The sequence below is a fragment of the Hypomesus nipponensis genome, chromosome 15 (assembly GCF_054491055.1).
Source record: "Hypomesus nipponensis isolate SF chromosome 15, ASM5449105v1, whole genome shotgun sequence".
NCBI classification, from domain to species: domain Eukaryota; kingdom Metazoa; phylum Chordata; class Actinopteri; order Osmeriformes; family Osmeridae; genus Hypomesus; species Hypomesus nipponensis.
In genome coordinates this window covers 4335163-4479341 of record NC_140375.1, presented here as the reverse complement: position 1 = coordinate 4479341, position 144179 = coordinate 4335163, and the positions used below count along the sequence as shown (strand labels likewise).

The 144179-nt window shown below is 41.6% G+C and overlaps 1 protein-coding gene and 2 long non-coding RNA genes across 3 annotated transcripts in view; 2 read left to right on the top strand and 1 right to left on the bottom strand.

Moving 5' to 3' along the window:
* Positions 1-45635: 45635 nt before the first annotated feature.
* On the top strand, positions 45636-131055 carry LOC146257098 (uncharacterized). Its single transcript, XM_084674867.1, has 10 exons — positions 45636-45815; positions 54903-55011; positions 57754-58735; positions 59430-59903; positions 93310-93504; positions 105621-105701; positions 105916-106028; positions 108356-108414; positions 119171-119260; positions 130954-131055. The coding sequence occupies exons 3-10, from the start codon at positions 57840-57842 to the stop codon at positions 131026-131028; spliced, it is 1983 nt and encodes a 660-aa protein (XP_084530993.1). The 5' UTR covers positions 45636-45815; positions 54903-55011; positions 57754-57839; the 3' UTR covers positions 131029-131055.
* Positions 74184-78092, top strand: LOC146257099 (uncharacterized). Its single transcript, XR_014729975.1, has 2 exons — positions 74184-77295; positions 77554-78092. It is a non-coding gene; the product is annotated as an uncharacterized LOC146257099 (long non-coding RNA).
* Positions 131056-138848: 7793 nt separating the features above from the next.
* Positions 138849-144179, bottom strand: part of LOC146257097 (uncharacterized) — a 13404-nt gene continuing 8073 nt past the window's right edge. The window contains exons 2-3 of the long non-coding RNA XR_014729977.1: positions 139664-139731; positions 138849-139144 (exon numbers count right to left, since the gene is read on the bottom strand). This is a non-coding gene — a long non-coding RNA (uncharacterized LOC146257097). The remainder of the gene's footprint in view (positions 139145-139663; positions 139732-144179) is intronic.

The window sequence follows — 144179 nt, the reverse complement described above, 5'->3', positions numbered from 1 at the left end:
GTGTGTGTGTGAGAGACTATGAGTTGGTGTATGTGTGGGTGACCGTGGATCTCTGCCTGTTTGTATATGTACGCTTTGGTCAATCTCCAACAAGGGAGATCAGAGCTCGCCTCAGGCAGTGCCCATGTTTCCCTCTTTCCAAACTCCCTCTCTTTCATCTCCCCCGTCACCATCCCTCGCTCCTCTCTTTCGGTCCTCTCCGCTCTCATCACCGCCCCTGTGCCCTGACTGATGTCTCCACCTCCGCATCTCTCACACTTAAGGCCTGGCAAATAGCGCGGATGTGTGCGCCGGTGTGAGCGTGCCAGTGCTAACGCGAAGGGTGTGTGTGTGCGTGTGTGTATGTATAAGGGGGTGTGTGTGTTCTTGATCCGGTCCCTGCTCATCGGCTATACTCTGTCAGTTCTCATAATGACTCCCGCTCCCGTCTGCCGCGTTGCCTCGGTCCCCAGGCTACAGGAACACAGGCCCCTCTGCCTCGGTCCCCAGGCTACAGGAACACAGGCCCCTCTGCCTCGGTCCCCAGGCTACAGGAACACAGGCCCCTCTGCCTCGGTCCCCAGGCTTCAGGAACACAGGCCCCTCTGCCTCGGTTCCCAGGCTACAGGAACACAGGCCCCTCTGCCTCGGTCCCCAGGCTACAGGAACACAGGCCCTCTGCCTCGGTCCCCAGGCTACAGGAACACAGGCCCCTCTGTCTCGGTCCCCAGGCTACAGGAACACAGGCCCCTCTGCCTCGGTCCCCAGGCTACAGGAACACAGGCCCCTCTGCCTCGGTCCCCAGGCTACAGGAACACAGGCCCCTCTGCCTCGGTTCCCAGGCTACAGGAACACAGGCCCCTCTGCCAGGCACAGCGCTCTGCCACCACTGATAATGACTGGTCGTCTTAGATACGCCATGTTGACGTTCGGGTCGCCAGCTCGCCCTCCGGGCATCCAGGGACTCACCATCTCTTGACACTAGTGACACAGAGCACGGACCCTCCTCCTCTCCTCCCCCCCCTCCTCTCCTCCCCCCCCCCACCTCGCCTTCTGTTCTCCCCGTCAAACTAACGACTCATTCATTTGCGTCGATTAGTTTTGGACATGCCCGTCTCTCCTCGAAGATGGACTATGCCCCAGTGTTTTTCCGATCATAAATCCAACCCCATAAAAGGCTAATGTGACACGGAGACACATATTTAGCTAACAATTTAGCGCAGCAATTAGCGTAGCAATCTCCACGCCTCTGCCAAGTGCCAGCCGCCCAGCATCTGTTCCCCACGCTGGCGTCGAGGACGCCTGGTTCAAACCTCATCCGGCCTCCAGGGAAGCTGGAGTCTCACAGGCTGAAAGATGCACTGAGAAGGATTAGCCTTGCGCTAGTTTGTGTGTCCTTTCAACTTTGAAAGAGGATGGGTTGCAGCCTCACCTTGAAACCCCCTCTCCCTACCCCTGAGGTAAAATTAAATCAAGTAAAATATCTCAGCCAGCCGACCACAGAGGTGATTGTGTCAGTATTAGCATATCTTTAGCATATTCCCTCTAATGGGAAACTTCTTTTGTGAGTATTGACTTTGACTTTTTTTTTCTTCCCCACAATTGTGACGGATTTTTCATTTGCCTGTTTTCTTGGTGCCTCGGTGTTGAGATGAGAAACCTCACGTTGAGACAGTTACCTCTTATCTCCTGCACCCCGTCACACACCGTTTGCTTGCCGCCATTTTCGTGATTATTTTCCACACGCCACGGAGGACGCTCCTGTGCATTATGGGAGCCCATTTTAGTCAGATCAAGTCATTGTTCAGGTAATACAAAGGAAATATGTCGCTGGGTCTTATGTAGCTGTATTTGGATCCCCCCTTCCTTTCTCCTCTCTCTCTCTCTCTCTCTCTCTCTCTCTCTCTCTCTCTCTCTCTCTCTCTCTCTCTCTCTCTCTCTCTCTCTCTCTCTCTCTCTCTCTCTTTCTCTTTCCCTCCCTCTATCTCTCTGACAATTTGTCATTTCAACACCTCCTTCGAAGGGGGTGTGGGGGGGAACGGGATTATGACAGGATGGGATGAAAGGGGGAGAAAGGGAACAGGATGGAAGAAAATAAAGTTGTTCTTATCAGAACTGGCCAGCAGCGATGAGCACACAAAGCTCTTTGGGAATCCAATTTAGTCTCTCCTGTTGGTTTAAGTGATATCAGCGCAATTAGCCGTTGCAGGTCATAGTACGCGACTGGCGCGCTAAGTGATTCCCTCCAATCCCCCGGGCCCGAGAGCTAGAGAACACGCACTTCTAAAGACACTCGCCTCGCCGACTCCAAAGCGGCCCGCTTTGTCCGACCTGTTAATGAGTGTCTGACGGCTTAATGCTCTTTTTGTTTTGATTTGCTCGACCACACTGGGCTTTTGGTTTCTTTTCTTTTTTTACACATTTCCCTCTCTCTTTCAAACGACAATGACTTTGAGATGTATTTGTTATCACCTCAAGCTTGAGTAACTCAAATGTTGATTGTTTGGGTGGGCTAGAGTGACAAAACACTGTGTTTAGCTTGAACGTCTGTCTGGAGCGTGTGGGCAGCCTAGATAGAGCTCTGCTCGACGGGAAATGAGTGAGTTTGCTGGGCGTTCTGAAGAGACCGCGACCTTGACCTACAAAGCTGTGCTCGGGGTTGTTATGGTTAGGCTCCTTCCTCTTCTCTCTGTCCGCTTCAAATTAAAACGAACCATCTCGGGGAATAAGAATTACCAGAGGTACTTAAACAGAGGAAAAAGCCAACTCCCCAATGGCACTAGATTTGTTTACATGAACTCATCGACTCGTAAAATAGTCTAGTGTTTTGTTCATAAGTTCCATAGAAACATTGGTGCTGTTTCGGATGCTGAAAGCATGTTCAAACGTCCGTGCACGGACATATGCACTATAAAGAGACAGGTACACTCTCTGGAAAACATAGTGTACTGTACAAAAATGTAATTGAGGCGGACAGTGACACACACACACACACACTGAGGCATACCGTATACAGAGTGAGACTGACTACAATTTTGATTAAACCCATCTCTCTCTCTCTCTCTCTCTCTCTCTCCAGGTGAGATCTGTGCGTTCAAGATCCACGGGCTGGAGGCCCCGTTTGAGGCGGTGGTGCTGAACGGGACGTCGGGTGAGGGCCAACTGAGGGCCCGGGGTCTGGTGGACTGTGAGCTCCAGAAGGAATACACCTTCATCATCCAGGCCCACGACTGTGGCGCCGGGCCGGGGGGCTCTGGGGGCAAGAAGTCCCACAAGTGAGTGTGGAACTGGGGCTGGTCTGGGGGGTTGAGCCATACGTCTGCGTGTACAGTCAGTAAAAAGTCAATAGTGTCTAACATCGTTGTTTACCAAATATCTCCTTACATCCCCACCTAGACGACCAGGTTCCCCATGCCGACTACAGGTAACACTGGAAGTAAACTAGCCAAACTGATACAGTGTTTGAGCTGCGCTATTTGTACAAATCCACCCCCACATCTCAAAGCAGGTGAACAAGGTTTGGAGGTAATCTCCCCAAACAGACCTCCACGCCTCCTATCTGGCCCTGGGTTCATTCCTGGTGTGCTCAGAGTGATCGGCACAAAAAAATACCCCCCAATGAACTCCCTTAAAGAAGAGCGGGAAGAAGACTGATAAAAAACATTTGGCACACTTACGCAACTCCTCGGCGAAATTGCTTTCTAGTAGGTCCTTGTGATGGTGTCATTTCCTCCCAGCGAGGGTCTCCTCTCTCTTAGCTCCCCCCCCCCCCTCCCCTCCGTCCCCTCTCACCCATCACAGTGGGGTGGCAGACTGATAGAAAACAATCATCTTCTCCCTTGGCTCACACACACATACGTGCGCACACACACACGAGGCTGGAGTTAAACGTGGTGTTGAGGGGTGGGGTGGAGGAGACGATGGGAGAAGAGGAGACACGAGCAGGGGAGAAACGTGGTCCGCTCTCTCTCGCTGCCTCTCTCTCTCCTCTCTTCCTCTTTCTGTCTCTCTATTTCTCTCTCTCTCTCTTTCTCTCTCTCTCTTTTCTCTCTCTCCTTTTCTCTCTCTCTCTCTTTCTCTCTCTCTCTCTTTCTCTCTCTCTCTTCTTTCTCTCTCTCTCTCTCTCTCTCTCTCTCTCTCTCTCTCTCTCTCTCTCTCTCTCTCTCTCTCTCTCCCTCTATGTCTCTCTCTATCTCTCTCTCTGTCTCTCCCTCTGCCTCTCTCTATGTCTTTCTCTCCCTCCATGTCTCTCTCTAAGTCTCTCTCTCTCTCTCGCTCTCTGCCAGATTTAGAGGAGAAAGCAGGCCGCCTCAGGCTCAGCCCACATTACACATGACACGGCGGGCAGCCAGACGAGGAGCAGTCAGGAAAATTAGCCGCCTAAAGAGGACAGGCGACAGGATCAGGGATGACACGGGTCTGGGTCCAAACTCCCACTTCTACTCTGCTCATCCCTCCCTCTCTGTCTCTCTCTCCCTCTCTGTGTCTCTCTCTGTCTCTGTCTCTCTCCCCCCCGCCCTTTCTCCTTCTCTCTCTAACTAAGACTTTTGACATTTAACTCGTCTTATTCATTTATTTTTTCTCCCTCTCTTACTTTCTCTCTCTTTGTCCGTGTCTCTCTTTCTTACCTACTTCTTATTTATTTTCTCTCTCGCATACCTTCTGGCTCGCTCTCTCTCACTGTGCCATTGACTTGTCCCCATCTGAAGTGTTGACCTTGCTGAACACTGTGACCCCCTCCGGCTGCCTCTCCTGAATGCAGGAGTCCGTCACTGTCAGTCTCATTGTGCCTTTTTATCAACTTGTGTATTGTGACTCCAATCACCATAGCAACAGAGGCTCTTTTTCCCTTAGACTACCGCCGAGTCATTCTGTTGAGTTTCCCTCACAGGACAATACGGCGCATGAATCATCACAGAGCGTTCAAGAATTGCCGATTTTCGACACAGCACAGGAGCAGTGTCGGGCGCACGGAACTCATACTCGTTGTTCCCTCCTTATCGGCGAGGTCAGAGGTCAGAGTGCCTGTCACCTCCAATGTAGGCTGCTGCCCTGAAGCCGTGGCTGGTCCTCCTTCTTCCTGAGTGGTGGTGTGTGTGTCAGACTCTGTCTTCCCCCAGACCTCCTCCCCCCCGCTCCTCCTCAAGCCTGCAGCAATTTATGCCTCCCCTGTGTGTGTGTGTGTGTGTGGGGGGGGGGGGGTTAAGTGGTGGGGGCTGCCTGAGGTTAGGGGTGGTTAATGTAGGTTAAGAGCCCACTCTGTGGAAAGTCCATCTGGAGTGTTAACCCCCTAACTTGTCAGAATGGGTGCCAGGCTGGGTTGGAGTACAGACTGAAACCGATGACTAATCTAGACACACACACACACACACACCTCTGCTCACCCTGGTGGTCTCAGGTGTACACCCACCGCACTCTTGCTCGAGCACTTTTGCTCTCTGTCTTTTTGTCACACACACACGCACTCTTTGTGCAGTTCTATACGTTTCATATTTCGTAGCAGAGCCGCCCCCTGGTCCAGTTATTAAGGTTGTCACTTGTGATTTTGAAAGGGTCGTTACTACTCACCTCTTCACCGGAGGTTTGGGGAACGGTAATTACCTCAGCACACGGCAGCCCCTTTCCACAGCCCCAAATACACACACATACACCCACCCACCCACACACACACACACACACACACACACACACACAGCACATGAACATGTCATTCATTTGAATACGTGCACACAGTTCCTCAGATATGCACTGGCGTACGCGTGTGTGCGCACGCGCACGGGGACAGGCACACAGAAGAAACGCGAGCCGAGAGCTGTCACTCGTTAGCATGCTGCTGTCACAGCCCACCGTGTGGTACATGAGGGGGAGGAGGGTGACAGGACAGGACTACATGCCATCCCTGTCTGAACATTCCTCTCAAACTCTTCATGAACTCGAAATTGAGTTTGGCATTTTGGCATGTTTTCTTTTACAGTACTGTATGCCAACCATTACACATGAAACAGTCTTTTTTCCTTTTTTTTCCCCCCAATGAACATTTCCAGGGGGCTTGATGATTACTAAGTAAGAGCAGGGAATTTGCGAAAACAATTTGCACGCATGTGCTCCAGAAAGAAAAGTTGTTTAAATAGGACATTAAATCTTGGCGTTTTTAATTATAGATAGGTAGAGGCTGGCAGTGCACCATCTGCACATGTCTGAGACAGTTAACATTCCCTGAGAGTGACAGGAGTGGAACTCCCTTTGGAAATGCATGAACCTTCCCGAACCAGCAACTGAACGCATTAACATTCGCACGGGGGTCCAAGTCTCTCTTTCTTTTTCTCTCCCTCTCTGTTTGCATGGCTTTCTGTCTTTCTCTCTTTCCCTCTCTTTTTACCGTCGCCTCGTGACAACACCACTCCCATTCTGTGTCGATCCAAGCGTGTATCACGCGCACACACACACACACAAACAGACACACACACCTACATGACCCCCATCACCAGCAGTGTGTGAGGAGTGTATGTTAATCCCTGCTTGTGATGGACTGTCTGTGTTGGTGACAGCAAGGTATAGGAGCCATGATCCACCGGCAGATATATTGATCCAGTCCAGGCAATAACCTCCCAGCCTTCTCCCCATCCATCAAGAAGCCAGAAGCCCTTGTACCTGACACCCAGCCCCACTGAGGAGCCAGGGACGTGAGGGGGTCCCTCTAACGTAGAAGATAGGAGTGTGTGTGTGTTTGCATGTGCATGCATGTGTGTGTGTGTGTGTGTGTTGTCTAGATTGCTAGGATCTCATTCCAGTGGTGTGTTTTTACATTGATTTTGCTCGGATTGGGTTCCATGGTTTTCTGCACCCCCCAGGTCATTTAGAACCACTGGGCGGGTCTTCGGCCTCGGGTCCGGAGCCTGTCTTACTGGCTCCAGAGGTGGTGCTCCTGAGTAGCCCCCTGTGGTCACTGCTGACCCCTCGCGTCCCCTCAGGGGGTGAGTGCGTCACCACAGAGAGGTGACACGGGGCCGCTCCCTGGACCTTTGGAAGTTGGCGTCATGCCCGCCACTTACTCTCCCTGGCACCGGGAAGTGAGCAGCTGCTTCTGCCAGATGTGGGGCTCAGCGACGCCAACACACACACACACACACACACACACACCATGCACACATACTACTGTATCTCTCTTTCCTCACGTACCGTTAACAATCAACTCTCCCTTAAAAAAAAAAAACCCTCTTCTTACCCAGTGCAGTAGAGCATATGTTTGTCCCAGGGGAAGTCTGTTGAGGTTAATCTGGTTTAGGAGTTGTGCCGGGGTTGTTTTATAAGAGACACACATGACAGAACTAGGCCTGAAGAGAGATTTACCTACAACTCCCCCCAACACACACACGCGCACACACACACACACACACACACACACACGCACACACACACACACACACGCACACACACACACACACACCTTTCCCTGGACTGTCAGCTCTTGCATCGTGCTGCTGGTGCTGCCTCAAACACCGTCCATATCTCTACTGTGACTTCTGTTGCTGTGTGACTGTTTGTGAATGCTTGAAATAGACTGTGTGTGTTTGTGTGTGTGTGCGTGTGTATGGCCAGTGAAGGGGCCCAGAGACAAAGTGTGTGTGTGTTTCTAGTATGTTTGTTTTCGTGACAGCCAGAGATAAGGCAGTGTGAAAATGAATTACAGGCGTCTCCTGTCTCCCGCAGTGTCTTTTTGTGGGCCAACGGGAATCTCTGGCCAACCAGATGTTAGCCCAGGGATTGGCTCTCACTTTAAGAGGATAAGAGGGGTGTCACTACAATTTCCATTGTTTTAATCCTAAACCACTTATTTTTATCCTGTCTGCTGTTTTTCCACTTTGTGCAATTGTTTTTTTTTTGGGGGGTTGTTTGTTTCGGAAGCAACAAACTTTGTTAAAGTGACAGTGTTTTAATCGGACTAATCGTTCAACTGCCATCAATTATTAAATTGATGACTTATTTGTAACTTATTATTTAGTTTATATTCAATTTAGCTTATAATAGTTCTCGTGGTAGGATATGAATTGGATATAAATGTATTAATGCATTTTTGGCTTGATGAATTATCCAGATATGTGCCATTAACCACAGTTTAACTTTACTAATTGTAGATGAATTACATGCTGAGTGATTAATCACTAGCTGTTATTCTCATAAAGATGAAAGACTAAAGATTTAACAGAATAATGAGTTGATGAAGTGTGTGCATGCGACGTGTAGACGAGGTTGTCCCCCGATGCTTCAGGGTGACTGAATCTGGCACACCTAAACTGCCGCCCTGTCCTTCAACATAGCAGGGGGCACCCTTGTTTTAGATCTCAGGGCAACCCAGGTGGGTGGTGATTTGCCTTTAGGCCACTGTCAAAATTGTATAAAAGGGTAAACCTAGCTCAGTTGGGCAACTCCATCTCTTCATTTTCAAAACAGTAGAAGTATAGACCTTCCACTGTCCATGGGGATGCACACTCTGATGCTCTCTTCCTCGCTCCCTCACCCTCCCCTCCCAGGGCTGTGGTGCACATCCAGGTGAACGATGTGAACGAGTTCCCCCCGGTGTTCCGGGAGCCCCAGTACCGGGCGGCCGTGACCGAGGGCAAGATCTACGACAGCATCGTCCAGGTGGAAGCCACTGACCAGGACTGCTCGCCCCAGTACAGCCAGATCTGCAACTACCACATCACCACCTCCGACACACCCTTCGCCATCGACCGCAACGGTGGGTCTCGCGTACGGCTTGGCGGTTCATGGTGTTCCTACAATAGTGTCTTGTTTGCAATGTTTGGACCGTCGAGAGAGAGAGAGAGTAACAGTAAGATAAACACAGAGACAGAGAAACACAGAGACAGACGGAGAGAGACGGAGAGAGACGGAGAGCGACAGAGAGAGACAGAGAGAGACAGAGAGTGTGTAATAGACTGTAGGTGTATAAGACTGAGAGGGGATACTGTAGAGGGACAGTCTGGAAGGCAGAGAGAGAGAGAGACAAGAAGGAGAGACAGACTGAGAGATGGAGATGAAGTGAGTGAAAGAGCTTACACTCTGACAGATGCCTCTCCCTGAGGTACAGGATGCTCTTAATGACCCACAGACCCAAGGTCAGGCCTGTGCCTCCAGATCCATCAGGCTGGACAAATCACCTCTCTCTCTCTCTTTCCTTCTCTCTGTCTCCCGCCGTCTCTCTATATCTCTATCTCTCACATATCTCTTCTTTTTCTCCCTCGCTCACTTTCTCGCCCTCCCACTATCTCTCTTTCATTCCTTCTCTCTCCTCCCTCTCTCACCGCCTCTTTCTCTCTCTCCCTTTCTCTCTTTCATTCTCTCTCTCACCTTTTCATTCAGTCTCATGTTCCTTCTCTTCTATTTCTCACCATCTCCTTTCCTCTCTCTTTTCCCCCTCCTTCTCTCTCTCACCCGCACATACACACACACATGCACTCGCACACCTTTGCTCCTCGGAGCGTACCACAACCATGGGCTGATCAGATCTGCTCCCTCTCCTCTGTGTCCTCACCCTGGAGAGGAAGTGACTCATCCTCCAGGCCCAGTCAGAGGCCGGGACGACTCCCTCACAGGCCGATGCAGAGAGACGGCTCGCTGTGACCTCCTGGCCCCGCGATGGCTCATATTTAGCTATTGTTACCACAATGGGCGAGCTTGAATGATGGAAGGAGAGAGAGAGGGGGGGGGGAGAGAGACTGGGAGAGAGAGAGGGAGAGAGAGAGGGAGAGGAAGGGAGGGAGAGAGAGAGAGAGAGAGAGAAAGAGAGGGAGAAGGAGAAGAAGAAAGAGAGAGAGAGAGAGAGAGAGAGAGAGGGGACAGAGAGAGAGAGAGAGGGAGAAAGGAGAGGAAGAGAGAGAGAGAGAGAGAGAGAGAGAGAGAGGGGGGCAGTGCTGAAACAGTCATAACAAGGTAGGGAAGTGAAATAAATGTGGGGGAGTGAAAGAGAGTGACAGAGACAAAAAAAGAGGGGGAGAAATGTGAAAGAGAACAAATAAGGGAACAGAAGGGTGAAAGGGGAGGAATAATAACCGGGATGGTGGAAATGTCAGATCAAAGAGAGATGAAAAGAGCAGACCTGCAGAGAGAAAGAGAGAGAGAGAGAGAAAGAGAAAGAGAGAGGTGAGAGAGATGAAGAGACCAAGAGAGAAAGAGAGACACTCCAGGGTGAGATGGGAAGGGGGGGCGGGGGGTAAAATAGTCATTTATTAGGCCGGTTGTCAGCAGTCCCAGCCTGCTCTAACTGCTGACACAGATTTGATGTTGTAATTGAAGGAGTGGGAATTGCTTCTGTCGCACAGAAGCAGGCTTGAGATAGTGTGTATGTGTGTTTCCCATGTTTAATCTGTTTTCGGTGTGTGCGCCCGTGCTTCTCACCGGCATAATGTACGGCTTGCATATTTTGCATGTGTGTGACGCAGACAGCCGTGAAATAAGACATGGTTGCAGAAGACTGCAACATGTGATGCATGGAGGGACAGCTGGGAGCGAAACGCCTCGTAAGGGAAGCTTGGGAGGCCGGAGGCTGGAGGCTGGAGGGGGAGGGGAAGGCCAAAGATACCTGCCCCCGTTCCAACGCTCATTCATCGTGTCAGAATGAAACGCCTGCTAGACGTTGTCAGACCTCGCTAGACTCGGACGGAGTCTCTTCAAGAAAATCACTTTCAAGTCACAACAGTTATTATGCTCCTCACCACAACAGATAGACGTGTTAACAAGCACCACAGGCGCCCTAAATGGCACTTGGTATTCTCCACACGCTACTGGCCAGCTTTCACTAGCCCCCAGTGCTCCATCCCTGTTTGATTCAGCTGTGTTGTCATCCCCTTGTAGTTGGACCTTATCAAATATTAATTTGTGCATTAGGACTACAGTTCCCCTCTATTCCTGCATTGTGCCCGGCAGGAACAGAGTTAGAGGTAAGTTCATGCCTTTTGGTTAGCAGTGTCACAGGAAACGTTTAGTCATCGCTACAGTTCATTGTGTATTGTGGCCCTGTGTGACGCTAAAGGGATTCTTTTCAAACACACACACACACACTGTGTTTCCTACTCTTTGATTTGTATAAGGAACACCCAGTGGCAGTTTTTTGTGAAACATTACTTGCAAAGCTCTGGAATAATACATGTCTTTCTACTAATCTGTTTTTTACATTGCCAGTAGTTCATCCTAACAATAATCTGGAGACCAATGATAAATTCAAGAGATAATCTGAAAGTTCAGCACTTTCAGTGTGTAAATTTGCAGCCGCAAAGGTGATTTGTCAGCATACTCTTGATGAATAATGCCTCTAATATTACAGTGCTTCCTGGTGACCTGGGCCTCTCCTCTGCCACCCCCCCCCACCCTAACCCCCCCCCCCCCCCCCCCCCCCAGGTAACATCAGGTAAGAAAAGTCATCCCAATTACATAGGGACATGAATAAGAAAGCAATGACACTGAGTCTCTCAATGGCTGTTACTCCTCCCATTGTCACAACCGCAGCAGTTTTGCAAAGCTCTGTTACAAGCTCTGTCACATCTAAACCTTCCATCCCAACAATTTCTCAGTGAATCGAAGGTTAAAGCAACTGGTTCCTCAACCATGCTCAAGGCTTCAACACCCCAGAAAGAGAAGGTGAGTTTGTTACTAGTCTGGGAGCATGTACTCAGTTAAAGTTTTGGTTACACTAAAATAAAACCACAATATCTGTATTGCTCTTGTTAGTGTAAGCATTCTGTAAATACAAAACCAAACAGGATGAAGAATGCTTGCCAACTCAATCCCACCCAGATGGAATGATAACTGTTAGGTATCCGGGGCTTGTGTATATCATTCCTCAGAGCTAAATGGACTAGAAAGAAATTTCCTCTGTGGCATGTACTCTGAAGATAACCCAACTGTGTTTGAAGTTTACAGGGTTTTGACAAATAGAGTGAATCTCTACATAGTTCTATGAAATGAGACACCACTTGGTTACGTTTACGTATATCATTGTCTCCAGGGCAAGTAGGGTTATGCACTGATATCAAACAAAATTTGTATAAAATCCACTGCTAATGGAGTTTAGTTAAAACTGTAGACATGCATGGAGTTCATTCAAAGCTAATCAGAGAAATGCACAGAGAACTGTTGTGCAAATCAAAGATGGTGTAGCAATTTTACACTAAGAAAACGGGTCTGTCTAGCCGACAGAGTTACTTTCTGTGTCGCTTAGGCCCAGCTACCTTCCAAGCAAAAGACAGTAATTTTTAATATATATTTTTTAAGACAAATATTAAATTTATGGGACTCTCTGGATGATCTGTCCGCCATTGTTGCAGGTAGCGTTGTATTAACATACCCCTTGGTTTCAAGTAAGCTCCCAAGCTCACTTGGTTTTAAGGGGTGTATACCCCTTCGTCTTAGTCTTAGCCGTTGATAAGAGTATTGGGACACCACTTACTCTCACGGGAATGCACAAAACTAAGGGGTAGGGGTAAGACAGAGTATTGGGATTCGGCCTTAGACTCTTACACTGAGTAGACATGTGCTACTTTGCTTTATATTGTGAAGCTTCCTGTTGTACCACTGTGGTAAACGGGACAGTATCAATAGAGAAATCCATATCCATAAAGAAACCTTTGAGTTATCATGGGAAATACCATCTGGTTAAGATGGGTGTGGGTGGTGGAGGGGAAAGTAGCTCAACTGGAATTGGATCAGCCCTTAATGTTTGGTTGTCAATTTTTTTACTGGAGAACAAAATTTGTCGAACAGAATTTTCAGATTATATTGAGATCATAGAATGAAATGATTTAGTTCAGCAAATTCAATGATACTATCCATTTTCTGTATGATTAGCAACGTCTGAATTTCAAGACCAATACCCTTTTCTGACTAAATGTTGTTTTCAATTTAAAAAAAAAAGTATGCATGATTTAAATATTCAATAAGTTTCTCATCATCTGTATTGATCTTATTCTTGAATGCTTTTGGATTTATGACTACCAGGAAATCAATAACTAAATAACTTTGTAATTCATATTGGCACTGCACTCATTGAAACATGCCAGCACTGTATGGAGAGGAGGCCTTGTGAATGTGTCACAGACACACTTGAGTTGGAATTGGCATTGTTCCAAAGTACTTTTTCCAAAATTACTTTCTGGATACTTGTAATTGCACCCTTTAATTACAGCATATTCTGACCTTTGAAAGTTAATATAATGCATATTTAAATATATAAATAATAAAACATCATAAAACATCTTACACAAGACGGGAATCTAAATCATATCACAAATTATTTCACAATTGTTAGATCTAGCAACTTTTGGGTCATTGTTGGGCAAACTTTTCTAATGGAATTTAACTCAAATTTTTACTAAAGTAAATGCATTGTCTGAAATACCCCCTAATATTAAGTACATATTAATCCTTCAAGACAACATATTTTCACACCTCAAGCTTTAAATCCCTTTTATTATTGTCCACTTTCATCTGATATGGACACTATCTCTCTTCAACCCCAACACAGACAAATGGCCAGAAGTTTCCCAGATTGTTAAGAAGCTCTTAACGCTAAGAGCTTCTTAAAGAACGTTCTTAGATCGTTAAGAGCTTCTTAACTAATCTGGGAAACCCGGCCAATAATGGTAGCTGTCTGAATATGATTTTAAAAGACACATACAATCAACATTTACCAAAAGCTCATGTGTCCCCAAAACAATTCCTACAGAAGAAATCTAACGTTTATGCAATATCTCTTAATTATGCTTCATCAAACCCTGAAATAGACAAACAGTGCATTGGGAAAGTATTCACAACGCTTCACCTTTTTTCCACATGTTACAGCTTTCCAAATGGATTCAATGAAACAAATCCTAAAAATTCTACAAGCAATACCCCATAATGAAAAAGTGAAAAAGGATTGTTTAATACTTTTCTCAGATTTGCTCAAATTAAGAACAAAATTATAACATGTACATTAGTATTCACAGCCTTTGCTCAATACTTTGTTGAAGCAGAAGAAATCCGGTCTCTCCAGAGATGTTCAAATTGGATTAAAGTCACTCAAGGACATTCACAGAGTTGTCCCGAAGCTCTACTTCTCTGTTTTATCCTGGTTGTGTGCTTTGGGTTGTTATCCTGTTGGAAGACGAACCTTCGCCCCAGTCTGAGGTCCAGAGCGCTCTAAAGCAAGTTTTCATCAAGGATGTCTCTGTACATTGATGTTTTCATCTTAACCTCGATCATGTCTTGTCTCCCAGTTCCTGCCACTGAAAAACATCCTCACAGTATGATGCTGCAACCACCATGCTTCACTTTAGGGATGGTATTGGCCAGGTGAAGAGCGGTGCCTGGTTCAACCAGACATGACGCTGGGCATTCAGGCCAAAGAGTTCAGTCTTTCTAGTTTCATCAGACCAGAGAATTTGGTTTCTCATGGTCTGAGAGTCCTTCAGGTGCCTTTTGGAAAACTCCAGGCAGGCTGTCATGTGCCATTAACTGAGGAGAGGTTTCCATCTGGACACTACCATACAGGCCTGATTGGTGGAGTGCTACAGAGATGGTTGTCCTTCTGGAAGGTTTTACTCTCTTCACAGAGCAACGCTGAAGCTTTGTCAGAGTGATCACTGCATTCTTGGTCATCTCCCTGATTAAGGCCCTTCTCCCCCAATCGCTCAGTTTGGCCGGGGCGGCCAACTCTAGGAGTTCTGGGTGGCGCCAAACTTCTTTCATTTACGGATGATGGAGGCCACGGTGCTCATTAGGACCTTCAAAGCTGCAGTCATTTTTGTATGCAACAATGCAATAAGGACAATAGGAATATTTAGAGCTAAAGAGGGTACAATTTCTGAGGTGTGCTTGCGTCGGTTGCCACTGGGGCGGTTATTGTCGCGTCTCTCGTCTTGTCATCTACCGCTTATCCGGGGGTCGGGTCGCGGGGGAAGCAACCTAAACAGGGAGGGCCCAGACTTCCCTTCTCCCCGGGCCACTTCCACCAGCTCTTCCTGGGGGACCCCGAGGCTCTTCCTGGGGGACCCCGAGGCGTTCCCAGGCCAGCCGAGAGACATAGTCCCTCCAGCGTGTCCTGGGTCTTCCCCCGGGGCCTCTTCCCAGTGGGACGTGCCCAACCTCACCAGGGAGGCGTCCAGGAAGGATCCTGAAAGGGATGCCCGATCAGATGCCCGAGCCTCCTCAGCTGGCTCCTCTCGGCGCAGAGGAGCAGCGGCTCTACTCTGAGCCCCTCCCGGATGACCGAGCTTCTCACCCTGCGGACACCCTGCAGGACCCTGTGGTCCTGTTGGCCACGACCTTCAGCTCTCACTGGAGCGGTTCGCGACCGAATGTGAAGGGGCTGGGATGCAAATCAGCACCTCCAAATCTGAGGCCATGGTTATCAACCGGAAAAGGGTGGAGTGCCATCTCCGGGTCGGGGGAGGAGATATGGACCCAAGCGGAGGAGTTCAAGTATCTCGGGGTCTTGTTCACGGGGAGGGAAGAATGGAGCGTGAGATCGACAGAGAGCTTCGCCTTCCGACTCCAGCTCCTTCTTCACCATGACGCACCGATGCAAAGCCCGCATCACTGCTGACGCCGCACCGATCTGCCATGGTGAAGAAGGAGCTGAGTCGAAAGGCGAAGCGCTATTTACCAGTCAATATGTTCCTACCCTCACCTATGGTCACGAACTATGGGTAGTGACCAAAAGAACGAGATCGCGAATACAAGCGGCCAAAATTAGCTTTCTCCGCAGGGTGTCCGGGTTATTTTCTTCTTCCTCCAAATCTGTTGTTGAAACTAATTTCAAACATCAAAACATTCGGAGATTTTCATGGGTGTCCTTAACTGATATTTTTAGATATTTGAAATTAGTCTGCATACCTATTATGTATGAAGATTGAGATAGATTAAAAAGCATACCTTTGTTGCTCCTCATTTACACTTCAAAATATAGTAAAGTGTAGAATGAAACAGGGTTCTCTTCTAATTTCCCTTAGTGCAAGAGGGAATTGTGATAGGCTATGTGGCACTCTAACATTGTTGATCATGACAAAACTTCCCCTCAGGTTTTTTTTTTCCTTCTCGTGATATTTTCAATAATTAATTTCACATGTTTGTGACGTTAGGGACGTTTGTGTAGCTAGTTTACAACAGTTTGCTTCACTTTTTGCCACAAAAACTGAAATCTTGCCAAAACCGTGCAATGGAACCTTCCAGCCGATACAAGCAACGCAATCGGGACCGAGACGCATTTTGATACCGACATTGTCTATGTAGTGCACAAATTGACAGACTTTTAAGGGTGGAAAAATTATACTAAATAAATAATAACAATAAATATAGCTGCCAACAGCAATGAGGTGGCCAAGCCGGTAAAGCAGGTAAAATGAACGAAAAACTTTTTAGACATCCTCAGAACAGGGTTCTGAGTAAATGCAGCTTTGAATCCAAAGATTTCGATTTTTAGAGTTACAACCTCATTTCCTTTGCCGGCTTTGCCGCAGATTTTGATTGGCTGCACCAATCAAACCATTTCGAAAATCAAAAATAATTTTGATAGTTTGTGTGAGGATTAGGGATGAGTATTTATTTGTTACGATTTTAACAATTCCGATTCCTTATCAATTCCTGCTTAACAATTCGATTCCTTATCGATTCTCTTATTGATTCTTATTGGGCAAGGGGGGAAAACAGAGCACAAACGGGTTTATTGTTGGAATGCTGCTTCAGTATCCAAGTGTTGTTCTTTGAATCTTTATTCAACTTCTCTATTTCTTCCGTGGCGTCTTCAAATCTTCAGCTATTAAAACCGTTCAACCATAAAAAAAACAGCAGTTTCAGGCTATGACTGCTATGACTTTTCAGCTTTCTACCTCTTATGTTTGAATTAATATAAACCCATATTCATAATATTTTTTACCTGGTTTTCCAATCGAGTTTTTTTTCAAATCCTCTTAAACTTCATCAACTTTCAAATCCTTTTTCTTCCTGAATCTTTTAGCTACAGCCACCATTTAAACTTTAAAATGTTGACAAATCCCTAAACTATTTTATTTTAAATCCACTCTTTGAAATCTATTCAACTTTTTTCAATATCACTGTTCCATTAGTTTTTCAAATCGTTTTTTAGATTTACATGGGCGTGTATGTGGAGAGCCAAGAGTGCTGACTGAAACGCTTAGAGCTTCGAAATCTGTTTCATAAAGTATTTCTTGTTTGCCAGTATTGCCACAATTTTCACACTTCGTGCTTCATTTTTGGACCAATAGATAGCAAATTTTGTGTTGGTCGTACACAGTTGTCTTTGGAATCCAACAGACTTACAAATTTTTTTAGAGCCCCACGAAAGCGAGACAACGTCCAACTCTCGCCCCATAGAGACCAATGCAAATCTGGTGACAAATTTGTCAGAGAAAGCAGAAGGAACACGTTTTTGAAACTGCCGATAGAGTCATATTTCTGACCGCACAGACATATAAAGGATATCTCAGGTTTTGGCAGAGTCTTGGGTCTCTGAAAATATCCGTATTTTTTGGATTGGACGTATAGTTTTGCGTCTAGGTCAACTTGTGTGAGGTGTGGATTCTAGGTAAATTTCTGTTATTTTCTCTGCCCTCAGTGCGTTAGCAATCATAGCCGACTATCACCATGGCAACCAAACACACACGCCACTCAGTCTTTTACACAGGTGATTGGTATTAGCTGATTAGTGGAGTCACAAGACGTAGATATTCAGTCAACACGTCTCATTAAAAGACTAAGAGCACTACTACACAACTACTGATATTAGCTGCTACTACCACTGGACCTGCTGCCATTTCATATATTCTCTTTTACTACTATTACTAATTGGACTGTTTTGTTCTAGTACACCACTGATACTACTGTATCTGCTTCAGCTATTTTTATCCCAAGTATAATTTCAGCAACTAAAACAAATATTCTACTTCTTCTACTTCTACAGTTTAAAGGGGTGATTGACTGGGTTTTTGGGGTATTTCACACTGTTCCTTAAGGTTTCCGAATAGGATATGTAACATTGGTTGAGCTGAAAATGCCCCGGGTGCTGTTCTATACCCCTTTATACATTCAGGAAAATGTTCCCGGGAAAAAGCGCTAGGTTTTCTCCTTTTATGGTATGCTCATGAATATATAGATGAGCTGCGCGCTGATTGGTTGGTTTACAACAAGTGAAACTGTAGCAAAGACGCAACACGGTGAGGCCACAGCACTCACTGAAACAACAAAGGTGGAGACTTGAAATAAAAACGTACAAATACATCTATTGTGTCTACACAACACTGTTTTCAACAGATTGAGTAGATTTCATATGATTATGTCAGTTGTTTCCACTTCTGTTGTCAAAGCAAACAGGATCGCCTTAGGCGGGTAACGTTAGCAGTACAGCTTAGCAAACAAACTATCGTGATTAAACTCGGCTTCAGTTAGCTCTAGCTATCTTGCTGAAAAATAGATCTGGACAAACATGCATCTTGAATTGTAAGTTTACATGACAACACAGGTTATTTATTTGAATGAAACACAGTCATGAACATGAAATAACATTAGCCCCATTGCCCCAATAAACTCATTCTACCTATGCTCTTGCGTCAGCAAGTCTATAACTAGTTTACATGCCTACAGTCTAGATGTTTTCACTATCTAGGCCATTCCTTGCAAATCAGCATTAATAAAAAGCAGATGAGCTTGAGTCTAGCCAACATTGACTACACGGGCATGGCTGATGTTTATCTGTAGCGTAGAAGACCCCCTGTGCAGTTTGACCCTCAACACATTTGCGTGAACCATTTCACCATGGACAGGTTTGAAAACCTGGGACAATGTAAAGCAGGATTTGCTGAAAGAGGAGTGCGTTCCGACCTTACGTTCATCACAACAGTAAGCTGTTGTATGATTTTGTCGGTAACAGTTATTAGCAATGCTAACGTACCCTGTATCTAGCACCTGCCTTTCTCCAGTTCTTTCAAATAGATAATCTAGACAGGCGTTAGCACTAGGCTAGACTGCTATTTGTTTTTCCTGGGTATTTTTCGGAAGCTTTCCTTCTAATGCCAACTACAGCTAGTCTAGCTATTTAATAAAGAGTAATTTGCTAAGTAAGGTATATGATGTGTTTAGAAACAACATTCTACCTATGCTAGATAAAGGAGACGTTAGCATTGCTAATAAGCAAACTGTTAGCGACAAAATCATACTTAAAGCTTGCATTTGTGATGAGCATATGGTTGGAACAGCATCTCTTTTCAGCAACAGAGGCTAAGCAAATTCTTCTTCAAATTGTCCAAGGTTTTTATGCAAAACTGTCTTTGGTGAAATGGTTCGAGCAAATGAATAAATGAGTGTCGAACTTCACAGGGATCTTCTCATAGACAAACATCAGCCATGCCCATCGAGTGTTTGGTTCCATGGGAAGACTAGCTATGACTGTCAGCATTCCCTGTACAGCCTGAAACACTGCATTTACGACTGTGGTCCATTTTCCATATCCTTAGAAAGATTTTCTGAAATCTTTCAATTCCCGTAGAAGTAGGCTACACAGAGCCGCAAGCAGATAAACTAGTGTCTGAGATCTACGCGACCCCCATTCATTTTCCTGTGCCAGAAAACCGGTGGGCTGGTCTGTTGGGGCATGACAAAGAGCCAAAAAGGTGGAGTGTGAAGGGACTACACAGCGGGGGATTATTTTTAAACCTATCGTTTCACAGCAGCAGTTACAAATTGTGAGATTTGCATAGGAAACAGGTGTTAATGGACTTTGAGGTTCACTGTATGTCTATTTTACACACCAAACTGTCATTTTTCAACTATGACAAGGTAAAATTGGTTTTGCAATCAATCGCCCCTTTAACAGTTCAGCTTTCAGCTTCTCCCGCATTGTATTTCAGCTCTTAGCATTGTTAGATTATGCAGTTCAGCTTCCACACTGCCTCTTTTGTGTGACTCACAATTTTGTTAAATTATTGTCATTTTTCACTTTCATATTTTCAGTTTCAAACTTTTTTTCTACGGCTTCCCCAAAAAATTGAGTGTTTTGTTTTTGTTTTTTAGTGTTTTTCTTTAGTTTCATTTTATTTTATTTTTTTAATTCTGGCCTCGGTTTTGTGTAGGGGGCGTGGCTTCAACTCAAGAGGGGGGATTTATGAAAATGCAAGTTTGGCACGCAAAATAGAGGTGTAAACCCGTGTCAAAGATATGCAGAAGTATGAGACTGTGTTGGCGGAGCCTCGGCCTACTGCCGAGTCTTCTGCCTCTTTGTTAGGCTGTCACTCATAATTCCCGCCTCTGATTTTCTAGCCACGCCCCCTATGCAAAATCAGGGCGTAAAGTCTGAAACTCAAAAAATAAATAAATAATGAAACTCAAAAAAATAAATAAAAAAATGAACCTCAAAAAAAAAATTGGAAGCCGTAGAAAAAAAGTTTGGAATCTGAAAACATGAAATGTGAAACTGTGAAAATATGAAAGTGAAAAATGAAAATTTATAACTTATTCAAAATTATTGCAAAATGTAATCAAAATTTTATTCGACCTGAAAAAGAAATTGGTAGACTTATTTTTTCTTTGAATAATTAATAATTTTAGACCAAAACTTTTTCAAATTCAATGTCAAGCTTTAATTTTTCGACTAAAGATATATTTTTTTAATTAACAAAACATTTGGCCCTGATTTAGCTCCATACACCCAGGGCTTGGTTTACACCTATCTAAAATTCTAGCTAGGCCTGTAGCAATAGTCAATATATTGACTTTTCGTACGGTATATGGAAATGAGTGCAATAATTTTTGGTGCCGAGATATATTGCAACTGATCATTTTTATAATAAAAAACAAATTGTTATTTTTGTTTTTACATAAGCACAAACGTCACCAAAATGTCGTCGTTCCCGCTGCCTCAGTCATCTTGTCTGCTTTTTGTGTTGAAAGCGTAGGCAGAACTGGCGTCTCTCCACACACAGAGTGGACACCGACAGGTGAAGCAAAGGCGTGAACTCATTGTGTTATGAAGTGTTCTGTTTCTTGTGAGTCTTACAGCTAGTTAGGAACAACAAGTAAAAATGGACTTGGTTTCAAAGCCGCAATCAGCTACGGTGTGGGGACATTTTGTCTGAGCCGAATGAGATGAGAGACAATTAACGTGAACGAGCCGGTATGTCGACTTTGTTTAAAAACAGTGGAAACGAAAAGAGGCAACTAACCTTACATCTCACCTAGCTATACATAACTATCCCACCCAGTTTTTCTGTATGGAGGACCAAACCTGCCATATTTAAAAATGAATGAATGAATGAATAAATAAATGTCCACATCCATGCATTTAGACATAAATAAATGAATACATGTACTAATTAATGCACAATTGTCAATCAATATTACCTTATAATTTACATGTATTTATGTATTTATTTGTGTATTCATTTATTTATTCATTTATTTATTCATTCATGTATTAATTCATTTATTAATTCATGTGTTCATTCATTTATTAATTCATTTATTAATTCATTTATTCATTCATTTATTCATTCATGTGTTCATTCATTTATTCATTTATTCATTCATTTATTCATTCATTTATTCATTCATTCCTGTATTTCTTCTTCTCAATATGTTAATGAGATGTGTCAATCAAAATAGGTAGGCGGTATTTGACACACCATTGGCTAATCGTTTTCCACGCTTTGTATTCGATTATGTAGCCTTACATCCATCCTTGCTGTCATGGACAAGATAGCCTACATGGACAGGCTGGCCGACCTTGTTGAAAATAAAGATTTAATTCACCATATATGATATTTGGATAAACAAACATGTTATAAAGATTTTACTACGTTAGTTGTGGGCTATCACTTAACACCCAACTTCACTATGCTGACCGGCCAACCATGTGTTTACCCCGATAAAAACGTAAACATTTTAAAATAAAAAATCCTGATTGTTGATTGTCAAACCAACATATTTGTCCTGTGTGTAAGAGCGAGATAGACAATCTGGCATATAGCCCCCAATCAAGCAGAAGAGAAATTTGTGAAGATTGACGACACAAAGTTAATCATCGAAGATGAAAAGTAGCTTAGTCCTAAATGGAGTTGTATGCCCCATAGCACATATTTTACAAAGACTACGGCAACAAAAGCCAAACGTTGCCACGTTATGTTGGGAATGGGATGCCGTTGCGACGGTTATTGTTGGAGCAACAAGTTGCCTAAATAGCCTGTAGCCTATGCCATGTTTATGTACATGTCAGCTTTACATGTAGAAAAGAAAATCTCAGAGAAGGTGAAAGGATTGGTGACCGGCGTGGAGAAATGCGCGTCTAGTGTGAACAGCATCGCGCCATTCGTAGTATATTGTGGCGCTCCAGGGCGCTTCGCAGCAAGTGTGTCCCAGGCATTAGCTAGATTGAATCTATGGCTCTGGATTGATTGCAATGTCTGAACATCAGTTTCCACGCCTACTGTCCTCCTCTCATTATCATATTGGGAACAATGAATGAATGAATGAATGAATGAATGAATGAATGAATAAATGAATAAATAAATGAATAAATAAATGAATAAATAAATGAATGAATAAATAAATGAATGAATAAATAAATCAATATATAAATGAATGAATGAATAAATCAATCAATCAATAAATCAATAAATCAATACATAAATGAATACAAAATAAATAAATACATAAATGTAAAATATATGTAACTATTGATTGACAATTGTGCATTAATTAATATATATATTCGTTTATTTCTGTCTAAATGCATGGATGTGGACATTTATTCATTCATTCATTTGTAAATATGGCAGGTTTGGTCCTCCATAGAACTGCAGCTGGAGCTTGAAAGGGGTCTTCCATACAGTTCTGTTACAGATGCCTTTTCCCGACAGTGCAAATATAAACATGACAGCGCGAAATGGCGCACACTCACGGAAAGCGTAACTCGCTATATAGCCAACGAGATGCAGCCATTAAACACGGTCAAAACAACAGCATTTACAAATATGCTGCAAACTTTTGACGAACACGGGGGCAGTGGCTTAAAATGGACTGAAAATTACAATTGATGTGTGTGCAATAATAGGCCTATCGTTTATCGCAATGAATTTTGGTGCAATATATCGCACAAGAAAAAGTAGTTATCGTGACAGCCCTAATTCTAGCCACTGGGGGACCAAAGGCTGGCTCGGGGAACTCATATTAATGTTAAATACCTCCTAAAGTGAATTTTTCATGTCATGTGACCTTTAAGTAACAACATTTGCCTGTAATTCTTATGTACAATTATAAATTTACAGTTTGCCATTGTCTTTCTATCTGTATTTCCTGTAATTCAGAAATACCCAAAAAATCTAATTTACAGAAAAAGTGCGGTAATTAAAAAACATTTTTTTACAGTGTAGTTTAGATGAGCTAAATGATATGTAAAACAAAGGCAGTATCGTTTCTGAACAAAAATGAAGATTGAAAATAACAGACAGCATACTGTATACATTTTCTTAGTATGGGTTTAAGTTAGTTTGTGCATTTAAGAACACGAGAAAATCTCTGTTTTGTCGAAAGAAAAAACGTTTACTTTCGTAACTATGACAACCGGGTCAAAACGGACACAGGGTGCTTCACTAACATTATACACAGAAACGGCCCACGACGAGGACCACTTTAAGTTCTGGTATATGTCTGGCGTGACACTTTAACATTTAAAAATCACATATGTTACCGAAGATGCTATAAAAGAGAGAGAGTACAACGGCACTTAGGAATGATTAGCTGGACCTGATGTTAGTTTCCCCCGGTATCACAATGACTCTTATTGAGAGACTTGTTGCTCTTGCTGGTTTGTTGTAACTGTCATAAAACTATTGTACTCGCTATGAAATATATTATTGTTGCTTGCTTTTTCCACAAATACAATCTTGAGGTTCTTGCAGTTTAATTGTAACTTGTCATACTGCATGCTCTTATTGTTCTTCCCTTTGGGACTTATTTGGTTTCACAATGTATGCTTCATGTTTGGCTACCTGCAATGTTTGGGGCTATCTCGGACTGGCCATCGGGAGCACCGGGAGAAGAATAACGATCGAAAACTGCGCCCACTCGCATTAAGTATGGAAGTAGGGGAGACCGGGGTTGGTTGGCACACTTTTCACTGTCTGCCATATTTCTCTGCCATCATTTATGATAGAATATTCTAACCAGCAGCAAATGAAACGTTATGGTCTAAGCTATAATTAAATATGTTTACAAGTATACAAATGTTTTCTAAAATGCCGTGATTTGAGATTAAAGTCATGTTGTGCATTTGTGCCAACCAGCCCCATCACGGGGTTGGTTGGCACACAATATGGGGTTGGTTGGCACAATGTTAAAATGCTATAGTTACACAAAATGAAGCAAGCAATAGAAACAATTTAAACATTGAATGAAACAGTTTAACCAATTAATCATTCTATAACATGTTTTATGCAATTTATTAGAAGGAATATATATATTAACCCTAAACCTATGCCTAATCCTCAGGATTGGGCAAAAAGACTGAAGAACAGAATGTTGACAACAGTGTTCTTATAAGAAAACATTTAAAAGGGACAATAACCCCAACAGTAGCCTAACAGTAGCCCTCCTAGTAGCCCCTCTCCACCATCACACCTATAATACATGTCTAACCACTTTTTGATTGAATTCCTCTATCTTCAAAATCACTGTGCCAACCAACCCCGCTCAAATTTAACCCAATTTTGTGATTAAATTATGTTGTCTAGCTACCATCACTCATCCCAAACTTTCAAATTTTAAATGAAAATATAGCTGATTCCCATGTCTATTAACTACATGTAATTTTGTTTTAATATCTTTAGCTGACACAGTTTTATAATAAATTTAGTCCACAGACCACTTTTTTACTTTTGATACTATAAAAGTGAAATGTTACCTTCACCAAAACAGTTCGTGATTTTCCAATGTTTTAACATAGTAGATGAGTGCAGGTCGAGAAAGCAAACATTTTGATGTTACAATTTTGTTTCTAAGACCTTCAAAACGACCAAAAAATGCTGTGTGCCAACCAACCCCTGTAGCCAACCAACCCCGGTCTCCCCTACCTATCTTTTTTTCTGAACTTGCATCACATCAAACACAGACTGTGCATGCTTTAGCAGAGCAGCTGTGGTGTCGTATATTATTACTGATGACAATTAGAACAAATTATTCTGTTAAAACTTGAACAAATAAATAGTAACGATAGGGAAATTGTATATTTGCAAACACCCCTTTTCATATCATTTGGGTCGCAATGATTTGTCATTTTTAAAATGTGGGTCGCCAAAACAAGTTTGAAAACCACAGCTCTAATTCACTCTCCTGAGTCTCATCTGTATTGTATTCATTGCAAACTGCCATAGTGCCTACACGAAAGTTGGACTTGTTTGGGGAGGGTGTTGTGTTTTAAGTAATAAAGTTAATTTATTACTGACAGTCTTTAGTGTAGGTGACGTGGTGATGCCATTGCCTACAATTTTCACGTGACGTCGATTGTTTCAGTTGATGCAGCTTCGAAGTCAGAACTGTTTATGCCTACATAGCCTTGTTGTTCATCAATTGTTTTTTTAAGGTATTTTACATTTACATTACATTACATTTATGCATTTAGCAGACGCTTTATCCAAAGTGACTTCCAAGAGAGAGTTTTACAAAAATGCATAGGTCACTGATAATAACAACAAGATAGCCCCACAAACATTGCGAGCAGCCAAAACATGAAGCACATATTGTGAACAACCAAGTGCCAAAGGGAAAAACCATAAGAGCATATAGTTAAGTAAGTTACAATTAAACAACATGAACCACTATAAGTGCAAGATACGGGCCGTGATGGGTAGCCAGTGGAGGGAGATGAGGAGCAGGGTAACATGGGAGCGTCTGGGTAGATTGTAGACCATGCGGGCCGCTGCGTTCTGAATCCTCTGAAGAGGGCGGGTTGCGCATGTTGGGACACCGGCGAGCAGCGTTGCAGTAGTCCAACTTGGAGAGGATAATGCTGATGTGGCCCTCAGTGAAAATGAGTTTGACACACCTGTTCTAGAACCTACAAAGGGGAGGACAAAGCCTCATTCACTCTTATTTCCATAGCTATTGTGGTGTCAAAGTAGCATAAGTACATATGTATCCTACACAACATACAAACCGAATTTTAAGTCAATTGATTGTTCCCCAAACTCCTCCCTAGAACGGCCCTCGTCCAATCGTACCTTAGCAACACCTACTAAGAGAAGAAGGTCCGTCAAGCTTTGACTCAGAAGCAACATAGTTAAACTGTGTGCCTATAGGACGTGTCGATCTGACACTAGATATCCCAAAAGTTTGTAGAATTTTGTGAGTGGGTGACCTATTCCTGAGTATCCCAACCCTGTGCTTGCTGTTCAAGTGCCTGGCCAGACAAGGCTACTTGAGACCTGTATGCTTTGGCTTAAATTTTTGTTGTTTTCCCTTCTTTTAATATTTTAATATTTTAAATTGATCCTTCCACTGCATATTGCAGTCCCTTCTGCCTGGATCTAGAAGATATCGCAGAGGTATTACTCCAAAAATCCTCACTCACACTGACAGCTATAGCGCTTATCCCCGTACTCGCCATGGCTTTTGGGTTGAAAGTTACGGGAATTGTGTCAGACGTAGCATCAGTAACTAAAGGGGCGGGGCCCTGGGGAACGGTCAATTGGAGTCATGGTTCATCAGAAGATATTTTTACGTTTTCCAAAATGTTCACCGTACATGGCGGACTGTATGGGTCACCACTGTATGGTTTCCCATGAGAAATAAGGCATGTATAACAAGTTTTAGACTGTTGGGGTGGAAATGCCATCACTTTGAAAATGGACAGTTGGGGCGTGGCCTGTTGCCCCACCTATGGGCAATGGTGGGTCATTTTTGGTGTGGTAGTTACTCATGGCCTATACTTTCAATGTTTCAGAACTTGGACAACTTTTTACCAATGCATACAAAATCGGAAATGCAATAACACCAAGATCCACAGGGGCCTTCTATAAAAACCAAGGAGTGAGGCTGGGGGCTTGGTCAGCCCACCCTTTTCAAAAAACTATGGACGTGTGTGTGTTTCCCTAAGCTTGTGAGTGTGGCTGGGGCCAGGATATGTCTGTGAGAATTTGGAGCGCACGCGCTGTTGAGCAAGGGAGGTAGTTCATTGGAAGAAGCCCTAGCAACTAGCCAAGCATGCATATTTCAAATATTCACAATAAATCTACTTTTCATCTTACATTCAACGTTATCAGATTTGTGTACTAAACATTGTCAATGTGTCATATGAACTTGTGATTGAATCAGTATCAGTTTTTGACTGGCAGATTTGTAAAAAAATATTTTAGTGTTAGCGATAAATTAGATTTCCTTTAATTCAATCATTTTTTGAGATACTAAGTTGCCTTTGCACATGGTAACATGTTGTAGTGTCTTCCTCGTGTGTGTAACAGATCAAATCCCTAGGGCAAGTTCAAGGGCAATGTGGCACTTATTTATGGACACATGAAATGTGTGCCACAGGTGCAAATTCACCCTTTTGTTAAACATTTGGCAATTTCACGAGTTCAGTAATCACACCATAGATTGAAAAGATAGCTTTTATTGACGCACAGTTGGTTGCAGAGCCCAATGGTGAAGGAGGCTGGTAGCCGAGCCTGGAGCGGTTGGTGGAGGCTGGTAGCAGAGCCGGGCCTGGGGCCTCATGTATAAAGGATTGCGCAGCTTTCATACCAGAAGATGGCGTACTCGAAAAGTACCTACGCACAGAAATATTCACATGTAGAAAACCGGTCGTACACCAGGTCCTGCGCACCTTTCCTTTATAAATCACAATCAACGTGAGATTGACTGCACCTGAACGATCCACTGACCACGCCTTGCCTCCTCCCATAAATGAATATGCAGATGGCCTATAAATGCGATCCTGAGGTCATTTCTTTGTCTGAATTACCGTATTTCTTTGAATAAACACCGCCCTCTAATAAACGCTGCACCAAAAATGAACGTTCAACGCTGCTGCGTTTATTTGAAGAAATACGGTGACTGTGAGATTGAGGTTCTGACAACAGAGGTGGAGTCGAGAAAATGTGTTTGGCAGCCTTTCATCAGGTATTAGCAACAAAAGAAAGTGGGCGGAGTGGAAAACTATCACTATTTGCCCCCTTTCTTGTTTTTAACCTGTAGCACTTTGAGATTTAGCTAAATGTAAAGTGCATTACAAATAAAATCTTTATTATAGGGCCATAAATGGTGTGGGTTCAGAGAACCGGACCATGGTAGAAATTAAGAAGAAATAGTCTGATGTAAAACTTTAAATGAAGAAACGAGTGGTGGCGCATCGTTACAGCATGGCAGCTATTGGGTTAGCGTGACATGCATTTCCTGAGTGATTTTGTCGTTCGTTTGACACCCTCAAGTTTAACAGAAGTTATTAAGTGGTGGCTAATTAAAAAGAAGGTTATATAGCATTTCCCGTTTTGGGTTTTGATGTGATCATCCAAATTAATGATCAAACTTTTATTTGTATGTTTTTTGAATAGTCAACATAAATGTAGTAGTGGAAACTTTATCGCTGGTCCTCCCCCGGACCCGCGACCCAGGAGCTTGATGGTGTGGTCGGCAACGCCCTGGCTGGAAGCAGAGGAGGCCGTACCAATCCTGAATGAATGTGCGGAATAGTGTGAAGGGTCAATACCTGATTTGGCAAGGATGATGGTGGTACCAGAAGCAGGAGGCGACGTGGAGGGGAGGGCATGGCTTCTTGGTTTGGAGAGAGCTAGATTATCCAGGGACTCGTAGGGGATGAGGGGAGAATTAAGGCAGAAGAGGAAGATCGGAACAGCTGGCCTGTTCTGATTTGTTTTGCTGCGTTTTAGGGTGAAGAGGAATGTAGCATGATGCCAGGGACGCATGGGTGAGCGTAGGGGTTGAAAGTGGACGTGAACTCAAGCACCTCAGGGAGCCAAAGAAGGCCAGGAGGAGCATTGCCTCTTGGGTGGAATCGGTGGAAGGGGAGGAGTAGCCAGTGCGTAGTGTGTGTATGCAGGTGGCTAGCAGGTCAACAGTGAGGGGGAGCCGTGCAAAGGGAGAGCAACTTGCAGAAGAAGTTGATGAAGCCAATGCTGCCAAGGTACAGGATAGCGGAAGTGAGGATGGAGAGGTGTATGTGTGCGTGGAATGAAGCTTGGAGGATGGCCTCTTGGTGTGGAGTGAAGGTTGTGGAGGGGTGCCATCATGGGTAGATGGTACAGGAAAACGGAGGATCTGGAAATGGGAAGTGGTCCGCCTCTAGTGCCAAGAGGATGGAGAGACGAGAGGGGGAGTTAGTTTAATAGCGAGGAGGGGCTGGTAGAGAACTGAGCCTGATGTGGTTGGTGTAGGCGGTTGGTGTAGGCTGGTAGCAGGCCAAGCCTGTTGGGGTTCATGGAGGCTGGTAGCAGAGCCAAGCCTGAGGCTGGTAGCAGAGCCGAGCCTTATGCGGTGTGGGGGCCTTGCGCCAGTGGAGAAGTGGGGCCAATAGTGAGGAAGTTGTCTAGGAAATGGAGGGGACTTCTGGACTCATTAAGGAGGATCCAGCGGAGTGCTTCAAGAAACATGAAGATGCACGGCCTGCTTTTGCATCCAATGCCAAGCGGACGGAAATTATGCAGACTTCTAGTGAACGAATTGCTAAGAGTAATGTGAACTGTGTTTCTGGAAAAGACAAGTACATTTCGAGCAAAAGCCGCCGAGCTCTGGTTAAGCTCATTTATTGCAAAGTGAAGATGAAGGCATGTCTGTGCTTTTGGAGTTGAACGATGCACTAGACTCGCTGCTAGAAGCAAGGCCATCGGCTGTGGCGGCGGGAGCAACGTCCCCGTCGTCACCCAGGGGCGTGGAAGCGGCGGAGGAGAGGCACATGGAGCGGTCTGCAGCCCAGAGAGAGGACCACACGTCGCGGGAGGACTACGGACTGTCAGCGGCTCAGGCACCGTCACCGTGTTTGTCATCGCTGGAGCACCAAGCGGCGCAGAGGACAACGCTGGACGGTGGGAGTGAGTCTACATCCAAAGACCCTGAGCTTCAGTAGCCTTGGGCATCAGATTGAAAGTGGCTTAAGTAAGGGCTACTCTGAAACTGAAGAAATAGAGGCTGTAGTTTGTGCCATAAGTCCTGGACTGAAGCTAATGAGCTATTCAGAAGGAAAAATAGATCTCAGTTTGACCAATTTAAGACAAATCTGAAGAGCCCATTATGCAGAGAAAGATGCAACTGTGTTGTATCAAAAACTGACAAAAGCAACACAGAGCTAGTGAAACGCCCTTTCTGGTTAGAGTGCTTGATTTACGTCAGAAAATCCTCTTTGCATCTGAGCGTATCCAGTCTAGTCTCAAGTACAACAACGAGCTTGTCCAAAGTCAATGTTTCCAGTCAATTATGACCAAACTGTTAAATGACAATGTCAGGGCAGAAATTAAGATGTATTTACAGGACGAAAACAGCACTGATGAACTGCTGTTACAGAAAATGCTAATTGTACAATACAATGAAAGTGAACGATCCCTAAAAACAAAAGTAAACAGGTAAACTCTTAGGGCAGGACTAAATGTTGTTGAGCAGGCCAAAGCACTGAATGATCCCTGCATACAGGGGCGGTCTTTCCTAGACGGTATAGGCGGTCGCCTCGGGCGCCACTCAGAGGGGGGCGCAAAAAAATACGCCCAGCAAAACAAAATCTATATATCTCTACATCTACAACAAATATTTGGACACTAAAAAAATGAATCTAACAATAGGGTCAAATGAGCCAAAATGGAAGGGGTACGTACCTCCTTGGTGTTATCAGAACATGCTAGCACAGTGAGGCGTTTGGTTAGAGTGTATGTGTGTTCAAGAACTTTGAAGCACGAAATAATGAAGACGCAAAAGCCATTCAGGGCGGAATATAAGAAGAAAAGAAAGGAAGAAGAAGAGAAACGTGTAATGGCGAAAGGTAAATACTGTTCTTAGCCTAGAATGAATTCCAGATAAGAAAACTTTCATGAATGCGTGAATTGCCCCAGGCACTTTAGTGGAGTTAAGAAGAAAAGATGTACCTTATCATTGAAAGTTTTCCTACTCCCTGTCACATAGTTCTGTAAGGATTTTACTGAGGCGGGTATATCAAAAATGATATGTCCATTTATTCTACATTATACAAAAAAGACATGATTAAAATAGGGGTGCACATAAAGCCAATAGCCAGTGTAACAACACTACAAATATCTTACTCGTTGCATAGCTCACCCATTAAGGAAGACAAACACGGCAATTGGTCAACAAGTGACAGGGCTTGACATTAAGGCTTGTCCGCTTGTCCGGGACAAGTGGATTTTTTGTAGGGCAAGTGGACTTTACTTGTCCCACTGGACAAGTTAAAACTCAAACTAAATAAAATTCTATGTTACTTCACGTTATGTTCCAATCATTACGTCTATTTTACCGAATTTATTTGACCAAATTCTGCATTAGCAAAACACAAAATAAGTGGCTTCGTCCCAAGATCCCTACAGAACGTGAAGCGAATTTAATGCTAAGCACTTGAACGGGGGGTTATTCCTTGAAAGACAAATTATTTACTGTGTCATCTCAGTTACACTATCAGGGCTTTAAAAACTGTGACTTGCTCAAGTAGGCAAATGGCTAGTAGAACATATAATTTCATAAAAAAATCAGTAAATCAAGCAACGCTGTAAGACCCAGTGAAATGTTATACAGCTAGCAAACTAACGTTAGCTAGCATTGCTACGACATTGGCTAACACTCGGTAGGCTATCCTCAGTATTTGCAAGCTATCTAAACTTATACTGTATCTGAAATAAGAGAAATAGCCCCGAGACAAGCTTTCACAGGTGTTCGCGTGTCTATGTTGCTTCACTCCGTGGGCCTGCACCTCGTCCATTACTGTTAAACATTGTTAGCAGGACTACTTGGTTGGCGTTGCCTGCTCAGTGTGAGAAGTACAAGGTTTGGTGTGAGAGCGTCTGAACAGGGATGATTCTAGGATCACCCCTTTAGGGATGCTCAGCCCCCAATAAGAATGTGACATGAATACACTGCCTTGCAAAGTGCTAAACGTAAACCCCCTTGCTAATATAAATCCTTAATTTCACTTGATAACAATTAATAGATTTATGTATTGTTATGCAAAATATTGAATGAATGAAAAAATTAAGGATGTCCCTTTCTTCATTAACTTTTTTACCAATCCACCAGTCATAGTTTACCACAGATTTGAGGATCCATTCATATTTCACATAGATTCGTCTGAGGAAGGGCTTGGTGCTGTTTTGTTACCAGAAGGTAAACTCAGAGTCACGGACACTGACACCAGTAGAGAAAAATTACAGGCTGCATTCATGGAAACTTGAGTTCTTAGTGCTCAAGTGGACCGTTGAGTACTGACCAAATACAGACCTGGAAAAAGCAATGTTGACGCAGACTTCTTGTCCCGAACACCTGCCAGTATGGACTGGTACATGTCTGAATGCACTGAGCAGTGTTCACCTAAAGTGTTAAATGCAATACTAAATGCCATTGAGACACAAAATGTACAGGACGTGGACTGGATCTCTGCCATAACAAGCAATCCTCAAGTAAATGACATCACTTTTGACAACCAGCCAAATCTGAAAATCACCAAAAAGGGAACTGTTGCAAGCTCAGTTGCAGAACTCTGCTATAGCTTTTGTCATCAGCCTGAAGGAAGCAGGAGACAAGCCTGATAAAACACCTGCAAACAAATATGCTAAGGTAAAACAACTACTACATGAGTGGAACACACTTTGTATTTCTGATGATGGTTTATTGATGCGCAAAACTGTGACATACTCTCAAATTGTGCTTCCAGAACTTGTGTACAATTACCTTCACTGTGAAATGGGTCACTTAGGGGTAGAACGGGGGTTTGAATTCAGCAAGAAGTAGGTTTTACTGGCCTAACATCCACAAAGATATTGAGTTTTTCATTACTAAAGTGTGTAAATATAACATCCAGAAAAAGCCTACAGTGCAAAGTAGAGCTCCTATGTGTCAAGTACCAGCTACTGCACCATTGGCAATGGTTTCTATAGACTATCTTCATCTTGAAAAAAGCAGGAGAGGGTCTGAGTATATTTTAGTGATACTTGAAAACTTCACAAGATTTGCCCAAGCCTACTAGCCTGACGTTGTCATACTCATAATTCTAGTCAGAATATGAGTCTGAAAACTCTCCATTGGGCTTTGAGTACGGAGCGTGTTTCAACCGAACTCGTACAACAAATGCCTCTACGCTCAATTTGATAGACCTACAACCAATCAGAGCAACGTATTATGTTGTTAGTTGAAAACAAATTCAACCCAAAGGCTCTTTCGTGACGTTGTTGATTACGTTACTGTTGATCATCTGTCCATCATTGTATAAATCCCGCCCTGGCAATTTCATTGGTCCGTCCCAATTCTGGGTTTTCTGTAGTTGTCCCCAATACGAGACCCTCCAGACCCAACTTCCCGAACACATTTTTTTGTGGGCGGGAGAAGTTGGGCTGGCAGCCAGGCTACAAGCCTACCATACTCGCAACAAATCTGGCAAAACTGCAGCAGATAAGATTTTTTTCAGAGCAGATGCTGAGGAGTTTAGCATGGACACTTTACCAAATAAACGCGGATAACCATAAACGCAGTCTATCCGTGCGTATCTGTGCTCCCGCCCATACGTAAACGGAGACGCAGAAGTATATTTCGGCCTTTAAGGCCGATTTATACTTCTGCGTCTCCGTTAACGGACAGATGCACGCACGGAGTCGGACGGACTGGTTGAATTTATACTGCTCCGACGGCTCTGCGTGCTGAAAGCAATTCACAGCCAGAACAGTAGATGACGCTGCACTGCGATGCTAGCTAGGTTATCGAAAGGTCGGAGCAGATGAACAAATGAACCATTTCATCAATAAAATAAGCACATTTTCAGCAACCACACTGCCCATTTCTCGTCACATTTTAATTCAGATGCTGATTTACATGTACTGTTAAGCTGAAATAAGAGTTGTAAAAACTTACAACAATGGCGGTCAAAGGATTCTGTTCTCTTGTTGGTCACGGCAACCCCCCCCCCACCCCTGACGCAAGCGGTTCTTAATACGGACCAATCATAGCCAAGGGGTATCCGTAAAAAGACGCACGGACAGACGGACAGTCAGGAAAATCAGGAAGCTTACGCAGAGCTCTGCGAGGACCATAGAGTTAATATAACTAGAGACAGTTACTTCTGTCTTCCAAGATGGCGTCCCCATTCATTTCTATGAAAAGTGCTCAGTGGCGCAGTGAGGCAAGCGAGAGCTCCTAACGGACCGCGCCATCTTTCCAGACCAACTCGTCCGGTCTTGCGCAGAAGCTTGTTCCTAGCTCAGAAAATCATGCATGCTTGCAACTAGCTGTATACGTCATACTTTGCGACAACCAGTCGCGAGCTTGTGAGCTGGAGCTAAGGCATTGCAGAAAACTGTCAGAATGTGGTACAAGTCCGATCAAGAAGCAGATAGCCTACATGTGAACTTTACGAAAATCAATACTATTAGTACTGTAGTATTATACGTGCAGGGCCTATACGTTGTTCTTTTTGCTTTGTGTTTATAGTTTAACTGCTTATGTATTGTGTCGGATAAATAAACTTTAAACCTGAATATCTGGCTCCGTTGTTGTTCTAGCTTTGCAAAGCAAATTAAGCCTATACCTTTACTCTTATAATGATGATGAGTGTTGTTTACAATTACTAGCTTATTGTTAATGCCATCGTAGTGGTGTTAACTGACTTAAAGTTCTAACAATATAACGACCATAACAATATTGACGTTATCAGACATGATTTATTCATCTTTGTCTTTGCCTCAGAATAACATGTCAACAATATATAATGAAGCCGTAACATGCCACGATATTATAACTAATTAGATTAGGCTATAATTACGTTTGTCATGCCATGTGCATAATAGCATTACAAAATGGTTAAATCTGCTTTAAAATATCTTAAATTAACTCTACAAACAACCGTCATGTATGTGCAACCATTTGTAAAACTACAATAAAGGCAGGCAGCTGTAGATGATCAAATCCTTTCTCTTTGTTCTCATTCAGCTCAGGTAAATCAGCGATTTGCTGATGCTCCCTTTTGTGCTCGTTCATTGTTCGTATCCGCGAGCACGTTTCCAGGCAACTTTTCTTGACGTAAGCAAATAAATGGGCTGCTAGTTTACCCATTTCGGATTGGTTTCAATCTTTGCAAAAATCAGGAAAAATTATTCTATGAAAAAGCTAGTAGTATGAGCCAGGTTCGAGAATCTAACAAAAAGTATTGGGGGAGATAGTTTTCGATATGTTGACTGGAGTTAATAGAATAAAAACGACCGGACGAGTCGGGTAGAAAATCGGAAATGCAATACCAACTACATCCACCGGGGCTGTTGCCTCAAGCCGAGAGTCGAGGGGTGGGGGCTTGGCGAGGACACGCAGAGAGCGTTTCTCGACGGAGAGGGCGTTCCCCGTGTGCGTGTGCGTAAAAACGCAGAAGTAGGCTATAAATTGGCCTTAAGCCCCCATCTCGGTTAGGCTACTAAAACCACAACTCTCAAGGCCGATTTATACTTCTGCGTCTCCGTTAACGGACAGACGGACGGAGTCGGACGGACTGGTTGAATTTATACTACTCCGTTGGCTCTGCGTGTTGAAAACAATTCACCGCCAGAACAGTAGATGACGCTGCACTGCGATGCTAGCTAGGTTATCGAAAGGTCGGAGCAGATGAACAAATGAACCATTTCATCAATAAAATAAGCACATTTTCAGCAACTACACTGCTTAACATTTTAATTCAGATGCTGATTTACATGTACTGTTTAGCTGAAATAAGAGTTGTAAAAACTTACAACAATGGCGGTCAAAGGATTCTGTTCTCTTGTTGGTCATAGCAACCCCGCCCCCACCCCTGACGCAAACGGTTCTTAATACGGACCAATCATAGTCAAGGGGTATCCGTAAAAAGACGCACGGACAGACGGACAGTCAGGAAAATCAGAAGGCACACGCAGAGCTCTGCGAGGGCTCTGCGTGGACACGCAGAGGCCATTTTTTGACGGAGGGGGCGTTCCACGTGTGCGTGTGCGTGTGCGTAAAAACGCAGAAGTATAAGTCGGCCTTCAGGCCTATCAGAATGGAATGCTTGGAATGTTGGATAACTGGATTTGAGTAAGTTACACCGCTGAAAGGAACTGTTGAGACCAAATGCACTGATTCACTATGCGATCAATCATTATGGGGGATGGAATTGCATCTTCGAAAGATGCATCCACGGGTTACCAGCTCAACAAACAAAAGAAGTCCTGTGCACAATGCAGTAGGCTACCCAAGATTAGACAACTGGGAGATGATACAACCAGCACTGCTCTACACCCAAACACACACAGGACTCAACCACTGTAAATAACTTACGGACACACTTAAAGTGCAAACTACTGTGCAATATTTATAATTGTTTATTTATATTTGGTCTCCATATGCAACTGGTGTTATATTTTAAAATCTTTTTTATAATATCTCGTACTTACTTGATTGATGTATACTTCTGTCCACTTTGCTGCTGCAATGCCGAATTTCTCCATTGTGGGATGAATAAAGGTATCTTATTAGCCTATTAATTCTATTTAGTCCGTAGACTACAAGCCCTGACAATCAGTACACACAGCCTTAGTTTTGTCAACCGAGCCGTCTCGCAACTTTTTGAAATGGAACTTCCCATGTAAAAGCCCTCTCTCCATCATTCAGCTACCGTTGGCAATCAAAGTCGTGTGACGACAGGTGTTTCCCAGGGTCAAAAAGAAACCTGCAGTAACGGCACTATTTATTTTTGTCACGTTAAAGTGAGAATGTGTTAATGTGTTATTAACGCGGAAAACTTGAGGGTATCAAACAGGGCTGGACTGGGACAAAAAATTGGCCCTGGCATTTTTGGCCTAGGAGGCCCACAACCACCGTGATTGGTCTTACACATTCCCTGCAGACAGTCCTCTTACAGTTTTTCTCCATTGCTTTGGCTCATTTCACAAAACAGAAATGACATTCTCATAACAACACGTGCAAACCTCCAAATCGCTGGGCACTTGTTCACAACAGATTGGAATTTTTCATTCCTTTAATCAAATTGCAATTGTATCCTCACATCCTTGTAAATGACAAGTGCAATTGCCTACAGTTTGCACACATTTCAAATGATTTAGCACATCTTTGAAATGGTTAGGTATAATTGCCTTCAATTAGGTCAATTACCATTTGAAAATATCTTGCTGGTCTAAACTTATTGTTGCTTCTCAGTCAAGTGGTTGTTCTTTGCTAAACGTATTGTCATAATTTCCTTGTGTACATCATCACCTGCACAATAGTTCACTCCACTGTCAAAATCTTTCAGGCACATAATACCATGAAAAACATCATGGTATATACTGTAATATGGATCTCTTGGATCATCTGCTTACAGTCATTGTCAGGTGCAACTAGAACTTTACTAAACAAGGGGACACATCCGATCACCAATCACACAGTAAGTTTAGTTAGCTGACAGGAGCTATCCAGGAGTATAAATGCTTCCATCAAATATATAGAGCTTGTCCCAAGCCAGCTTGGGGGCAACATCACCATGTGTGCTGCCATTTCAGAGAATGGTGTAGTCACCCACATTCCCAGTCTTGGCCCATACAATATCCAGACGCTCCTGGTATTCTTGGACCGCCTGTACTCCGATCTTATCCCTCTACATTAGAAGGGTTTGGTAGGGCCTCACTTTCCTACATTTGTCATTGTGTGGGACAATGTTCCATCGTGGCCCACTCATCAGGGTTCACTGCCCATCCAAGAATGCTGATGGTACTCTTATCACCTGACTCCCCATTTTTCTGCATGGAGGTGGAGGGTTTATGAGCATCAGGCTCAAAACCAGAGCTCCCTGCTCCAGACAATGGATGCTGCTTGTGATGATGTCACAGCAGATCAGTGTAGGGGATTGTTGCAGCATGCACAACGATTCTTTCCCTGTTGCATTGCAAGGGAGAACATCAGATGTGATGTCAATGAAATCTGTGGCCAGACAGACAGGAGCGCGAGGATGAGCAGGAGAGTGAGGACGACAACTAGTGAAACTCCAGCTTTGCTTTACTTTCTTATAGTAGTGTATGTGTTTCCTTTTTGCCATGAAATGCACCCTCTGCAACTCTGACTAGGAAAGGGTCACATGAATGAAAATTGCCGTGGTTACTCATGCTAGTCCCCTCAGTGTACAATAAGAATCATTTGATGCTGGGATATACAGAACAGATAATAGAGGGGATGTATTTCATTCCAGGCTTACTGTAATGCCCCCCCTGCTAACTCTGACTAGGAAAGTGTCACTTGCTTGAAACTTACTGTGGTTACTCATACTACTAGTGTAGGTTATTCATAATGTTAGTTTTGATGTGCTTTTTGTGTGACAGTATGTTGTGCTGTACACATTTCTTGTTACAATAACCATGATGTATGGCAATTACAGTAACAATTTCCATGGCAGTGTAAGTGCAATATGTGATGTGAAACCTTGTAGGATAGTCTTGAATTACTGTAATCTTTTTTCTGTTTCATACACATTTACATTTTACATGTATTCATTTAGCAGACGCTTTTATCCAAAGCAACTTTCAAGACAGAGTTTTTAAAAAGTGCATAGGTCAATGATCCTAAACAACGAGATAGCCCCAGAAACATTGTGGGTAGCCAAAACATGAAGCATACATTACAGTATTGTTGCTTGCTTATCTACAGGTACACACTTACCACTTTTGAGGTTCGTGTTGTTTAGTTGTAACTTGTTTAGCTACATGTTCTTCCCTCTTCCCACTTGGCACTTATTTGGGTTTTTCACAATGTATGCTTCATGTTTTGGCTACCCACAATGTTTGGGTTGTTACAGTTTTTCTCAGTTGCTTTGGTGCATTTCTCACATCACTATTTACATTTGCAGAACAGTTAATGCAGTTCTCAAAACAATTAGTACAAACTGCAAAACCTAGTTGATAACCTGCAAAAGCGTGTCCTTTGCTCAAAATGGATAGCTCATTCCTAAAAAGCAAGTATTAATGACAATGAAAGTGTCAGTGTCATCAAGATGAAAAAGTCCTGACACCATTGTTTATGAACAAGATAGTCAAATGGCTTTGTCATGTTTTCATTATGACAGTTTACTCTGTAAATGTTTTCCAATGCAAAAAAGTCAGATCTTGGTGACACTACCTGAAAATGCGCAAGACACCACTATATACTATTTGCACAGCCATTTGAAAAATACAGTAACGTTACACATTACTGTATTTAGGGAGGTAAATGAGTAAGGGAGGTAAATGTGTAAAAGGTTTCACATTTTTACTGCATATGCTCTTTGCAATTCTAATTTGTTCACAGCATTGTGCAAATGAAAAAAATACACCCTTATTTACAGGGCCGGCCCAAGCCTTTATGGGGCCTTAAGCATAATTTATTTGGGGGCCCCTCACTGTCGCCAACTAGCCTACTACCTAAGCTACTGTACAGCCTGTAAACTAGTTTAGCTTGCTATAACACAAGAGCACCTGCTTCTCCAGTTCTTTCAATAAATAATCTAGACAGGCATTAGCAAAAGGCTAGACTGCTATTCGTTTTCTGGCTATTTTTCGTAAGCTTTCCTTCTAATGCAGCCTAACAGCTAGCCGCTAGCTAGAGTAATTTGCTAAGTAAAGTAGGTTGATGTGATATTAGAAACATATTTAGCCAACAGTGGACCCCTAGTGCAAGAAAAGAGAATGTTCATTAATGACATGCTGCTACTAAGCTAAATATTTCAGGACATGCTACTCCTACCGTATTTTTGGGGCGGCGTTTATTAAACAATGTTCATTTTTGGTGCAGCGTTTAATCGAGAGCTTCGTTTAATTGCAGAAACACGGTACATTAAACTTAATTTCATATATATTGGGGGCCCTCTGGCAGCTATGGGGGCCCTAAGCAGCCGCTTAGTTTCTTATGCCTTGGGCCGGCCCTGCTTATTCATAACAAACAAACTCCCTTTGGGTACAGCTGTTGTAATAGAAAATGACTATTCTTTAAGATGTCTATAATATTCTTTGGCCTAGAATAATTATTGCTGAGGTTTTAACTTATGTAAAAAATACCATAACCTTTAGGCCAAAGACAGTATAACTTAAGTTTCCGTTTGCTGACAAACGTCTAACAATTTGACTGTTTGACCCTGGTTGTTTTGCCCATACTCCAGGGATTTTTGCTGACAAGTTCTGCTTCTGTTGTCTCAAGCTCTGTTTTTTAATATTGAGCATCTGTATCCAGTTCTGCAACCTATTTCCCTTTTAACTTTCTGTTATTGAAGAGTTCCTCTTTTGATAGACATGAACTAATGATGTAACTGTCTAGAATTACTGTATAAAAGAGTGCTCAGATCATGACACCTTTAGTGAGCCCTTCTACTCCAGACATCATTTATGATCCTGTTTTAGAACTGCTCCTCCTTGCTTGCAAGAATAAACACAAATTCTTCTGACTTCAGACATTCAATCTTAGAAAATTCTACAACACTGTGCACAACGGTAAACAATTTTGCAGTACATATTTGAAAAACATACAACATACATAGTACTGTAATCATTCATGAACATCCAGACGTTCCTCTCTGTCTGGCCACATATTTTCATCTACATCCCCGCAAATATCATCTCTTGCAAGGCAGCGAGGAAAGTATCTCCTCGAGTGGCGAATCCACCCTCTGCAGGAGTCTGCTGTGATGTCATCACATGCTGCATCCATGGCCTTTAGCAGGGCCATTTGGGTATGTGGGTGCCGGTCATATACCTTCCACCACCAGGAAGAGAAAAACTCCTCTATTGGATTTGGGAATGTTGAGTAGGGAGGGAGATATTCCACCAGCATCCTATTATGTGCTGCAAACTGTCTGACGACAACTGAGTGGTGAAAACGCACATTATCCAAAACAACAACATACTTGTTCAGATGGTCTCCAGTTAGACCCCTCATTCTGAGGGATTATGTCCCTGTAAAGAGTGTGTTGTCTTGCAATCCTGTGTGGTGCAGGGTAAAATTACAATAAATATGGAAAATATTTACTATAACACCACTGTACACTACAATACACTAAATGTGGGATGCAGTAAAGCTGTACATCTAAATGTAAAATTTACAGTGACAAGTTATTGTCCCACTGCAAGCTTCATGTATGACACAATGACAGTAGTGCAGTGCAGATGGTTTAGTGCTGAAAAACTGTCCATTTACGGTACTATACACACCTGTTCTCCCTACGAAATGTTTGAATAATTGAATTTACAGTGGTTCTACCAACATTTGGCTGCACCCTACGACCAGCCTCAGCCATTGTGAGGCTGTGATAGACAACATGATCCACAATTGTAGCCCTGATTTCATCAGGTATCCGCCTATGTACTTGGCCTCTTCTTCCTCTTCCCCTGTTTTGTCTCCTTCCTCCCCGCACCCTCACCCCTCTTCCATGAGGCTGACCTTCCATTTCTGTGTCACAGTATTGTAGAAATGGTACACACTATGTCCTGCTTGGTTCATATGTGCTTGTAAAGTGGAGGTTTATGGGATTCAGCTCTGACAGTGATTGTGCAGAAGTGGCTTATCATTGGTTGCAATTGATGCTTTGCACACCCCTTCTCATCAGTGAAAGTTGAGATTCACCTGAGAGAAATTGTTCAATTTAGGACACATTTTCTAAAAAAAAACTTTGTAAAATTAGCTTGATAGATTTTGACAACTAGTTCAACATTTTGGTATATAATGACTCAAGCAATGAAATGATGACTATTTGTTTCATATGGAATGACTATTCAGCATTCACAAGTATATTTAATTTTGACTGACATGACATAAGCAAATAATGTTATAAAACAGCAGAGAGTTATATGAAAGCAATTGATGCATGTCCAAACGCATTTGAAATTTGTTGGAAGGAATGAGAAACTGCTACTGTGACGTGCAAAAATGATTAAATGTTGCAGAGGTTGAAATAACTGTTGTGCAAATGTAAATAGTGATGTGAGAAATGCACCAAAGCGACTGAGAAAAACTGTATGATCAGTGACCAATGCACTCTTGTAAAGCTCTCTTGGACGTTGCTTTGGATAAAAGCATCTGCTAAATTAAGAAATGTAAATGTAGATTGAGACACATTGTATTCTGGATAGTAAACATCTACAGTAACTGTAGCACAGTGCACATGAGGCATATTTCTAAGGTCCACTGCCATACTGACAAAACACCTAAACATTTTGACCTGCAGTGTTTACACAATGCCAAAGGGACTTTTCATTTTGGGGGCACTGACTATTTGTATGAGAAAAGGATTTAGTTTTGACTGATGAGTTGTCTACTTTAGGAGATAGATGACCCTTTGTAGGTGTTCCATGGTGTTTTGCTGAACCATCTAGGTTATTTTGGCAAATGTATTTAAAGGTTTAAGAATGTCCTCTTTTTCTCGAGAAATTAGCCAAAGCAATCAAGAAGGAACTTTTCATTTTGGGGCACTGACTATTTATATGAGAAAATTATTTGGCTTTGAAGCATGAGTTAACTGTTTTGGGTGAGATATGACCTTTTGAAGGTGATCTATGTATTTGTGCTGAACCATATAGGCTATTTTGCTAAATGCACGAGGAGCTTTGAAAATGTAATTTCTGTTTCAAGAATTGATCCAAAGCAATGGAGAAAAACTGTAAAATATGCGTGCATTCTATGATACGAGTTGCCTAGGGTTCTGTGTTCATGTGATAGTTTTGGATCCTCCAAGAGGGGTCTCATGTGTCCGTGTGTGACAAAAACAAATAAGACAAAAAAGTATTAAATAATATAAAAATAGCATGAGAGACATTTATATACATTGTTACACACTGGTTTTATTTAATGCAAAAAGATGAATAACTGAATGTCACCCCCATAGCTTGTCAAACCTGATGGACTTTTCCAATAAATGTAAAACTTTTCTGTCATCCTTACAGAACTGTTGTAATATTATACCAATTTAAGATTAGTTGAATTACATCTCATCTAATGCAACACTCAACAGTTTTTTTGTTTGTTGATATTCTGAGATAAATCAAACTTGTTGTCCTTTTTAGTGTGTCACACCATAGGACATAATGTAATTCAAGAGGAAATTAAAGTTATTACATAAAAGTGTTGTTTTTTGAACTTTGTTAATTAAAATCGAATATTCTTTACTATTTAATCAGATGGCTGGGCGGTTAGGGAATCAGGCTGGTAATGTGAAGGTTGCTAGATCGATTCCCGGCCGTGCCAAATAACGTTGTGTCCTTGGACAAGGCACTTCACCCTACTTGCCTCGGGGGACTGTCCCTGTACAAAACTCATATTCCACCTTATATTCCACCCTGGACCCTATGCAGTTTGCATACCGGTCCAACAGATCTACTGACGATGCCATCACTCTTACTATGCACACCGCTCTCTCCCACCTGGACAAGGGGAATACGTATGTGAGGATGCTGTTCATTGACTACAGCTCAGCATTCAACACCATCATCCCCTCCACACTGGTCTCCAAGCTTGTGGACCTGGGACTAAGCACCTCCCTCTGCAAGTGGATCTTCCACTTCCTGACAGGGAGGCCACATGTGGTGAGAATCAGTGACCGCACCTCATCTGTACTGATCACCAACACAGGTACCCCCAAGGGCTGTGTGCTCAGCCCTCTCCTGTTCACTCACGACTGTGCGGCAACGCACAGCTCCAACCTCCTTGTTAAGTTTGCTGACGACACAACCATTGTGGGCCTTATCTCTGACAGTGACGAGTCAGCCTACAGAGAGGAGGTTGATACCCTGACATCATGGTGTCAGGACAATAACCTCTCTCTCAACATCAGCAAGACCAAGGAGACGATTGTGGACTATAGGAGGCGGCAGGAGGAGGAGCATGCACCCCTACTCATCAATGGATCTGAAGTGGAGAAGGTCAGCTGCTTCAAGTTCCTCGGGGTGAACATCAGCAACGACCTCACCTGGTCTGTTCACATGGACAAGGTGGTCAAATCGGCCCGTAAGCGCCTCTTCTTCCTGAGGAGACTGAAAGTTGGGTATGGACTCAGTCATCCTCACTAACTTTACAGATGCACTATAGAGAGCATTCTGACTGGTTGTATTACAGTGTGGTATGGGAGCTGCACAGACAGGGACTGCAAGGCCCTACGAAGTGTGGTCCGTTCTGCTAAGTTCATCATCGGCAGGAAGCTCCCAGCCCTACAGGACACCACACACGTTGCCTAAGGAAAGCCGTCAGGATTCTAAGAGACTGTTCCCACCCATCCTTCAGTCTCTTTACCCCGTTGCCTTTTTCCACAGTATCCGGTCACGCACACGCAGACTGGACAACAGTTTCTACCCAAGGGCCATCAGGCTTCTGAATGGACACTGATATGGACATTGATTTACTGCACACTAGTCACTTATACACTGTCACTTTCAACTACTGGTTGCACTCTCAGTAACATTGCACTACTGTACCTCACTGTACCTCGCCACAAGGCTCCTGTATGGTCATTGACATAGTCATTGATCTGCAATTTTGCACTATCGTACTGTACTCCACTTAGGTTAGAATAGGTTATAGGGTTGAAATAGGTTTTATGTGCATTTAGGGTTAGTTTAGTGTATTATTTATTGCTGTCTGTATATTTAGCAGGTTTCACTTATTTAAGCTCAGCATAGATGTAAATTATGTTCTGTATACATATGTTATGTTATGCCAGGTGCTTGCGTTGTCTTGTCTTAAGAATTTCAGTGCCCAGTCTGACCATGTGTTGTTCTGTGTACCTGACAAATAAGACTTGAACTTGAACTTGTACTTACTGTAAGTCGCTCTGGATAAGAGCGTCTGCTAAATGACTAAATGTAAATGTAAACTATACAAACAGTATCATGTATACCTTGCTTTTGGAAAACAAAACTTTTCACCAACAAAATGAACTTCGATCATCAAAAAATCTTTCTTAATTGTATGAATGAGTCTATTTAGGATATTTTAATTGTTATTATTATTTTAAAAGTTAGAATTAATTGCATCATGCTTGAGACAGTCACCCCATAGGACAATTTTGAGATTTGGCTCAAATGTTTTCCAAAACTAGCAACGCAGTTTTAAAACAGGTACATGTAAAACAAATACATAACCATTTACTGCTTAAAAAAATGACAATACTGATTATACTCATTTTTATCTGGCGTGACCGTGAAAATGCCAAGTCACGTCAACAACCCATTTATTATCACTTAAACTGCGTTTGCGAGACTGTTAACCAACCTACAATTAACATGTAGGTTGCAGTATACATCGCATAGGCCTTATATTATCTGGAATAGGTTGTATTTTGTCTATTTACCCTTTAGTAAATAAAGTTTTGTTAAATATTTAAATGAAAAATATATTAATTATTTCAATGTTCATAATGGTTTTGTTGTCATAGTGCATCTCTTTTAGCCTAAACCGTAATTGGATGAGACCTGGAATATGTTTTATAATGGATCGTACCAAGTCTGACAATGCTTGAGGGGTAGACTGAAAACCAAACATAAAGTCAATAGATAAACACCGAAGGCAAAGTGTAGCACACAGGGAGCAGAAGTAGCATGCACGGCGAATCATATGCTCAGCGCAGAGATTGAATAATCATTTTCCTGGTAAGTATAAATGCCTCCCTACTACAAATCCCACTTTCCCATGGAGCATTGCTTGGATACTGGATATACTCAACCGATGCTAAAACATTAGAATATAAAGTAGCACAAGCTCGCTCGGTCTCGTCCGCTTGGTCGGTGGGGCTTTCTGTTCCATAGGACTGTTGTCACGCCTCCAATACATTTTCAACCATCCGGACTGAGTCTTTGCTGATACAGCTGCCAGCATAGCTACACAGGCTAGCTTGCTAACGCAAACGTTACAATAATTAGTTCAAACCGTCGACAGAGGGTCAACTAATTGTGCAGGGAACATTTTGACAGTATACACAAGAAGATAAGGAGAGATTGGTGCAGACTGAACCTAAAGATGCTCTGCCAGCCTCGAAGATAAAAGGTTAGTGAGTGTCACTTGAACCGCACAACAATCAGGATATGGACGATAGGGGATGGGGTGAGGAGCTTTGACTTGCTTGAGCGTTAATGTGGTCATGCCTTAGAGAACTCTAGCGATATAGCAGCAGTAGTACTAATGAGTTCAGCTAGCTAACTGAAATCCAAACAGAAACACAATTTTCAGCTGGATGGAAAAAATGCTAATATTGTTGTCCCCTCCTCAGTAAGAGATACAGGCAACGTAAACAGCTAGCTACCTTGCCCCACTCTTGCATACCAAGACTAGTATGGTCTGACGGTGTCAACAACAACACACGATAAGGCTTTCTCGGTCACTTACCATCTTTACTAAGAGCAAGGTTACCCTTTGCTGCAAGAGAGCTTGCTCCTGCTGACCCCACACCAGCGCTCTCTGAACATTCAATTTTGTGCCAACTCCCACTAGGAAAACTAGGAAAATGTTGCCAGCCAACAAACAACTTGGCCATGCCACATTCATCTAAGTTAAGTGTAAACTAACCTAGGTACCAATTTTTGCATTGGCTTTTGATTCCTTGTTGGGTGCCTATGCCTTTGGCAAGGCACAACTTATATTCTCTCTCATATATAGGCTATTCTACCCATAGGTAGGGTTGGGTACCGAAACCCGGTTCCACTATGGAACCGGTTCCTACGCAACTGGTAGTAATCAGACCAGATTAGAACTAGGGTTGCCAACCGTCATGATTTGTCCGGGACATCCCGAATTATGGGTGATTTTGATTTGTCCCATCTGGGACAGCTCCAGTCCCGTTTTCCAATCACAGCGTCGCCGGCCGGTATTCATATTCAGTGAACTGCGAACAGGTGCGCGTGTCAGAAGGGAGCGCGAGTGCATGGAAATATTAACGCAAAGGGCCTTGCATCACCAGTGCAGACGACCATCAGAAGCTGAAAGCACTCCTGGCCTCGGCGATTTACCTGACTGAATTTGGTGAATGATGGTTTCAATCATTTGTATATTTTCTGGTATATCTAAGTTACCCAGGATCTAAGTTGACAGACTCAGCTAACGTTAGCTACAGCTTGATGAATTGAGTCATTGATTGAACACAGGAGGAGGAGAACGCAACGTTGAGGAAGTTGGCAACCCTAACTGTAGGCTAAGTGGCCGGCTAGCTATCAATGGGAAAAATAATAAAAGTATGACATCTGTGTGGCCATTTCAGCTAGCTAGTGTTGGGCTGTATTGGCACAGACCTGAACAGCCAAACCCGTTTTGTCACTGACTGGTCATTAAAACAAGTCCAGTGGACCAAGGATGTGATTTTAGATTTCTGGAAGTCACAGCACAATGTTCAGCACACTGTTATTCATAACAAGAATGTTGACATTGTAGCTGAATATAAATATTTAGGAACCATCATTGACAACAAACTATCTTTTGAGAGCAATACTGAGGCTGTCTGTAAAAAGTCCCAACAGAGACTTTTCTTTTTGAGGAAGATGAAATCATTCAGGGTGTGCACGACTTTGATGACTTTGTTTTACCAGTGTTTTATTGAATCTGTCTTGACATTTGGCATTGTGGTGTGGTACAGTGGTCTTCCAATGATCAGCAAGCGTAAGCTTACAAAGCTGGTTAATGTAGCATCTAAGGTGGTTGGGGTACAGTTAGCCCAGTTGCAAGAAATATACGATAAACGAGTTATGGGTAAGGCGAAACACATTTTAAACTGCCCTGACCACCCACTTTTCGGAGAGTTTGATTTGCTCCCTTCTGGCTGTCGCTTTAGGCTACCTAGGTTAAGAACTGGTCGTGCCAGAGATTCTTTCATTTCTGTGGCTATTAGGAACCTAAATTCACTTGGCTGACATCATGATGTTTTTAAAAATGTAATTAATTATTTATTTCCTGCCAATGACCATTACTATCCCAATTGGACCCTGTCATGGGGTTTGGGGGAAGGTGTGTCTGTATTGTGTGTTCTGTGTTGTGTAATGTTGTTGGCATTTGGCGCTGTTCTGTGTTTGTGTATGTGTGTCTGACCCCTGCTGCACACTAAATTCCTTTTGAAGGATAAATAAAGTTGAAAAGTTGAAGTTGAAGTGGTAGTGGTTTGATTTAATACTGAAGACCAATGGTCTTGTTCTCAACACGTCTTACATTTACATTTATTCATTTAGCAGACGCTTTTATCCAAAGCGACTTCCAAGAGAGAGCTTTACAAAGTGCATAGGTCACTGATAATAACAAGATAGCTCCAAAGCATTGCAGGTAGCCAAAAACAAGAAGTACACATTGTGAACAACCAAAAAAAAGTGCTAAAGGGAAGAAACCATAAGAGCATGTAGTTAAGCAAGTTACAATTAAACAACATGAATCTCTAAGTGCAAGTGTACCTGTAGGAAAGCAATAAGAATAGGATTAACTAAAATAGAATACAACAGTTTAAATCAGCTACCACTAACCAACAAGAGCAACAGTCTAAGCAAGAGTCATTGTGATCCTTGAGGAAACTTTTGGGTTTGGGTTCAGGCATTGGGTTCAGCAAACCATCCCTAAGTACCGTTGTACTCCCGGAACAAGTGCGTCTTGAGCCTTCTCTTGAAGGTGGAGAGACAGTCTGTGTCTCTGATGGAGGTGGGGAGTTGATTCCACCACTGGGGGCCAGGCAGGAGAAGAGCTTGTGTTGGGACCGGGCAGTCTTGAGTGGTGGGACCACCAGGCGGTTGTCTAAAGAAGACCGTAGGTGGCGGGTGGGGGTGTAAGGCTGCAGGAGAGACTTGATGTTGTCGGGTGCAATCCCGTTCATTGCTCGGAAGGTCAGTACCAGGGTCTTGAATCTGATGCGGGCCGTTATGGGTAGCCAGTGGAGGGAGATGAGGAGCGGGGTAACGTGGGAGCGTCTGGGTAGATTGTAGACCAGGCGGGCCGCTGCGTTTTGAATCTGAGTGGTCAGACAGGTATCTCCTGATCTTCCGGATGTTGTAGAGGGTGAATATATACGACCGGGAGACTGCAGCAATGTGGGCCGTGAGGGAGAGCTCGTCATCCATGGTAACCCCAAGGTTCCTGGCAGAGGATGAGGGGGTCACCGTTGCAGATCCCAGGGTGATTGAGATGTCGTGGGAGATGGAGGGTGACCCCTTCATCCTCTGCCAGGAACCTTGGGGTTACCATGGTTGTTATTATCAGTGACATCTTGGTTAGTTGCAACTTTTCATTGCCAATATTGACAACGCGTTAAGAAACTTGACTTCAATTTGAAGCAGTGAATCCAAAGGTATGGGTAATGTCTTGAATGGTCTGGCTTCACTTCAGGTCTCATCTCACTAAATGGTAATACCGGCATGGCATAATGGTGAGGCGGGAGTGATTATCATCTTTGTTAGACGTAGCAACGGATGCTAGGTTTGTTAGCTAACATTACCTGGCACTAATCACCCACTAATCACCCCCATACTACCTGTACATCTTGCACACAAAAACAGTGCTCAATAAGTCTCTACTAACTATTTAAGACTTCAATGTTTATGTTCTGTAGAGCACTTATCCGCCTAAGTACCTCTAGAAAATCTACAATGTGTGCCAAAAGGATATATCCTGACGAGCCATGCTGATCAATTTGATCTACTAAGGCCAGCATGCGATCTCTGACACGACTTATGTCTTCCATCATCTCTCGAATCTAGATGTCCCTATCCGCCTTTGATCTTGTGCAGCTGGGTTAGACTGAAGATAACTATGCCCCTCTCGTTGGCATGCGAGATTGGAAATTAGAACGTTAGGAAATACGTCTCATGATGTCTTCCTACTGCCACAATAAATGTGGAATTAGGAAATAAAAGTCCCATGAAATAAATGTTGTCTTTACAAAAATGTCATTTTAAAATAAGTATATGTATTTATTTATTGATGTAGGAAAATGGATTCAGCTATTGCCATCTTTTTTTGATTTCAGAATTTATTTCATAGCCATATCTATTTATTTACTTTTCTATTTATTTATTCTGACTAACTTGGCGTTCCATAGTTATCAATAACATATTTCTATGGGGTTATTTACATAGATATTTGACTTGATATTGAATGGTTTAAAATGAAATTATATCTTGTATTAATATTATATTAATATTTCTTGTAGGCTAATGAAATGTAATGCTAAAACAGCATCAAAACCTCTAAACTCATCTGCAGGACAATAGCTCTTCAACTTGTTTCATGAAAATGATTTTAACCGGAATGCTTCCTGGACATTTGAGAACATTTTTAGATGTTTTATCACTAATAGGGATGCACCGATATTGAAATTCTGGCTGATACTGATGACTCTTTATATTTGGAAGCCGATAACCGATTCATGCCGATAAATACAAAGCCTGAGTGTGATTTATAAAGGTTAACAAATACAGTGGACAACTGCTTTTATTAAATCCTTAAAGGCATAAAACATATTTATTTTACCAAAATGATCACATTTCGAAAATGTTTACAATTAATGATACATTCCTATGGCCAACTTTCTTTTATATAAGTAAAATATATCGCCTGACAGGAAAAAAATAAGTGGTTCAACGGGCAGAAATAATCCATGATTTATCGTCTTTAATGTATCGACCACATTTTCTTATTGGTCCGATAACAATACTAAAAACCCTAAAAACACTAACACATACCAAACACTAAAAATAAATATTTATCTGCCAAAACCGATATGGCCGCCGATATATCGTGCATCCCTAATCACTATAGTACCATGTAGGGTTGAACGACTTGGGAAAATAAACTAATTATTTTGACTAATATTGCAATTGTGTTTTAATATGCGATTATTATAGGATTTATTATTAATAAATATAGATATATACTACTGATCTCCAGTCAGTAACATAACACACAAAGTTCAGAAATTAAGGAAAACATACCGCCTGTACCTCTTCGAAAATATTTAGGTAAATCAAAGCTTAAACGTAGGCTAATAACGTGTGTTGCACTTTCTTAACTAAAGCTAGCTAGCTACCGTTTTGGGAAAGAAAAAATGTGCTGTTGGGACCGTTGGAAATATTTAGAATACACGCATCTTAAGGTTAAATCTTAAAAGAAAAAGAAACACTGTCAGAACATTTCTGATCCAGTCAGTAGCCAAACAGAAACAGGCACTGACAGCATTAGTGATCTTACTGTATGTGTATTATCGAGGGGCATCATACCTTTCGTGATGAACGCTGTGACTGCTTGAGTAATTTTGTATATAAATATGGAGTTAGGCTTTGAAACATTTTGATCAGTGATCATGTCGGGTGTTATTTGGCTTATTTGACACACTGGTGTTCAGCATTTTAGCTATGCATCGTACATGGCTTTGTGGTGGGTTTTTTTAGGGCTTCGGTTGGTGGTGTTGCCCCGTGAGGGCAACATTAGCCAGGCAGGTTTTGCACCAAATATTGTGCAACAATACTTTTTTAAAGGCAAAATTGGCAAAGTGTCTGTAGTGTCAGATTCTGTCGAGCCTGAGGCCATCGTACAGGTTAAGGTTAAGTGTAATGTGCAAAGTTGATCCTTCGTCTGCAAACTGCATTACTCTTGCGTGTCACGTGACCAAAGTAAAATCACAACCTTTGCGATTACAAAGTCTTGTTTTGTCACATCGCGATTTTATCGCAAATACAATTAATCGTTCAGCCCTAGTACCATGACATTTTTCCTTATCCGCATTTGTTTTGTCGTATTTTTCATTGACACTGAATGTTTACTGTACTTAAGTGTTCTTTTTGTCTAGCTAACTGAATGCTACTATGCATCAAACTGAATATTATTCAGATGCCAATTTCAACAGTACAATGTTTTATATTACACATTGGACTCACATCAGTTTTAACCATAAAGATATATTAAATTGGTAATTGTGCAAATTGGAGATAGTACTTGCTCATTAGGGAAGAGGAACTAAAACAATTTGCTTAAAAGATTGAGCTACTCTGATCTCCCAAATAAACGTACTGGTAGCCTATGTTTTAGTTTTTTTCTTTTATGCAAAAAAAATCCACCCGGTACGTTCTTATTTTGGACGGTACGTATATTTTTTAGGGGAAAATCGAGAAATAATTTTTGAAAATTCCATGATTTTGTTTTGAGAGGGAAGATAAATTTGAACTCTTTGATGTGAAAACAGTAGCTACATTAGCTAGCTAGCTACTGGCAAGTAGCTTACATTAGCTTACATTAGCTACCAACTGAAGGTTGTCAGTGCAAGCTAGTAAATGTTAGCCAGAGCCTCATTATGGCTCTGATGTTAGCTCTAGCTACACTCTAATAACGGTTCCCATTCAGCACAACAGCATAACAGTCACAACCTAGACAACGAGCTTTCATCGTCAAATAAAAATCCCGAACACACTGTGTCGCTGAACGTTGATGACCATATACTAGTGTGATATGGCACTCTCGAAATGCCAGCTGTAGTTGTACGGGGGAAGGGGCTGGGCTTGCTGTTAGATACTTTGAAGGTGTTACTAGAAGTGGTGCAAGTTCAGGATTGCATGCCGCACAAGACACGGAATATGAGGTGCTGCGAGATCACCTGCAATTGTCCTGCGCGGCAGTCGTGTCTACTATAAGTTTGTTGAGGTATACCAGTAATCATGGCATGTTTGTTATTTGTAACTTTGTATTTCCAAGCTACAGGCATTGAAGTATTTTCCTAACAATGCTTTATTTGGTAGTGGTTGTCAGGTTGTGACTGTAAGCTGTTTTAGGAAAAGTGATAGTACTAGTAGGCTACATGTATGTTTGTAACTAGACTAGGGCTGCAACAACAAATCGATTAAATCGATTAAAATCGATTACTAAAAGCATTGGCAACGAATTGCATTATCAATGCGTTGTGTTCCGCGACTATTACGCCACTCAATAAGTCCTGGAGATGTTTGAGTATAAAAAAAAAGTTTAGTTGAGCGCGGAGCGGAGGTAAAGGAAAGGCCATCAGAGAGACGTTGTTGAGTAATATTGTTCTGAAACACATGGCGGAGGCAGAGAAATCAGTACGACCTAAGTCATCCAAGGTGTGGGAGCATTTCACACTAAATAAGACATCGAAAAAGTGTGTTAATTGACCGAGGTGAAGTTAGTTTCATGTTCGACATTCGTCTCACATTCGGAAGACGCTACTTTTGCGGAGTCGCGTTAGGGACCGGGTGAAAACTACCCATACCATTTTGAAAAATTTGAAAAACTTCAAACAGACACCAGAGTATCTTAACAATGTCTGGTATACTTCCACAGCCTTTACTTTTTCAATGAAGTTTCAAATAAAATTATAGAAAATCACTCATCTCTGAAAATAGCATTAAATCCACGCTAATATTAATAACTTTTTCAACATTGTGTGCCTGTTTGTGCACATTCTGAAGGTTTTTGTACTGTGAATTTGCCATGTCAGTTCTGTTTTTAAATAAAGGGTTGGAAATTCATGCTTTTACTTTTTTTTAATCCGATTAATTGATTAATCGATAAAAGAATCAACAGATTAATTGATAATTAAAATAATTGTTAGTTGCAACCCTAAACTAGACAACCTCTTTTTTTTTTACTTTGTTATAACTATGTATTTCCAGTGTTTTACATGTTATGTTACAGTCATGTTGACTAAGTTTTTGAGGAAAAGTACTGCCATATATTTGCAACCAGACAGCCTCTTTTTTGAAATTTTCTAACAATGATTATGTATTTCCAAACTACAAGTGTTAAAGTTTTTTCCTAGCAATGGTATATTTACTGTCCATTTCATTCCTGATTGCAAGTGACAGTAAAAAATGCACACTGGTAGGAACACATTTTTATAGCAAATGGACACAGTTTGCGAGCTAATTTGGCAATATTCCGGGGGGTACTTTTATTCCGGGTGGTACTTTTATTTGGGTGATAAGAGAATTCAAATCTGTTGTGAACAAGTGTCCAATGGTTTGGAGGTTTGCACAATGTTTTGAAAATATCCACTATAATCTTTGAATTATACCAAAGCAATTGAGAAATTGTAATGTGGGCCAAAAATAAAACATCAGATTTATTTTGCCTTTAGGTATTTTCATTGTTTTCAGAGAGAATGCCATGGTCCTCTCGTTAATTGTTTTTGTTGCTTCCCTTTTGTTGATGGGTATTTTCTGACAGGCAAACAATCCAAACTTGGTAACTTTATCAATATTTGATAAAGTAACTATACTTTACTATGGACCAGTTGAAAGACCGTTGGTCAATTGTTGTATGACTGTCTTAAACAAGAATTCTTACTTTCACGTCACTGCTCACCGTCATGCTCACACAATTTGTACTGACAAATGTACTCTTTCAAATATGAAGGTAAGTAGGCCAAAGTTTAAATGATAACGCTACTAAGGTAACATATTATATAATAAATATATTACATTTTATGTGTAATATCCTCAAGGGGTTTGAGTCAAGCACAATGGTGATGGAAAAAGTAAAGACAAAGTCTTTATTAGACATGGGAAATTATCAATTAGTTGAATAGGCAAACTAATGTAATCTGAATACATTTATTTCTGTCCAATCAAGGCAATTTGTACGTCACTGCGATTTCCAATAAATTAGTTTCTATTCATAAATTGCTATGGAGGCAAATGGATATGATTGGTTTTTCAAGAATACACACAGTATACTGAATTATATTTTCTTTGTCTGTCTTACTCTTGCAGGAACAAACTTCTGTTCGGGTTACCTCGTCCTTACACACTGAAAGTGTTCCAAAAGTTAAGTATGAGTTTCTTTTGAGGAAAACAGAGGAGACCAGCTCTACAGAAAGTGGTAAGGTTCATTTTTTTACATTTTCTAAACTATTTTGAATAATTTAATGATCTCCAATTGCTGAAGTGTGTTTTTTATAGCACTTGTGTATTACTTGTGAATTTTTACATTTGGTTGAAGCAAGTTAGTATAAAGGAGAGAACATTTTCACATTAATGAGACACACCCTACAGCATTAAACTCTGGAAAACCACAGTTGTTCATCAATACAGAAACGTCTCTTTCATTTTTATTGGAAAATGAAATAAAGTGGAGGTGGCAGGCAGGCAGGCTTTCATGTGGCGTAAAGACCAAGTCAGATTACAGGTCTAAGCCTTGAGCTATTTAAAAAGGGCGTCATCAGTAGCTAAGGGGATTTGAAAATATACCAGGGTTTCCCGCAGAAAATGTGTTAGTTAAGGTGGTAGAGTGGGGTTTGCCGTCAGACCGGGGGTGTGTGTGTGTGGGGGGGTGGGTAGGTTGTGCGATAGATAGGGATGCACGATAATATCTGCACGACATCGGTATTGGCAGATAGAAGCTTCAAAACTTAATTATCGGCAACTGCAGATAATTAAGATGATGGCCTTTCTGCCGATGTACGCAAAGCAAATGTTTAATTAAGCAATAAGCCCGTTGCGTCGTGCCTAACAACTCCCCTTACCTGTTCTAAAATCAGCGCAACAAACAGATTCACGGGCCTTATTGCTTTTCTAAAGCTGTTACTACAAATATTTGATATGGTTTCATAAACAAAGACAATAAAATTTAAAAAACAAAATAGTTTAATAATAAACCTTCATTCTTCCGCCACTACAAAGTATAGTTCCTTTTTATTTGAAATATTCGATGCGCAGTAATATGGAATGTTATGTTATGAGGACAACTTGAAAGGTTATGCTGGGTTTTACAACAGCATGGAACGCGATATAGCCAAATCTAAATCAGTTTTAGAAGTTACGATGAGCGCCAACAACATGATTCAACATGTCGGCTGAGTGGCAGGACTTCACGGTATCAAAGGATGATGACAAAATGGCTATCTGCGGAGTTTGTAAAGTGTCAGTGATGCGATACATTTTAAGTTTACAGAGTCACAGCTGCATTTCTGTGCATATGTGTCAAGAATGTGTCATTGTCAACAACACAGTTTTATGGAAACTTCAAGGAGGTACTGTTCAAGTATGAACATTGTGATGTGAAAATATAAATAAATCTGCCATATTTGAAATCATTTCAATAGTTTTCATGAGTGAATGTCTTTCTAAAATGATACAAATCAAGTTTGTCCCGTATCTACAGCAAGTACGCCATCGTAATAACAGATTAATTCTAGTACAGGAGAGACTTTTCAATAATTAAAAAGCAGAGGTGTATATATCGGTTTCGGCATCGGCAATCGGCCAAAATGAACTTGTAAATATCGGCATATTGACTATCGGCTAAAATTCAATATCGTGCATCCCTAGCGATAGACTAATGTGTTCTGCAGAGAAGGGAGACTGGCGTAGGTCACGGTTTGGAATGAAAGGTAAAAAACAGGACAGAGTAACAGCGGATATCGCTATAAAAAAGTAAATAAAAACAAAAAAAATACATTTTGGATGACGTAGTTAAGGCGGCAGGCGTGTGTTGCTTTGGTGGCCGTCTTAGCTGCAAAATGCTGCGGGAAACCCTGCATACTCTCCAGTCCACTGCATGTAGCAGTCATACCTTTTGTGGTATCGCTTTCACTTTGCCAGAAATCTTATCATGGGTTGCACAACACTACTGTATGATCCCCTGCTACCCAGTGACAAGGATTGTCTGTCATTGTCAAATGCACGGCTCTCATATGAGATGTTTGTATCGGAATATGAATCTACTTTGTCTTCCCCCTCCCTCTGTAATGACTAAACAAAACGTACATCCCTCAGTAATGTGGATGACTCATTCCTGCCACTTATTTGTCATTGATTCTGGTAAACACAGACACCTTCATGAAGCCTGAAACACAGGTTTTGATTGAATGAGGAACAAACCTGAGAGGTTGGAGGAATTTGAGAATTGACTGCGCTGAACACTTATCATTTAGTGTAGTTTAAATGTTTAAGTTTAAGTGTTGTGTTATACTAAAATAGATTAGTAGTGTGGTCTAAACTTAAAATGCTCAATAGTATGCTGTCCTCAAGTGTAATAATGCTGGCTGTTTGGTCTGTGCGACAGATTTGCAGAGAGGACTGTTTGAGCCAATAAAATGGCCCAATGTTATCACTTTAAATGTCTCCCATTCTGGTACTGCTAATTTCTCTGGCTCCAAAACCACATGCACAGGATGCTTAATTATGACCTAACCACAACAGTTATTGTGAGAAAATCATCTACAGATACTGCCTCACTAGTCTACAGTAGACAAGTAACAACATACTTGGGATTATAGTATCTGTGTGTGTGTGTGTGTGTGTGTGTGTGTGTGTAAATGAATGGACAAAAAGCAAGCAACAAATTGGTTTGGTTTGGACTCATCCCAGACCTTCCTGGGATGCGAGTCCTTTTAGGGATCAATGGGAACACAGACCTTGTGTTCCCTCACCACACGAAGGATTCAGACCTACTGCTACCGCAGGGGGAAACGCTCACACAGAAACAATTAGATTTATGCTATGCACCTAGATAAATTTGTACTGTTAAATTAAGTGTGTACATTAAAATAGCTGAAAATACATCAGAATAGATTTAATGTTAACTTTAATGTTTTGCCTTGTGTACTCCTTTTATTTTCAGGGTTAATTCTACCAAAGGAGGGGAGCAGCAGAACCAGTTTGGACTCTTGCTTTCTTAATGATGGCATTGATGAGACATCGCTCTTTATGGAAATTGACCGCAAGCTCACCAGCCTGCTGAGTGGCCTCTGCGCTAGGACCCAGAATGCAACATCATCGGAGGACAGCCCAAACCAAGTCATTTGTGAGAGGAGTGTAGCTATGATCCCCTGCAATGGTCAAAACGGAGCCTCGTCAAACATGGCCAATCAAGCCTCGGAGAGACAGGAAGGTTGCGGAGGTAAGGAGGAAAACGGAATGCTAGATTTGGCAGGTCTGGATCCGCTCGGAGACCCGCAGATCTCCCCCACCTTTGTCTTGGACTCATGGACTGAGGCACTGCTGAAGGACGCAGTCCCCTTGTGTTCAGCCACAATTGAGAAGCTGGGTGGAATCTCAGGAGAAGGGGTAAATGGAGACATTAGGAATGCGTCTACAACTGGTCCTAAAAATCTCAGCAGCCTCATTTCGAACACCAAGCCAACTCTGGATTCAGTGTTAACACCTGGGCCGGCGGTACACACTGGCAATGATGTGGACTGTTCTGAATCGAGAAGAAGGTCAGAGGCTGAGGCTGTGCTTGCCTCATCCGAGGATTCCGGCCAGTTGCCACACTACAGTTCTTTCGAGGAATCTAGTAAAATCCTAGCAGAGATACCCGGTATCTTCACTGACTTCCTTGACGGGGGCCCGCTGAGGGAGAAGTCTTTCAAGAAACTCAGTTTTTTAGAAAGCCGACCAGGGAGCTTGAATGTAGCAGAGTTGAAGGAAGGGGAAGAAGAATGGAAGAGCAGCAACATTCTGAAGGCAGATAGCTCCCTGGACAGTCTCAGCCCTCCCGAGAAGCTGTGTCCTCTACATCTGGAGGACGAAGTGTTCCCATTGGGGCTGCTCCTTGAGTTGCAGAGACCTGAGGGGGGAGCACAGGAACCCAGCTCAGACAGGTATGTCACAATCCTCTACATGTATTCATTTAGCAAACGCTTTTATCCAAAGCGACTTCCAAGAGAGAGCTTTACAAAACAAACACTTTGATTGAATTGAATTACTTCTTTATCCCTTAGAAGTACAGTGTTTGCTACATGCTTGAGGTTTCCATTCCGCAATATAGAGACAACAGCTTTAACAGGAGTTTCTAGTTTTGTGCTTGATAACTTCCTGTGGGGTTTACCTACACACAAAAGAGGATGTGTGCCTTTAGGAAGCTGCAAATCCCTCAAACAAAAAAGTCAAACTCTCACAGTATGAAACCTTCACATTGTCCTTGTGCTCCAACAATGTCTGTGATCATTTAGCAGGAGCTCTTATCCAGAGCGACTTACAGTAAGTACAGGGACATTCCCACTGGGCAAGTAGGGTTAAGTGCCTTGCCCAAGTACACCACGTCATTTGGCACAGCCGGGAATTGACCCAGTGACCTTCTGATTACTAGCCCGATTCCCTAACCACTCAGCCATCTGACTCCCATACTCAAATGTATTTTTATTTGGTTTGGTTTTCCCCTTCTGTAGTAACCTTGAACCGTAATCTGTATCACACGTTTTTATTCAATCTTGGTTCCCTGTAGATGAATTCCACAAAGATAATCTTTATGTACCAGATTGTCTTTTTTCTGTTTCTCTTTCCTACACCTTCTAGCATCACAAACATTAATGACAGCCAGAAGGAGAAAGATGACAAAGAAACGTTGGAAAGCCAAGAGGCCAAAGACGTCTTTAGCTCACATTTTGAAAGCATCCTAGAATCAGAGTGTCGTAACACTCTCTACAGCAGTCTGGACTCTCTGGATGCCCTTTCATCCTCTGCCAATGAGGAACACTCTGGGTTCATCTTTGACATGCCTCTAACGCCCATGATCCAGCAACGTCTCAAAGAGACTGTACACTTCCTGGATTTGACACCCGAGGTGGGGCGGCAGGAGGTGCTCAGCGTCACAACAACAGGGAAAAGTGGAAAAGCTGCTCTGGAAGTTAATTCATCCTACATTGATGTGGCTAACAGTGACCCTGCTCTGAGAAGCCAATTCAATAAAAATTCCAGCGAATCCTTAGCCAATGGGGTGGTGGATAACACGGAGGTGGACTGTGAAGTTTGGCTGCATGGCTGTCTGAGGTAGGAAAAGGAGGATTTGTTTGAATTCCTTTCTTTCTAATGAAGACCAGCCTGTCAGAGGTAAATTACATGTTACAATTACATGCACAAACAGGCCGGTTTTCATTAGAAGAACATTACCTTAATTACCTTATCAATCTGTTTAATTACGCGCACGCACACATATATCCATGTTTCCCACATAATTAGATTATAGTTGTGGTGGCAGGCAGGGGTGGAGCCAGACATTGTAAACAACTGGGGGCTGTGTGTTGTGATCAATTTAGAGCCTGCATATTTCATTGGCCAGTTGCCCTGTCACACATGCACACTTTGACAGCGTGAGTAAAGATGGAGATAGACAGCGAAAGAAGCGAGAAGTGAAAGGACAGAAATAGAGAGAGCAAACTGCAAATCAAGTGTGTGGAGCGAAAGGAAAGACTTTAAGCCAACAAATGTTGCTCAGGGTAAAGCACTGGGAAAAACGTGCCATATGGTGGTACAATACGGAAGAGGCAATGCAACCATTTTTCTCGACAAAAACCACCACAAGACACTGTACGATGAATGCACAGTAATGTCCCATAAAAATCTGCCACAGTTACGCCAGAGCTAGTAAAGCAAACATCGCTAGCGAGTGCTTTTGCTAGTGGTACAAGTACGACAAGAGCTCAAAGAGACATAACAAAATCACCAATGCTGTAGCATACTATTTGGCCAAAGACATGATGCCCATTTATACAGTCGATAAAGAAGGCTTCAAGAAGCCTCTGAATGAACTGGATAAAAGATACCAAATCCCATCACGTTATTCCCGTATTATTTGTTATACTGTACCACCAACAAAACATGACCTGTTTTGTAGACATGGTCTTTATTTATTTATTCAGGTTGCACTGTCAGTTTAAATAAACCCTTACGAAAAGTTATTAATATATTAAGATATTCTATTTCTTAATTTTGATGTTTTCCCCTAACTTTTTTGTTTTATGTTTAAGAATATAGAAATGAATATCGATAACGCAATATTCATGCTCAATATCGCAATATCACATTTCATCAATAACGTGCAACCCTAGTTCTAGTATCGTTTTGATGTGACTGTAAATAGGGACTTCAACACGTCATGCTGGCGCACAGGGCAATAGTTTAGCATTAATTTGAGCGTATACTAGTTTTTGGAGCTTTTTGTAATATAAACATTACGTTGGACTCATTGTTACATTTTGCCAAATGTATTTAACTATGAATATTATTATATTTACCTTGAATGTATCAGTTTTGGACACATTTATGCAGAGAATTATGATTTACACAGATTTACATTGGGATATTGGCACATAGGGTAAAGCTGTTTTCACACATACAGGCAATTTGATTCTTGCTTGTCGCCTCAAAAGTTCAATTAATTTGCGACTTATGTTCGCGCAATGTTGCCTTTGTTATTTACACTTGATAATCTGTCGATGAGGAGGCTACACTAGATCCTCTGGCAGCGACTTATTTAGTGTGAATTAGCCTATTCGCCCCTCGCGAGTGCCTCTGTGTGGCGCTGGGAATAGCTGTGTTATGCTAGCTAGTTTTATTTTCACAAGCAACATACTGATGCAATACATCTTCACAATTGTCCATATAAACTAATAGAATAGGGTTTGCTTCTCTATAGGCTACCTGTTCAGGCTGCCAGGTATCTCTCACTTTGCGGGGTCTGTCATGTGACTTCCATTGAAAATAAATGGGAGGCAAATTTTTGGTCTACTGCCCCCCCCCTGAAATAATTCCTAGAGGAAAAACTGTAGCCTATGGCAAGCCGTTTTATCATTTAACCAAGGAATTCTTGATATCCAAAATTCAAATTTTGGATATCAACAATTGCATTTTGGATATCAAGAATTCGAATTTTGGATGTCATGAATTTCATTTTGGATATCAACAATTCGAATTTTGGATGTCAAGAATTGCATTTTGGATATCAACAATTGAATTCTGGATATCAACAATGTATGCTAATGACTTTCATGTGGGCGGGAGTTAGCCTGGCTCTGCCGTCCTACGTACTTCCGCTCAATTTTGATTTTGCTTACTCGGTCTGGCCATTCAGTAGGTAAGTAAGACTTTGCAAGTTAATTTTTAACTGGCCAATCAGCGAACAGAGGGAGTGGCTGAGAACAATGGCATTGATGTTGTGCGCTAGTTTGTGTTGTAGTTCCGTATTAGCGGCGGAGAAAGATGCGAGCGAAGCCATTCGGTCCGTTGTGGCAACGCTGCCGAATATCCAACAGCTTAAGCCGCAGCAAGAACAAGTTTTGCTGAGTTTTGTTGGTGGCCATGATGTTGTGGCAGTCAATTGACAATTCGAATTCTTGATATCAAAAATGCAATTCTGGATATCAACAATTCACATTCTTAATATCCAAAATGCTATTCTGGATATCAAGTTAGCATACATGGGTAGGGGAGTAAAAAAAAAAAAAAAAAACATTGCGTCCACTACGCAAGAGTTGGGATTCTGTAGGGTTTATTCTGCTCGTACAGTAGCAGACGGGTTGGAAGATGTCTGTACAAGTGTTTGTAATGAAAAACTCTCATAATCTCATAAGAAACCTACGTGGACCACCCAACCAAAGAGGTACTGTACTAGTTTTGGCTTTTATACTTTGTTTTGTTCGATAACTAGCACTACAGTCCAGCTAGCAAGCACACGTTAATGCTACTGTACTCTAGCTAGCTAGGCTAGTTAATCATGAAACGTGAAAAGATATGAATATAATAAGACTATACAAGTCTCCGATCCTGTTTCTGAAGAGCTACCTGCCAGTAGGTTTAAGCTCCAACACTAGCATGCCTGATTCTAATTATTAGCTGGTTGATCAGGTAACTTGTGTAGAATCAGGTCAAATGAGTGATGTTGGATCAAAAACCTACAGGCAGGTAGTACTTCCAAAACAGGTTTGGAGACATCTGGACTATACAGGCTGGTAGCTTGCGAAAAGTAATGCCAGAGCCTGTATAAGGAGACATTCTCTGGTAATGCTAACGTAGCCTACTGTGTATGGTGACACAACGTCCTAATTTCCCCAGACATGTCCTCTTGATTTTTTATAACCTTTATTAAACCAGGAGAGACCCATTGAGACACATTGATGTGTTGGATGTGGAACTAGGGTCAGTCTGAATTCTAATGATGGTGTTGTTTTAATATAAGTCCCTTAATATCTAACTCTGGACATTGAGCTAGTTTTTTAATTAATTTGAAGGCTCCAATCAGGGCATACATTTGATCTGGGACACTGCTTGGTGGGTGAGTGATGGTGATGAGGTAAAACAGAAAGAATGCAGACTCCGGACTGCGTAGAAGTTGAATCTGATCTAAAAAATGTTCCCTCTTATTTCTCTGGTTTCCTATTGAATTGTAGGTGGACCAGAGTCCTTGGATCATGACTACCTGGCCTGACAACACCAAGCTGACCTTGTTCAAAGCCGCTGTCCACAGCCCACATGGTGGACCTTGTCTACCTGGTCGTCTAGATTAGTGATGGGAAGTTCGGATCATTTTACTGATTTGGTTCTTTGAATCTCGTTCAGTAAAATGAACAAATCTTTTTTCGAGTCATTCGTTCACTTCATTTGGTCATTTATCACACTAGCATTTAATTATCACGGCAAACAATTACACTGCACCAAACTGTAAGTGTAAATGTAAAGTGAAAATAACAAAACCAGTCAGTATGATGACTTGAGCAAATATCATTCACATCCTACTAAAACAGTGGCCACGCAAAAGGGAATGAGGAAACCGTTTCCTCTACTAAAAAATACAATGCGGGTCACGTGAAAAAAGGATCCAAAGACTCAGAAAGACAGAGTCTGGAAATTAATGAATCGTTCGTTTCCTCTAGCTACAGAGCCTATGCAGGTCACGTGAAAAATTATCCAAAGACTTGTACCCGAAGACCAAGTCGGGAAATGAACGAATCATTTCTGTACTTGGACGAGCCTATGCAACAGTCCCGATGCGCGGCCACGAGAAAATGAACAAATCACTCTTTGAGAGGACTCGTTACTCCCGAGTAAGGATTCGTTCAAAATGAACAAATCGTTCATGAACGACACATCACTAGTCTAGATTGAGTCTGAAGAAAGGATACAGTTCACCTATGTTTATTGAGCTGCTGGTTTTTGAACATGCTAAAATATTGATGTAACTTTAAAGGTAATCCAATCTGATCTCACCAGCAGAAGCAAACAACCACCACTTGTAGTCAAACTGCTATTTGATTGTGCTATTTGATATGTAAGCAAGTACAAGATTTCAAGTATGTTTTACCTTTACATCTCACGTGCTAGGGATAAGTAGTTATTAGTGAGGGCAGGTATCAATGTATTGTTGTTTTATCGTAAGTTATTAAATTAATCCAGTCACATTTATATTGTACAAACTATAATTTCTTTCTTTTAATAAAGTTTGTTTGCAATACACCATCTCTATTGTGTTTATTTCATTGTATTCATAATATTTATCATATCTTCATTTATCTTACCAACTAATGGATTGTACTGTGGCCTGTAATTATTTTGGTTGTCTATTCTGTTCCTGCGGGTTCTGCATTGCATCATCACCGTGGGGATGAAATGGGTTGTCCATAATGGCCATCAGCTACTCTCAGCCTACTCTTCCAAGCTTCTTTTGTTGATATCCAGAATTGCATTTTGGATATCAAGAATTCGATTTGTTGATATCCAGAATTGAATTGTTGATATCCAAAATTGAATTGTTGATATCCAAAAAAGCTATACTTGATATCCAAAATTTGAATTGATGATATCCAAAATGCAATTGTTGATATCCAAAATTTAAACTGTTGATATCCAAAATTTGAATTTTGGATATCAACGGCTTTTTGGATTTTTTTGGGATAAAACGGCTTGCCATAGTAGGCTATATATAAGGGTTGGGCAACAGGAGCAACTGTTGTAAACTGTCACTGTCACTGCTTCTATTGCCAATAGCCGATTTGCAGGTAGTGGTGCAAACGGACCGTAGGCCTAGTTTATCCGTAAGGATCCCCGTAATTCCCTAAATTTCAATGCAACGTTGCAGTGAAAAGAATACAGACTAGACAGATGCATGCTGGTTTAAAAGGTTAACTTAATCCTTAAAAAGCACAAATTAGCTGTGACCACCTACAGTAAGCCGTAGCCTACACGCATGTCATTTTTGTGAACCGACCAATGAAAAGCTTGCAGTAAAAAATACAAAAAATGAGTTGTGTTTATGAACTGGGCATGTTTGATCCCAATGAATCAATTAGGCTATAACAAGAAATAAGAAGAAAAGCGCAGCTGAGGAGCAGAAGTCTCATGATTTATAGGCTACTTATGATATTCAAATACAAAAATGCTAAACAAAATCAGCTGTATTGGCCGTTGCTAGGAGTCCTTAGCATTGAGTTTCAGGAAAAGTGAGAAGTGCTAGCTAACGTGCGTGCTTGGCTGCCACTACATCATGATGGCTAGGCTACTAGTTTACTGTTCACTGTTACACTGCGGCTCACCTCTCAAATATTTTGTTGTTGTGGTGAAAAGATTTGTTGAGGGCAATTTTTGCAGCATTTACTGTCTTTTCTCTATCCTTTCTGTCTTTTCTTTTTTGTGCACTAGATTTATGTTGCAGCAACATTTTCCTGCCACCTGTTGCTAACGCAGTCCCACTCAGACACTGAGTTGCATGGCACAATACTTGGGAATTGGGAACATGCAGTTGGAGCATATCATTTATTAGAGCAAGTAACCGTAGAGATTTCTAACTATTGAATTTTGAAAAAGTTAATTCTATATTTTTCCTTTTCTATTTGAAAAATTGATTTGGCAAATTAGTACTGCAGACTATTGAAAACCCACACAGTAATGGGCACCCTCCAACCCATGGGCTCCGTGAATCACTTCCACCTTTCCCCGTGTTATTGACTGCCCTGTGCATGACTCAAAACCGTGGCTTGATCTGTACTGTGAGTTTTGTGATCTGTTGCACCCATAGCCGCGGGGTGCTGGGGAGGGCTTAATGTTTCGGGGCGGCAGGGACGTACTGGGAGTAAAAATAGGCCCTGGACTTTGATCCAGACCAGCCCACCAGAACTGGCCCCCATATACGCCACCACAGCTGCCCTGCTAATGCAAGCATATTCAGTGTTCGATGTGATGCAAGTTTGGGAGTTCTATCCGTAATGCGAGCGCGCAAGCAACATTTTGGGGCCTTTATTTGAGCGCAAAATAGTTGAGCTTTATGTAAAATAAACATAACCATTTTTCAATTGGTAAAACCTTGTCTTGTGAAGGTGATTTCTTAATTTTTCAGCCCCACCCTACGTTTCTTAGCCTGGTTTTCCATCGTTATTCTCCTCCTGGTGCTCCCGATTGCCAGTCCGCTACTGCAGAGCTGTGCCACGGTGGTGGATTTTTAAGTCATATCAATTTAAATGCTCGTGCTGTCAGGGGGTGCTGCAGCACCCCTAGTTCCCGCGGCTATGGGCACTATTCTTATCCCTTCTTCCAAGCTTGTTGCGCACAATGCATAATTAGGCTATAGAAACTCCCCTCGCTTAACCCACTATATAACATTTCAGGGACGCAAGTTTGATATCAGCTTTGGCAGGGACATCTATAGTAAATGCAACCTTTGTGTTTTTGGTTTGTTAAAACTCAAACTTAGATTTTACTGGGGCACAGCAGATTTATACTGGGTTTGTGCCCCTGTAAAAAGGGTATAACGACACTCCTGTGTTAAGTTATGTTTAATAAATGAACAAATTTAAAAAACACTGTGCTCCTAAATTTCTTTGTGTGCTCCTAAATGTTTTCATTTAGGAGCACATGTACTCCTTGGTGAAAACATTAGCGTAGAGCCCTGATCTTCCATTTATTAACCACAACAATTAGCATGAAATCCCACTGGCTAAAAGATTATGGTACACACTAGACAAAAGTCATTTACACGCCGCTTACCAGAACTGTCCCCCATATACGCCACCACAGCTGCCCTGCTAATGCAAGCATATTCAGTGTTCGATGTGATGCAAGTTTGGGAGTTCTATCCTTAATGCGAGCGCACGTAGGCCAAACTTCTTGGCCTTTATTTGAGTGCGAAATTGTTTAGCTTTATGTAAAATAAACATAACTGTTTTCAATTGGTAAAACCTTGTCTAGTGAAGGTGATCCATTTTCCTGGTTTTCCATTGTTATTCTCCTCCCGGTGCTCCCGATTGCCAGTCCGCTACTGCGGAGCTGTGCCACGGTGGTGGATTTTTAAGTCATACCAATTTAAATGCTTGTGCTGTCAGGGGGTGCTGCAGCACCCTCAGCACCCCTAGTTCCCGCGGCCATGGTTGCACCGCTTTATGCTGTTGCATAATCTAGCTGAACACACTTTAGCACCGACAGCAGCAGCCACCTCACACCTCAACTGCAAGAGACCAAGTTATCCAGCCATCAATCTTAAACGCTTTTGCAAAAGAACATACTTACAAAAGAACATATATTTAAATGCCCAAAACAAAGGACTTTTAATCGTCAAAATACCGATGGGTCGAATGACGATATTAGGCTATACGTCTATACATCATATCTCCCAACCAAAATATATCTATACGTACGTGTACAGTACAGGACTGTTTTGGTGACTGTAAAGGCTGTATAATTTTTAGCTGGTCTTCAAAAGGTTGTGGCCACCAGGGTGTATCAATCAGAATGCTGACAAGATGTTCCTTTGAGGTGTTATATTTAAATACTGATGTAAGTGTATGTGTGTGCTTCTGAAACAGAGATACAGGCATAAATCAGTGAACTGTAGACTTTATATGAATGATTACATGCCTAGCAGGTAAATGATAAAACAAACAAGTTGAATTATAGTTATATATAACTGAAATGCAGTGGTATGATAAACCCATATTACTAAGCAATACAAACGTAGAAATGCAGAAGTAGAGTATGGTCAAAAATCAATTTGCTGCAACAATACACAACACGCTACATTTAGCTAAACATACAATAAGTATGAACTGCAGAAGTCCTTCTGAACATAAACAACTTTACACACGTTAGCAACACCTCCTTTAATATACATAGCATTCTAACAATTAAGCACACGGGAAAGGCATGGCTCTGCCATTATACAAAACTAGCAGTAAAGTGTTGCGACGATATTATAGTGCATAAACACAGTGTAACATTATTATGTGGTAACATAATAACAAACATCAGTGTAACTTACTGGTCGTTGCATGCACACAATACTAGGAACTAGTGTAAGTACAGTAACACGATCTTATATTTGTATATCATATAAACCATGCAGTCTTTCGATGCGAGCTCTCTCATCCAAAATTTCCCAAAACTGAAACTTAAACAGTCTTCTTCAACAAGCAGTAGAGCTCAGTGCCGCTCCTGATTGGCTGATCCTCAAACAGCCAGTTTTACCTGCCTGAAGAGGTCGTCCTTCAATAGTACAGTACAGTACATACAGTTACGTGTATACGTGTGTGTGCATATCTATGTTTGAATGTATTAGGGTTGGGTGACTCTTTGTACATGTTTAAAGATTCTACAATGCCTACAACAGTGCAGGGATGATCAGGATAATGAGTCAGGATCTGAACTTGCCGGGTGTCATTGTCTTGCAAATGTGGCTGTGTCAACACTATGGTGATGCCGCCCTCTGCTGGAAAATAGATTTAAAATGGCTATAATGCACTTAACTTTGTCTAGAAAGGAACAACAAAATTACTGGTGGTCTACCACCAACCTTAAGGCATCATAGCCTTTAACACGATATGGGATGGCATTTGACAGATTGTTTAAAAGTAAAACGTATGTAGGCCTAATTCCCAAAATGGCTCCTTTTGTGCTAAAGCTGATCTAAGAAGAGACTATTTCTTAGTTCATACAAGTTCAAATCCTGTCAATTTCCCCTTGTATCAGTATTACTCCTGAAACCAGTCATATATTAAAAACAAAACCAGAGCTTACCCAGGTGAAAAAAAAGGATGCTTTAGAGCAGGGGTTTTCAAAGTGTAAGACCTTGAGCCTCCCTTCAGAGAACCTCAGGTCACTGGGGCCTCCTCCATTTTAATAAAATACATTATATTAATTTCATTATTATTATTAATAATAATAATAATAAATATAATAACAATAACGCTGTGTTAAAAATAAATTGTTGCAACCATAAAGGCTTAAAAAAAAGTCCTAATACGATCTCTCTCATTTTAATAAAAATCAATAATATGGCTGATGGTTAATTAGTATGTAGTTAGTATTAGTATGTACTACGAGATATGATGCTTCAGTTGCCGTGCAGTTTGTAGTGCTGAATAAATGTTGTATTGAAAAGTCACCGAAGCTATTCGAGCTCAGTCCCATCGCGGATTTAGCAAGTGTAGTCGAAAGGCAGACTGCTGCAACCTATTTCTTGGTATTTGCTTGGCAAAATTGCTAGCCAATTTTCATCATACATTTCATACAATTATACACCACATTTCTTAATTCAGTTTAACCTAATTCCCACATAAATAAATGGACCATTTTTATGATGTAGGCCGAAAATGAGCTTCCCCTCTTTGAAAGACCAGCAGCCACCATTGTTGCCTTTATTCACAGACTGCGATCAAGCCCCCACCCCTCGTCGCTCGGCTTGAAGCAAAGGCCCCGGTGGATGTAGGTGTTATTGCATTTCGTGTTTAACTTCTGACTCTTCCGGTTGTTTTTATTCTATTAACTCCAGTCAACATTTACAAAACTATCTCCCCCAATAATTTTAGTTTGATTCTCAAACCTGGCTCATACTACTAGCTTTTTCATAGAATAATTTCTCGTGATTTTTGCTATGTTTGAAACCATTTTTTGATTGTGTCATCAAACCAGACTGCTTTTGTGGGACAATGAAGGTCCTCAGTGACTATGTTTCACCCCCACTTATAACTGATGGAAACGCCTTCTAGCCTATATAGTTCTGTTAATATGCCCCTTTCAAAGGCAAATGTTCAATAAAGCAGATTTTAGACACAGTTCTCAAGCTTTTATTTATTACATTTTTACCAAGTCTTGTTAGATCACTTTATATCCATTAATCAGGGGCGGTTTTAGGCACGGGGGGACCGGGCAGCTGCCCGGGCAGCATTTTTTACGTTGCGCTGCAAAGCATTAAGTAAAACATGTATGTCTAAAGTGTACAACTGGAACTTTGTTTTTTAACATATTAGTTGTATATTTTAAAATGCATGCTAAAAATAATCTTTGTAACGATGCACTTAAAGCTTACTTTAAAAATCAACATTTTAATATGCTGAAATTTTTTGATATTTTAAGTTACTTTCGAAGTCCCTTAATTAATTCAGCCTTCAAGTTCATTTGTCAGGTACACAGAACAACACAAGGTCAGACTGGGCACTGAAATTCTTAAGACAAGACAACGAAAGCACCTGGCATAACATAACATAGAAAAGTACACAGAACATAATTTACATCTATGCTGAGCTTAAATAAGTGAAACTTCCTAAATATACAGATAGCAATAAATAATTGACTATACTAACCCTAATACTAAAACATCCTAAATTACAGATAACAATAAATAATACACTATACTAACCCTAAATGCACATGAAACCTATTTCAACCCTATAACCTATTCTAACCTAAGTGGAGTACAGTATAATAGTGCAAAATTGCAGATCAGTGACTGTCAATGACCATACAGGAGCATGGTGGCGAGGTACAGTGAGGTACAGTAGTGCAATGTTACTGATAGTGCAACCAGTAGCTGAAAGCGACTAGTGTGCAGTAAATCAATGTCCATATCAGTGTCCATTCAGAAGCCTGATGGTCCTTGGGTAGAAACTATTGTCCAGTCTGCGTGTGCGCGACCGGATGCTGCGGTAACGCCTGCCAGAAGGCAACGGGGTAAAGAGACTGAAGGATGGGTGGTAACAGTCTCTTAGAATCCTGACGAATTTCCTTAGGCCACGTGTGTGGTAGGTGTCCTGTAGGGCTGGGAGCTTCCTGCCGATGATGAACTCAGCAGAACGGACCACACTTTGTGGGGCCTTGCGGTCCCTGTCTGTGCAGTTCCCATACCACACTAATACAACCAGTCAGAATGCTCTCTATAGTGCATCTGTAAAAGTTAGTGAGGATGACTGAGTCCATACCAAACTTCTTCAGTCTCCTCAGGAAGAAGAGGCGCTTACGGGCCGATTTGACCACCTTGTCCATGTGAACAGACCAGGTGAGGTCGTTGCTGATGTTCACCCCGAGGAACTTGAAGCAGCTGACCTTCTCCACTTCAGATCCATTGATGAGGAGGGGTGCATGCTCCTTCTCTTGCCGCCTCCTATAGTCCATAATCATCTCCTTGGTCTTGCTGATGTTGAGAGAGAGGTTATTGTCCTGACACCATGATGTCAGGGTGTCAACCTCCTCTCTGTAGTCTGACACGTCACTGTCAGAGATAAGGCCCACGATGGTTGTATCGTCAGCAAACTTAACAAGGAGGTTGGAGCTGTGCGTTGCCGCACAGTCGTGAGTGAACAGGAGAGGGCTGAGCACACAGCCCTGGGTGGTACCTGTGTTGGTGATCAATACAGATGAGGTGCTGTCACCGATTCTCACCACCTGTGGCCTCCCCGTCAGGAAGTGGAAGATCCACTTGCAGAGGGAGGTGCTTAGTCCCACGTTCACAAGCTTGGACCAGTGTACTGGTAGCCTACAGTAATACATTTGCTGCACTGTAGTGTGTAGTAGAGTAAAGTACCTTTTTTTTTTATTGTGCTTGTGCTGCTTCTACTTTGTTTTAAACCAAAAAAGTGGCTTCTTTCAAGATCTCTATTTAATGCTCAACACTTGAACGGTTGAACGCTTATTACTTGAATGAGGAATTATTTTCTGTGTCGTCTCAGTTACACTATCAAGGCTTGGAAATACAGTGACTTGAAGTAGGCAAATGGCTAGTCAAACATAACATTCAATAATAATTTCATTTTCAGTTTATTTAATATGAACAACGATGGATTTCAGAATGCATTATAAAACTACTCAAATACAAATATTTAATAGAAGTATCGGTATCAATATCGACAATACTGGTCTTGAAAGTACTTGATATCGGATCGAAAAAAAAAAAAAGATTAGTATCGCCCATCCCTATCCAACAGCCCTCACTGATTTCACGTAATGGTTTTAGCATCAAGCCTACGGCAACTCCCGAGGGACAAAACACCCTTGTCCGTTGTCAAATAGAAAGGTCTGCTACAATATGCTATCCTCATGATTTGCAAACTAGCTTATACAAAAATAATTTTGTAGGCATAACAATGGATTTTGCTACTAAATGAGTGACTTTATTTCTGGAGATACAATCCACAACCGAAGTGTGTTACACAATGCTGTAAAATCGCCTATACTCATGCATTGCTCTTGGTACCCAGAATGCCCTGCGGAAAGCTGAAAAGCTACTAAGTTAAGGGCTTTAGCTTAGTTAAAGCAGCGTTTGGAGTTCTATTGTTGTGTTTGTTTTGTTTTGATAATAATAATATTTTGTGTTCACCCTGATTGGGAATGTTGTCTAATGTTGTTAGATAGCTATCCAAGCTGTCAGTTGCAAGCAGTATGTATCACAAGCAATTCATTGTGAGCATAGGTCAGCTCCACGTTGGCTGCACAATGGTAACGTTTGCATTAAAAGTGGGACTTGTATTCCAGTGCGGCTTGTACTCTGATTTACACAAAGTGCTCATTCTGGGGGGCTTGACTTGAATTACAAAAAATAGGTATATAATGCATAAAGTAGCATAGCAGAGTAATAATTAACTATATTGATAATAAGCTGAAAAGTTCGTATTAATTGGAATAAGCCAAAAGTATAAATAAGCATGCTATTACCGCAATAATAATATATTAATAGTATAATGCTTATATATTTGTAAGACACGCAGAATACATTTTAAATGTACATCTAACACATAGAAGGTATACTTGATGTTCGCTTATCAAACATGAATATTAGTACATGCACAGCCATATACTTGTGTACAAAGTATACTTGAAGTTGTTCCACTTTAGCACATAAAAGTACACTTAAATTGTGCTTTTCTACAATTTAATTCCAACTAAAATATATTTAGTACAAAATTAGTTGTTCCAAAATAGCACACTTCAAATGAATTAATCCTTCAATAACCTGAAGTATACTGAAGATTAATCAGTCTTCAAGTATACTCAAGTATGCTAAGATTTAGTATACTTAGCATATTTATTTTTTACCTGGGTAGCACTGAACAAAACCAGATTCAAGGACTTGCACAGAAATTCCTACTCTTGTACTCAGGGAGAGAGAGTAAATGGTTTAGTAAAGTACAATATAAAACTAGATTATTTCCTTAGCACTATGGGAGTTCAAAGTTAAGATTTTAATATTAAAATGTCATGGTTATCATCACCTTTTAAAATAAATGGTCAACCTGGTGTAGCCTAGGGCAGGGGTTTTCAAAGTGTAAGACAGTGAGCCTCCCTTGAGAGAACATCAAGTCACCGGGGCCTCCCCCATTTTAACGGGGTCATAGAATGATTTTTTGGGGGGTATTTCACACTGTTCCTTAAGGTCTCCGAATAGGGTATGTAACATTGGTTGGGCTGAAAATGTCCCGGGTGCTGTTCTATGCGCCCTAATGCACCCTGTGAAATAGCTCTGGAATAAAACAAGAGGGTTTCTTCTTTCTATGGTATGCTCACAAATATATAGATCAGCTGCGTGCTGATTGGTTGGTTTACAACCAGTGAAGCTGCAGAGCATAACCCAACATAACTCACTGAAACATCAAAGGTGCCGACTTGAAATAAAAACGTACAAATAAATCTATTGTGTCTGCACAACACAGTTTTCAACAGATTGACTAGACATCATTTGAAATGACAACGTTAGTTGTTTCCACTTCTGTTGTCGAGCAAATGGGATCAACATAGGCAGTGCCGCCGCTCCCGCCACTCGCATTGCGCGTAGGGCACCAAGTGCTGAGGGGGCACCAAAAATAGCCTAATGAAAAATCATCATAGTCATAATAATTATAATGCAGATATTATTTTAGTATAGAAATAGTATGCTCTTTTTAGGCATGCATATCACAAAACAGCCAGAACAAGAGATATATTTAATTGCTCAAGAAAGTAACGATGGTGCCCCCCCCCCCCCCAAAAAAAAAAAACACTCGACTTTATCATGTACCAAAAATACATGGCACTCCTTTCCCTGCAGAGAAGTGTTGAGCACATTTATCTTTTCAAAGATATCAGACAAATAGGCTAACCTTGTCACCCAGTTCATGTCCTCCATGTGTTTCACCAACGGAGAGTTGTTTTAGGCGAGAAATAGGAGGACTTCCTCACGCAAGTCACACAGGCGGGTGAGGACCTTGCCCCGGGACAAGAGGCGATGAGAAATGCGCACCCGAACCTAAGACCTAGTCAAGGTTTTGATGTGAGGTGAAATCGTAACTTCACATTAATGTGAGCGTGCATGGTGCGCGAGCAACATTTTTTGCATTAATTTCAGTGCAAATTTTTTTTTTGCTTTATGTAGCCTAGCTTAATATGAACATTAAGTTGGACTCATATTCTTATATTTTCCAGAAATTACAACCCAAATGTTTACCTGAAAGATTCAGGGCTTTTGAGAAAACATATTTTTCCCACCCTTGCAGGAACCTAGATTTATGAAGTGACAGATCTTTCTTTTTTTACCTGGCTTTTTCAGTTCCTCCTGGCATCTTTTTCCCTTCTATTTTATTCTTCTCTTATCAGCTTAATCTAGCTAACTCCCTCCACAACAATAAATGATGGTTTATTTATGGAGTTAGATTAGTTTCAGCTTGTCCCTGATTAACAAGCAATATTTCACCTACATGCTACCAGACGACATTGCTCGTGATCTGAAGGAGACGATGTGCGTTATTATGGCAGGTTGTTGAAGTCCACAGACACGTTAATGTGATTGGCTAAAATTGAAAGAGAGGATCTGATAGACTGCAGAGAATATACTTTAGAAAAAATGCATTTGTGAATCTAAGCGCGTCAGGAAAGTTCCAAAAATCCACACCAACGAATGCAGGGATTTGTAACTCGTGTTTTCCAATTTGTAACTCGTGTTCTCCGATTTGTAACTTGTGTTTGTCAGGTTGCAAACAAATGTAATGGGGGTCATTTATTTGTGAATCGTGTTACATTTGTGAATCACGAAATACATTTGTGAATCGTGTTACGTTTGTTTGAATCGTGTTACATTTGTTTGTTTGAATTATGAAACTAATCTAACTCCATATTTATTGTCTCCATGGCAAACACTTGGTACAGGCACTTGTGTTTGAGAAAGAGAGCATGCGCGACAACTGAAAACTGCACTTTTTAATGCACGGTGTGATAATGTGCTTATTTAGATTAAAACCTAGTGTAGCCCATTAGCTTACTTATCAGTCACACAGTAACTTAACAAATTTAACACATATCCTTTCATTCGGTGTGTGAAAAAAACAAAGAGAAAGCAGCCGATTTTATAAGCGGGCAGAGCGGCCCACTGTGAATTCTCCCGATGGCCTGAAAACTATTAATAAACAAGCAATATTTTGGGGGGTGCTATCGGGGTGCTTTGGTCTTTCTTGGGGGTGCTGAAGCACCTGCTAGCCCCTCCCTAGCGCTGCCCGTTTCGCCGATGCTGTGGGGCTTACCCGCCTTTGCAATAGGCCTACGTAATGCAACGAGATATGATGCCTCAGTTAGGGTTAGCCTCTTTGCAGACCACACATTGTGGCTTTTGAACATCGTATGGCCCTATCCAAGAAAATCCCAACTTTATATATACCTAGTCATATTTTCTGCGCTTTCTGCTGGGTTCAGACATTTTCTATCGGCAAAGTTGCTGTCACCGCTAGCTAAAGATGTTTTGTGTCAAGTATACTTCACATGCTGTCCAGACTGAGAGAATGATTAAATGACATTAAAATATGTATATTCCATATATCTACCAAATTATAATTTTCCAGAAAGCATATTTTTTTCAATAATAAAAAATATATATACTTGCCGCCTCCCCTGAAACTCTTTGGCGCGCCTCCCCTAAAACTATTTGGCGCCCCCCAGGGGAGGCGCGCCCCACACTTTGAAAACCCCTGGCCTAGGGCATTTGTAAATTAAATGTATTCATTTAGCGTACAATTTCATCCAAAGTGTTGTACAAATGTACGTGTATATACTTTAAATCTAGCGTTGATTTAGTCAAGCCAGTGACTAAACAGTAATCAATAAAATTCTGATGTTGTATATCAATATACTCTTGAAATGATTAAATAAGTAGATGCATATATAATCGGGGATTGGTCAGCAGTTTTTTGCCATTTTGTTCCACCAGATTTTAGGTGCCTAGATTTCACATAAAATGTATTTTCTAAGGAGAAAATGGTGTCCAAAATATCATTCTTGTTAAGAAACACTGTTACAAGCACAGCTGTGGTATATGTTCAGGGAAATGTATTATGGCAAGTATCGTGTTATCTACAGGATCTACAAGGTTATTTATTTTCATGGCGTTTAATGCAATGTTGTAAATTGCTATACAGCAGGCGCCATCCCCTTGCAATGGCAAATTTCCCTACGTTTTATTCCTTAGCCAGGTTAGACAAAATTAAGCTGTGTTATTTATAGCTGCAGTAGAAATGCAGACACAGGCCCCCCAGAGCTGCGACACAGAAGTACAGGCACACACTCCCTCTGTATGCTGAAGGACATAAATAAACCGCACCACACTGACACCACACACACACACCCTGCCACCACCCGAGCCGCCCAGTCCCACTCGTGCATTTATTCATACATCTGCATGGAGGGGCTCAGCACACGTCCGTAGCTCGGGCCCCTTCAAGCAGATGGAAAAGGAGGCAAGAGTCAGCCAGGTTTCTTTCCCAGTTGGATACCCAGGCAGCAATGATTATGGTGGCCTCTCAGCTTCCCACACACATACACGCCAGCTAACCTGGCTGGCTGCTGCTAGCATCTAATGATTAAGCTGAATCAAGCATAGCTACCTGTGTCCTCGGCTAGCTCGGCAGCACTGTCGAGAGGGATACAGCGGCACCCTTGTCTTCCATGTAGGTCAGAGCTGCTCTGGAAACTGAGCTGTGAGGAACCTGGGCCGGTCACATGGCTGAAGCTCAAGAGTTTTATTCTTAAGAACTTTCTCTCCTCATACCCTTACTTTTCCTTCTCTCTCCTCCATTGGTGGTGAGAGGGAGTGAGCTGAATTGGGTTCTATGGGCTCCTTCGTAAGCGCCTGTTTCTCCCAATCGAGCCTAGCTGATGCTGAACACGACTCTATCCAGTAAGTGTTGACCTTCAGTAATGCATGACACGCTGGCTGTCCGCTTTTGTTCATTATCATGAGAATAGCTGCTTTTTGTCCAAGCAGGATAACAGGCAGGCTGTTGTTTTTTCTGTCTGGATAACAGGCAGGTTACTCAGCTTAGTTCTCCTTGTTAGCGTGCTCGAGAGTGGCTTGTAGAAATGCAGTCCGCTCTCTAACTAGCCCTCCCTCTCTCTCCCTCCCTCTTTGTCTCTCTCTCTCCCCCATGTCTTTCAGGAGGGAATGTGAGCTGAAGGCTTTGCCTTGCCAGATACTGTTGTCCCTTCCTCTTCTCTTCCTTTGTGCCCCCCTACCCCCCTAAACATACCTCTCTCTTTCCTCTCACCCAAGAAGTGGGTTGTTTTTGTGTCAACAGAAAGTCTGTAGAGGAATGCAATGTGATTTGTTATTGATGAATATTATTGATGAATTGAGGAGTCTAGATATTGGGCTTCTTAACCTTTTTGCTGTCTTACTGAGAAAATTAGTCAGAAGGAAATGTGTCAAGTCAGCAACTGTGGGTAAATTACAGCCTACTAACTGAAAAGCTTATAAATGGTTCTAAGACCATTATAGAAAGTGATTGAAAAATCATTATTTGATTAATCAAGAAATGCAAAAGTTATACATCTTGTGTTTCAACTAAGATTGTAAGAATTTGACTCTGTCCAAGGATTTGGCATTCCCTGTGGGAATTCACTTACAGGAACTAAGTGATGGCATTCTCTTACAGGGATTAAATGAAAGTGACAATTAAATCAGTTCTGATAAGCCTTCCCAATGTTTACTTGAGTTTCTTAATCTCCCTTCGTCCTGTATACAGTATTAGGATAACCATGGATGTTGTAATAATCTGGCCAAGCCTTTCATTCAGACATTAAACCCTATGAAGGCTAGTCTATATTTCCGTGTTATAGTTTGATGGGAAATGTGGATTTTCAAAGCTGATAACTATTATTATTAGGAGAAAAGCAGACGATTCTGTTGTAAATCTCTCTAATAATGCCAGGAATCTCTTTTTGTGTGTACAAATTAGAATGGGTTAAGTTTCCCATGATCAGCTCAAGAACGAGGCATTTGCCGCCAGTTTGGCTTGCTCTCTTCACGTCCCAGCCCCTTCACTCTGATTGGTCCTCTGGTCTGCAGCAAGTTTCCTACGAATAGGCTATCTCGAGAACCGGGCACACTGTAAAGTTAATATTTTTCAGTTGTTCTTTTTATAAATTCAGTTTTGTTATGGAACAGCGAATTTGCTTCCAAAACCGATATTCAGCTGCTTTCAAAGAGGCTGGCTAACTAACAGAATGACAATATAAAGTGGATTTACTTTCAGGATAGATCAGTGAATTGTTTTACAAAAATTTATATGGTACTGTTGTCAAAACTGCCTGCAAATTGCAAATATACAAGCGCTGTATGGTGAATTAGGCCTGCAATTGTGATAACCATTGTGCATGTACTGACTTCTGTGAAGAAGTAAATGTTTATATGTTTGTGGTGGTAAGACAATTTAACAGAGAACCAATATAGTACATTTTGATCAACATAACATAAGCAATTCAAATGTAGGAAACAGAAAACAAATGAAGGCTACCACAGTATGGGCAATTTGACCACAATAGATGTGAAGGTTGAACAAGTACTTCAGAGATGACAGACAATTACAATTGTGATCTGAGAAATATAGGTACCAAAACCACTGAGAAGAAATTTCCTCACCAGCTGCATCATAGGCACTGCACTATCTATCTATAATCCCAGAAATATATGTGTGGCCGACATCCTCGCGGGCACCTATAGATCACAACAATTTTTCTCTCACATATATGTATTTATTGTTTATTTTCGCGCCCCTAAGAATCAGTCAATATTTGGACTACATAGACAATGTTGCTGTCAAAATGTTTGTCTTGGTCACGATTGCGTTGCTTCTATTGGGATTTATGTTCCGTTGCACGGTTTAGGAGGTTACAACGTTTTTGTGGCAAAAAAAGTGCCTTTAAAGTGCCTGTGTTCTCCGATTTGTAACTCGTGTTCTCCGATTTGTAACTTGTGTTTGTCAGGTTGCAAACAAATGTAATGGGATCATTAATTTGTGAATCGCGTTACATTTGTGAATCCCAAAATACATTTATTTGGGAATCATGAAATACATTTGTGAATCGTGTTACATTTGTTTGAATTGTGTTACGTTTGTTTGTTTGAATTATGAAACTAAGCAAACTCCATAACGGACCCACCTGCAACTGACGCAAGCGAGCGCACCCTACAATTTCCCCAGAAATTGTACCCTCTCTAGTTGAAAGTTGCTCCCTCGCCATGGCTATCGCTGCCACTGTTTTCGGCAACGAGACTCATTTTCCACTGTTAATATTAGCAACTCCACTCGAGGTGCTCAGTGTATTTTGGTAGGCGTATACCACTTCTCCGCAACTTCTTGCTGCACAACAGAAATGTAATGGCCTGCTGTTCCTAATAATGATCTGTTGACATTATTGAAAATTAATTAATGTTACAATATTGTTTCCAACTGTCGCTAATGTAAAGCTAGATAGCATCAAGTATGTGTGTGAATACACATTCTGTAACGCAGTGTTGTATGCTTTGTTGTTATGTGGATAATGTTCTGCTGTTGGTGTTATGGCGCGCACGATATCCGCCTTTCCCCACATTGAAATGACTGAGTGTGCAGCTCTGCAAACCAGAGTTATCGGATGAGAATGGGCAAATTTGAGGCATCTTACAGCAACGGGTCTACGAGCCATTGCGATACATCCACTGTAAACATTAGTGCATGGTGCCGCCGCTCTCCTCCTCATTTAGCATTTAAAGCTACAGACACAAACAGCGCGTTCTGAGGAAAGCTCATTGTGGGATTACTTGTAGTGGCTATCCACTAAGGACCTATATAGACCACTAAGGCCTATGTAAAAGCATCTAAAAAACAGCATTTCATGTGACCTTTAAGTGAATGTTTAAACAACCGAAAAGCTCATAAAAACGTGTCCAAGATACAAAGGCGTATAGGGAAGGTCTTGGACCCCAAGAAAAAGCGCAACATTTCGAGAAATTACGATTTGCATTCCCGACAGTTGCATTCCCGACAGTTGCATTCCCGATATAGTCAGCTACCTGGTTTTCTCGCCGAGCCCATACACAGCGGAAGACCTTAAATCCTACAAAGGTTTGGAGGCTTATAACCAGATGGTGTGTGGATGGGTGAGGGAGACGCAGTACCAAGTTATCAACAACCGTTGTGTAGTGAAGGCCAAAGTAAGTACTGCAATAACGTCTTTAACAAACCTAACCTTAACTGTTTGACATCATTGCGATACTCAAGGTGTAGCCAAGTGACTCTCAATCGTGTTTTTTCCCTCGTGGATCCATTTTCCTTGACGACGTTTGGTATATACTTCAGTGCCTGTGCTTTGTTGTGATGCGGATTGCCTCCAATATGGCGACTTCTGGTCTGATGACGCGTGGTGAAAACCCTCTGTACTCCAACAGAGTGCAGATTGACATTGTTTGGATAAGCATTTTGACATTTTCCATTTCCATCAATTTGCCGCCGGATCTTTTTCAGCCACGTTCAGAAAACAAGGTTTTCTCCCTTTTATGGTATGTTCATGAATATATAGATGAGCTGCGCACTGATTCATTTGGTTTACAACAAGCGAAGCTGCGGAGCAAAGATGCAACATAGCCAAACATGCATTGTGAATTGTAAATTTACATGACAACACAGGTTATTTATTCAAATAGAACAGCCAGAAAAATGAAATAACGTTCATTGCCCCATTGCCAATAAACTAAATCATCACACATTCTACCTATGGTAGAGATACAGGAGACGTTAGCATTGCTATTAACTGTTAGCAGTTAAAATCATAGCTTACTTATAGCTTGCGGTTGTGATGAACATACGGTCGGAACAGCACGTTTCTTCCGCAACAGCAGGTTAGCATATCCTCCTTTAAAATGTCCAAGGTTTTCAACTGTCTTTGGTGAAATATTTCAAGCAAATGAATGTGTCGAACTTCACAGTGATCTTCTACTAGACAAACCTCAGCCATGCCCGTCGAGTGTTTGGTTCCTTGGGAAGATTATGAGAAGTGTCAGCATTCCCTGTACAGTCTGGAACACTGCATTTACGACTGTGGTTGATTTTCATTATCCTTCAAAAACAAACTTCTTTGTAATTCTTGTACATTCTTTCTTCTTTGTATGTGGACGTACACAGAGCAAATCACAGCTAAACTAGTGTCTGAGATCGAAATTTTGGGACGTGACAAAGGTACAGACCAGAGCCAAAGAAGGTGGAGGTTTTCGACCATTTTACAGCTATGTTTTTAATTGTGAGATTTGCATAGGAAAGAGATGTCAATGGACATTGAGTTTCACTGTATGTCCATTTTACGACTGAACTGTCGTTATTCAACTTTGACAAGCTAAACTCGGTTTTGCAGTCAATGACCCCTTTAACATTCGGGCTTAGCCCAAACCTAACAAGACCTTGAGTAGGCTTTATTTGACCTTAGCTAGGGACACCAACAAAGAAAGTGAGTGTTGCAGGCCCCGGCTCAGGAGGCACAGCTGGCAGACGACTGTAGACACTAGAAAAGAGACTGAGAAGATGTGTCTGTTCTCTCACAGTTTCTCCAAGCATGTGTCTTTATTTTCAAGCAATCAATTCATCTCAGTTTCAATAGTACATTTGGCATGGCAACAAAATATGATCTCACATTCCTGATTTACTGACGTGGTACAACATCTTCCAATGTTCAATAAACTTATTTAAACGTGTTGACAACTTGTTCTTCCCCCAATGTCGACGAACAGCCAAACACAGCAACAAAAAAACATTTTTTTGCCACAGTAACTTGCTCACTTATGCTTCTAAACTAGCGTTAGCTGACTTCCATCAAAACAATCATTCAAGCGTCTGAAACCGTAAGCTTTCAAGGACCAAACTTGACGAATGAAAATTCTAGAATGTTCATCAGTATGCATACTAGGGGTGGACAGTGTTGTGCATGAACGCGTTCTTTCATTGTACACGTTCATTTTTATGAGAACAAGCTGAACGAAACTTAATGACAAATAATGAATTGAATGGTGAACACGTTCATATTATCTGAGGTCAAGCTAAAATGTTACGGAATGGTTTCCTTCTCGCAATGAGAAACGCTGTCTAAAACTGCTTGCACCATGTCGTTGCTCAATGCCCGTAAAATGTTCGCTATGTGGCCTAAAGGCCAATAGATGCTTCTGCGTATTTCGAAAAACGCATGGGAACGCCCTTGTCTCCGTGGAACGCCCACTACGAGCTCTCCGTCAGCCCTTGGAGAGCCTCAGAGAGCTTGACGTGCACCTCCTGAATTTGTCCGTCGTAGCTACGGAGCTATGGAGACCCCCTTGGTTGTGATTGGTCAGTATTAAGAACCGCTTGCGTCAGGGGCGGGTTTGCCTTGATAGCAGGACGAACAGAATCCTTTGACCGCCATTGCTTGTAAAGTTTTTACAATTCATATTTCAGCTAAACAGTACATGTAAATCAGCATCTGAATTAAAATTTGACGAGAAATGGGCAGGGTAGTTGCTGAATGTGCGTATTTTATTGATGAAACGGCTCATTCGTAAATTTGCTCCAACTTCTCGGTAACGTAGGTAAATAAACACTTGACGACGTCTAAACAAAAACCGTTGTGCCACCTACTCTTCTGGGGGTGAATTGTTTTCAGCACCCTCAGCCTACGGAAAGCCATAAACTCAGTCTATCCGTCCGTATCCGTGCGTGTCCGTGCACCCCCCCATCCGTAAACGGAGACGCATATTTCGGCCTTAACCTAAACCAACTAACTCGACTTCGCACTACGTTACCCATGATTCATTCCACACACATGTAGACCAAACAAGCAACGCTAGGTTGCTAGGTAACGGAAGCTAACTAAAGATTGGCTTCCGTTTCGGAAAAATAACTCACTCTGGTGGGAGCATAGACATCCTATGTCTATGGGTGGGAGCGGCGGAAATATTTAGAGCTCAAGCATCTATGCACCATGACCATGTGAATGCATAGATGTCACAAATGAAATGACACAAATGACATAGGCTATATGATCATATATCAGACACATTTACGTTTCGGCATGGCTGCAGATGTGTGCTGTGGTAAACAATGCAACTAGTGGAGGCAGTAAGGTGCTTAGTGTTGCCAGATTGGAAATGCTGAAGTATCGAAGCTATCAAAGGCTCAAAATGATCGTATTTGGAAAATAATAATCGTGCATCTGGCAACACTGAGAAGGCGCTCGACCAATGACTCTAGTCAAGAGCTCGCGCAAGAAGGTGGAACGTAAAGGAGATACACTTTTCAAAACTTGTAAAGGCGTAATAATTAGTTTGTAAAAGACATGTATGTCTATGGTGAAAGACCCAGAGAAACACAATTTTTTAGGTCTTGAAAAGAGAACATGTCCGGGTAAAAGAGGACGTCTGGTCACCCTATCTAAGTGTTAAGACATGTAACTTGTTAAAACAAGTTAAGTCTTATTTTCAATTTCCTTATTAAAACTATGAAATGAACTGAACTATGAACGCGTTCAGAATTTAAATGATGAACGTGAACGATTCATATTTACTTGTATGAACTGAACTTTTGAAGTTTACGAGAGGTATGAACGTGCACAACACTGGGGGAGGAACGGCCAGGGCTAAAGTCAGGGTTCGGTTCATACAAGCCCCTGCCCCTCGGCTGGAAGCGACGGCCCCGATGGATGTAGGTGGTATTGCATTTTGTGTTTGACTTCCGACTCTTCCGGTTGTTTTTATTCTATAAACTCATATCAACATTTACAAAACTATCTTTTGTTTGATTCTCGAACCTGGCTCATACTACTAGCTTTTTAATAGAAACATTTTTCCTCATTTATTTGCCTACGTCAATAAAAGTTGCCTGCAAATGTTCTCGCGGATACCAACAGGGCACGAGCACTAAAGTTCACACTGGCTGATAGCCGATTTACATAGAGCTGAATGAGCCATAGACTTATATTGAATGAGCACAGGGAGAAATAGCTTGAGTTGCCTGCCCTGTTGTAGCAAGTTTAGCAAATGGTTGTCACACATACATGAAATGTTCTTAATAAAGTTTTACTCCTGTTATTTTAAAACAGATTCGATTTTTTGTAAAAACGTTCATGACCTGATGGCAAATATATTATGTTAAGCGCGAGCATAGATTGTTGACATGTCTATCTGGAGGCTCCAGACAGGAGCAAAGACGAAGATTAATACTTTAACTGTTAACCACAATAGGAAATCATATATATTTAAATAATATTACACTTGCCTTCAGAAGCTTTGGTTAAACAAGCCCATTATTCTTTTTTTGATCGTGTCATCAAGCCACACTGCTTTTGTGGGACAATGAAGGTCCTCAGTGACTATGTTTCACCCCCACTTACATCTGATGGAAACATCTTGAAGCCTATATGGTTCTGTGAATATGCCCTTTTCAAAGGCAAATGTTCAATAAAGTATATTTTAGACACAGTTCTCTAGCTTTTATTTATTACATTATTACCAAGTCTTGTTGGATCACATTATATCCATTAATAGGCGTTTGGTTTTGTAGGGTGAACATAAAAAAACACAGGCCATAATTCTACACTGATGTTAAATTGAAGGCAGTAAGAATTTTGTGGCATTTCGTTTGAATATAAAGTTGACAGTAAGCTATGGTATGTCTGCAATATGGAAAATTTTGGTTCCCAAAATAACTAAGCTTTCTTTGCCTGGCGAGAACAACGATGGAGCTGTTCATGTTAACAGTTTATTTCATCCATTACAATGCGTTGGAAATCATACTCAAATCACAAAGAAAAAAAGCAACATATGTGATGAGTTCCATCTAGAATAGCCCTATATTCAGCCTTATAGGCTATTTCTAAAAAACAAATGAAAGGAATACTATACAGCATACATTTCCCTAAAGTTTGCATCATGCCACAACCTCAGAATAGTTTCGCTCGCATCTTTCTCCGCCGCCATTACTCAACTTCTCAAACTAGTGCAAGACATTAATGTCATCGTTCTCAGCCACTCCCTCTGTTCGCTGATTGGACCTACAAAAAATGTGTTTCTGGAAACCGACTTCAGAGCCGAGCTCCCAGACCTAGTACAGAAGCAAAATCCAAATTGAGCGGAAGTACGTAGGAGGGCAGAACCAGGCTAGTCTAGATTATCTGTTTGAAAGAACTGGAGAAAGGCAGGTGCTAGATACAGGATACGTTAGCATTGCTAATAACTGGTACATTACCGATAAAATCATACTACAGCTTGCGGTTGTGATGAACATAAGGTCGGAACGCACTTCTTTTCAGCAACAGCTTTATAGCAAATCCTGCTTTACATTGTCCCAGGTTTTCAAACCCGTCCTTGGTGAAATGGTTCGCGCAAATGTATTGAGGGTCGAACTGCACAGGGATCTTCTACGCTACGGTATAGACCAGGGGTAGGCAACCCTGGTCCTAGAGAGCCACTGTCCTGCATGTTTTAGATGTTTCCCTGCTCCAGCACACCTGATTCAAATGAATGGGTCGTTATCAAGCTCTGTGAAAGCTGGGTAATGACCATTCATTTGAATCAGGTGTGATGGTGCAGGGAAAACATCTAAAACATGCAGGACAGCGGCTCTCTAGGACCAGGGTTGCCTACCCCTGGTATAGACAAACATCAGCCATCCAGCTCATCTACTTTTTATTAACGCTGATTTGCAAGGAATGCTAGATAGCGAAAACATCTACTGTAGGCATGTAAACTAGTTTAGCTTGCTGAACTAACTTAACCGGACCTAATGAAAAATGCAACAAAGTAGCAACTCATCCACTGATTCGGACCAAGCAAACAGACTATAGGTGTGAAAGCACAAGTCATCTCCTGAGTTCACTTAATGTCTACACTCAGTCCACACATTTTTTGCCTTTAGGCCTACATGCATTGTGATTGTATTAATGTTCTATTGTCATAAGTAGGTTTCAGCCTTAGATATTGCAGGTGACTGTTACTATCAACAAATGAGAGTTGTTCATTAACCCAGTGGTTCCCAAAGTGGGGGGTGCGCAGAGCCATTGCAGGGGGGGCGCGGATGGAATGAATGAATCAATAAATGACAAAACTAACATAACATGGACAAGTTTTTGACGGGGCTCCCATGTAAACGCAAAGCAGAGGATGAAGCATCGCCAAATGTACTTCCAAAGCAATTTCCTTCCAAGGGAAAGACCAGAAAATATGATGACACATACAGTCAGGTCCATAAATATTTGGACATTGACACAATTTTCACCATTTTGGCTCTGTATACCACCACAATGGATTTGAAATGAAACAAGATGTGCTTTAAGTGCAGACTTTCAGCTTTAATTTCAGGGTATTTACATCCAAATCAGGTGAACGGTGTAGGAATTACAACACATTTTATATGTGCCCCCCCCCCTTTTTAATGGACCAAAAATAATTGGATAAACTAACATAATCATTAATCTAATTGTCACTTTTAATACTTGGTTGCAAATCCTTTGCAGTCAATGACAGCCTGAAGTCTGGAACCCATAGACATCACCAGACGCTGGGTTTCGTCCCTGGTGATGCTCTGCCAGGCCTCTACTGCAACTGTCTTCAGTTCCTGCTTGTTCTTGGGGCATTTTCCCTTCAGTTTTGTCTTTAGCAAGTGAAATGCATGCTCAATTGGATTTAGGTCAGGTGATTGACTTCCACTTCTTTGCTTTAAAAAACTCTTTGGTTGCTTTCGCAGTATGCTTCGGGTCATTGTCTATCTGCACTGTGAAGCGCCGTCCTATGAGTTCTGAAGCATTTGGCTCAATCTGAGCAGATAATATTGCCCGAAACACTTCAGAATTCATCCTACTGCTTTCGTCAGCAGTCACATCATCGATAAATACAAGGGAACCTGTTCCATTGGCAGCCATACATGCCCACGCCATAACACTACCTCCACCATGCTTCACTGATGAGGTGGTATGCTTTGGATCATGAGCAGTTCCTCCCTTCTCCATACTCTTCTCTTCCCATCATTCTGGTACAAGTTGATCTTGGTCTCATCTGTCCATAAGATGTTGTTCCAGAACTGTACAGGCTCTTTTAGATGTTTTTTGGCAAACTCTAATCTGGTCTTCCTGTTTTTGAGACTCACCAATGGCTTACATCTTGTGGTGAACCGTCTGTATTTACTCTGGTGAAGTCTTCTCTTAATTGTTGACTTGCTGACGCCTACTCTGGCCAACTGTTGTGAAGGGGTTTTTCTTCACCAGGGAAAGAATTCTTCTGTCATCCACCACAGTTGTTTTCCATGGTCTTCCGGGTCTTTTGGTGTTGCTGAGCTCACCAGTGTGTTCTTTCTTTTTAAGAATGTACCAAGCAGTTGATTTGGCCACACCTAATGTTTTGCTATCTCTCTGATTTGTTTTGATTTTTCAGCCGAACGATGGCTTGCTTCACTGATGCTCTTTGGACTTCATATTGAGAGTTGACAGCAACAGATTCCAAACACAAATACCATACTTGAAATGAACTCTAGCCCTTTATCTGCTACTTGTCAATGAAATAACGAACTCCCTTTGAGGGAATAACATACACCTGGCCATGGAACAGCTGAGCAGCCAATTGTCCAATTACTTTTGGTCCCTTAAAAAGGGGGGGGGGCACATATCAAATGTGTTGTAATTCCTACACTGTTCACCTGACTTGGATGTAAATACCCTGAAATTAAAGCTGAAAGTGTGCACTTAAAGCACATCTTGATTGTTTAATTTCAAATCCATTGTGATGGTATACAGAGCCAACATGATGAAAATGTTGGCAATGTCCAAATATTTATGGACCTGACTATATCTTGTCTTTGGCTTCACCTGTAGCCTACCCATGGAATTTCTAGGGCTGTCCCCTACTAATATTTTCTTTGGTCGACCAAGACTCGACGAGCACTTCTGAAAATAGACTAATCGAAATTTGAAAAAAAAAAAAAAAATCCTTCTATAAATGTCACAATGTTTTTCGTCAAACCATTTTGTGTGATGTTTTAAATAACTTTTTTAAAGGGGCAATTGATTGCAAAACCGATTTTACCTTGTCATAGTTGAATAACGACAGTTCGGTGGGTAAAATGAACATACAGTGAATTTCAAAGTCCATTGACACCTCTTTCCTTTTCAAATCTCAAAAAGAAAAAATTTGGCTGTAAAACGCTAGCTTTTCAACAAAGCCGTAGGACCGGCTACGTGTGACGTAGGACCGGAGACCGCCCTTTTTGGCTCTGGTCTGTATCTTTGTCATGCCCCAGAATTTACATCCAGACCAGCCCGAGGTAGCGTCTATCTATCTATCTGTAGGCTACTTATAAGGAATTACAAAGAAGAACGATTTGAATTATAACAAGGATGTTGAAAATGGACCACGGTCGTAAATGCTGTGTTCCAGGCTGTATAGGGAAGGCTAACACTCACAGTCTTCTCAAGGAGCCAAACATTCAACTGGCATGGCTGCTGTTGTCTATGAGAAGATCCCGGCGAAGTTCGACACTCAATCATTCATTTGCTCTGAACATTTCATCCAAGACAATTTTGACAACCTTGGACAATTTAAAGCACGATTTGCTGTATGCTCATTGCAACCGCAAGCTATAAGGACAGTATGATGTTGTATACCAGGTAGAATGCTAAATACGTTTCTACACACATCAAATGACTCTAGCTAGACAAGCTGTAGTCGGAAGGGAAGCTTCGAAAAAATAGCCAGAAAACGAACAGCAGTCTGGCTTATTGCTAACGCCTGTCTAGATAATCTATTTGAAAGAACTGGAGAAAGGCAGGTGCTAGATACAGGATACGTTAGCATTGCTAGTAACTGTTACTAGTAACACCTAGACTGTAGGCATGTTGATTCATGTTCCTGACTGTGTTTCATTCAAATAAATAACCTGTGTAATGTAAATCTACAATTCATGATGCATGTTTGTCCAGATCTTTGTCGTGTTATTTTTCAGCAAGATATCAAGAACTAGCTAGCTAACTGAAGCCGAGTAAAATCACGATATGGTTTGGTTGCTAAGCTGTAGCCTAACGTTCTACCCATCTAAGTCAATCCAGTTTGCTTCAACAACAGAAGTGGAAACAAGTAATGTTATCATTTCAAATGATATATAGTCAATCTGTTGAAAACAGTGTTGTGTAGACACAATAGATTTATTTGCGCGTTTTTATTTCAAGTCTCCAACTTCTGTTTCAGCGAGTGCTGCTGTTGGCCGTGTTGCGTTTTTGCTCCCCAGCTTGACTCGTTGAAAAGCAACCAATCAGCACGCAGCTTATCTAAATATTAATGAGAATACCATAAAAGGAGAAAGGGTAGTGTTTTTTCCCGGGAACATTTCAGAGGATCTGTCAGGGGGCATAGAACAGCACCCGGGCCATTTTCAACCCAACCAATGTACATACCCTATTCGGAGACCTTAAGGAACAGTGTGAAATACCCAAAAAAAACAATTGCCCCTTTAAGAGATACTATGAAATAAATAAATACGTAAGAAGGGAGATTGCAGGGGCAGATCTAGAAAAATATTCATGAGGTGACAAGAGGGTGGCAGGAGATCTTGAGGGGTGGCATCCCATGGCAAAAGTGTGTGAGATAAAAATGAAAAAACTAAAGGCTGTCCAACATGTATGCATAGTGAGTGAACACTGAAATGAATTTGAGGATTATAGGTCAAATGACCAAAAAGCTATTGAAGTTTGAAGATTTATTTTGACAAAAAAATAATTATTATAACCTGTAATGAAAATGAACAAAATAAAGGCTGTGCAGCATAGATGCGTACATCTTCAACAGTTTAACCTTATTTTGACGCTCCTAGTTCATGTTGTTAAAAAGCTATTGACTTTTGACTAAACTTACGTGTTCTTAAGGCAGCCAAAAGCATTGGCTAAGCGGCCGTTCGTAGCAGTGCTTAACCCCGGTTAAAATAACACAATACTGGTCGTCCAAATATCTGTTGAATATCAAATTTCAAACTAACTTTACCACAGTCATCTATGTTGTTGCTTTCCCAAAGCATTAACATAATGAACCTCAATTCAAAAGGAAATGTAACGTTGTAACTCTGTTAGCCCTGCACTTTTCGAATTATTCGTAGTCATTAATAGATAATTGCTTAACACCTCATTCCTCCGGTGTGGTCTGCTGTCCGTGCTGAAGATTTCTTCCATGAGTTGGAGCCTTCTATAGTCAGTTCCGTCTTCTTTTTGTTCAAATGAAAGCAATTTCGGTGGTGGAGTGGGGAGGGTGGATGGAGTCGTTTGTGCTGCATTTACTTGCATTCGGATATTAGAAATTCGCTCTCGCAAATGTCCGACCCAGCGGAGTGGGTAGGGTGGTTGGAGTCGTCTAGTGCTGTATTCGCTTGCAGTGGGATATTAGAAATCCGCTCTCGCAAATGTCTGATGAGCCACAACTTTTCTTCAAATCAAATCATCAAATCAAATGTATTTGTATAGCCCTTTTTACACGCAAGCATGTCACAGAGGGCTTCACATACGCCCATAGAACTGCCCCTCAACCAACCTAAACCCTCAAGGAAGACAAGGAAAAACTCCCAGAAAAACTCCCAACGGGAGAAAAAATGGAAGAAACCTTGGGAGGAGCAATTCAGAGAGGGATCCCCTCCTCCAGAGACGGTTGGCAAGAGAGAGGAGCAGAACACAAGCTAAACATAGTCATACAGTGTCAATGGGTTTTAAAACACCAAAAATCCATTGTTCGGCTTTATAGACGTTGGATGGGACCTGGAAACTCGCTGTTGACCGTCATGGAGGCTGGTTTCCGGTTGACGACCTGGTCCAGCGTTGGTAGACCAACGACCAGGCAGGTCCTGACAGCTCAGACCCCCCACACCACAAGGGATGTGTGGGGGGGACAGAGAGGAGAACAGGGATTAGAGAATGCCAGGAGCAGCTAACAGTTTCAGTCGTAATAGAATGAGATCCCCACCGGTCAAGTGTGGACTAGTGCAGCAATTTAACAAAGCTAAGAGGGTATGTGATGCAGCCCCACACACCAAGACAGCGACAGCCCCCCTTGGTTGGAACATGAAATCTGTTCCAGGGGAAACAACTCTAAAATAGGTTATATTTATACGAATAAGGATGAAAACAACCAGCCCCCCGTTGTCTCCAACTAGTAAACTATAACAATTAAAATATACAGCAACGGAACTATTACAGTAACAATATACAATTGTTCGTTTTCAAAGCTGCCAACTGGGGTGGCAGGGCTATTTTTAGGGTGGGATTTGCCATAAATGTACAAACATTTTCCCGATCTGACTCAATGTAGCTGCTAGACATTCCAGATTCAGCCACTATAAAATAAGCTTTTACAATAATAAGCCTCACGTCACCAGTCTTGTTGTTACCGAATGCCAATATCATACAACATGCCTGATTGGTTATTATTTATTATCTATTACAATGTACTAGAAATTGTTTAACATGCAGAGTTAATACTTCGGCAGCCAATTGTACTCGTGCCCTGTGCAAAAAACAAAACAAAGCACAGGAAGGGAAAACAATAACATCTTTTTTTTGTATATTTTATTTTGAGTTGCTTTATTTGTCTTAAATAATATAATCTACAATTTCTGTACAACATTTCTTTAATTCAGCAATGGTGACAAAAGCGGGAATCAGATCTCACACTGCCATATGGCAGCTCGACAAAAAAAATCTTAGTCAACCAAGAGCATATCAACCAGAAAATCGACTAGTCGACTGAGTGGGGACAGCCCGAGGAATTTCAAATATAATGCATTGGTCTGAGGAAAAATTTAAATAAACTTGTCAACTCATATTACGTCTCTATTCTTTCGAAATATTTAACCTGTAAATAGAGCCCCTTCCCACCAGTGTAGGTTGGTTTGTGATAGCAGTCGAAGGAAGTCTGTCAACCCTGAAACTGATACAGTAACGTTCACATTTGACTACTGTAGCCAATATTAATACGTTAGCCAAAAATGCAGAGATTCAGCCCTGAACGACTGACACGGAAACACTTATCAACCAAAATTACAGCAATAGAAAGGACCAAGGATTTTTCAGCCGATCTTTATGAGGATGGGTCAATACTTTTTTGCAAAGTCTGTCAACACTCAATCGACCATATTCAGTGTCAAACTATTGTGGAACATCTTCGGCTGCTCAGACATAAGAACAGGAAGGCTAATGGAATTCTGCAGATTTTCAGTCTGAATAACTGGAAAAAATCTGAAAAAAATCAGCAGATTTTGTTTGGGCTTGGTAATGAGGAGACCGCAGTGTATTGTCTGTTGTAAAGTGCTAGCTTGTGACAGCTTGAAGCAGCTTGAAAGGGGGGAGGAGGGGTGCAAAATGTTCTTATGTACCAAAGGGGGGCCCAGCACAGAAAGTCTGGGAACCACTACATTAACCTATTTTGTTTTTTTGCTTTGTTATGGAAAATTGTTTTGAGTATTGTGAAAATTCACTGGTTTTGGTAACGACTACTGACATTTTGGTACTGTGATAACACAACTCTGGGCCAATACTTTCACCTTTTAAATTGAATGCCTGCCTGGAAATATCTCTAGGCTTTGGAATGTTTTATTGATTATACACTTTTGCGTAAGAAATTGTAGGTTAATTATAGCTTTTTTGTGAGCTGTTGGTTTGCCTTGAGTTATTCATTTGTAGAATAATTTAACCTAATATTTGGTCTTGATTGTTTGCACTGATGATGATGTTCTTTTTGCTTCTTTCTCACTCTCCCTCGTTGGCCCTCCCTATCCACTTCCTTTTCTGTCTACAAACATTTACAATTATTATTTTTTTTCTACACCTTCTTTCTCTCCTTTGTAAATTATTGTCCTTTCTCTTTTCCCTCTTTCCCTTCCATCTTCTGTCCCACCAGCAGTGATGCGGGGCCAAAGGCAACATTATCAGACTGGGACTCCGACATGGGGAGCACAGAGAGGCTGAAGGACAGTACTGACATGTTGCACAATGGCAACCGTGGGGACCAGGAGGCAGCACGCCGACTTGCCCGACGGCTTTACCACCTGGAGGGTTTCCGCCGCTCTGATGTAGCCAAGCACTTGGGCAAGAAGTGAGTTATTCCCTGTGCTCATCCTGTCCTCAAACTCTGCCTGTTCATTAACATGCATAACTCCTTTGTGGCCACTTTAGTTTATGTGCACACTGGTTTCACACACTGATGACGTGTATGTAAAGTACATTGTGCAACCCAAGTTTTTAGGCCATTTTAACGGCGTCAATTTTTTTTGTGTGCGATTAATGTTCTTTTTGGCCAAGTAAACTTTGTTTTCATATGCTGCTGCAGCAACTACTGACGTTAGAAAAACTACAACACCACACCGGATCTAGCTAGACCGGAAACAAAACAACAGGCACGCCACACACACGTGTTTGGACTTGCGAGCCGGCTAGTAGTAGGCTAATGCTATGTTTTGAGTGGATGGCGAGCGCAAGACGCCGAAATGGATGCCAATAAGATTCTGAAAGGAAAATGTATGTTTAAAAAGTTGGCAAATGGTTCCATTGACAAGACCAAAGTGATCTGTGTGTTTTGTTGTTGTGAACTGAGCTATCATCGCAGCACATCCAGTCTGAAATACCACTTGATGGCCAAGCACATAGCTGATGCAAATTCTCTGTTCCCTCGTCAAAGCCAGGCGATTGCAATGTTGTTTTCAATTAAAAAAAACATTTTCACTAAGCAATCCGATCCACTTTTCCATGTTGATAAGAGCATTAAAATGAGAAAATAATGGGACAAAAAGAAATCAATGGACATTTAGAAACATGTGTGATCAGGGCCGTACGCAGGGCCCAAAAAATACTGAGGTCATGAGTCAGAACTTCTTGGCGGGTTCAGGGGCATGATCCCCGGATTTTTAAAATGTTATATTTTTTAATTACTTTATTTAAATCTGGCCATTTTCAGAGTCTTAAGGAGCAAAAACATCATCATTATGACTTTTGAATAGGTTTATTTGTTTGTTATCAGAGAACATCACCCAATTATCATGCATTAAACATCTGACTTAAAACTTATACAGTTCTGGTATAGTCTCTTCCTTTTATTGTACCTGCTCTCCCTCTATCTCTTTCTTCACTGCTCCTCTTCTTGCTGCTTGGCCCAAAGATGAGCTTGGTTTGACACAACCTTTTCCTCCCTATCCTGTTTTCCCTTTAGTGAAGAATATAAACACAATCAAATCCAAAACTGATAAAAATGAAAACAATATGCCATTTCAACATCATGTATTCAGATGTGTCAGAAATCTTAAAAAACCTTGAGGGCGGTGTGGAGCTTTTGAAATTTTGTGGTAAAAATGGGGCATTCTGAGACTTTTTGAATGACCATTATGGTGACTCATGAAGTAAGGGCAAGTTACCACTAAAAAATATTTATTATTATTATTCTGAAAATTAACCAGATGTTTTATTTTGTATCTGCCGTGTTGCTGCGTTGTGCTCCGGCATCCGGAAGAAATATATAACAAGTTCAACATCCGACATTGAGAAATTAACACTGAATAAACGTTTCATTTTCAATCCATCACATCAATGACATATTAATCGCAAAATGAATGTTGATTCAACCGGTAGAAATTGATTGACGACCGGTACTGACGGAGTTAACCAAACTTTGAATCAATGTTTCCTTATCTGAGTAGTAGGCTACAAATTTTCTTCTCACAGTCATCTGCCACTTAAACTTCTATCAACCTAAATGTTTAGTTTGATGCGCTCCTCTTCTAGTGACTGTAACTAACTGACTCACTAACGGTACCGGTATGTCTATTGCGGTAACAACATCAGCGTCCAACTTGTGTGTGGTGGTTACCATAGCGACAGTGCAGACTTGGAACATCATCGTCAGAGCAACCCTCACTGAAGTTATCAAAAGATTTTAGATTTTCAAAACCGTTTGTCCGGTACAGCCAATCAAAATCAGCAGCAAAGCAACCAAACAGTAAGTTGGATCATATCTCAGCAAATCTTTGAGATATCAACACCAAACTTTGTATCTTGACTCGGAACCCTCTTCTCAGGATGTCCAGACAATTTGGTGTCATGTGACCAACGGGAGGGGCCGCGGAAAGCAAAAATGTGTTTTGGACAATAACTGTTGATTTGTTTGCTTTTACTAAGTGATTTATTTGTTTCATGATATCTTGGGACATCCCATGTGTAACACATGATAATTTGTGATAACAAAAACTTTGTCTTTGCAATGTACCAGCTGAGTAACAGAATGCAACAGTCTGTGATCTGACATAGATAGGTTGGGTTTTGGCTAAGCCCATACAAAACCTGAACTGAAAACGGAAGAGAAACTGTTCAACATTCTAACTCCACATTTCAGTGCAACAAAGTTTTTGCGCTTTCCACATGCTTTCAGGAACTAATTTCACACGTATATAATTTACTTCGAAGCAAATCATGGAATTTGCTTTACAGCATCTTTAAATATGGTTGTCGGGTAACTTTGACCAAATGTTAATAAGGAGTTTGACCTCCTTTTTGCGCCACGTTTGCCCTCTGCCCATCTTCACATCACCTATCAATTGAACCACACCAGAGTTTGTTTGAAAGCAAACTGAGACCTATTTTTAAGCGGTCTCAGTCCACTTGTTTGGTGTGCACCAGGGTTCGGATTACAGTGTTCACACTGTCCAAATGAACCGAACTAACACAGCAATTGCACCAGAGTTGGTTTTAATTGAACCAAACCTGCCAAGTGTGAACACAACCTTAAAGGGGTTTCTTACATACTAGTGTAATAATTGGACCAATACGCTGTTCCTATTGGTCCAGAGACGTTCTCAAAAGTCAATAAATCTGTTTATTGACTTTTGAGAACATATCTGGACCAATAGGAACAGTGTATTAGTTTATTGACCTCCCGAATGTTCACAGAGGTAAATAAACGTTTTTAACCAACCAGAGAGTTGTTCGCAGAGGTCCATAAACATTTTTGCCGCAGCAACAAGCGGTTGCCTTGGAGATGTAGCAATTGACCTTAACGACGTGGCATCTGCTCGGCAACAAAGTAGCCTAAATTGCCTTAAAAACCCCTAAAACAACCAAATATGGTTTTTGCACAGGCCCGCAAACGCCCCGCAATCGCTTCCCGTTTTAAAGAAGTATCCGAAGCAGACAGAAAACAAATTCTGGTTGAAAGAAATAGCTCAAATACAAACACTGCGACTAAAAACATTCTCCGGAGATTCGACGTGTTTGATTGGGATCTTCCCACGTATTGTTGTAGTATATAAGAAACAAAATGTTTACTCTTCAACAGGTCAGCAAACGCTTTGTCGCCTCGATTTGTTAAAACGACCTACGGTCTCGGTTAACAAAAGTTAACAAATATCCGTTTACAAAGGCTGTTTGCAGACCTGTCGAGGAGTAAACATTTGCTGTTTATCGCTTCTATGGTTACTGTTGCAGTCTCTAAGTCTGACCTGGATGTTTATTTGATGTCATAGTTACTAGAGGCCTTATAAATGCAATGATGTAATTAAGTATGTCTGATGTTATATGAGAATATCATAAGCCCATTGTCAAGATGTATTTAACTAATTAGTTAACTAGTGATGAAGTGTTTTGTCCATCTCTTCATTAACGGAGTAACTAAGTTCAGTTGAGTTCTTGGATTTAGTGATAACAAAATTGATGTGCTTCTTCATGAGGTAACAGTGAATTTAAATATTATAGAAGGCCGGAATTCCACACAGACACAAAAAAATGCAATCTGGAACGAAATTACAAATTCCAGTAACTGTAATATTGCATGGCTACTTAATCTGTAATGCATAATGATTTTGTATTCACTCAACTGAAAAAGTGGGATCCTTGTGGCAAAAATCCTTTCAGATTGTCTCCTCAGCCTATGTCTTCGTCTTGCTCGGATTACTGCTGTCATTTCACAAGGAGAAATATGCAAGGGAACCCGCGTGCATCCAGGTTTTACCTGCTTTTATGAGGCGCAGAATTTTCACCGCAAAATAGAGGCGCACTTTCACAGGCGTTTTTTGTACATACCGCAGAATACATAATTAGGCGCACTTTGCGCATCCCCTCCCATCTCTTTATGGGAAACTCCCACTTTCCCCTTGACCCTCCCGTGAATGCATATGCATGACACGGAAAAGCACAACTTGCCATTTTCAGTTCCCGCAACAGGCAGTCTGCGCCTTTTCCTTTTGTACATACCTCGCCATGCTTTTACGCGCAAATTGCACAATGAGCGCAAAAGCATTAGTACATGAGGCCCTCAGTGCTTTGGACAACAAGTAACACTTTTGGTAACACCAGTGTTGGGAAGTAAAAAATAAATAAATAATATATTAGTCATTACTTATTATTGTTCAGTAAGAGTAGTGTGAATATGTTACATTATTACTTTCTGTACAAAGTAATATTATTAGGGTTCCTCCGGTAGGAAGGCACCTATTGTTTTTGTTAGTTTTATTATTATTATTAGGGGCCAAGCATGTGGCACCTATTGTTTTTGTTAGTTTTATAGGCGACTTTATTAAAAGTTTTGCTTTGCTGAATTTCCATATTGAATGCTGCTTGGCCCCTTCATTGCTGCTTGCAGCTATATTTAAGGTTCCTCCGGTAGGAGGGAACCTATTGTTATTGTTGGTATTCTTATTATTATTTTTCTTCTCCTTGCGCCCCAATATCTCAAAGTCCCCGGTCATAAATGTTCTAATTTGGCACATTGATTCTACACCCAAGTGGGTACCCCACACCAAATATGGGCCACATCAGACCATAGGGGGCCACAGGCCACGCCCAAAAGTCAAATTTTCTAAGTGATGGCATTTTCACCCCATTGCTCCAATTCTTCTGAAACTTGGTGTGCATGTCTCATTTTACATGAGGAACAAAAAAGCCCCATAAGATCCACCCTGCTGGATTTTCCTGTACAGTGATAATTTTGGAAAACTCCTTCTCTGGAACCAAAGGTCTAATTAACTTGAAATTTTGTACAAGTTTTTGGCAGTAGATAGTATTTTGTTGGGGCCAAGTTTGCAGTTCACTTTAATGTTTTTTCCTATCTCTTCAATGAAAGCGAAATAGTTTGAATATTTCCATCCCGAAAACGTTATGTTCTGCTGCCGAAAACATTACACGTTCTGATTAACTGAATCTGCTGTTGTGTTTGTCTGCAGCGTGAATCAAACACTGTGCCCAGGAAGTGTTGTTTAGGCAACAATCTATTTATAAGGCTATTTTTGTCCTTTGTTGAATTAATGCAGTAACTTGGACAAGTAATGCAAGTTACTTAAATAAACAACTGTAATAATATTACTCAATGTCAACAAGTAACGCATTATATTACTTTTTTACTCACTTGAGTACAAATATTATGTAACGCGTTATATTACACAACGTTAGGCGTTACCCCTACTAGGTCTGCATTATGTCTTCTAGGGTAACACCTAGCAGACATAATGTAGAAGAGCCATTATTATTTACACTCACCTGTACAACACCAGCTGCAATCATAGTCTACCGCTCCATGCCGAGATAAGTAGAGCTAACTAATAAATACTCTGGGGGACTGCTAACCAGAAGAACAAAGCCATATCAAGCTACGGTCTACATTCGAGACATTTTCACCCTGGGCTGTGCCTGTAGTATTTTTGTTGTTTAGCTATTCTACTTGTTTTGCAGTACTACCAGCCAGTCGTAGACTGTTAGACCTGTACCTCCCGGAAGCAGTCTGGAACAGAAAAGCTAACAAAAAGCTGAAAAATATTTCTAAATACAAACATGGCGACACAGCGGATGTAGCCAGAAATGTTTCTAGCAATACCATCCTGGCCTGTATTTTGAAAGCTATGGCTAACTTTGCAGGTTGCAAAATTACTTAAACCGACGTGACGTTTTAGACTGTGGCTAGCTGTTGGCTACCGTTAACTTCACTTTTCACCTCAACTTAAATCCTGCCCAAAACTTTAAACAAAATATTCGCGGAGATACAAACAACGCAATCGCGACCAAGACGCACATTTTGACACTAACATTGTCTACGTAGTGCAAAAATTTAGGGAGGAGTTAGGGTAGGAAAATAATAAATAATAGTAAATATATGAGATATGAGAAATATATAATTTTCCCACCCCTAAAAACTGAATCCTTGCATTACCTCGACAGTGCCAGTGTCTTGGTCCCAATTGCGTTGCTTGTATCCATAGATATATATAAACACTAGCTGTCTTACGGCGGCGTCTAGAACGTCCGCACATGGCGGCCATCTTGCTACAGACAACTCGCCCACCCATAACATTGTGTTGATGCTACATGTACTTTTTAAATGACCATAACTTGCTCAATTTTCAACCAATTTTTTTTACGGTTTGGTTTGTTATCAACGTCAGAGATGTCGCTATTCCACTGCATACTTATGAATAATTCTGTAATTTTTTAAAACATATGGTAGAAGTATGCAGTAAAATCGATTACAAGGCAAACATATTACAAAATGAAAGCTTTAAATCTTACCTACTCTACCATGATCATTGTAAATCAGAGAGAAAGCAAGAGTAGGACAAGGGAGAACTGAGGTGAAGGTCTCAGGAGATGAACAATCCACAGAAGAAAGCATTACAATTCCTTTTATACACAAGACCAACCAATCTGACCAAATCTTGAATGGGGTGTGAGAGCCATCAAGTTGAGACCGTCCATAAACTCTAGACTTTAGCATATGAGAGGTGAGGGCAGGTTTGACACCCAGCCTTACACATTAATACTCCAATTGATAATTATTAGTATAAGAGTATAGGGCTTCAAAATGTTTTGGCAGTAATTAAGGTTACAGCTTCAGTAACAAAAAAGATTCAACGTGAAATGCAAAATAGATTTTCCTACACATGAATAATTACAAGATGGATCTAAAAATGAAACTTGTAAAGTATTTTGACAGTTTTTGCTGTACAATAAAAGAAAACGTACATCCTACTCCAGAAGAAATGTATACCATTTTCTGTTTCTAAGCATACTTCTCAAAAGTATATGAAAAGTGAACTGTTTTCAAAGTATACGCCTTAAAAGTATATGAAAAGTGAACTATTTAAAAAGCATACTTCTTAAAAGTGTATCAAAAGTGAAGTATTTTCAAAGCATACTTAAAAGTATATCAAAATTGAACTACAAGTGTACTATCCATTTTGGTATGCTTATAGTATACTTTAATTTACTTATTTTTCATAAGGGTGCCACAGGCAAAGGCCTTGTTGATAAATATTTGCTCATTTAATATTTTGATAAAAAACAAAATTGTGAAATGTAGCTAATGTACAATACAATATACGCTGATATTATTAGTACATCTACTTTCGGAAACAGTAGTCCATTTTTGCCATTTCACTGATCATTAGCCTAGTTTGAGGACACGTTTTCAATCATTAAAATAATAAACATGCTTTACAAATAAATGTTTGTTTTAGGATTTATTATGACATTATATTACAAGTAAACGTTTCGTTGGTGAAATTATAATTATACCTGTAGTTTTGAATTAGTGTAGCTCACTGTAACGCTGTACGCAACACTGTCACACTGGTAAGGAAAACACAATTCCACCACTGTTTAGGACGGTGATAGTACATGTTATGCACTCCCCTTATCAAAAAAGTCTGTTCACAAAGGTCTCCTCTAGAGGGCTGTGAAAACAGCTATCATTTTCCAGACTTTTGAGATATTTGAGCTTATGTCCAACGAGTGCCCCTGTTTTAGAGTTACAGTGTGAGCGTTGACAAACTGTCCTTTGCTGTATCTAGCTAGTTAGCTCGCCACAAGTATTTCTCTCCCAGCTGCACAAAGAAATATGGACAGGTGAGGGAAAATTGTGCCTCGTTTTTGCTTATTTAAACATTCCTAAAAAATCACTCATTCATGATGTAGTGACAAGATGGGGCCCACTTTCAAAATTATTTAGATATTTCTGGAACAGCAACAGGCTTGTTGTGCAGTGCTCGCAGCAGACAGAAGCTCACAGCATTTAATGCCAAATGACATGCACACCTTGGAGAAAGTCTGTCGACTTTGGGGGCCTCTAAATGACTTCAAAGATCTACTGGGTTCTGAAACAAAGACCACCCTCATCTTTGAAGCCTATTATGGAGCACATCACCTGCATACTGAAATAAAAGGAGTAATTACATGCCTTAAAAAAACAAATGAAAAGGTAATGAAGGATGATCTGCAACCCTGTTACTCCTCTGAGAAAGTCAGTAAGGTGATTGACATTGCTTGGTTCATTGATCCCCGCTTCAAGGGCAGCTTTTCTCTAAATAAGGATGACACCATAAGGTTCACTGTAGAGGAAGCTGTGAAGCTGGCAGAAATTACTATCACTGCCACCTCTAAGACGTAATGCCTCCCCTGCTGATCAAGAGCAAGGAAACAGCACTTCCACCACCACTATCCCTTCTGCGGTTACAAAGAAGAAAGACAAATCTTTGTCTTGCTTGCTGAAAAAAATACATCAGAAAAACAAGGTAAAGAAGGAGAAGATGCCCCTTAAAGGGGTAATTGACTGCAAAACCAAGTTTACCTTGTCATAGTTGAATAACGACAGTTCGGTGGGTAAAATGGACATACAGTGAATCTCAAAATCCATTGACACCTCTTTCCTATCTAAATCTCACAATTTGAAACTGCTGCTCTAAAACGAGCGGTTTAAAATACACATTTGTGACATCACAAATGTGGCTCCACCTTTTTTGGCTCTGGTGTTCACCTTCATGGTTTTGTTGCTAACAGCTATTAGCAATGCTAACGTCTTCTGCCTGTATCTAATCTAGCATAGGTAGAATGTGTGATGATTTAGTTTATCGGCAATGGGGCTAAGTTCATGTTCCGGACTGTGTTGTCATGTAAATCTACAATTTACGATGCATGTTTGTCCAGGTTATTTTGAATTAGTTAGCAAGATGGCTAACTGAAGCCGAGTTGTATCACGATAGTTTGGTTGCCAAGCTGTAATGTTACCCACTGAAATCAATCCTGTTTGCTTCAACAACAGAAGCCAAAACAACTAATGTTATAATTTCAAATTATATCTAGTCAATCTGTTTAAAACAGTGTTGTGTAGACACAATAGATTTATTTGTACGTTTTTATTTCAAGTGTCCACCTTCAGTGTTTCAGTGAGTGCTGTTGGCCGTGTTACGTTTTTGCTCCGTAGCTTCACTCATTGTAATCCAACTAATCAGCATGCAGCTCATGTATATATTCATGAGCATACCATAAAAGGGATAAAAACTCTTGTTTGTTTCCAGGGCTATTTCACAGGGTGCATTAGGGCACATAGAACAGCACCCGGGCCATTTTCAGCCCAACCAATGTTACATACCCTATTCGGAGACCTTTAGGAACAGTGTGAAATACCCTATAAAAATCAGTAAATGACCCCTTTAAATGAGAGTGACAATGGAGGTTAGATATCATATCCACTGATGCTGACCCACTGACATGGTGGAATGCTCATGTTCAAGAGTTTCCTTTCCTTGGCAATGTAGCAAGAATATTTCTCGGCATCCCAGCCACTAGTGTGTCCCTCAGAGAGAGTGTTCAGTTTGAGTGGACACATCCTTGTACCTCACCGCTCCAGACTTAATCCAGGAAAGGTGAACATGCTCACATTCCTGCATCATAACTTGTACTGAAAGATGTAGAAAGTGAGCATCTCCAAAACGTTTAGGCTGACATAAATGAATTTTATTTTAAGTAGAAGGGGAGGTTTTTTCTTGAGGAAATAACTACATTATTTATGTTTAAATTATTGTTGAGCTGCACACTTAAGTGACTGCATTTATTTTATTTTAAGACAAATTGATTTATTTTATTTTACTATTTAACCTGACATGTTTACTTTTCAAACTATTTTATGTTGCTTAAAAATAAAATATATTGTTTTCAATTGAAAAAGGTAGTTTTTTACTGTGAAAATTATATTTTTGCTCAAGGTTATCATACAGTCAAAAACTACAAAAAGAGTTTGTAGTTAGGAAAATAAGGAAATTCTGTTTAGTTATTTAGAAGCAAATTGGCTTTTACAACCAATATGGCCAGGTTAGTGCTGACTTCTGGCATAACATTTAATCAGATGGGTTTCTTTATGGATGAAATGCTGGCTAGTGTAGGGGGTTAAGTATTGGCCAAACAACCAAAACGATTCCCCTACTGTTTAAAGGAAGAAGGGAAACTGAATATCGTATTAACATTAACCAAATTATGCCAATACCAATGACATTAATTATTTGACTCTATTGGTTATATCAGAGCAAGAATGGTCAAAGTAAGGTTAAATTAACTAGATTTTTTATAACCTTCCAAATAAATGAAATCAATTACAAGGCAAACATGTTACAAAATGATGGTTTTAAATGTTTCCCGACTCCACCATGGTTATTGTGAATCAGAGAGAAAGGAGAAGCAGTAGCAATGCTACACTAAGCTTCACAATGAGGTGTGAGACCCATCAAGTAAAGATTTCCTACAGCAACTCCAGATTGTAGCATATGAGAGGTGGGCGCACGTTGAAACCCAGCCTTACACTAGCTAACAGAACAACAGTATGAAGTGTATACTTTCAGTATATCAGTGAATTGTCTGCCCGCACATTGCAAATGTGCACAAACTCTTAACACCAAATCGACTACGACATAATACCAGCCCGTATCATGGACATGGGTACGATTCCTACCACCTGAGCCTCCTTGGTCGGTTTCTTGAGGCATGGACATATCGATGCACAAATACGACAGTGTAGCATAGAGTAAAACCTTCAACACAGCCATTTCTGATCATCTCAGTAAGGCACAGCACTGACGACATTATGACAACTGATTGCATTTTATGACTCATATAATGCCACTATATTTCTGGATGAGCCTCAAAGGGCTGAAACCAGACCTGGCATCTCCTTCTCCCCAGGGGAGCCAGCCACAAGACACTTCCCTTCCATTCTGATTATAAATACCAACAACAAATAATCACTCGCTGATTCCATTGATGCAGCAAGTCCAGACAACGGATAGGCTTTCAAAAAAGATCTCGCTGAGTTCCTGAGATTCAACATTATAGTGATTGCAAAACCTTCTTGACGATTCTGCAGAAGTAACCAAGCGCAATTCAACTTGCGACACTGAGATAACCAAACTCAGTCTCACCCGCGGATTAAAAGGAATACTTTCACAAAAGAACCTTTTGATCGGATTACACAGATTTGTTCACTACAGCCAAGATTTAAACGGCTTTCGACCCAACACTTCAACATACCGGCGAACTGCGACTAGCTATGTTTCTGACTTGTAACATTGGCATGAAGTCATTGATATTGTGTGTGTTTTGATTAGACCTACACGTAAAACTAACTACGGTTAGTTTACCACCAGACATTCCCGTTATTAGACAAAGGGCGTGATTCTTTCACCTCCCCCTTCCCGCTCTTTCCATCTGACCCATTGTATGTTTTGTTTCATGTGTTAGCCCATCAAACTCTTACTAAAGCCAATAACATATTTTCATTACTGTTCATTATATTTCCATTTATTCCAATAAATTATTGTGTTTAATTTTTACTCGTGTATTCTGATCCCTCATGTTATTTGATTTGCTCTCCACTTTAGAACAAATTAATTCCTTAAGATTAGACTGATTATTACATATTAAACATAGGATTCCTTAATGTCCTAACACAATATTAAGTTGGTGCCCTTAGAAACTTTATTATAAATTAAGTATTTCTATCTTAAACGAGCAAACCAATGAAACATACCAAAAAACCCTTAGGCAGAACTGTACATTCAAGTACTGTATGGTGACTTAAGCCTATAACTATCACAACTGGCTCAAACATTGTTCATGTAATGACTTTTGTTGTGAACTAAATGTCTAGATGTTTGTGGTGGTAAGACAATTTAACAGACAACCAATACAATACATTTTGATCATCCAAGTGATTAGTGACATACTAATTCAAATAGAGGAATGAGAGATCCTTGACCCTGCAGAAGTATTTGTATGTTTTTTGTATATGTATTTGTACTTTATGTACTTTATACCAGCTTTTCTTTCTTACCAATTTAAAGGATTGATAACTCATTGGACTGTTGGGGACAATTGCCACAAATATAAGTGGCCTAATTTTTGTTTTTTGTTTTGCAGCAATGACTTCAGTAAGATGGTGGCTGAAGAATACCTCACATTTTTTGAATTTACAGGGATGACATTGGACCAATCTCTCAGGTACCATTTATAATTTGTTGTCCTTGTATTGAGAACGTAACTCAAACATGCATTCAACAAAGTTCGAAACAGACCCAGGGTTAACTGTTAATTTAGATTTGAGTATGTCTTCACACAACTTGTCTACATCAAAAGACTAAATTTTTGATGACTGATATATGAAATGCTGTCTATTTAATCTGAGTGACTTCTCTGTTCTGTTCCCTCTCCTTAGATCCTTTTTGAATGCTTTTGCACTAATGGGTGAAACCCAGGAAAGAGAACGTGTTTTGATTCACTTTTCCAATAGGTACTTTTATTGTAACCCTGCCACCATCACTTCACAAGGTACCTCTGCATTTTTTTCTGTCACAAATTACATGTTATTTGTGAACTTTTGAAATAGCTCAAGTTCGGGCTTCTGCCAACTGTATAAAATCTTTAAAGCTGCATAGCTAACATGAAAAAAATTATTCAAATATGTGAAACAGCGGCCCCAATTTTTGTTTGCTTCCCAATTCTGCGCTTTACTCCAATTTGCGTTTCATTGTGGTTCTACAAAACTAGTGCACCGTGCCAGAGATGCAATCGGTGATTAACGTGTCAGTAAAACACACAAATTTACATGAACATTTGTATTTTTTCCTTTGTGATATGCAATGCTTGCTCTATCACATTCACATAAATAAGACACAGACAATCGATTAAGTAGGCTTCATTCTTAAGAACATAGTTCCTGTCCTTTACCCATTTACGTGTCGCTAAATCCATGCCTCTAGAAACTGACCGAGGAGGCGAAAGTAGTGGGAATAATGCCCTTGTCCCATACCCATTGTGGCTTGTTTCGACACCGACCAACCAACCGAGGAGTTTGATTCGGTGGCACAGACACACAAAGAGATTCCTGGAATGATAGACAGTGCCTGTGATGCAGCTGGTGATTATAATGTTGTAGTTTTATTTGGTGTTAGTTTTATTATGATTCTGAATTGAAGTTTGTGCACATTTGCAATGTGCAGACAGAGTTTTTGCATAAGTAAATGCATAAATTCATGTAACAAAATTAACTCATTCATATTGAAATAAAGTCCACTTTATGTTGTCAGCCAGCATTTCATCTAACCAGCATTTCATTTAAAGAAAACCCTTTGACAGCAGCTGATTCAATGTTATGCCAGGAATGAGTACTAGTAAGTTGTTTGTGTAGTGTACACAACCACAATTGTCGGTAATAACCTTCCAGCTATACTGAATTAAAGCTCAGATTGAAGCTCAGATAAATGCTTAGTAGTCTATAGTGCGCCTCAGCTCTATGTATAATGCCTGTCCAACATGGCTGAAAAAGATCCATTGTGGTGAATTACTTTTTAGCAATTTCGAAGCACTTATCCAAACGTCAAACTTAGCACTGCACCCCCTTGGGTTCTGAAATAGACACCTGCAAAATTAAAACTTTACAAGGTGCCCGGATATTGAGATAATCTTGGGAAACTTGTTACCCTAAAATCCTATTATAAAACTGCACACACACGGATTCCTGGCATTATTAGATAGACTAGTGCACAGTTCCCGTGATGCAGTCAGTGATTTCAGTGAAACGCAAAAATTCAGATTACTTGAACTGTAGATAGTGTATATAGTTCCCATGAGAAAATGTATGGCACACACATATTCCTGCAAGGATAGATAGTGCAGTGCCTGTGATGCAGCTGGTGATGACAGTTCTTCTTAGTGGTTTTGGTACCTAATATTTTTCAGATCACTAATGATCAAAAGTCTCTGTCATCTCTGAAGTACTTGGTCAACCTCCACATCATCTATTCTAATCAAATTGCCAATGCTGTGGTAGCCTACATTCATGCAAATGATTATGTAGCCTTAATTTGTCTGCTGTTTCATACATTATAAATTGCTTATGTTTATCAACATTTATTATGTTGGTTATATGTTAAATGGTCTTACCACCACAAACATCTAGACATTTAATTTGTAAAGTAATTACATGCACAACGGTTGAGCCAGTCATATTTGTAGGCCTAATTCACCATATAGCGCATAATATGTACATTTGCAATGTGCAGCAAAACTGAGGGATTCATCTTCCACACCTAATATTTTTTTCTCAAATTCAGGCACTTTGTAAACAACTTAAAACATCATGGTTGCCTGACGTTTTTGTATTGTTTTTCATCTTTAACTCAGCAGATCTATTGAGTTTCTTTGACCATATCAATGTAATTAAATCAAATACATTTGCCTCTCTTAAATTGCTGAGCTAAAAAAACATATTTTTTCCAGTCCCCTTAGCAACTGTCTTGGTAACAACAAGCCTATGTGACCAGTAGATGGGTAAAGCTCAAATATAGTCTACTTGTTGCCAAGACTGTTGCCATGGAACTGATGTAACACGTTGGCCTTATGTAGAGATGGTTGATATAACTGTCATCATCTTTATACACTTGCCTTCAGAAGATGTGACATTTTAAATGCATTAGATATTTAGAGTATGGTATGTGAAGTGTTTGCAATTCCATAGCTAGGTGACCAACAACTTTGTAAATTTGTGGACCATGTCATTAATTATTATACTAGTAATTTTTTGGAAAACATATAGTCTATGGTTATTAGAACAGTTGCAAATGATTCACATTTTGTTAATTCATCTAATTTCGCAGATGGAGTCCACTGCCTTACATGTGCATTGATGCTGTTGAACACGGACCTTCATGGCCATGTAAGTTCTTTCTGCTTGGCCAAGCTTTCAACCTCTTTTTTTTCATCATGTTGACCTCTGTGCTACTACATTACACACATTTTCACATAGTGAGGTATGTGGTATTTCCCAGTCAAAATAGTCACTTCTTGGCAGTAGCATCCCACACAATGACAAATAGAGGAACCTTTTTAATTTGTTGCTGCACTGTTGCTGAAAAGTGGTAAGGGTTTATTTGACCAACAAATCTTTCACAGGGTTTCATAGAAGCATGTTTATATGTAAAATGTTATGGATATAAATAAAAAGTATTTTTTCCTTGCAAAGCAGAATAAAATGTATAAGAAAAAGACAACTCTTGACTGATAATGGAAATATAGGGTTAGGCAATTAGCTTTGATAAAAACAAATAATGCTATGTATATTTTTGAAAACATTTAAAACTGTTAAAAGCAGAATAACAGAATACAGGATAATGTATTCAGATGATAACTGATATTGCAACACAATATTCCATTATTACAGTCATATAAGTTACTTATATTACTGCTATGGACAGGAGTTGTGTCTTCTCATCTAGAAAGCACTGTAATTGTAGTAATCCAGTGGTGTTTCTGGATGTTGCTAGATGGGTGTATAGAATCATTCTCATTTGGAGAAAATAAATCAATTGTATTTGCACAGCTCCTCTGTCCATATCACTGCTATGACCCACCACCCATTTAATGGTGAGGCTCAGCATGTGCTCAATGGGTGGACCCTTTCATCATTCTAAAAGTACTTTTTAATGCATTGGGTGAAAACGAGTCAGTATATTGATTTGAAGGCCAACTGGTGTATTTATCTTTTTTGTGACAAAGCCACAGGTGGATGCTGGAGCCATTAGCCAGTTATAGAGTGCACAGCTATTCTCTGTCCTTACTTTTAGTTTTCACCTCCAGTCAACATGCCTTAACAGAATGTTGTAAGCTGTGTGATTCACAGATTGGCATGAGTTTTGAGGTTACAGTGCCCCTTTTTATACCTCAAACACACAACCATGACACATCATTGCCTATCCCTTTTGCACTTGAAAAATATTTGTATTTAGTGATATTATGTCAGTATTTTCAACTCTGTAGATCAAAACTTAGCTCTGTCGCTTGTAGTTATCTTGTGCCAGTTTGAACATTTGTCTGCACTGTCCACGTACAAACTCGGCTCGTGTTGGCAGGAACTGTAGTCATTGGAACAAACACCGTCTGCTCATTATTTTACTATTCACTGGAGCCGCTTGGCCCATCTTTTGTCCCTTTATAATATGAATAGCCTATTAAAGTGACCTAGAACCATTCTGTACCTAAAAGGTACAGAATAACGACACGCAGCTGTACCTGTCGTTCCCCCCGACCGATCCAGGGATCTCAGCTGAGATTGAAGCCTGCCTCACAGACATCTCCGCCTGGACGACCAAGCACTACCTCCAGATGAACCTCACCTTTGCCATCCTGGCCAAACCCTCCATCTCCCTTAATCTCTCAATCACCCTGGGATCTGCGACGGTGACCCCTTCATCCTGTGCCAGGAACCTTGGGGTTACCATGGATGACAGGCTCTCCCTCACAGCCCACATTGCTGCAGTCTCCCGGTCGTATAGATTCACCCTCTACAACATCCGGAAGATCAGGAAATACCTGTCTGAGCACTCCACCCAGCTGCTCGTCCAAGCACTTGTCCTCTCTAAGTTGGACTACTGCAACTCGCTGCTCGCCAGTCTCCCAGCATGCGCAACCTGCTCTCTTCAGAGGATTCAGAACGTAGCGGCCCACCTGGTCTACAATCTACAAATCTCCGTCCACTGGCTACCCATCACGGCCCACATCAGATTCAAGACCCTGGTACTGACCTTCCGAGAGGTGAACGGGACTGCACCCAACTACATCAAGTCTCTTCTGCACCCTTACACCCCCACCCGCCATCTACGATCTTCTTCACAACCGCCTGGTGGTCCCACCGCTCAAGACCACCCGGTCCCAACACAAGTTCTTCTCCTGCCTGGCCCCCCAGTGGTGGAATCAACTCCCCACCTCCATCAGAGACACTGACTGTCTCCCCAATTTCAAGAAAACGCTCAAGACGCACTTGTTCCGGGAGTACAACGGTACTTAGGATTGGTTAGCTGGTCCCAATGTTAGTTTCCTCACGGATCACAATGACTCTTGCTTAGAGACTTGTTGCTCTCGTTTGTTAGTGGTAACTGATTTAAATTGTTGTACTCCCTGTGAAATCTCTTTTTTTACTGTTGCTTTCTTTTCTACAGGTACACTTGCACTTATAGCAATTCATGTTTTTTAATTGTAACTTGTTTAAATACATGCTCTTATGGTTCTTCCCTTTCGCACTTATTTTGGTTGTTCACAATATGTGCTTCATGTTTTTGCTATCCGCAATGTTTTTGGGCTATTTTGTTGTTATTATCAATGACCAATGCACTTTGTAGAGCTCTCTCTTGGAAGTCGCTTTGGATAAAAGCGTCTGCTAAATGAATAAATGTAAAAGACAAAACCCCATTTTGTTGTTGACATGAATTTAACATTGAGAGTGCTTATATAGGCCTATATGTAGTGGCAAAAGTATTTCAGCATTTTGCGAGCAGTTTACGCTAACTTTTTTCCAAAGGAGTACATGGACTCTTAAATTAACACTAGGAGCCCACAAATACATTTTTTAGCACATTAAACATTTTTCTGAGCTTTACAAACTATTTATGACGTATTTATACTGCATGTGAGTGTGTGTGTGTAGCCTACTAACATTGTGTCCTAACTGGATCGGACGCGACTAAAAGAAGTTTGATTGGCTTGTTTTCTGATGGAATGTCATAACTTCAGATGAGCGGCGCGACGCAGCCCTGTTTCTATTTATTTTTGGTTGCTTGCTATATTATGTCTTCAACCAAATTTTCCAAGTTAAGAACAGCACTGGGACTCAGCAAAGTTTGATGCAAAGTGTTTTATTGGTCCTCAAGGTGACAAAGATTCCCAAAAGAACGTGTGCAAGATCCCGTGATCAGACTGACATTTTCTTCCGACATTTCACTTATATATTTTCCCTTTATTATTTTGTGATATTTTGCTATTGGTACGATACTTGTTGGTCACAGATGCATTATTCATTCTTACCCAGTCCCTTGTCCTAGAGGATTCTGATTACAGTTGCTTTTTTACATAGACAATCCTCCCAGGTCAGACTGGTAGTACTGACCATGAACCGTGCAGCTGCAGATACTGATATAAGGCCATAACTACAACTAGTCTTCTCCCCCACTCCTCAGCTCCTAAGATCTTCACACTTTAGGCTTAATATCTTCTACCATTTAATGGTAATAATAATCAGTCAACATATGGTTTTGCATATGGTTTCCAGTAATAGAGCATATACTAAAAGAGGTGATTGAGTTTTGTTTTCAATCATATAAATCCATAATCAGTATCCATCTTCACAATTTCAACAGTGTGATGTTTTTTTCCACAACAACATGAAGTCATAGTAACTTTGTTAGTTTATATGATGTAACAGAAGAGAATTTGTGAATATTGCCAAAACCTGTAATTCAGTGTTCGCGTCAAGACGACACATTTGGCTGTCTTAAGACGACAGAAATTGCCGTCTTAACATGGCAATCAATCTTAAATTTAAATCTTTTTTTAAATAGGAATATGATATTGTATAGCTGAAGTTTTTTCTCAATAAGTAACCAGTAGCTTACAAAATACAGTTGTTAATAATGTCACTGCCAATTCATATTTAACCTTAATTATTACAAGATAGGTTGAATGGGGAATAGTTTTTTCTTTTGCAATGATCATTATCTGGTTTCCCCTCAGAAACAATTGAAGTGGTAGCACCCAATTGTAATCGTCTTAACAGTGCATGTCCATTACAGTAGAGCGGGCGGCGCGGAGCACAGTCTTGTCACATGTCTGATAGGGACTGGGTGTGCAGCCACATATGATTAGTTTCTCCCCTATCTTGAAACTGAAGGCTAGAAATGTTTACCATGACGAACGGTTGCTACGTTACAAGAAAAACAATCCAATTGGCCAACGCTGGCGTTTAACGCTCCTCATTTACATAAATTTGAGAATATTTCAGCTCACAACGCTCCGCTCCGCTCGCCTTCCCACAATGCACTACGCAAGCGTTAACGCCCGGTTTCATAGAAAATGAATTGGAAGCCGATCCTCCGCGCCACCCGCTCTGCTGTTGCGGACACACACTGTTACGCCCATAGACATAACAGAGCCTGTTTAAGGAGAGCCTTGCCACTCCCTATTAAACACCATTGTACCGAATTTGGCTGGAGTTCCACCAGAGTTCCACTTGGGGTGATCGCGAGCGAGTGCATGTTGAATGGGAGTCTATGGAGCTAAACGGCTAAATTTGTCTCTTTTGCCTGATTGTAGTTGAAAAATCTCCGATTTGATTGTAGTTTGTGCATGTTCAATATGGATTATAGGTCGAAAATTGAATGAACGAGTACTTATGTACTTTTGATTTCTTACATGGTGAGTCGTTGTTGCCCATAACACGCTAGCATTCTGCTACTGAATGCTGATTGGTTAGTGAAGGACTGATACGACCAGAGCTCCCGCTTGATGGCATCCGAAGCGGAATCAGAATGTCGGAACATTAGCAACATTAGCAACAACATTAGCAAGCCAAAACTCTTTCAAGCATGTGTATTGACAGGGAGAGCCTAACCTGTCAGCTGTGTTGTCGATGCCCTGAGAGAAAAAAGTAAGTGACCAGAGCTTGCCGTCAAGCAGTAGCTCTGGTCGTACGATGTGTATGACGTCAATGACCTTTTCCAAAGCTTTTTAGAACAGAAAGGCGACTTTCAAAAAATCTAAAACCTGGCAGTGTGTATTTTTTTTGCCTCCCCTTTCGAATTCAGAATTAATTCAAATTACTGGACAAAAAATTATATCCTGAGAAAAGTGGATTTTAGGGGTACCGCTCCATAGACCTCCATTCATTCTGCACTCGCTCGTTAGCGCCCTCACATGGAATTTCAACCAGTTCAGAACCCGGAAGTTTCCCGAGAGTGGCAGTTCTCTCTATATTAGACATTCTCTGGATATAATAAAGAGGTGACGCTGCATTGGCTGCTGGGCGCGAGAAATGCGGCCGCCATCTTGGAAAGGTCAAATTCCCAGTTGCGTAGCAGCAGAATAAACAAGATGCCGCAACACTGCGGCATATTCATGCTCTAATTGGCGAACCATCTTAAATAGGGCTCAGGGGATTACTTTTCACAAGTAATATTTACCATTACAGTACTATTTGTTGCATTTTGTAAATAGAATCTTACAAACGTTGAGAAATGTTTAGCAAGAATCTTTGATATTACTGTACTGAAATTGTAGCTAGCAAGCTAGCCTAGCCCCCTATGTTTACTGCACCGGCCGGTGTATACCCAGCTATGAACTGAGACTTGATATGTCATATTCCATAACACTGACTTAGATGACACAACTGACACAAGAATGCTATTGTAGAAATAAAACAGATATTACTGGAAAACATTGGCCAGCGCTTTTACACAAGTGGCACCGACTGTAGGCATCAGGGCAGTCGCTATAGTGGCTACTTGTACTTCTTCCACAATCGACCGAATAGGCCAAACATGGCACGTACATTTAGCTTATAGTTTATATAATCTAGCAAGTTCATGTTGTTTTTCCAAATTTCACAGAAAGCTGCTAAAATCGAGGCTAAACAGTGCTACTACTGTCATAGCTGCCTATCAAAAACGGCCAAGCCAGACACGTAATTCTTTGCTCAAATAACTCACGTCACTCCCACAAACAAATTCTTCGTAAGTAAAAAGTATCGACTTTTAATCGACAATATTGACAACACATTAAGAAACTTGTCTTTACTCATAATATCGTCTCCGATTTCAATTCGAAGCTGTGAATCTAACACAGAAGGCAATCTCCCATGGTCTCCGCTCTGGCTCCGCCTCGGAAAACAATGGCTCCCGTTGCTGACGATACATACCCCTCCCAGTAACCCCTAACCAATGACATGTACTTTGAGCTTAAGTTGTCATGAGTATCTGGCAGTTTTCAGAAATAAAATTGGCAATTGGACGGCAAAGATATTGACGCGGGAACCATGGGCATTTTAATGCCCATATTTGAATGGTCCGGCAGGAAAGGGTTTAAAGGAAAGGCCCACTATGAATATTAAAATACGCCGAAACATGTGGCCTGTATCATAGCTACATGTATGACCTTTGCAGCAAAAAAAACTGTGAAAATCCGTTTGGTATTCAGTGCGGTATGATTATATAAATGCGCTGACAGCTCATTGCTCTAACCAAACAGATTACACTGAGTGGAGCGATCGCACCTTTCCAAGATGGCGGCCCCACGTCTCGTCAGCGCCAGTAGGCAGTAGCATTCGATGCGGCGTCTATTCTTTATTATGGTCTATGGTTACGCCTGGGACACACTGGCTGCGAAGTGCCGGAAGCGCCACGATCGGTTACGAATGGCCGAAAGGCGGTTCGCACTAGACGTGCATTTCTTTGCGCCAGTCACCAAGCCTTTCACTTCTCTGATCTTTTTCACATTGAAAGCTGACATAAACATTGCATATGCTTTATTTCGGCTACTTGCTGATCCAACAGCCATCGCAACAGTATCCCAACGTAATGTGGGAATGCTTTGCCGGAGGCCATGGCCATGGGAATTAGGGGTGTGGAGGGTGCTGCAGCACCCCTTGCTGACATTTAAAATTAAATGACTTGACTCGTAGGCTATAGTCTTTGTAAAATAGACTACTTGCTGTGGTTCATACAACTCTATTGTAGGCCTATGCTATTCAACTTTGATGATTAACTCAGTTGTCAAGTCTCCGCTGGTTTGTGATTTAAGGTTTTGGTGTCTCTTTTGCTTGAGTGTATGCCAGCTTGTCTATCACGCTCTTGAACACACTATTTAGAAACAACTGACAAATATGTTGGCTTAACAGTCAAGGCAATCATCAATCAGGATATTTTTTCGGGGTAAACACATGGTTGGCCGTTCGTTAGCAGCGTAGTGAGGTTGGGTGCTAAGTCATAGTCTATAGCCTCCAACTAACATAGTAAAATCTTTATAACATGTATGCTTATCCAGATATATCATATAATATGGTGTGTCTTGCGAAAAAAATTGACCAGCTGCAGAGCACGAGCTGGTCGCTGCAGAGCGCGAGCCGGTCCAATTTGATAACATGGGCGCCTAAAGGAAAAAGGCTACGTTTCCAGGCGCTTCACAGCTAATTACGGCACTTCGCAGTTAGTGTGTCCCAGGCGTTATGGTGCGTGTCCACTACAGTGTAGTTAGTGTGGAGTTCGTATAATGTCATGGCAAAGTGTGAAGACTTGGGTTTGCGTACTCGCAATATCGATCAAAATATAACGTTTACACACATTAAGCAAAAATCCGATAAGCTGGCTAGATGGAGCTTGATGTTATCTACTATTCACACTAGTTCTGGCTCTTTTTTTTGCTGTGTTTTATTCAGAGTAAAAGATTAAATGTTACAGTAAGAGATTGGACGCAAACGCCACTAATAGTGTGCAACTCAGTCTCACAACAATGAAACACAACTTTTACACATATGATGCAAGACATCCAATACGTTATGTAGATGTTTTTTTTTTGTATTTTATTCAGGGTGAAAGATTAAATGTTACATTATGCCACTGGGCACTCAGGTTAACCAGTCGTGTACCGCCGATGGGGCACCAACCAACCACCAGGAGCACCAACAACATTGGCGAACCTGCGCCATGCCTCATTATTTTGGTTAAAATCTCTGTACGAATACAGAGACGTATCAAACAGGGCAGATGATCAGTTTGTCCTGCATTTTGAAACTGTGAAAGCTAGAAATGTTTACCATGACCAACGGTTGCTACCTTACAAGAAACACATAAACAAGACGATTACCATCGCTCAAGAAAATCTCTCCTCATTTACATAAAGTTGAGAAAATCTCAACTCGAATCGCTTGGATCGTGTCGCTACCCTCAATGCACCATGCAAGCGATTTGCTCTGTCAGGCCAAATAGTGTCCTAGGGCCACCAAATAGTGGTCCTTGGGCACCATGCAAGCGATTTTGGCTCTGTCAGGCCAAATAGTGTCCTTGGGCCAAATAGTGTCCTATACCTGACGTAACAATGCTTAAATATCTCAGGAATTTAAGGTCGGCATAGCGACGGACACGTCCTTGCTTCGAAACGGCATTGTGACGTCAGGTAGGACACTATTTGGCCCTTGGACACTATTTGGCCTGATAGCTCCACTGAAAATGAATGGAATTGCGTTGCTCGCTTCGCGTCACTGTAGTGGACACGCACTATTTGACATTCAAAATGATCATATAAAGATAAGATGGCCAAATATCTCATATTAACACAAATGCTAAATTACAAGTTTTGTATCGTTGAACCTATGACCAAATTCACACATTGACCCAAGCTTGAGAATTTGGGGGGTATTAATCCGAGCGCAAAATAATGTAATTAGTTTTGCTTCATGTCACATAAACATTACATTGGACTCATATTGTTATTCTGTGCAGTCAGACATTACTTTGTAAGTTTGTTATATGTGTGGTTGGTTTACTATGCAATTTAGTGGGGAAGTGAGACTCATAATGTCTCAAACCTAGCCAACTTTGCAATGGTTAGCTAGCTAGCTCTGAAAGTACTAGCTACAGTTTACACTTCCCTACAGTTTGGCATTTTACGTTGCCTATTATCATATCAACAGATAGCCCACTCTGTTTCATAAATTGAATTATATACGTTGTGAATTACAGTGACCACGAGTAGACTGCTCACCAAAAATGAGAACCCAAAATTTTAACCTAACAGATTTGGGCTGAAGTCCCAGAAGCCACCCCCTCGCTCCACCCATGGCCTATATCAATACTTTTTTCCAGTGTTGTTCACCTTTCTCTCTCTAACTGGACTGCATTATCACAGAAAACTCTACTGTGATGGCGCATGTAACCTGTGACATGTGGGGCTAGTAGTTTTTAAACGGGGGGTAAATAGATTAAGGTATTTTGTCATCTTCATCAGTTATGTACGGTGGCCCTGAAGTGCAAACCACACCCCCTAATATGAGTACATCCCCCAAATGAAAACACTCCCCCCAAATACGAGTCAACTCCCCCCAAATAGGATGACTCGCTCACCTCCCCCCAATACAAAGACACGCTCCCCCAAATGGGAAACAACATTACATTAACTCAAAAACAAATTACGTTAACTCAAAACGGAAAGGGTTGGTACTACACTTCGTCGCTGAATGGATGCAGTAACTAACAAGAAATAAGAAAGTGATCGACAGAAGTACAAAATGCAATAGCCTGACACAGTTACCTGCACCAGGAAATTTGTTTGGCTATTGAAGCATGTAGTAAATAGTAGGCTAGTTATGCAAAAGTATAAATTGCGTGTTAAACGTAAAAATCGATAGTCAAACAACCTGGTCCACGTAACTCTGTCATTATCATGAAGTTGATCTTTTTGGTTGGAAGAAAAGAAGAAACATGTTAACAATTCAAAGTCATGACTTGCACTACTCTTTATTTTAATCAGGGACATTCCTATGAAATAAACTTAGATATGCTGTTAATGTTTGTGGAAATTGTCACTTATAACGTGCATTGAAGGGACAAGTTTTAATGAGAACCGACCTTACTTGAAAGGAGTCACAGTACATGCGTGGTTTGTTTGTGTGTCATTGTGTGTACTGAGTGATAACACAACAACCTTTTTACATCAATGTAAAAGTGGAATCATGTCTGGGGTTTATCAAGAAAAAATAGGTGTTGTTTATTGTCAAGTTTTGTTCATTTTAACTAACAAGTTATCATGGGTTTTTGTTTATCTTACAATACATTAGCCTTCCCCTACTACACTTGTATCCATCCAGCAAGTGCAACAGAGCTAAATATAAATTAACTTTCACATAATTGTCCTTAATTCCATAAGATGTCTTAGCATCCTCAAGTGTTCTGGGCTTGCTGCTTATACAAAAATGTGTTACCTGTAAATCGTTTTCAGATTCATAAGGAGGTCATTTATACTGAAGTTGTGATTTACTGTAGTCATGAAGTTGTGTTATAAGCGCAGCTAGTTCAGGCAGGGCAATCGGGCAGCGCGTGTCATTAATTTTTTGGGGATGTAAGGCGTCATACTCCACCTTCCTTTACTCCGCCCATTACCACACCCATGTTAACAGCGTATATCCATTGGGCCACGTCTGATAAGGCGTCTTTAAAAGATGCGCGGATAGGCACACACACTCACACACTCAGCCATTTGTTGTATGATCAGTGCTGCTGCCACCCTCCACCATCCCCTTCTCCCCCATGCTGTCTGTATGTTCTGTCCGCCAGGGGGATTATATCTCTATTGCTCCCTGCCTAATATGTCATGTATGTGTTGCATTGAGGAGGCAGGGAGTGCTTCCCTAAGATCATCCACTCCGCCGAAGTAAATCTACATGTCCATGTCATGTAACAATAAATGTTCAAATCTAATACGTGATTGTCTTGACTGAAATACTGTAGTCATGAAAAAAATGACTACTACATTTGTATGAAACCTTGCTAATGTCTGTGCCACCCCTGTCAATAGGATCAGATGTGTGTAATTGTTTATGTACCTAACTAGGGTCTCATTCTCTCTAATCATGGTATATTATTTTCAATACTTTGCAGAATATTGGGAAGAAGATGACGTGCCAGGAATTCATCAGTAATCTTGAAGGGCTAAATGCAGGACAACATTTCCCTAGAGAGGTTCTTAAGGTGGGTCTTGTTTCCTTAGCTCATAACATTGTCTGACAATTGTTGTTATATGGTGATTGAGGGTCATGTCTTGAAATTTTTTGTAAGATCAGCAAGGCACTTTGCATGAGAAAGAAGAAACTTCTTTTGGACCTGCTAACACAAAAGTCTCCAAATATAAATATGATCTGATAAACCATCGAAGAAAACTTGTCTTTGTCCATATGGTGTCCATATTTGTACACTTGATATTCTGTGGGACTTTTAACTGCAGGCCTCACAGCCAAAAAAGCCTGGGGTATCCATAACATGACATACATATTATTTTAAATGCAGAGGTCAATGGTAATCAATGACAGGATTAATGACAATTAATGACAGTGTAAAGAATCTAGATTTTTTTCTAAAAATTGATTACTAGGCTTGGCAAAGTCATCAAAATGTAAAAAATCCCAAATGTTGTGAATTTTTGAAATGATACGTTTTTTTTTTATATATTCCTGGCATCATACGCACAGAGTAACACCTGTTTGGAGAATAGGTTTAATAGTCATGGAAATGTCATCAAAATCCATTGGTTAAAAGGGTGGGGAATCCCTTAATTACTACTTAAAGGCAGGGTAGGCAATGATAAGCACTTTTAGTCATATTTGCTGAAATAAACTTCACATCCTGATAGCAGCCAATAAATCTAAAGGCTTGACAGTAAAATGTAATCAATACAATATCTGTGGGCATGGCAGGACAGGTAATAAACACGACCAATCATTAAGGTTGGACTGGCACTAATGATTGGACAGCATTCGGACCGAATCTATGATTGGACAGGCTACTTCTGTCTGTACCTACCGCCTCCAGTAGTCAGGCAATGCGTTCATGTATTTTGGAGGAGTGGCTTTGAAGGGTGGGATCTTTTTTTTCCTTTTAAACTCAAGCTAAAATTGCTAGGTTTGCAAAACTTGCCTATCCTGCTTTTAAGTGGCTAGGAAAATATGTTCTAAAAGGAATTACATAAACCCATCAAATATTTTTTAAGGAAAAACTCTTTAGTACAGAATGCCAATAAAAGTGGTGTCATTCCTCTCTTAAGGGATATGTAGCTCAGTAAACCTGGTCATCTGTTAAAAAACGGTACTTTACCAGATTTCCTTAAGTTACGGAAGTTCTGAATGCCGGGTCTACCCGGTACCCATGCAGAGTTGGACGATGACAAGCATTGTTGCCAAAATATCTCAACAGAAGTCTCTCTGAAAAGTCACTAGATTTGTCTCTAGATGAGACTTTTTGTCACTAGGAAAGGCAAAAAAAGTTGCTAAATCTGGCGACAAAGTCGTTAAATTGGCAACACTGGACAAGCAACTAATGCTGCAGGGGCTCCACTAAAAACTGTCAACAAGAAAAGTGGAAGAGCCACGTACATGAAAGTACTTTGGGTGTGAGGCAGATGACAATGAGAACATCACTGATCACCAGAAACCAATTAGCAAACACCACTGTTCATGTCCTTTATGGTTTGCAGCTTACTGCAAATGATATACCTAATATTACCTATACCTAATTTTTCAAATATTCAGCCAATTTTGAATCGTGACCGTTTTAAATACGAAAAATGTAATTCCTTCTTGATTTTAATGATTGAGCACTCTGCTGGCTGCTCTTTTTCTGATATTCAACTAATTTGTCAAACAAATTCCTCTGAGGTTCATATAGTTTAACTTAACAGAAACAAGTTATACCTTAAAATGTAGGAAAACGTGTCCTCTTTCAACCAATGTAACTACTAAAGAGCTCACATTTACCGATTTTCAGCTTTGAGCCTTGAAGCGAGAGCAACCTTTCAAATTCTCTCACTAACTTCAATGGAGAGGTGGGTAAAATTCGCCAGACAATTTCGAAAGTAGACGTGTTTTTAAACTGCCGGTAGAGTCGTATTTCTGACCAAACAGACATATAAAGGACATGTCTGGTTTTGGGAGAGTCTTGGGTCTCGGAAAATATCCTCATTTTTTGGATTGGACGTACAGTTTTGCGTCTAGGTTAACTTGTTTGAGGTGTGGATTCCTGCTAAATTTGTGATTCTCTGCCCAGCTTGTTAGCGATCACTGCGCCATCACCGTGGCAACCAAACCAAACAGCCAACCAACCAAACAACCAACCAAACAGACACGCACCATGAAAGCAGAATTGGGTGACGTTTTTTGAAACTGCCAAAAGAATTGTATTTCTGACCGCACAGACACATAAAGGATATCAATGGTTTCGGCAGAGTCTTGGGTCTCTCGGATTGGACTACAGTTTTGTGTCTAGGTTAACTTGTTTGAGGTGTGGATTCTAGCTACATTTCTCATAATCGAGCTAGCGTGATGGCTCTCCATAACTAATAATGGTTCGAATTGTTTCCACAATCGACCAAATTGGCCAAACAGTATGTAGCTACATTAAGCTTAAAGTGTACATAATCTAGCTTGATCGTTTTTATTTTAGCAAGTTTTAGAGAAATCTGCAAAAATCGAGGCGCGACTGTCATAGCTGACCGTCATGAACAGCCAAACCAGGGCTGGGGTAGGTTAAGTGTTTGCTGCAGCTGGCGTTAATCCTACGAACAAACGCTTAGTAACTGGAAAGCAAATTACTTTTAATTGACGATATTGAACACAGATGATAAGTAACTTGTCTTTACTCTAAATATCTTCTCTGTTTTCAATTTGAAGTAGTAGATATACTTATGTAGGAAATTTTCCATTGCATCCTTTCTCTCTAGCTTCACACCTTCGGTTATTATTCAATCCTACGGTGTTAATACATATCACTTTGACACACTTGCAAGAAATGATCCGCTGGTTAGATGTAGCATGATCTTGTTATGACGATATGACTATTGTGAAGAAGGCCCGGTGGTGCGATTTTAATGTAGGTTGCTGTAAACACTTTGATTTGTTTGCTACGTGAGAGCCCCGTCAGCCTCCATTGACGATTGCGGCAGCAACAGCAGTGTTGTCGATCTGCGTCTGATGAGTATTTTCTTAATTTCGTACCAGGGTCAATTCTACCAAATTCTATCAAAATGGAGAGCAGTGTTTTAAAAATATGGCGATTGCGAAGACCGCCAGCGGGTCAACATATTTTTGTGATTTGTGTAAAACTTGGAATTTGATTGAGACTGCGTCTTGTTTTGACGTTAGCCTAGACTCGGCTCACCCACTGGCAGTGTGTAGTCAGGGCCAGGTTAAGGTCATCTGGGGCCCGGGGCAGAAGCCTTCCCGAGGCCCCCCCCCCCCCCGACACCGCAAACGTTTTTAAGTATATATATATATTATTATTACTATGATTTTTATCAATATATATTAGAGAGACTGATTGGTGATTAAATTATGACAGACAAAAATATTAGGATGTGATGTATTGTAATCTGTATGCATTGTAATCAGTCTTTCAAAGAGGGGAAGCTAATTTTCGGCCTACATCCTAAAAATGTTTTATTAATTGGCTTGTTCACTGGCTAGTTCACCTCTATGACAAGCCTAGCCTACGAATGAATTAATGAACGAACGATCTAACAAAACAATATTGATCAAGGAGGAAATGTGGAAATGAGGTTAAACAAGGAACGTGGTGTATAATTGTATGAAATGTATGATGAAAATTTGTTAGCAATTTCGCCAAGCAAATACCAAGAAATAGGTTGCTGCAGTTTGTCTTTTAACTACAGTTGCAAAATCCGCGATGGGATTGAGCTTGAATAGCTTCGGTGAATTTTTGTAGTACAAAATTACTGTCAATCAAAAGAAGACACAGTCTTTTGACAGATCCTCCAATCATCACTCGGAAGCGCAGCGTCCAGGCCAGCACACTCCTCCATTCACCCCCAGAGACGCTGAGCGTCCAGGGCGAGACATAATCGCAGCATTTGTCCAATGACCATCCAATCACCTTCATGCAAAGCCATTGTTGTCTTGCATGCTTTGATACCGGCAACGATACGTGACGCTAAGAGAACGTGCACTTCACTATGGGTGGGTAAATGCATAAAAAAAACAAAAAACATTTTTGTTCAGTTTTTTTTGCACAAACGCGGCCCTGTGTGTAGTAGTAGGCTACTGCCTTCAATGCCACAGCTATGGCTAAACTTTATTATGTCAAAAGAAACGTTCTCATTTCCGGCACTTTCAAACAATCAGTGTAGTGTGGCTAGCAACAGCAGCAAGCTTGCCTCTAGCAAACTTCTTTTGAATTAGCCATGTCCCCCTAAATTAATGTCTAACGTATTTACGTTTTGGGGGGCATATTTTCAGTTAACAGACGGTACTGTTTGAATCGCAATTCCATCTGAAATACTGCCAGTGACAACTATAGGTGCGTTCGACATGGGCTGCATGAAACGACCGGCGAGAGTGGCCGCTTGCAGTCGGGGAGGAGTTAACAACTCTGTGAAGTCGGATATTTCAGCTTCTCGTGGTTTGCTGCATTGAAGTCAGTCATGGCGATTAAGCGCTGTTTGCTTACTTTACTCTATTTATAATTAAAGGTAGTTTTTCCATTAGTGAAGAGGCGGAGTAAAACCCTTTCTTCCATACATATTTATTTCAATTCAACAGTTTGGTCCGGATTTGAGCAATGGCGAAACTGAAAGTGTCCGAATATTACACAACACGCGTCAAAGTTGTCGTGTGTGAGTCTGGCCAATCATGAAATTGCTGTGTCACTTGAACCGGCTACACAGCCGGCAGTTCTCGAAAATCGATGTCACGGTACTTTGATGGCGATGTCACAGTGATGTATCCTCGGTGCCGTCTCAAGTCGGACAAAAGGTCAAACCAGAATTCACTGTTTCAAGTCAGCCGCCTCCAGCGCCGCATAAAGTCGGGTCATGTCGAACGCACCTGTTGTTACAGTAGCTTGTTCCAAAGGGGGTTTTATGGGCGTATGTGAAGCCCTCTGTGACATTCTTGCGTGTAAAACGGGCTATACAAATACATTTGATTTGATTTGAGTTAGCTTGTTTCAAAGGCGGTTGGCTTTTTTTAAAGGGTGTTCTTAATGAATTATGCAATGAGTAGGCTAAATCAGGGCCTCAAGTTTTGAAGACAGGCAAGAGTGATTTCCTTAGCTAAGGTGAAACGTTAAGGGATTTACTACATTTAACGTGATTTTACAGCAGTAAAATTCGACCGTTTCCACAGTGACCGCGTTGTTAGGTTGTATCTAGTGCATCACCTTCGTAGCTAGAGATAGCTAGTAGCTAGCTTATAGACCTACGAAAAGAAGGCAAGAAAACCAAATTGGTCAGAGGAGGAAAATATTGTGCTTCTACAGGAATACAAAAAAGAAAGTGCATACTAAAACATAAATTTGATCCACAAATAACTGCAAATAAAAAACAACGTTTTTTGGAAACGTACGATTGTAGGACGAAATTGCATCGAAATTGCATCAAAAATAAACCTCAATAAGTTTGGTGACGCGGTCAATTCAAGAAATAAAAATATATGTTAGAGCTAGCTATGATAACTTGACTGTTATGTCCAAATAAGAGATAATCAATTTCAGGAGGGAGTCCAATGAAACAGGAGATATCAACTTTACTCATAGCATAGGTCTTGTTGCTACTCAGTAGCCTAACGTTTTTAAAAAGTGAGCGCTAGCCTACAGTACTTCTTAGGTAGCTAACTAGATCAAAATGAGATCAACAGTTACAGTACACTGCATTTACCGGTGTGAGTCTATACTATATTTATATTATAGCTACTTTATTTACAGCAGTAGCCGACGCATAAATAGTAGCTATTCATGTTTGGACTGCAGCACAGTAGCTTAACAGAGTGCCATAGGTGTGAGATGGGTTTATTTATCTCCATAAACGCAGCCATGTTGCGGTAAAGAATAAGTCAGAGGTACCTTAAGTTTTCTTCCTTATTTTGTTTGCTAAGGTCTTTCGTGCAATCCCTTAAGGGATTCCTTAAGTATAAGACGAAGTTAAGGAGAAAACCTTAAAAACTTAAGGGAACATTTAAGTAAACCTTAAGGAAAATACTTAAGGGTGCTTTGTGCAACCGATTATATTTTAAGGAAACCTTAACTCTGTCTTTAAGGAAAATCTTAACATAAGGTGTTTTGTGCAACCGGCCCCAGACCTTTAGGGGTGCTCAGCCCCAAATGAGAATGTGACATGAATACAGTGTTTTGCAAAAGTGCTAAACCCCCTTGCTAATAACAGGCATGCAAACAGATCAGGGGTGAAAAAGGTGAGAAGGATACAGCAAATCCCCCAACCCTCTAGGGGGGTCCGGGGGCATGTTCCCCTGGAAGAAAATGTATTAAATTTTAAAGTTAAACACATGAATCTGGTGCACTTTGAGAGCAAAATTAAGAGGCTACATCTATGTAGAATCTGTGCTCTTGTAAACAATGTCATGTTCTTTTAACCATAAAGACATTTTTTGTATAGCATTGGTTTCAGAGCCAGTTGTAAAGTTAGGAAGTATGGGTAAAATGCTGTGTTGGCCACGGCCATGAATCACGTAGGTTACCCATTTTGGTTGCAAAAGGTGAGGAGTTTGCATGCCTGTAAATAAATCCCTAATTTCTCTGGATAACAATTAACACATTTATGTATTATGCGAAATATTGAATACATCAAAAACTAAGGATGTCCCTTCATGAACTTTTTTTTATTTTATTTTTTTATTTTTTTAGGGGTAATGAGATTAAATTTAGCGGTGCCTGAGCACCCCTAAAAAGGGTCTAAATCGCCACTGCAGAGACTACTTGTTCTGAGCAGGTGTCAGTGAACAGGCTGTAAAACTGTTGGTTAAGTTACATACACTCATGAAAAACTGATGTTAATTGTCTGGGAAACATTTTCTAAGTTGTCATTGTTTGAAATACAATGTGTGGCGGGAGTGCGTGACAAAAGACCGAATGACTGTCACGCTCAATGCATGACACTTGAGAGCCCTTCTAAATGCTTGAACATATCACTAGAAGGGAAAACGGACCCACCTGCAACCGACGCGAGCAAGCACACCCTACAATTTCCCCAGAAATTGTACCCTCTCTAGTTATTATTATTATTACACATCTTCTTCCGCCACTGGAGTGTATGGCAGCCCCTAGAACCGTATGGTAAAAAATTGAGAAATTTGGCACACATTAAGCAAAGTCCCTTCTTTATTTACACCAAGTTTCATGTGTCCCATTGGAGCACTCTAGCGCCACCAACTGGTCAAAGTTGGACTTGTGTTTACACACATAACATTTGAACCATATGGCTAATTTTCAAAAATGAGGAACCGTTGGATTCCCTGGATCAAGACGGTCAACACACCCTATGGCGTCAGTCAAAAACGGCAACAAAGCAACCAAACAGGAAATTGGATCGGCCTCCATTTTTGAATATATTGAAAAACGTTTTTTCTCTACTCCTCCGAAACGTTGTCAAATCTTCACCAAGTTTGGCAGAGATTATCTTCAGACCAAGCCTCAAAAAATCTATCGCATGTTTTTTTGATTTTCGAAACCGTTTGCCCGCTACAGCCAATCAAAATGTGCCGTTCAGCCAGCAAACAGGAAGTTGGGTCGTATCTCAGCAAGTCTTTTATGGATTCAAACCAAACTTGCTGTGTGTACTCGTTACCCTCTTCTGAGGATGTCAAAAATGTTTTCTGGGTCATTTGACTGTTTGGCCCCTCCATTGCTGCTTGCAGCTATATTTATTATTATACTTATTCTGCCATAGGAGTCTATGGCAACTAGGGATGGAGATTTGAACTGATTTCACTATTCGAATAGTATCCAAAATTATTTTCAAATAACCGGATAATCTAATTTTTTTAATGCGGTTCCGTTATGTCATTAGCCTGACATGACGCAAAGCATACAGTCAACACAAACCACAACACATTCTGGCCATAATTTGGACTATTAAGATATTAGATTAAATAAGGGTTTATTGAAGAAAACAAATGAAAGATCATTTTAACAACATGACGAAAAGACGATGAACCACACAATGCAAACATAGCCGATTACGCTAGCTCTACGTGGCTGCTGGTTAATAAAAAAGCCACAAAACCATTAGCCATACGCATTTTTATTCAGTAAAATGAGCATATAAACATGCTCAGGGGAGAGGCAAGTACGAAGTCAATTTAGGCCGGCGTAGAATAGACCTGGAACTGAGGTTGCTGCGAGGTAGGCTACTGCTTAGCCAGGACACTATGCTTCTTGTTACGCCAAATGAAATGACACTCGCAGCAGAACGCAGGGTCATGTAGCCTACCCTTTGTGATGGTTATCATCATTTCTAACGTCACAACTATTAGAATTCTCAACACAACGCGACGTTTTTTCATTAAAAATAATTTTTTTATATAAAACTAAGCTCATAAGTATTTGGAAAAAAGTATTTGAATACTAACCTACTTTAGGATATCCGGATATTCGATTAACCACGCCCATCCCTAATGGCAGCCCATAGAACCCCTTGTGGGAAAGTTTTGACATTTGGCACAGTGATTGGGACAGTACAGAGGCTCTTGTCACCAAGTGTCATGCCAGTGTCTCAAGCACTATAGCGCCACCAATGGGGCAAAGTTGGAGGTGTGTTTACATATGTAACTTTTGAATCGTATGTCCTATTAATAAAAATGAGGTGCCTTTGGAATCCCTGGATCAAGACAAATTTAACAAACTTAATTGCGTCATTTCAGGTCATTTGGATTTTCCGCAATTTCCGGTTTATCAAAAAGCTTAGAAATGTTTCACAGGTCACAAATTGTGTTTAATCATCCCTAGATTTTGGACACATGATCTCCAGATCCCACAAAAGTCATGGAATGGATGTTTGATTCTTTAAATTGTTTGTCAGTTACAGCAAATCAAAGATGGCAACAAAGCCGCCAAAAAAGAACTGAGGTCATATCTCAGGGAATTCTTGCTGCAAACTTGGTACAGTGACTCGGGACCTCCTTCTGAGGATGTCCAAACAATTTGGTGTCACGTGACCACTGGGAGGGGCCACAGAAAGAAAAATGTGTTTTGGCCAATAAATTGATTTGTTTACATTAAATAAGGGATGTCTGACAAGTTTTAACTTGTGTTACCAGACAAATTGATGCAGCTGCCATTTTGAAATAATAATTATTGAAATAAGTTTTTCCGCTATTCCTCCTTTCAAAGTTTGTCCAATCTTCACTGTTTTTCACATAGATTATTTTCAGGAAGTCACAGCACTGACAATAGCTCACTTGCATAAGATGGTCTCCTGTGAAGTGCATGGTCATATGTTCAATTCCAGCCACAGCCTTCAAGTCTGTCATGATACTCATTATCTGTTTAGTGAAACAGGAATCCAGGTACATCACAGTAGCGGTCTAGCAGTATAGACAGCCACATTAGCGTGAAGTCAGTGTTGTAATGGATAAGACGGATGTGTTCAGATCAGAAGGTTGTAGGTTCGATCCCCAAGTCTGCCACATAATTTTGTATTCATAAAATTTGTAATAAATAAACAATAAACTATTTATTGTTCATTTACCTTTTAAACTTTTTCCAAATGTAACAAATCTTATATTCTACTCACTTGCTATGTAATGTGGTTACAGTACATCTAGTCGTTTTGGTTTACCAAATTATGTAGTGTTGCTCTCTTGTACTCTGCTCAGAAAATAGTTCAGGGTTGAGTTAGCAGGGCTGCCTAAGGGGCTCTGGGAATGGTTAGCACTGTCCACAGAATCTTTGACCACCATGTACTCCAAAGATGCAGTAGAGCTTATTTCTTAATATGTCCTGTAGTTCGAATTACACTTTAAGACATGTATTGGAAATAGTTATATACTTTATTATACTTCAGTACTTTACAATAATACTATATTTAAAGACATCCATTATCAGTTAAAATGGTTGTTTGTTGAGTACACTTTGTTCATAGTTAATTTGTAAGTGATCAGCCATATAGAAAAGAATACACACATTTAGTATTAAATTAGTACTTTCGAGTCTGGCGACTGTATTTTTCGGAAATAAAGCTGCGGTTTATAACCCGATTTTAAATTGTTCTTGTGGTGGTGAGGCTTATATTTTGAAGCGGCTAATAGAACATTTTTATAACAAAACAGGCTTCAAAATGTACTAATGAGAAGGCTAACAATCAAGACTAGCATGGTTGTAGCGTTGCTACAAGTATTATGCCAGCTAACAGCCCGGAAGCTAACTAAAGCTTGCTAGCTACCATTTCGGAAAAATAACTTCAGAAATCCGAAATATTTAGAACTCACGCGTCTAACAGAAAATATTAGTTAATTTCCGGGCAATAGAAAACATATATTATGCGCTTACTTTTGTTTTCAAAGTGTGTTGCAACGGCATATGCTATAAGATCGCCTATACTCGTGCATTGCTTGGTATCATTGTTCCCGTATCGGCATATATTCCAGTGTGGTTTATACTCAGTTTTACAAACACAAAGCTCCCATTCTGGTGGGGTGCGGTTTAGAAAAAATGCGTCTTATTTTCCAAAATATACTGTATTCATTATAAAAACTAACCCTTATGATCAGATCAGTTTCATGGTGTGCAAGACATTTGATCCAAACTTTCTGGATGGCTGGAGTTATACGTTCTGCTGATGCAAGGTTATTGGATTTTGATACAATCAATAAATCTTTGCATTCTTCTCAAATAAACAACGTTGTGATGGTTGCAACAATGTCTCCCATTGATAAGATGCCCATAATTGGCGCTGAGATCAATTCTATCCTTCTGCTCTTAAGCACAGCGTACTTAGGTGTGTATATGGACTTCATTGAGGTAGAAACAACAGTCTTAAACTGAATATGCCCAATTGGTAAACTATGTGGAAATTGATCTTCTTAGTCTAAAAATGATTTTCTAAGACCTCATTCATTTGTGTGCACTGTGTTCTCAGCCCAATGTGTGCTTGATCAACAAGGAAACAATTACACTATAGACCATAGAGAAGGCATTGGTGGATCCTGATGTGGCCCTGAACACACACCACAGCTGAAATATTATAAATTGAAGTGGCATGATTTTTTTATTAGAACAAGACAATGTTTTCAAAGGTCTGCATCCATGAACTACATGTGATTCTGATTCTTTCCTTGTCATCTCACCCTGCACACAATCCCAGGGGTTTGTTTTCCAGAATAATACTTCTAAAAAGTAAAAACTTACTTTTTGAAACGGTGACAGCTACAGCAAACATGTTTCCATGTAATCATACACCGATCTCAAAAAAAGGGTGCAATGACATTTTCTATTCCCATTCAATTTATTTAGCAACCATTTGTTTTAAGCATCTTAAACATACTAAAAGGTTCGTTTTGTAACAGGAGAAGCAATGTGTCTCTTTGCAATTGTTAAAGTTTATATTATGTATATATTAGTTGCTAAAATGTCCAGTAATTCTCTGGGATATTTTGTTCCATTGTCATGGCTAACTAAAGGCAACAATGTCAGTTAGAACAACTGCAGCTAATTAAGATATATACACTATAGAGGACTGTTGTTTGCCATGATGTGGTCAGATAGTTCAGGACAAAAATGTCTTATTTAGATGCTGCTAACCAATAATATGAGAAGCCAAATTTCTGAAGCAACACCATCACTGTCAGTCATTGACTGACTTTTTAAATCTGTAGTTAACTGCACAAACTTGGGCCAAAGTCACTGCGGTTTGTATTGCTCATTGGCAGGATTCTGGACAAACGCTAGCCTTCAGGGACTTTTCCCTCTCAGATCAAATTCTGAGTTACATCAGCTTAAACTGAATGTGCAAACCACAACAGCGGATGGCCTTCTTGCCTTGGTCAGGACAGGAGGACGCAGTAAGATCATTCTGCAATTGGAACAGCAGCATCCTTGATGTTGTTACCTCAGCTCTTTTTGGCAAAATGTGTTTACTTCGGTTATCTTCATTGTGCTGTATCTAACTATAATAAAGGAAGGAATCTCTGTATGTGTCTGTGCAGTGGTGGACTCAGGGTGTGGTGCCCCCACTCTAGCAAATTGCCCTCTTGGATGCCCCTATGGAAGATGAAACTTAGCATAGATTAAACATTCACTATCGATGTCCCTGCCTAAGCTGATATCAAACCGACGTACCTGAACTGTACATATAGTGGGTGAAGCAAGAAAACTTTGTATACTGCATTGTATTGCACACTTCTTGGCAAGCTTGGAAGAAAGAGGAAAATGATGAGTAGCTCTAATGAGGGGCTTGTGCCCCAATAGAGCTTGATGTCTTGCAACGCCCCTGTGTCTACCATATGCAACCGGTGCCCTTTTTATTTTTTTCACCCTTGCCCCTCATGTAGCTTGAGTCCGCCACTGTATCTGTGGTTTGCCCATCTCGAGATCCATTTATCTGATCGACTCCACACTTACATTTAGTCATTTAGCAGACGCTCTTATCCAGAGCGACTTACAGTACAGTACTTAAGTACAGGGACATTCCCCCCCCGAGGCAATTAGGGTGAAGTGCCTTGCCCAAGGACACACCATAATTTGGCACGTACTTGGCTAAATACAGACTTTTAATTGGAACAGTACTTGGGCTGCAAAGTGTTTTCATTTTTACATTCCGTAATAACCAGAAGGTCATATTAACTAGAACCTTAGTAACCGTAAGGACGCACTATTTGAATAGCGGCTGTCACAGTGTGATGGACTGACATATATAGAGCAGTACAAAGCATCCATGACATGTCCTGGGCAAGTGAACCATGCAATTGACGGGGACCCGTGTAAATGTTCCAAAAAAAGGGAAGTCAATTATGTTGAATGACGCTCTGTATTTTAACAGACGTCAAAATGACAATAAAGAGCTACATGCCTCCCCATATGCACAACAACTGAATGCTGCTTGTGAACACATTTGGGGGGAAATTTGGAATAGCAGCATTCCTGAAGATGAAGTCTGCTAGTTTTTCTCTGTAGAATAATTACCGTTGTGGTGTTTTAAGCCCTTGCAGCAGTCAGAGATTGACCCCTGGTTGTGAGTGAGTGATTGACTTATGAAAAGCTGTGGAGCCATGTATAGCTCTTATAGGACGATGTGAAAATGATTGCGTAGGTAGAGACATTTTCACATTTTCCTGTAAGAGCTAAACATGGCTCCACAGCTTTTCATAGATGTTTTTCCTACAGTACGTTGCATAACTGGTTATACAGCAGAATGGTAGTTTGATATCATTTCAACAAAGTTCGCCAATTTGCTCTGTTGCTGTGTAACTCAACCCAATCAGTCATTTGAGGTTGTGATTAGGATGTGAGACTATAGAAGTTACAGGCTGCTTTGACCCTTAATTAAACCACAGTCTCAATGCAGAATCACACATTGAAAATATTAGTGACTGAGTTGGCCGGCTTAGATTAATAAACACTGATCAATGCTAAAAAAAATGCTGTAGATGTGTTTGATAATTTAGCTAATTATCATTAATCTCTGTGTAACAATCCACATTTACATTTACATTTATTCATTTAGCAGATGCTTTTATCCAAAGCGACTTCCAAGAGAGAGCTATACAAAGTTCATAGGTCACTGATAATAACAACAAGATAGCCCCAAAGCATTGCGGATAGCCAAAAACAAGCACACATTGTGAACAACCAAAAAATAAGTGCCAAAGGGAAAACCATAAGAGCATGTAGTTAAGCAAGTTACAATTTAAACAACATAAATCTGTAAGTCTAAGTGTACCTGTAGAAAAACAAGCAACAGTAAAATAAAATAAAAAAATAAGATAAACTAAAATAGAATGCAACAGTTTAAATCAGCTACCACTAACTAACAAGAGCAACAAGTTTCTAAGCAAGAATCATTGTGATCTTTGAGGAAACTAGCATTGGGTTCAGCAAACCATTCCTAAGTACCGTTGTACTCCCTGAACAAGTGCGTCTTGAGCCTTCTCTTGAAGGTGGAGAGACAGTCTGTGTCTCTGATGGAGGTGGGGAGTTGATTCCACCACTGGGGGGCCAGGCAGGAGAAGAGCTTGTGTTGGGACCGGGCAGTCTTGAGCGGTGGGACCACCAGGCGGTTGTCTGAAGAAGACCGTAGGTGGCGGGTGGGGGTGTAAGGCTGCAGGAGAGACTTGATGTAGTCGGGTGCAGTCCCGTTCACTGCTTGGAATGTTAGTACCAGGGTCTTGAATCTGATGCGGGCCGTGATGGGTAGCCAGTGGAGGGAGATGAGGAGCGGGGTAACGTGGGAACGTCTGGGTAGATTGTAGACCAGGCGAGCCGCTGCGTTCTAAATCCTCTGAAGAGGGCGGGTTGCGTATGCTGGGAGACCGGCGAGCAGCGAGTTGCAGTAGTCCAACTTGGAGAGGACAAGTGCTAGGACAAGCAGCTGGGTGGAGTGCTCAGACAGATATCTCCTGATCTTCCGGATGTTGTAGAGGGTGAATCTACACGACCGGGAGACCGCAGCAATGTGGGCCGTGAGGGAGACCTCGTCATCCATGGTAACCCCAAGGTTCCTGGCAGAGGATGAGGGGGTCACCGTCGCAGATCCCAGGGTGATTTGAGATGTCGTGGGAGATGAAGGGTTTGGCCGGGATGATGAGAAGTTCTGTTTTGGCGAGGTTCAGCTGGAGGTGGTGCTCGGTCATCCAGGCGCAGATGTCTGCGAGACAGGCCTCAATCCTAGCTGAGATCCCCGGATCAGTTGGGGGAACGACAGGTACAGCTGCTTGTCGTCAGCGTAGCAGTGGTAGGAGAAGCCATGTGAGGTGATGATTGGTCCAAGTGAGGTGGTGTACAGAGAGAAGAGGAGGGGTCCAAAGACGGATCCCTGTGGGACACCGGTGGAGAGCTGGTGAAGGTCTAACAGTTTGCCTCCCCAGGAGACCTGGTAGGATTTTCCCGATAGGTAGGATGAGATCCACTGGAGTGCAGTGCCAGTGATGCCCATCTCAGAAAGTCTGTAGACCAGGATCTGGTGGTTAACTGTATCAAACGCTGCAGAAAGGTCCAGCAGAATGATGACGGATGACCTCGAAGCCACTCTGGCAGACTGGAGGGCAGTGGTGACTGAAAGGAGGGCAGTCTCTGTGGAGTGGCCAGTCTTGAAGCCCAATTGGTTGGGGTCAAGCAGGTTGTTTTGAGAGAGTTAGACAGTTGGTTAGATACAGCACGTTCAATTGTTTTAGAAAAGAAGGGTAACAGTGATACCGGTCTGTAGTTCTGGAGGACGGCAGGGTTAAGGGAGGGTTTTCTGAGTAGAGGGGTAACTCTGGCCTGTTTGAAAGCAGAGAGGAAGGTGCCAGAGGTAAGAGAGGAGTTTCAGTGATCAGTTTTGGTGATAATCCAATACTGTTCTAGTCATAATAAACTGCTGGGCATAATAATGTAGATGGCCTACACTATCACTCCTTCCTATTAGCTCTATTATCTAAAAAGGCAGTTTAACAATAACTTGGATTTGAGCTTATGAAATGGGAACTTTGGCTGTGATGTTTACCATAGTCTTGCAAATCCTTTGGTAAGATTACTGTCATCATGTATTAAAAGTTCATCAACTGTATGAACATTAAAACACAATGATCTTCATATGCTATAATACCCCCTATAACAACAAAACACAAGCCCTCCCATGTAGGACAAAGTGGTCATAAATGTGCGATGAACAAACAACATTTTAAAAGGACTTCAAAAGGTGTCCTTTTACAAACAAACTCAACAAAATTATACATCAATCCCACTGTTGGAACGCCAGGACCATGTTGCTACGTCTTTCTTTCTCTATTTCTTCATTTATGTTTATTGACGAGGCTCGTTGCCAAGACACTTACAATATATTTTAAATAGGGCTGTCAAGCGATTAAAATATTTAATCATGATTAATCACATTATTTCATATGATTAATCACAATTAATCGCAATGAATTAAAAAATTATTTAATCTGTTAAAAAGTTACCCCAATAAGATGTTACTCAAATTTTTGGGGAAATAACATTAAAAGGGTGTACTTGACTTCAGAGTGGCCTAACTCAGGGGTGTCCAAATCCGGTCCTCGAGGGCCGCTGTCCTGCATGTTTTAGATGTTTCCCTGCTCCAACACACCTGATTCAATTAAATGGGTTTTTATAATGACCAATCATTAGAATCAGGTGAGCTGACTCAAGAATGCAAAAGGATTATGGCAGGGGTGTCCAATCCGGTCCTCGAGGGCCGCTGTCCTGCATGTTTTAGATGTTTCCCTTATCCAGCTCACCTGATTCTAATGAATGGTCGTTATTAAAACCCATTTAATTGAATCAGGTGTGTTGGAGCAGGGAAACATCTAAAATATGCAGGACAGCGGCCCTTGAGGACCGGATTTGGACACCCCTGGATTATGGGGTTGAACTGTTGTGACTACAGTTAAAATAGCTTGATTAGTTATAAACGGATAACTATGGTGTGATTATAACTCCCCTGGTTAAAAAATATAAGTTGCTACTGTATGTTAAATATATTGCGATAAATCTGTGTGTCTGTCTCTCTGTGTGTCTGTGTCTCTGTGTGTCTGTGTCTCTGTGTGTCTGTGTCTCTGTGTGTCTGTGTCTCTGTGTGTCTGTGTCTCTGTGTGTCTGTGTCTCTGTGTGTCTGTGTCTCTGTGTGTCTGTGTCTCTGTGTGCCTGTCTCTCTGTGTGTCTGTCTCTCTGTGTGCCTGTGTCTCTGTGTGCCTGTCTCTCTGTGTGTCTGTGTCTCTGTGTGCCTGTGTCTCTGTGTGTCTGTGTCTCTGTGTGCCTGTGTCTCTGTGTGTCTGTGTCTCTGTGTGTCTGTGTCTCTGTGTGCCTGTGTCTCTGTGTGCCTGTGTCCCTCTGTGTGCCTGTGTCTCTGTGTGCCTGTGTCTCTGTGTGTCTGTGTCTCTGTGTGCCTGTGTCTCTGTGTGCCTGTGTCTCTGTGTGCCTGTGTCTCTGTGAGCAGAGTAAATGTGTGCCTGTGTCTCTGTGTGCCTGTGTCTCTGTGTGCCTGTGTCTCTGTGTGCCTGTGTCTCTGTGTGTCTGTGTCTCTGTGTGCCTGTCTCCACCTGTGTGTCTGTGTCTCTGTGTGTCTGTGTCTCTGTGTGCCTGTCTCTCTGTGTGTCTGTGTCTCTGTGTGTCTGTGTCTCTCTGTGTGTCTGTGTCTCTGTGTGTCTGTGTGTCTGTGTGTCTGTCTCTCTGTCTCTCTACAGAAGGCCTAGAACATGCAGTGCAGCGATTGACTCTCTCCAAACAAACACACACACAATAACACATCTCCCACTCGCCAGTCCAAATTTACATGCGTGTGTGTGTGTGTGTGCGTGCGTTCAGCTGTTGAGGACACGACCATGCTCTGTGTGTTGTCTATAATCCTGTGTTCAGTTCAACAACAAACAGCCCCCGTTCTCTACCTCCCCGCCGGTCTCACCCGCCCATCCCCCTCTCCGCTTCGCCCATCAGCCTTCTCAGTGCTGCTCTGTCTTCTCTCGTCTCGTCTCCCCTGGGAGACAAGAGAAGCCCTCCCACCAACTCAGCCACACAGTCAGTGGCACAAACGCGCGCGTTTCACTTCACGCGCACGCACGCGCTCTCTCTCACACCGAATTACTTGACACTCCTTCCTCAATCTGGTGTGTCTGACTCATCCAGGCTGGAGAAGAGCCCTATCTGGTGAATCACGTAGCATGACCGAATCGCGCATGTGCGCATCGGCAGCTACGCAGAAGGACCTGGGATGCAAAGACAAGGTAAGGCTTTACTCGACGAGATATTGAGCTTTCAAATGCAAACCCCCCACCCACACACACACAAGCTGACTTTGCCTTCCTGCGGCCTTGTTTTGACATGCTGGGGAGTGTGGTGACCATGACATGGATTGGGGGTCTGGTGACCTCTGGAGCAGCAGAGACTGCCCCCCCCCCCCCCAGCAGCGTGGCAACTCCCTCCAGACTTCCCCGTAACACGGCACAGCCTGCTGTCCTGTGACACGCTGACACTCAGCCCGGGGCCAGCACACTGTGTGTGTTGTGAGTCCATTTCTGCAACATTTGGTACTTCGTGCACCCAAAACAAACTTTCTCATTAAGACAAATGAGATATCAAGGGGGAGAGCGTGTGTGTGTGTGTGTGAGAGAGAGTGATAAAGCAGGCTTTGCAGGTTTGAGGCCACAGTAGCTCCCATTCACCTCTCCACATAGAAAAGGCCTTGTGCACAAATGAGAGCACGCTCCGAAGACAAAAGGATGAAAAACAACAAGGCAGTCAGGCTGAAGGACAAAACAGACACGAGATCAGCCAGAGGGCAAAACAAGGAAGAAAAGACAGAAAAGAGGATTGGAGAGAGAGACTGTGAGCGAGGTGTGCGCAAGTGTATCTGTATGTTCGTTCTTGAGCAGAAATAAACTGCTGAGCGTTATGGAAACCTTCTACCCCCCCCCCCCCCCCTCACTCAAAAACAACCACCTACATCTTGCGTCTTTTCTTCCCTGCATCAAGACGTACACACATACAGCAGAGTGGGGACTGATGCCTTGGCTGTGGTGAAGAATGAAAGCTGTGGCCTGGCTGGTGTTGGTGGGCCGGGCTGGCCAATAACAGGCTGTGGTCCTGTGGGACTTTGGGAAGAGCCCTTTGGCACCGCCCACCCCGGTGCGACACACGCACCTCTTCTACCAGGGGACGGATGACTAATGAGAGTCATTGATATTATTCAGGGGCACAGGCAACACACTTGTTATTCAGGGGTAAAAAAACCCTGATCGATGAGTCAGGATTCATTTGTCCTCCCCCCCCCGGATCTCTCTCTCTTCCTTTTCTCTGCACGCACGCAACTATAGATCAACCTACAAAAGGATAGGACTTCTGTGAGCAAAGTTTAGGTCCACACCTCTAAGTCTTGCTACTCGACCACGGGGTGAATGAGGCTGGACTTATTCTGGTCACCACCCCCCCCCCCTCCATTAGTAAGGAGACGGAGGATCCGCTGATGGGGATGTTCCATACCAGGCCTGGGGAAGGGGTGGGGGGGGTCAGGCCCACTGGTTGGAGTCCAGGCGCTAAAAGCTTTTGAGCTCTTGCGGTCCTTGGCTGCACTGACTGGTCTGGGAAGGCGGCTGCTGTTCACATTGAAGGTTTGCAGAAGTTGTTCCACTGGAAGCCCGACAGGTATTTTGGGGTTTGGATTGGCGGCACGCACGCAATTGCGCGTCAATGTGAGAAGGATGAGTCATGGGGTCGGTCAAGGTGAAAAGTGAGATGAGGTCGTTTCATAGCAGTGCTCTTTAGAAAGCCTGAAGTTGAAATGAACAGCTCAATTGCCAAAGACCAACACAAATAAATCTTCTCAAATGACTACTACCTTGCATCTAATCAATATTTTATCGACAGTTGGCTATTCTGGTCCTGCAAAATCCACAGCTTTGTTCAGACATCAAAGAAGTGAAAGGCTGAGAAGCAGGTTTTACTGGACATGGACGGTGACGGTTGAGAGAGAGGATGCCAAAAGGCGAGGTTCCCCATCTGTACGTGGGCTGAAGCACAACGAAGACATGCCTATAGCACCACGCTGAACAAACACAAGCCATTATACTATTTACACTGGTGGTTTAGTCTAGCCTAGCTTCACTGTATGTATGTGTGTGTGTGTGTGTGTGTGTGTGTGTGTGTGTGTGTGTGTGTGTGTGTGAATGAGGATGCTTTTCTCCCTGAGGTGTATCTGTAAATGGCACACACACACATGGGTACATGTGTCTCCCTGCGGGAACTTGCGTGTGTTTGTGTGCGTGTGTCCTAGACTTGCTAGATTGAAACCTGACCTGTCTTGAAGTGCCTCTCAGCTGGTTTGAGGCTCAGTCCTGCTGAAATATCTAGCAGGATCTGGTTCCACCAGGCCAGCAGGTAACCCAGCCCAGCACTTGGATCAGGTGTCCCACCCTGGCTCATAGAAATGGGGCCAATGGTTCAAATGACTCCATTATTAGCCCACCAACAATCATAAGATGGCTGAAAGTACACAATTATTGCGGCACACAAGATAATATATCTAATATCCCAGGTCCCCCAGGGGCTGGTGAGGTTGAATAGTGTTGCATGGAGTCAGTATATAGTTGTGGGTTTAAATCCATCTGGGGGTATGCGTGTAGAGATGGCCCTACGGCTGCTCTATGCCAGGCCTGAACCACAGGGATATGTTGAGCCTGTGTGCATGTCGTCAGTCCTGCCTGGGGTGACGCGAGTGTTCCTGTATCTAAACCCAATGGAGTCCACCTTCCTAGAAGTGATCTCTCTGTTCAAGGCGGGGGTTAGTGTTAGAGTGACCAATAACAGTCCAGCACTGATCCTGTAAGGATGATGATAATGATGAGGACGGTGGTGGTGGTGGTGAAAGAGGGTGTGTTGGTAGGCAGGGAGGGAGGGGGGGTTGAGGAGGAGGAGGAGAGGTCAGAGTCTCACCTGTTACTCCATGCGGGGCTTACAGGTCTGGGGAGAACCTCATGTCGGCACAGCCAAAGGGTCACGTCCTGGAGAGAGACAAAAGGAGGGAACATGTCACAAGACCGGAAAGTGGAGGAGGATTCTAAGAATAAACGGCAAGCGGCACTACATTTGAATGTAGGGTAGAGATGTGGGTTGACGGCAGGGCGGCTGGGAGGTGAAGGACAGGAAGGTTACAACACAGTGAACAGACTTGAGCAGCCTCGATCCATAAGAAAAGTTCCAGAATCCAGGGCTGAGTCGGTTTTCAAGCCACAAGAAAGGCACATTCTTTGGCAAGAACACGGGGCACCAACTTTGGGCAACAAAGACATTTCAAAGTTGTATTGTGGAGGCGGGTTACACCTGATTCCAAAATGACAAGCACAGTGCAGTCTGTTTGAGGTTGGGAACGGTTCAACCACACTGAACCTGGGAGTAACCCTAGAGAGGGGGGGGGGGAGAGAGGGTGAGAGAGAGCGAGGGTGAGAGAGCGAGGGTGAGAGAGATGGGATGAGAGCACGAGAGAAAGGGAAAGAAGGCACAGAGGGGGAGGAAGAGCGAGACAGAGGAGAAAGAAGGACAGAAAGAAGAGAGAAAGGGGGGAGCTGTCCTCATGAAGCATTCATGAGGCGTTGCAAACTTAATGTTCATCAAATTTTCAGGCGAGCCCCTCTTCAAACATTAACCAGCCGCATAGTCGAGCACTGCCTGTCGTTTGCCGCCTAAATTGGCCATTGGGCCGGAGAGGCAGTGATTAAACGATTCCGTGGGCCGCCCTGATGTACTACATTTCTAATGCCTGGGGAGGCACGTTTACACACACACTCCCAGACTTCACTCCTCAAATGTGTAATCTCTTCTTAGCTTGCACATAACAGCCTCTCCAGCTGCATGTCCCCTCACGACTGGAAAGCAGAATGAGAGTGCAGGCACACACACACAGTGGTTGTACAACCTCACTGCTCACCAACTAAGTAGGGCTCCAGGTTACTGTCCCCACAAGCCCAGTAACTCCCACGCATGAGCACCCGGTAAAAATACCTGAGGTTGCCCCTCTCAACCCTCCATCTGGCATGCGTGTCTAAAGTACCCAGCACCAATCAGACAGCTGCCCGCCAACCCCGCCCCCCTCCTCAGGTAGCTTCAACAGGAGTTTATCCACCTGCTGCATAACCAGATGTTGCCGGGCGGAACTCGGGCACCTTGATGAGCTTAGAGAGGATGAGACGTCAGGCCTGATTAATCCATCTCAGCACTCTGCTCCCTCTGTGCTCTGCTTGTCGGCTATTACACCGGGGATCAGGTATGGGGAAGAAGCTGGCGGGCGGCTATTGGGTGCTAAAAAAATAAATAATAAACTTCAGTGCGGGGAGGACTATTAAATGCAAGGCTGTTAAACTGTCTAGCTGTCAATAGGAGGCTGTATAACTGAACCCTCGTAAATGAGTCTATGGCACAATGGAACCAGCAGTAGGCTCCTTGGCAACACTTTACATGACGGTTGCATGAACTACCATGCAACTGCTACATAGCAATACACAGTGTTACGTGCACGCCTAGTGGCAGGGTGAGGGGGAGGTTTATGGTCCTTTCTGAAAGTAACTTTTCAATATAAGAGACGAAACGGCGGCTTGGGGCATGGCTGGGGTGAGGGTTCCAGTCTTCTCCCTTTCACTTTCCACCTGTCGTGGCCGGCCGCTGTGTAGTTTAGCCTCTGTTTTAGCCTTCATATTTCCCCCCAGAAAACGACGAGCGTAACACATAGCAACAACATTGGAGCCACTTAGGAATTGCTATGCAGGGTTTCCCGCCGAAAATGTGTTTGTTATGGTGGTAGGTTGGGGTTTGCCGATAGACCGGGGAAACCTAGTTGGTGCGATAGACGAATGAGTTGTGCCGAGCAGGGAGACTGGCGTTTATGAATGGAAGAAGAAAAGAGGACAGAGTAACACAGCGGATAACGCTATAAAAAACTAGGAGACATTGTTAAGGCGGCAGAGGTGTGTTGTTGCTTTAGCGGCAGCCTTAACTGAAACGTGCGGGAAACCCCGCTGTGTAGTTCAATTGTATGAAGAGTTAAGGGTATAGATTACAAAAGCGTAAGGAGGCAGAGTATGGGGGGAAGGGGGTAGGGGTGGAAGTGGAAGTCGTAAAGGGGCAACTGAAGGTGACAAATCAGATCGGTGCTCACATGCACTTGCCCCTGACAGACCAACCTCACCCATACCAAGATTCACTTGAATACTGACGTGTCCCACTAAACTAAACAGCCATTAGTGGAACGACACAGCACTTCATATAGCTACACGGCTGCTTTGTAGTTAGGAGTCAAGTGTTCCCTCCTACCACAGCGGAAGAGGGCGGCTAGTAAAGATGGGCCAAAACAACAAACAGAACAGTCAACTCAAACTTGTTAATCACCCACATAATTACCTGATCTTCATAAACACAGGGGCCAGAGAAGGATTTCGAAAAGAAGAAGAAAAAAAAAAAAACATCGATAACCTTTCAAGAATCCTCATCTTCACGCCCTGTATCATACGTGCTAAAGTTGCCATGGCGACAGATACCATAAGCCCTGATAAATGGGTTGTTGTTTTGGAATCTACATCCCTGCGTCAAAGATGGCTGTGATACGAGGAGATAAGCCTGGGGACTCCGTTCTGGATATGTCTATTACTACTGAATCCACATTTAATTAGATTGTTCTTCATTTAAGTGTGGAATGCTCGATGGATTGCAGCGATGGGAGATCTGCCGGTAAGAAGGGGAGGGGGGGCATGCTTGGTGCCCTTGCCCCAGGGTAGGAGCACCGTGACTGATCCAGTGATTAGAGCTGGTGGTGCTGGTGGTGGTGGATTGAGTGGGGCCGGTCCTCTCCTCAAACTCATCTGACCCTGGAGGCTGGTACAAACAAGGACACGCTCTGTTGCGCGTGCAGAAACACACACACACACACACAGAGAGTAAGATGAGAGATGCAGGATGGAACGGCTTACTGTGAAGCCTCCTCTGTGCTTCATCTAGCTCAAACACACAGCCATCCACACACACACACACACACACACACACACACACACACAGGTTGCTGTGACCCTGACATGGCTCATTTCAAAAGCTACTGTCTACAGGGCGACTTTAAATGGTTCAATAACGACAAATGAAACGACACTGCTGCCATTGCAGCAACACAGCGTCCCCACAGCAAACCTTGCTTTCAGAATTACTTTTATTGACATAAACAACTTAAGTCATATTCCCCTGCTACTGACTAACTCTAATGTTCCTTGCTACAGTACAGCAAGTCAATGTATTCTCACTGCAATCACACGGCAAAAAAAAATGTGTAAGTAATGTCAGAAGATCTGACATGGATAAAATTCCCCCAAACAACATGTGAGAAAAGGATGTGTCACCTCATCATTTTTATATTGGTTGCAAATTAAAAAGACAATCACTGCACTGTGAATGATCACACTCCAATTAAAATCCAATGCACTCGGGAAAGCATCATTTACCGTGCTTGGTATGGGGGGCCAGAGGTGCGGGGGTTTTTTTTGGGGGGGGGGGTGAATGGCATTTTTGCAATTTGTCATATTTATTGACCGTGTAAACAGGGGAATACAGATTTGGGGGTGAGGAGAAGGAGAAGGGGGGGGGGGGGGGTAGTCTTTTATTAATGTGAGATACTATGGGTGAAAGACAACCTTCCCCCCACCTCACTCTTGCCCCCCCCCACCTTCCCACCCACGCTTCTCTCTCCCTCCCTCTTTCTCGGTCGCTAATGCAGCAGATTGTCCCTCAAAGGCTGGCTGGTATACAATCCAGAGCTGAACAGTGTGTCCGTGGGCACCAGTATTACATTGCAGAGGAAAACGAAGCACGTCGCCGCAAAGCATGCAGATAAATCACCAGTCGCAAGCCCTGGGTCATCTCCTCTCCCTCACTCCCTCCTCCACCCCCCTCTGCCTCCTCCTATTCCTTTTCCCAGAGAGAGAGACTGTAAATTAGCTCCAAAAATACCAGCCGATGCAGACAGTGTGCGCAGAAGACTGGGGGAGAGGGGACTAAAAATAAGAACAACACAGAAACATCTCAAACGCACAGAGCCCCAACCACTGGTCTGGTACATGACGGTGGCTTCCAACTTCCGAAAATAATAGACCTACCAGAAAACACACAATGAGCAGTTTCTTTTTGGAGGGAGGGGGGGGGGGGTTCATTTATGCACAACAACAGAGGCAAGTCAAGCAACGGGTGTAGTACTGCTGGTTTGAGCTGCGGTCATTTGCTACGGCACAGTGAAGACTGTGTTAGTCTGCCAAGCCACGCAAGTCTAAAGCCGTGGGCGAACACAGGGCAGCCTTCAGGGGAGGGGAGCGAGGTCACCTGAGGTAGGCCACTCCAGCCTACTTGTGTTCCACCTCGGCTGAACGACGTGTACCACCTGACTGACTCCCCGTCACAGAAGACCGCCACTCCTGCTACTCAC

Excerpts from the sequence above, each read along its gene's own strand:
- LOC146257098 (XM_084674867.1), top strand. The coding sequence starts at position 57,840 with ATGGAAATTGACCGCAAGCTCACCAGCCTGCTGAGTGGCCTCTGCGCT. Across the intron at positions 58,736-59,429 it reads CAGGAACCCAGCTCAGACAG|CATCACAAACATTAATGACA; the intron begins GTATGTCACAAT and ends TACACCTTCTAG. Across the intron at positions 105,702-105,915 it reads ACATTGGACCAATCTCTCAG|ATCCTTTTTGAATGCTTTTG; the intron begins GTACCATTTATA and ends CCCTCTCCTTAG.